At 41.1% G+C, this 144,179-nt stretch overlaps 3 protein-coding genes and 1 long non-coding RNA gene across 9 annotated transcripts in view; 2 read left to right on the forward strand and 2 right to left on the reverse strand.

The window, feature by feature from the left end:
• Positions 1-26,300: 26,300 nt before the first annotated feature.
• On the reverse strand, positions 26,301-50,943 carry klhl17 (kelch-like family member 17). 2 transcript variants are annotated; one of them, XM_061903956.1, is made up of 13 exons: positions 50,481-50,943; positions 43,313-43,577; positions 40,291-40,412; positions 40,003-40,224; positions 36,100-36,138; positions 34,938-35,054; positions 33,644-33,857; positions 33,403-33,547; positions 33,060-33,227; positions 32,256-32,344; positions 32,120-32,193; positions 31,859-32,040; positions 26,301-27,245 (listed from the first exon to the last, which is right to left on the reverse strand). In XM_061903956.1, exons 2-13 carry the CDS (start codon positions 43,524-43,526, stop codon positions 27,017-27,019), a joined length of 1,815 nt encoding a protein of 604 aa, XP_061759940.1. In that variant the 5' UTR covers positions 43,527-43,577; positions 50,481-50,943; the 3' UTR covers positions 26,301-27,016. The 2 variants fall into 2 exon arrangements, with proteins under 2 accessions (XP_061759940.1, XP_061759941.1); XM_061903957.1 differs by lacking the exon at positions 36,100-36,138 and having other exon boundaries at positions 26,303-27,245; positions 50,481-50,941.
• LOC133554796 (uncharacterized) lies at positions 33,417-39,231 on the forward strand. Its single transcript, XR_009807217.1, has 3 exons — positions 33,417-33,880; positions 39,037-39,076; positions 39,195-39,231. It is a non-coding gene; the product is annotated as an uncharacterized LOC133554796 (long non-coding RNA).
• Positions 50,944-51,443: 500 nt separating the features above from the next.
• On the forward strand, positions 51,444-100,242 carry noc2l (NOC2-like nucleolar associated transcriptional repressor). 3 transcript variants are annotated; one of them, XM_061903953.1, is made up of 19 exons: positions 51,596-51,610; positions 52,575-52,687; positions 60,872-61,003; positions 61,076-61,259; positions 61,332-61,563; positions 62,015-62,105; positions 62,205-62,283; positions 64,053-64,163; positions 64,267-64,380; positions 64,479-64,667; positions 66,997-67,136; positions 67,276-67,387; positions 72,985-73,098; positions 75,620-75,721; positions 75,949-76,092; positions 80,347-80,460; positions 80,627-80,765; positions 86,641-86,736; positions 99,973-100,242. In XM_061903953.1, exons 2-19 carry the CDS (start codon positions 52,659-52,661, stop codon positions 100,110-100,112), a joined length of 2,262 nt encoding a protein of 753 aa, XP_061759937.1. In that variant the 5' UTR covers positions 51,596-51,610; positions 52,575-52,658; the 3' UTR covers positions 100,113-100,242. The 3 variants fall into 3 exon arrangements, with proteins under 3 accessions (XP_061759938.1, XP_061759937.1, XP_061759939.1); XM_061903954.1 differs by lacking the exon at positions 52,575-52,687 and having other exon boundaries at positions 51,444-51,610; XM_061903955.1 differs by lacking the exons at positions 51,596-51,610; positions 52,575-52,687 and adding an exon at positions 51,736-51,756.
• Positions 100,243-112,051: 11,809 nt separating this feature from the next.
• Positions 112,052-144,179, reverse strand: part of samd11 (sterile alpha motif domain containing 11) — a 121,654-nt gene continuing 89,526 nt past the window's right edge. Inside the window, exons 7-13 of one of the 3 annotated variants that reach the window (XM_061903959.1) lie at positions 142,125-142,278; positions 131,207-131,322; positions 125,403-125,481; positions 124,526-125,310; positions 123,230-123,363; positions 114,659-114,769; positions 112,052-114,461 (exon numbers count right to left, since the gene is read on the reverse strand). In XM_061903959.1, the coding sequence (XP_061759943.1) occupies positions 114,201-114,461; positions 114,659-114,769; positions 123,230-123,363; positions 124,526-125,310; positions 125,403-125,481; positions 131,207-131,322; positions 142,125-142,278 (1,640 nt within the window). In that variant the 3' untranslated portion in view covers positions 112,052-114,200. Of the gene's footprint in view, positions 114,462-114,658; positions 114,788-123,229; positions 123,364-124,525; positions 125,311-125,402; positions 125,482-131,206; positions 131,323-142,124; positions 142,279-144,179 lie in introns of all 3 variants that reach the window. The other 2 variants (XM_061903958.1, XM_061903960.1) reach the window with 2 other exon arrangements.

Raw genomic sequence — 144,179 nt, forward strand, 5'->3', positions numbered from 1 at the left:
TCTGTCAGTGTGTCAGTGTGAGGTAAGGATAGTTAAGACATTTGTGTGTTCAATAGGCTTTCATTTTCATATGATGGGAATGGGGAGGGGGGATGTGTGTGCTGTATGCAAACAGAAGCTATGTGGTTTGCATTGAGGGAGTTGCATTGAGATCAATACAAAAGTGAAACCTTTACTGATAGATTTTTGGAAACAGTTCCAACTTCTGCTACGTGGTAGAAAATGGATGGTTTTTGACAATTCCTCTGAGTCATGTGTTTTTGAGACGTAACAATGTATTTTTGTTAAGCTATTGAAAATGAAATAAAATAATTCTGAAACATCTGCCAAATATACAATTTTGTCCAAAATGAGAATTAAAATACAATCAAATGGACTCTGTGGTTCATGTGTTCATCTGAGACAACATGATGTATATTCATAGAGCTAATGAGAATGGAAAACTTAAAATGTTTCTAAAAAAAATTGTAAAACATTTTTTCCCTAAAATAAGACTAGTACTATATACAATAGGCACCATTTCATGTGTTTTTGGAGATTTTGAAATATTTTACATAAACATACATACAAACCCCGTTTCCATATGAGTTGCGAAATTGTGGTAGATGTAAATATAAACGGAATACAATGATTTGCAAATCCCTTTCAACCCATATTCAATTGAATGGACTACAAAGACAAGATATTTAATGTTCAAACTCATAAATCGTATTTTTTTTTTTTTTTTTTTCGTGGCTGCAACACGTGCCAAAGTAGTTGGGAAAGGGCATGTTCACCATTGTGTTACATCACCTTTTCTTTTAACAACACTCAGATGTTTGGGAACCGAGGAAACTAATTGTTGAAACTTTGAAAATGGAATTCTGTTATTTTCAGAGGGAAGGAGGTGACAACCAGGACAAAACTGCGGTTTTTCAAGGTATATTTTAAACCTTTGATGAATACGTGACATGTGTATGCTACTCTAAGAGAATGAGTGTGACTATGTGTAATATTAATAATGTAAATGTTACCAAGGGGTTGTTGTCTGTGAGTGTTGGTTGTAATCTTTCGTCGAATCACGAGGGGCAAGACGAACAGGCAGTTCGTTGACAGGCAATGGGTCTTGGCGAGGAGCGAGGCAGCGTGGTCTTGGTCCGAACAGGGAGGTCGTGGATTGAGGAGGGCAGTCAGGAATCCGGTTGGATGTCAAAGGACAAGGCTCGATCCCGGAAGCCAGGGGAGTCACTGTGAATATACAAAGGGACATGAACCAGGGATACACAGAGAGAGAGCAAAGCAAAGGCGAGGAAATCACAGGGAAGGGAATGCCAGACGTGAAGCTTATGGGAAGGTTAGCGACGTTCTGGCAAAGGTTCCTCGGGTCTGCTGGTCTTTATGCCGCTCCCTTTCTTCAAGTTCAGGTGTGTCGATTATTGATTGACTACAGGCTCGTTGCTGCGCGAGCGTGCTGCGCTCAGCACGAGTGGGGACGTGTCTGAGTGCACTGTCAACGGAGGGGCGTCTTGGCGTACTATCAGCGGAGGCGGCCGCAGCTCCAGCCGCCGAGGAAACGCGGGTATGACACTGCGTTATGGCAAATTCTTTCCCATTCTTGTTTTATATAGAGCTTCAGTCGTTCAACAGTCCGGGGTCCCCGCTGTCATGTTTTACTCTTCATAATGCTCCACACATTTTGATGGGAGACAGGCCTGGACTGCAGGCGGGCCAGGAAAGTACCCGCACTCTTTTTTTACGAAGCCACGCTGTTGTAACACGTGCTGAATGTGGCTTGGCATTGTCTTGCTAAAATAACCAGGGGCATCCATGAAAAAGACGGTGCTTAGATGGCAGCATATGTTCCAAAACCTGTACGTACCTTTCCGCATTAATGGTGCCTTCACAGATGTGTAAGTTACCCATGTCTTGGGCACTAATGCACCCCCATACCATCACAGATGCTGGCTTTTGAACAATATGTCGATAACAGTCTGGATGGTTCGCTTCCCCTTTGGTCCGGATGACAGAATGTCGAATACTTCCAAAAACAATGGGAAATGTGAACTCGTCAAACCACAGAACACTTTTCCACTTTGCATCAGTCCATCTTAGATGATAAATGACTTTCGCTTTGCGTAGTAGAGCTTTAACTTGCACTTACAGGTGTAGAGATTAACTGTATTTAGTGACAGTGGTTTTCTGAAGTGTCCCTGAGCCCATCTGGTGATATCCTTTAGAGATTGATGTTGGTTTTTAATACAGTGCCGTCTGAGGGATCGAAGGTCACGGTCATTCAATGTTGGTTTCCGGCCATGCCGCTTACTTGGAGTGATTTCTCTAGATTCTCTGAACTTTTTGATGATATTATGGAACGTAAATGTTGAAATCCCTAAATTTCTTGCAATTGCACTTTGAGAAACGTTGTTCTTAAACTGTTTGACTATCTTGTGAAAGACTGAACATTTTTTGGGCAGCTGTTTTTATACCCAATCATGGCACCCACCTGTTCCCAGTTAGCCTGCACACCTGTGGAATGTTCCAAATAAGTGTTTAATGAGCATTCCTCAACTTAATCAGTATTTATTGCCACCTTTCCCAACTTCTTTGTCACGTGTTGCTGGCATCAAATTCTAAAGTTAATGATTATTTGCAAAAAAAGATGTTTATCATTTTGAACATCAAATATGTTGTCTTTGTAGCATATTCAACTGAATATGGGTTGAAAATGATTTGCAAATCATTATAATCCGTTTATATTTATTTACATCTATCAATCAATGTTTATTTATATAGCCCCAAATCACGAATGTCTCAAAGGACTGCACAAATCATTACGACTACAACATCCTCGGAAGAACCCACAAAAGGGCAAGGAAAACTCACACCCAGTGGGTAGGGAGAATTCACATCCAGTGGGACGCCAGTGACAATACTGACTATGAGAAACTTTGGAGAGGACCTCAGATGTGGGCAACCTCCCCCTTCTAGGGGACCGAAAGCAATGGATGTCGAGCGGGTCTAACATGATACTGTGAAAGTTCAATCCATAGTGGCTCAAACACAGCCACGAGAGTTCAGTTCAAAGCGGATCCAAGACAGCAGCGAGAGTCCCGTCCACAGGAGACCATCTCAAGCGGAGGCGGCTCAGCAGCGTAGAGATGTCCCCAATCGATACAGGCGAGCGGTCCATCCTGGGTCCCGACGAGCGGTCCATCCTGGGTCTCGACTCTGGACAGCCAGTACTTCATCCATGGTCATCGGACCGGACCCCCTCCACAAGGGAGGGGGGGACATAGGAGAAAGAAAAGAAGCGGCAGATCAACTGGTCTAAAAAGGAGGTCTATTTAAAGGCTAGAATATACAGATGAGTTTTAAGGTGAGACTTAAATGCTTCTACTGAGGTAGCATCTCGAACTGTTACCGGGAGGGCATTCCAGAGTACTGGAGCCCGAACGGAAAACGCTCTATAGCCCGCAGACTTTTTTGGGGCTCTAGGAATCACTAATAAGCCGGAGTCTTTTGAACGCAGATTTCTTGCCGGGACATACGGTACAATACAATCGGCAAGATAGGCTGGAGCTAGACCGTGTAGTATTTTATACGTAAGCAGTAAAACCTTAAAGTCACATCTTAAGTGCACAGGAAGCCAGTGCAGGTGAGCCAGTACAGGCGTAATATGATCAAACTTTCTTACTCTTGTCAAAAGTCTAGCAGCCGCATTTTGTACCAACTGTAATCTTTTAATGCTAGACATGGGGAAACCCGAAAATGATACGTTACAGTAATTGAGACGAGACGTAACAAACGCATGGATAATGATCTCGGCGTCTTTAGTGGACAAAATGGAGCGAATTTTAGCGATATTACGGAGATGAAAGAAGGCCGTTTTAGTAACGCTTTTAATGTGTGACTCAAAGGAGAGAGTTGGGTCGAAGATAATACCCAGATTTTTTACCGAGTCACCTTGTTTTATTATTTGGTTGTCAAATGTTAAAGTTGTATTATTAAATAGAGGTCGGTGTCTAGCAGGACCGATAATCAGCATTTCAGTTTTTTTGGCGTTAAGTTGCAGAAAGTTAGCGGACATCCATTGTTTAATTTCATTAAGACACGCTTCCAACTGACTACAGTCCGGCGTGTTGGTCAGCTTTAGGGGCATGTAGAGTTGGGTGTCATCAGCATAGCAGTGAAAGCTAATACCGTATTTGCGTATGACGCCACCTAGCGGCAGCATGTAGATGCTGAAGAGTACAGGGCCAAGGACCGAACCCTGGGGAACTCCACACGTTACCTTAACATAGTCTGAGGTCACACTGTTATGGGAGACGCACTGCATCCTATCAGTAAGATAAGAGTTAAACCAAGACAGGGCTGAGTCCGACATACCAATTCGTATTTTGATACGCTCTAATAAAATATTATGATCGACGGTATCGAAAGCAGCGCTAAGATCGAGGAGCAGCAACATAGATGATGCATCAGAATCCATCGTTAGCAATAGATCATTAGTCAATTTTGCGAGGGCTGTCTCAGTCGAGTGATTTGCCCTGAAACCGGATTGAAAGGTTTCACAGAGATTGTTAAATGCTAAGTGTTCATTTAGCTGCTCAGCAACAATTTTTTCGAGGATTTTCGAAATAAAGGGAAGGTGAGACACCGGTCGGTAGTTTACCATGAGGTCAGGATCGAGGTTAGGTCTTTTAAGGAGAGGATGAATAACCGCTTTTTTGAATGCTAGGGGAACAGTGCCCGAGGAAAGTGATACGTTTATTATATTTAGCACTGATGGACCTAATAATACAAAAAACTCAATTTCTAACACAATTTCACAACTCATATTGGAAACAGGGTTTGTAATTCTGTCAAAAATAATACATTTGGTATTATCAAAATGTACCATCTATGTGTGATGTTTTATTTATTTATTTATTTATTCTGAGACCGTGCCGTGTGTATTAATGAATATATGGTATAGTTTCTGCTGTGGTGAAAAATTTTTGTGCTGAAATCAGAAGCTTATTTACGTAGCTGATTGTCTCCCTTAGATTGGTTAGAAAGAGGCATTGTTTGAGTTTTAAAGAATTTTTGTTATTACAGTTAAAGTCCCAACGATAGTCGCACACGCACACTCGGTTTGGTGAAATTATCCTCTGTATTTGACCCATCCCCATGGGAGGTGAGGGGAGCTTTGAGCAGCAGTGGGAATCATTTTGGGGATTTAACCCCCAGTTCCAACCCTTGATATTGAGTGCCAAACAGGGAGGCCATGGGTCCCATTTTTATAGTCTTTGATATGACTCAACCTGGTCCAATAACTTTAGTAACTTTACCAGACTATTCTTCCAGCATCATTTACTTAATTTATCATTCTAAATAATACAAGAGCAGCCAAGCAGTATACATTTTTCAAAATGTAAACCAAATTGTGCAAATTGCCGGTCTTTATTGACTTACTTTGTGCAGTTTTTTTCCACTTTCTTTTGCCATTTGAAGCTCTGTGTTATTCACACTAAAAAAATTGACTTCATTTCAAAATTTGGCCAGATTTCTTTATCATTTTGGGCCTAAGTTTATTTTTTTACGGAAATGATTTCATTAATGAGTGAAAGATGAAGTGTTTCTTGGCACATTTAATTTTCCGTGTGTTCCTTCCAAGTAAAAGTTGGTCTGAGTAAAAAAAAAAACACTGACAGTAAATGTGTTCCTTTGCAAAGAAGGTCGTTCCGTGTGTCAGCAATCAGACAAGCGCGATTGCTCCTCCGTGTTTTTCATCCTTTGTCACTGTCTGTGGCAATAGTCATAAAATCCAACATGTGCAGATGGTTGCCAGCTAACCTGTCAAACCGGTTGTAAAGGACAAAAAACAAAACGTAACTAACAGTTGAGCGTTGCTCTCATACTTTTTTTTTTTACTTATACCTGTATTGCTCTTTGGATTGTCTATTACGGTCACCGCAAGTCGTGATGAGGTCAAACAATGTTGAATGTGATCAATAAAGGATAGCCGGCTGATTAAACCTAATCTCGTCATTAGATAAAAGAAACAGAGTGGGCTTTGTTCTACGTTATGTCGGCACCATCACAGCCTACCTATGCCAGGCCCTTGTTCATGGAAACATTTGCATTTGCTTGGTTCCTCGTAGAGGTTCAAGTTTAGGAGACTTGGGAGAGTTGCCCAACAAGAATATAAAAGTCCCTGGTGTCTATTTCAATTGATGAATCATTGCCGTGTTCTAGCTCATTAAACAAGTCCACAATGTCATAATATTGATACGTGGACCATGGTCTAACAAATGCATGACAGTGGGCAAGATAGCACATGCAGCCAGGATGGTGACTAATGCGTCTTCAGTATTCCTGCGTTCGCAAGGAAGTCTGAATCCTGCCAAATATTCCAGGGATTTTTCTGCTTACGTCAGCTCAGTTTCGACTAGAAGTTTCAAATAAGGTCCATCGTCCAACCAGCAAAGAAAGCGACTTTCTCAGAAGCTATCATGTTTATTACAAAACAACATTTTGAAGAGTTCAAATATTAACATACAGTGCATCCGGAAAATATTCACAGCACTTCACTTTTCCCATACTTTGTTATGTTATAGACCAGGTGTCACCAAACTGCGGCCCGTGGATCGGATCCGGCCCGCCAGAGTCCAAAATTCGGACCCGCAGGAAATCCCAAATTTAAAAAAAATTATTTGTATAATATGTTTTAAAATCCGTCCCTGGGGGCAGTGCTCGAGTCCCTGAGGCAGGCAGGGCTCACCGCCAACCCGGCGAAGTGTGCAGTTGGCCGGAGGGAAGTACAGTATATGGGGTACCACTTGGGAGGAGGGCAGGTGCAGCCGCAGGTTGATAAAACAGCGGCAATTGCGGCTTGCCCAACCCCCAAGACGAAAAAAGAGGTGAGGCAGTTTTTGGGTCTGGCGGGTTACTACCGGAGGTGTATCCCCCAGTTTGCGAACCTGACCAGCCCAATAACTGACCTCACCCACGAGGGTGCCCCTGATCTGGTCCAGTGTTTGGAGCAGTGCCAGTAGGGGTTTGAGAGGGTTAAGAAGGCCCTCTGCGAGGAGCCGGTCCTACACATGCCTGATTTTTCTCTCCCGTTTTGTCTGCAGTTTGACGCGTCGGGGAGAGTTCTGGGAGCTGTTTTGTCCCAGCAAGTGGAGGACGTCGACCGACCCATCCTCTACATCAGCCATAAGCTGTCCGAAAGGGAGGCCAGGTATAGCACAGTGGAGAGGGAGTGCCTCGCCATCAGGTGGGCGGTCGGGTCCCTCCGATAGTACCTCCTAGGGCGTTCATTCAGCCTCTGCTAGGACCACAAACCCCTCCAGTGGCTCCACCGCACGAAGGATGCCAACGCGCGGATCACCCGTTGGTATCTAGCTTTGCAACCCTTACAACTTCAGAGTGATCCACAGACCGCGTGCACAAATGGCCGTGGCCGACTTCCTGTCCCGCTCTCTCCCTGCGGGGGAGTAGGCATGGCCGGACGGCGTGCCGGCCTGAGTCTGGCGGTGGAGGTCTGTGGTGGGCGTCGCCTGCGCACCTGCAGTGAAGCGGGGTGTGGCAGGACCTGCTTCGAGGTTGGCGACAGGTGAGTGGATGACGCAACTGAAAGTGTTTGTCTAATCACCTGTCGCTCTGTTAAAAGGCAGCAGTCAGGAAGAGGAGAGGTTGTTGAGGCTGGAGCACACGCGCAGCGACAACAGACACTTGCGGAAAAGCACAGAGAAAAAAACCTTCTTTAATGAAAAGTAAATAAGAGTCAAACATGAAAAGAGATGTCCTCCCTTCGTGGTCAGTGGAACCCGCACGACGACGGCAAGAGACCGTCACTATATATATATATATATATATATATATATATATATATATATATATATATATATATATATATATATATATATATATATATATATATATATATATATATATATATATATATATATATATATATATATATATATATAAGATGGCACCGCTGTAGTGGCTGCTGTTGGCAGGAGCTTTGTGCTCTTGTGTCATCCTTTTGTGTTTCCCTCTTGTTTTCATGTCTTATTATATATTTATATATATATATTTTTTTTGCCTTTTGAGTCCGGGACCCTTTGGGACTGTGTGACAAGGGGTGGCACTTTCGTGACCTCTGCGGTACTTTTTTGTGGACTTGTGGATCTGCCTTCCGGGAGCCTTTTGGCCATGGGAACCAGCTGCTGGGTCTCTGCCACACCAGAGTCTGTTTGGAGGGACTGGAGGAGATGCAGATGAGGGGACAGGGCTGCGGAGCTAGCATTGAGTGCCGGGACAGAGAGGCTTCGCGATGTCTTGCCTGGGTGGGCAGGTGTCGGACACCTCAGTCTCCTTGGACGTATCCTCGCTCATCCATGCGGACTGGACACTGGCCGAGAGTTGGTTGGCGGCCGAGAATGGAGTCGGCTCTCTTGGTTGCTTTGTTGGGTCTGCTCCTGTCTCTGGTAATGCTCCCTCCATCCCAGCGGACGATGGCGTGGAACACCGCAGAGGCCACCACAGTGTATATGTTTCTTTTACTTTTTATTCATAGCTGTATGTAGAAGTGGCTGTTTGTATCCGCTGCTTTAATGTCTTTCATGTCCTTTGTGTTCTTTGATGTTTGATGTTTCCCTCTTACACACATGTAAGAGGGATGTTTACTATGGCTATGAGTTGTTGTTGTTGTTGTTGTTTTTTTTCCCTTGGCCTCAGTCTGGACCCCCTCTCCAGGGGACCAGGCTTAGACCTATTTTTCATCTTATTTTATTTTAATATTCTATTTTTTTCTCCCAGAAAATCCTGATACACCATAGCATCCAGACGTACTGTGCACAGATGAAACATGTGCCATTACAGTAAGAAACATGTTAAGTGACCTTGACAATCTCCAACTGAAAGTCCAACTGTAATATTCCCCTGTTTGTGCTGTTTAATGTTCCTTCCCTTTCTAAACCGCTAACCAAAAGTGACAAAGCCCTTGAAACGACCTGGTTGCCTAATATTCCTCCCAGAACGAGAAACATTTTGTAGTGGCTCTCTGGTGCCTGTAATCTGAACAGTCCCTGTGTCACCAGAGATCAACAGCTCGTCAGCCGCAGCACCCCTCTCTAGTGACCCCATGTCCAGCAACGAGGGAGCCTGACTAGGAGAAGCAGGCGGGCCATTTGAAAAACCAGCAACCATCGGTAGCGTGTATGGTTTTAGTCTATCATAATGGAAGACCTGCCCCCGTCCATCAAACTCCAAAGGGTTGCCAATATGATAGGTAAGTCCAGGTTCTCCCTGAGAGTCCAACACAGACAGGACCCAATAGGGCCCCTTCCAGTGGGGAGCCAGTTTCATCCTGTCCTCTGTCGGATTACTTAGCCATACCAGATCTCCTACTGCATACGGCCGGTGACGCACGGTTCCATCATGGTACAGTTTTTGCTTCTCGTGCGCGTTGGCGCCACCGTGCCGGGCGCCAGCGAAAGCAGTCTCCAGCCTCTCTGCCAAAGAGGCCACAAAGTCAGCATGAGAAAGAGGCAAGTCCGAACGCACCAAATGAGACGGCACCAACACATCCACTGGAACACGAGCCTCCCGTCCATGAAGTAGATAGTACGGACTGTAGTTGGTGCAGGCATGCACAGATGTGTTATAGGCGAAAGCCACCTGTTTCAGATAATCATCCCACTCACCACCGCAGGCGAGCAGCGATTTGGCTAGTTGGTCGACCAGAGTGCGGTTAAAGCGTTCAACCATTCCGTCTGATTTGGGATTATAAAGTGCAGTGCGTGTCTTCTTAATTCCCAGGAGCTGACACAGTCTTTGAACAATCTCGGCTTCAAACTGCCGCCCCTGATCACTATGAATCGTTTCAGGGACACCATGCACCATCACATAGTCATCAAACAAACACTGTGCTACTGATCGTGCTGTCTGGTCAGAGAGAGCATAGAGATTCACAAACTTGGTAAAGTAGTCTTCCACTACTAACACATATCTATTTCCCTTAGAAGTCACTGGCAGTTCAAGAATGTCCGTTGCTACTCTCTGAAGTGGCCGAGTTGCATGAACGCTCCCCATCGGTGCCTGATGCTTAGGCACCGGTGCCTTGCGTGTTTGACATGGGATGCACTGTTCACACCACCGCTGAATATCTTTAAACATGAACGGCCAGTAGCAAGTTTCCCTTGCACGTTCCCACACTCGTTCTACTGAGAAATGTGCCGATGCAGAGCCCCCATGTAGATGCTGCAGCACATCAGAGATAAGCAAGGAGGGCATGACAACCTGACACAGAGCATCTCCGGTGAGGGGAGAGTTCACCGTCCTGCAGAGTAGTCCATTAACAACAGAGAGGCGGGGATATTCAGTCCATAATTTTCGAAGCCACCGGGAACTACCTCTCATCTGCCCCTTAGATGGCCGAGAGCCACATCTTTCCATCCAGTCCAACACCTGATTAATATCTGGGTCGGCCCGTTGTAGCCCCCTCAGTTCCGTTCCATCATGTGAAAGTGCATGTTTGAACGACAAGACCTGCGCCCCACTGTTGTTCTCCACATGCTGCGCCCCAGTACGTAGGTCAAAGGTCGGGGGGTTTCGTGTGGGTGTTTGTAGCAGTTGAGTGACTGGTTGGGGAACGCTGGGCTCTATATCTGAGCCTATGACATTCACGTTTGTGGTTTTCTCACCTGTGTTTACCACACTAGGCTCAGGGTTTTGAGGACGCCGTGAGAGTGCATCAGCATTAGTATGCCGTTTGCCGTCTTTGTGCTGTATACTCCAGTTGTAAGGGTCCAGTTCCAGTATCCATCTTGCTCTGCGTCCTGTGGGATCCTTGTCAATAGACATGCCACGCAGGCCCAACAGCGGCTTGTGATCAATTATGATGGTAAAGGCAGCTGATCCTATGTAGTGTCTGAATTGTCGTGTAGCCCACACTACGGCCCACAGCTCTCTGTCGAATGTAGACCAGCGCTTTTCTGGGGAACTGAGTGCTTGGCTAGCGTATGACACCACTCGCTCCAGTCCGTCCTTGTCCTGAGCCAACACCGCCCCCACTGCTTCCAAGGAGGCATCTGTGTACACCTTAAAAGGAGTGTTAAAGTCAGGCATGATGACAATTGGAGCAGATGAAAGCACCCCCTTCAGGTACTGAAAGGCTGTGTCACACTCACTTGTCCATTTAAAAGGTGTGTCTTTGCAGGTGAGGTGGTGTAGAGGGGCTGCACACTGGGCAAAGTTTTTAACAAAGCGTCTGTAGTAAGAGCAGATCCCCCCTAAGGCTCTCACTTCAGTTGGATTCCGTGGGGTCGGCCAGGTTCTGACTTTGTCCGTGTTTCGAGGGTCGGGCTGTAAGCCGTGGCGAGAAACAACATGTCCCAGGAACACTACATGATCTCGAGCCAGATGACATTTCTTATGATTCAGCCTGAGGCCAGCTGCATGGATCCTGGAGAAAATTTCACGCAAACTGGTGAGATGGGCCTCAAAGGTGGGGCTGTATATTAAAACGTCGTCAAGGTACACCATACACACTTGCCATGGGAGCCCTCTGAGTACCAGCTCCATCATGCGCTGAAATGTTGCAGGTGAGTTAGTAAGGCCCATCGGCATAGACCGCCACTGGTAGAGGCCTCGGCCCGTGGTGAAGGCCGTTTTCTCCCTGTCTCCCTCAGCGACCTCGACCTGCCAATATCCGTTAGTAAAGTCCAATGTGCTAAACCACAGGGAGCCTGCCAGCGCATCCAGGGTCTCATCCACCCTGGGGAGCGGATGAGAATCTTTCACGGTTATACAGTTCAGACGACGATAATCAATGCAGAATCTCCACTCACCATTCTTCTTCTTTACAAGGACCACGGGCGAGGCCCATGTGCTGCAGCTTTCCTCAATCACTCCGTCCGCCAACAGGGCAGTCACCTGCCTGTCTATTTCCTCTCTCTTTTCGGGTGAGGTCCGGTAGGCGCGCTGCCGCAAAGGAGGATGATCACCGGTCTTGATGTGATGTTGGATAAGTGTGCATCGGCCAGTCCCCTCGTTTGACGGGTTGAATATCCCCTGATGCTCGGCTAGCAGTGCAGCCAGTTGTGCTTTCTGTTGCTGACTGGCAGAAGACTCCTCCAGTGACACAACAGGCACCTCACTGGATGAAATGGCCGAGACGGTCTCGGTTGGACCCTGAGGAAGTGTCACAATTTCTGCCTCATCCATGGAGAAAAACTCCCCCAGGTGCACGCCTTTTCTCAGTATAATGTCCTGATTTGTAGGGTTCAACACACGGGCAGTGGTAACTCCGTCCTTTACAGATGTCAACGTGTGAGCTATGACACACTCACTTTTGCCTTTAAGGTTGGGTGATAAATAACCCACAAAGTCAGGAAGCTGATCAACGGGCCCAGGTGGGGACATACTCACAGGCACCAGCATCTCGCTGAGGGGGGGCAGTGTCACTACAGTGGCGATGGAAACATTGCAACACTCCGGAATCAGGTCTTTGCCACTCAGGAGTGGAAGTACAGTGTCCCATAGGTGCAGTTGGCCACGGGCATAATCCAGGAGGGCGTGATTTGAGACAAGAAAGTCCAAGCCCAGTAGGGCTGTTTGTGTGGACCCCCTAATAACATGGAAAACCTGCTGCCGGTAAGTCTTCTCCAGACGCAGGGTAACTGTTATAGTGCCCAGGGTGTCGAGCAACTGTCCATTCACCGCCCGTGCAGCAATAAAATCCGCCGTTAAGGGTCGCTTGTGCAGGGCTGGAACAGACATGCGAAAGTTGTCACTGATAAACGACTCTGTTGCTCCTGAATCGATCAATATGTTAATTTCAGTCCCTTCAATGCTTCCCCTCACATATGAGGTTTGCTGTTCTGTCTTGTCCGGTGTCATTGCATTACTCATGGAGGGGATAAATATCTCTCCCTCCATAGAGCCCATAGGTTCTGTAGCTGATGTTTGGGCTGCAACATCAGCTACATCTCTTTTCCCGACTGGTTTGTGGCATCTTCCCTACTGGGGGAGAGAAAATGCACACCTCGCCGTCTCTGTGTTTCCTCATTAGAGGGGCTCCTAGCAGGTTTTGGACCCCGCCAACTTGGGGAATTAGCTCGGTTGTTGTAGGGGCCCCAATAGTCCTGTTTCTCTCTCGGCCCTCCTTCTGCGCGCCGCTCGCGCCAGCCGCAGTCAGGTGAACGCCCTCTTTGCTCATATCCACGGTCAGGTGAGCGCCCTCTCTGTTGACCCCATGTGCGGGACGGACAGCCTTGCTCCCCACAAGTACACTGACACTGACTTCCACGTACTGGATGAGGTGCTCGCTGTTCATCTTTCCAGTAGCTGAATCGCAGTCGGGTGTTTTCCTCTGCCATTCGTTTCATTTCCATCCTCATTTCCCGCACATCTGCAGTAAGTCTGTCTATAGTCCTATACAAACCACCACCATCATCGGATATGGAGTGCACCATGGCCGCTGTACCGCTTCCTGTGGAAGGCTGGTGCACCTGTGTGCTGACATAGTCCACCCTTAACGCCTCCCGTGCCATCTCACACCGGCCAGCGATGGTCAGGGCCTCCTCCAACTCAGTCGCTCCCTGCTCATGACATTTAGCTCTCAGAGCCGGGTCGAGTCCAGCCAGAAATCTGCGAAATGTCTCCTCTTTCTGAGCTATATCCCCGTAGCCTGGGAATGCCTCTTGAACGAGTTTTCTTATGTCTGCTGCATATACTTCCAGACTCTCTCCGGGAGCACGTAGGCGGGCAGAGATGTTTGCTCTGAAACAGTCTAGAAAACGTTTTTGTCCGAAAGCCTCTTGCAATTTTTCTTTCACCTGATCGTAATCACCCTGAACGGCAGTTGGCAAGCTGTTCCATAGAAGAAAAGCAGCCTTTGTCAGCCGCGTGGGTAAAATCCTCACCAGTTCATAGTCAAAGTTACTGCCCGTACCTCCAACTAGCGCCTTCACTGCTACTTCATATTGTCTGGCCCAGCAGGGGAAACTTTGTTTTTCCTCACCAGAAAATGGTTGTGGGAGTTCAATCTTTACATTGCTGGCGAAAGATCTTTCTCCACGTTGCTCTTTGTAGCTATAGTCCAGTGGGTCCTTGCTTTTATTCCACATATTCCACATGCATCAGAAGATCGCAGCCAGATGAAAGAAGTCTGTGTATTTTCTGACCAGACGAAGCTTCACCGTTGCTAGCTGCGGCTAATTGAGATGAAGCTAGCTGACTCTCCGACCTTTACAGTAATTAGATGTCTTTCTTTCGCGGGACTTACATCCCACCGCTGCCACCAATGTAACCGAGGGTTTATATAAGTCGCCTAAACTGTATCACACTACAAAATAACAAACACGGAGGCTCCAGTTTCACACGAGGACCACTTTATTTTCGTTCCTTTCAAAACTTCCGCTTCACTCTAAGATGACATCATTTCCGTTCTATCTCCCTTCAAAATAAGAGCTCAAAGCATATACTGTATAACAGGAACTAAACATAACAAAGAGGCAAACCATAAAAATAGGTTACACATTATTGGCTTGATTTTAACGAAAAATCTTAGGGTAGATTAAACATATGTTAAAGCCCTGTGGAAATTTTGAATACCCCAGCAACTTCTTTGTCACTGATTTGGTGGTTTTTGTGCCGTGCCTTTTTTTAAGCGTAAATGTTCCCAATGCTAACGAATAGCATTGTAACTGTAACATCCTGTGTAAATATGTTGTGATATCATGGGAACATCTCTTGCTTGCTTCAGTAGATGGTTGCTTAAGTACTAACTCTTACAGTCATATGCAAAATGTGAAAATGCTAAAGCTAGCACCTAGTACAATAGGTACTATGTGCCTCAAGTCTTATTTAATTTGTGTAAAATACCAACACAATTTAGCCTCAGTACTATGTATTTAAAGTTGTCCATTTTAATCCCTAAAAAGTGTCAACACTGTGAGGCTACATTGTGATAACATGGGAACATGTATTGTCTCATCGATGGTTACTTAAGTGCTAACTCTCAATGGGATATGCAAAATACGGAAATGATCATGCTAGCCGTAGCAAAAAAGGTACTAAATACGTCAAGTCCGAAGTGCCACCTCTTGTAATTTTTGGAGAATCTGAAAAAAATGTCAATGCTAACACTTGACATGCTGACAACTAGCATGATTAATTGATTGATTGAGACTTTTCTGAGTAGATTTCACAGTACAGTACATTTTCCGTACAATTGACCACTAAATGGTAACACCCGAATACGTTTTTCAACTTGTTTAAGTCGGGGTCCATGTTAATCAATTCATGGTAGCTATATGTGTCGATACATTGTGATATCATGTGAACATCTCCCGCCTTCATAAATGGTTGCTTAAAGGCCTACTGAAATGAGATTTTCTTATTCAAACGGGGATAGCAGGTCCATTCTGTGTCATACTTGATCATTTCGCGATATTGCCATATTTTTGCTGAAAGGATTTAGTAGAGAACATTGACAATAAGGTTTGCAACTTTTGGTCGTCAACAGAAAAGACCTGTCTTTACTGGAAGTCGCAGACGATGACGTCACCCGTTGAGGGCTCCTCACATCCTCACATTGTTTTTAATGGGAGCCTCCAACAAAAAGAGCTATTAGGGACAGAGAAAATGACAATTTCCCCATTAATTTGAGCGAGGACGAAAGTTTTGTGTATGATGATATTGATAGCGACGGACAAAAAAAAAAAAAATCAAGTTAAAAACAAAAAATACGCGATTGCATTGGGACACACTTACTAGGACAATTCTGGGAAATCCGTTATCTTTCTATTGTGTTGCTAGTGTTTTAGTGAGTTTAATAGTAACTGATAGTCGGAAGGGTGTATCCACGGGTGTCTTGAGGCTAGTGTCTGATGGAAGTCGACAGCAGCATTATGGACGGCACAAGCTCAGCTGATCTCCGGTAAGTGGCGACTTTTTACCACAATTTTCTCACCGAAAACTGCTGGTTGACATTTGGTTGGGATCCATGTAAGCTTGACCGCTCTGATCCATAGTAAAGCTTCACCTCCGGGAATTTTAAACAATGAATCACCGTGTGTTTGTGTGGCTAAAGGCTAAAGCTTCCCAACTCCATCTTTCTACTTTGACTTCTCCATTATTAATTGAAAAAATTGCAAAAGATTCAGCAACACAGATGTCCAAAATACTGTGTAATTATTCGGTTAAAGCAGACGACTTTTAGCTGTGTGTGTGCGCAGTGTTAATATTTCCTAACAGTCCGTGACGTCACGCGTACACGTCATCATTCCGTGATGTTTTCAACAAGAAACTCCCTGGAAATTTTAAATTGCAATTTAGTAAACTAAAAAGGCCGTATTGGCATGTGTTGCAATGTTAATATTTCATCATTGATATATAAACTATCAGACTGCGTGGTCGGTAATAGTGGGTTTCAGTAGGCCTTTAAAGCCTGATTTTTATAGTGATATGCAAAATGTGAAAATGCTAAAGCTAGCACCTAGAACAATATGTACCATGTACGTCAAGTCCTAAGGGCCACCTGTGTTATTTTTTTGTAAAATCCCCAAAAAATGTCAATGCAAGCATGCTAATATTATGTACGTAAAACTGTCTATTTTAATCCCTAAAAAGTGTCAATGCTAACAATGTCAACACTGCGTGGATACATTGTGATAACATGTCTTGTCTCATAGATGGTTGCTAAAGTGCTAATTCTCAATGCGATATACGAAATGCATAAAATAGGTATTAAATACACAAAGTCCGAAGTGCCACCTATTCTAATTTTTGGAGAATCCGAAAAAAAATGTCAATGCTGACAACTAGCGTGGTAGCTATATGTGTGGATACATTGTGATAACATGGGAACATCTCTTGCTTCAATAGATGCTAAAGTGCTATATCTTAAGGAGGTATGCAAAATGGTAAATTGCTGAAGGTTAGCACCAAATGATATATATATATAATATATTATGTATATAATATATGATATAAATTATATTATTTGTTATTATTATTGTCTATTGTGAGCAAACTGTGGTGCTGAATTTCCCCCAAGGATCAATAAAGTACTTTGTATTCTATTCTCTAATAATATTTGGCTGCATTTCTCTGCAAAAAGGCTCACAATATCAAATAATAATTGTCACTCTGTGTCACCTTATTTGTCTTAATTATAAATGCACTAAATGGCAAATGGGCAATATTTTATTTATATTTACCATGAATTGATTAACGTGGACACCGCCATAAACAAGTTAAAAAACTTATTTGGGTTTTGTGAATTATAATTATATAGCAATTTTCTCTAGTGACTCAAAGCGCTTTTTACATAGTGAAACCCAATATTTAAGTTACATTTAAACCAGTGTGGGTGGCACTGGAAGCAGGTGGGGTAAGTGTCTTGCCCAAGGACTCAACGATAGTGACTGGGATGGAGGAGGCAGGGATTGAACCTGGAACCCTCAAGTTGCTGGCACGGCCGCACTACCATACAAGCTATACTGCCCCACATTTAGTGGTCAATTGTACGGAATATGTACCGAACTGTGCAATCTACTAATAAAAGTTTCAATGAATCAATCAACATGTTTTATTTCATATTGCTCAACAGAATTGATATGAATGAGTTTTCTAGTGACAGCTTGAAAGAATTATGACTTTTAAATTTTCTGCTAAAAAAAAAAAATCGGGAAACTAAACTAGTTTGTGTTCTGATAATTATCAAAGACCAAAATGATGAAAATCCATCGAGAAATTGATTACATTATCCTGATGTTTTTGTCTTCATGTGTGGTGAACTTTGGTCCTCCCTGAGAAGTCGCTCCCTTGTGTTTTTCCGGACTCAGCGGGTGAGAGCGGCGGTGCTAAAGTCACACCTCGGCCCAGTAAAAGGCAGTCTGGCTATGAGAGGCCAAACATCAGGTGTCCAGTGGAGGCTCCGACGTGCCAAAGTTCTCACACCGACCCAACGTAAAGGATCTTAATGAGACCTCAGCTCTGCTTTGAAGGCAAGATCACTCACTGTCAGTTTCAACGTGTGTGCCAGGATGTGGCATATGAGCTCCGTGGAATGATCACATTTTGTGCAATAAATGCTATGTATTCGTTAACTTACATGTAATTGGGCCTTTCAAATGGACCTTGTACACCCAGGAGATTCATGTGATTTCTCCCAGCCAATCATCTTACAAAATCCATTCATAAACAATCATGACATTGTCATTGTCATTGCAAAATATGCGATGATTTACAAAAAAATATTTATTATTTAGGTATAATTTTGAAGTATTTATTTGTAGTCTAAATGGGAATTTATCTCGTTTTCCACCCAAAATGATATGTTTTTGTATAAATACTACTGCCTAAATACTTGAAAAAATACATAAATACACATTTTTGGGAGGAAAAAACTAGGGCTGTCAAAAATAAGTTGAATCTTGCAAATAACTCCCAAAAAATATTCCATTACTTATGTATATAGGCAGATTATTACGCAATTAATTTACTTTTATTTTTTTAATTTTATCCTGTCCAGCTTCTCAGGTGAATCATATTGTTGATGTAGTTGCCCTAATTGGCTGTACAAATGTACTTTGCAAAAGAGAAATGTGGGATACGTCTCTTGTTGCCTTATTTGTATTTGACCTTATTAAATGGACTTATATTATTATTTGGTGCAGCCGTGCCGGAGCAGGAGGGGATTGAAAGAGAAAAAATGTTTTTTAAAAACTTACGTGACTGCAGATGGTTACCTAAAAGGCGGCGTGAGTATTTATATTGTTGCTGATCATGTCAATGCCTACAGTGTACCTGGAAAGGATTCACAGCGCGTCGCTTTTTTAATGATTTTGTTATGTTCCAACCTTATTCCAAAATGGAATACATAATTTTTTGTCCTCTAAATTTTACACACAATACACCACAATACAATGTGATTTTTTGAAATTTTATTTTACAAATGTACATTTAAAAAACTATAACAATAATAAAAAAAAATCAGTCTGTGTTGGTCCTGCAATGAGCCGGCGACTTGTCCAGGGTGTAGCCCGCCTCCCGACCGAATGCAGCTGGGAAAGGCTCCAGTAAAATTGCCTTTTTATAATAATATCAGGGTCCTTTTTTAGACCAATTTAAAGTATACAACCAATTAATAAACTTTGATGTATCCTGATTAAGCTGAATTTAAAAGTGTAATTAATCGAATAAAAATACATTCGACAGCTTTAAAGAACACACAACCTCCTGATAGAAGTACAGTATATGTTAGTTTGGATTTTTCTAGAGCGACAACATAGATTTAGAAATGAAAACGATTTTTCTTATTATACTTTATACCAATGTTATATCACAAAATAGTATTGACTTATGTTAGTGTTATATTTACATAATCAGAATCAGAAATACTTTAATAATCCTCGAAGGGAAATTAAGATTTTCAGCACAATCCCATTCAAGAGCAGACAAATATTACAGAGACAGGAGCAGACCCAACAAAGCAACCAAAAGAAGCCGACTCCACCCTCGGCCACCCACCAACATTCGGCGTGTATCCAGTCCGCATGGATGAGCGAGGATGCGTCTAAGGAGACAGAGGTGTCTGATACCTGCTCATTCAGCCCAAGGCTGAATATATGGCACTTGCAGATTTTTAATTAGTGTTGTCAAACAAACACATTTTTACATCAGATTATTCACAACTTTGCATTTTGATGAATCGTAATAAATCACCTGGGTGCATAATTTAAAAACCCAACATCCATCCATTTCCTACCGCTTGTCCCTTTTGGGATCGCTGTAACATATCTCAGCTGGATTCGGGCAGAAGGCGGGGTACACCCGGGACAAGTCGCTTCCTCATCGCAGGGCCAACACAGATAGACAGACAACATTCACACACTAGGGCCAATTTAGTGTTGCCAATCAACCTGTCCCCAGGTGCATGTTTTTGAAAGTGGGAGAAAGCCGGAGTACCCGGAGGGAACCCACGCATTCGCGGGGAGAACATGCAAACTCCACACAGAAAGATCCCGAGCCTGGGATTGAATCCAGGACTGCAGGACCCTCGTATAGTGAGGCAGACGTACTAACCCCTCTGCCACCGTGAATCCATAATCTATTATTATTATTATTATTATTATTTAATTGCAGTTATATTGTCAAAATGTTGCAAAGGACTATTTAATTTTTTTTTTTCAACATGAATGTACGTCATTTATTTATTTAAAACTTGGTAACTGTTTTAGCTGAAGTCCAGTCGGGGTTTATTTTGAAGTGAAATTTAGTAGTGAGCACACTACTCGGTAGTCTCCTAACTCATGTTTGCACCGACGCATGTATTGTTATGATCACTGACCATATAACAACCCACGCCGCCTTTTAGGTAAATCCACGGTTAAGGTAAAGGCGCATGTGCACTCAAAAAAAAAATCATGATTAATCTGTATTCATACATGATTAATGCAATAATGTTTTGTGTGTTGCAATCTGCTGCTCGGATCTTTACATATTCTTGTTTATTGTTCTTTTTCTGTATTACATTTTGTAGTTCGACCTCCTTAGTTCCTGTTTAGTCTGTCACCATGGTTTCATATTGTTTTCACCTGCTACTCACGGTCCCTGCACACCTGTTTTACTAATAACCTTCCTTATTTAATCTCGCCCCTTTTGTTAGTTCTGCCTGGGTTCCTAATTTGCCTACGTGCAGCAGTGATGACTGCTCTATTTATATGTTCTCGCTAGCTTACACGCTACGCCTTCGGTTTTTCTTAGCTCTCATGCTATTGTGTTGCTTTACCTCTTTTGTGCCTTCGTGCGAAGTATTTTGTGTTTCGTTTGTTATTCCTAGCCTCCATGCTAGCGCCATTTGTTTACCTTTTTCTATTAGCACCAGTGTTTTTGTTCTAGCCTGTTTTGAGTTAAATAAATACTTTATTTCTTACCTTTGCTGTGTTCTTGCCGATGCAACCAGCCGTTACATTGTGATTGATCACACAAGTTAACACATTAACTTTGGCAGTCCTGCTCATGATTTTTTTATACAGGATTGACTTACACATTATCCATCCATCCATTTTCTACCGCTTGTCCTGTTCGGGGTCGCGGGGGGTACTGGAGCCTATCTTAGCTGCTTTCGGGCGGAAGGCACATTATATTCTCATAATCTTAAATACTATTGAATAATATATAATAACCTTAGTGTACATACACATACTGTAGATACTACACAGTAGCTGATACTCGACCGCAGGGTTATTACACAGTGTGTTTGCTTATAACAATTATTTGAGCTGTATACACACTGCAAGTCCTACCTAAAGCAGTCACGTGTTCATAGTTGCATGCACTGTATGTATTTCCGCCTCTTTCCAAATGCAATTATTTTACTCCAATCCTCATTTCAAAACTCTCATCCACACACAATTTGTTTGTTCTATTCTTAATTCAAATCCTCTCACACAGACTTATCTATATGCATGCGTGTTTATACACCCGGCCCTGAAAATAACACCATGGTACATACCAACGTGTAGCTGAACATTGCACTGTGCGCCTGTCTGATTTGCACGCTCCAGGTTTTGAAGTGGGCTTTGCGGGGGTGAGCCACAGGTGTGAAGGCCGCGCGAGCGAGGTCAGGCAGGGTAAAGAGAGAGTGTTCAGCTGTCTGCTCAGATCACCGTGAAACAGGAGCATGTTGAGGACGCGACCAAGCCATGATGCATTCAGCCAAGCAACACCAGATTCAGAATGTGTGTTTATGTATCACATTTCGAACAGCTTTATTTCTTCATATTTTTTTCTTTCAGTTTATTGCTCCATCCACCATAGTGCAAAATTCAACATTTGAAATGAAAAAACATTCACCACATATATGAGGCACAAACTAAAATGTAGCTACAGTCACCGTTGACATTGCACAACATGGTACATTTAGCTAGTGTATTTACACAGCTTTGTCCATCTATTTATGTAAAGACTCTCTATAAGACTTGGGCAGGTTGATCCCACTGGGGTCCAATAAGGTAGGAAGGTGCTGAGGTGAAGTCAACAAAACAAGAAAAGCCTGATGATAATTTGGAGTTGTCCTTGTGGGGACCTTTTTACTGACCCTCCAACTTCCATCTACATGATGTGCGTTCAATAGAGGCAATAAAAGAACACTTTAAATTTAATGTTTGGGTTATATTGTACAGTAGGATTTGCAATAGGAAGGGGATTGATATGGCCGCATTTTTCGCCGTTTACCTGACACATGAAACGTGACAAACTGGCAGGGTACATTATCCACACGGCAGTAGTGTTTGATATCTTAAAAGGTTTTTTGTGACAACTCCAACTTTGATCACAGTTTCAGTTTCTATGTCAAAGGACATTTTCAGCAGAATGCATTGCTCAATGACTAACCCTCCTTTACCTCTCACGCAATATCTACCCAGGAATGAGGCCATATGAATCTGTTCACTACAGTCAGGTTGAGAGAAGGTAAAACAGAACGAACATGTATTAATAGTAATGCTGCCATTCATTTTTGCGTGTTGCTTTCCTTATATTTTGAGCAGAGCTCGTTCATGTGAACGACATCAAGTGGTATCCAAAACAAGACATCAAGTATGGTGCATCACTTAATCACAAAAAAAATATGGAAAAAAAAAAGGACACCAGGAATGGTTAAAGTTCAAGTTAAGTTAAAGTACCACTGATAGTCTCACACACACACACACACACACACACACACACACACACACACACACACACACACACACACACACACACACACACTAGGTGTGGTGGAATTACCCCCTGCATTTGACCCATCCCTTTGTTCCACCCATTGGGAGGTGAGGGAAGCAGTGAGCAGCAGCGGTGGCTGCGCTCGGGAATCATTTTGGTAAAGTCAACAAATACAACTTTGGGAAGCAGAGCTCCAACAATGGCATGGGAACAGGAGTTCAGAACATTGCACAACAATTAATTTGCTTGCTGATTTTCCAAATATTTATCCCTAATCAGTTGCTCCAGGATTTCGGGTGCTTTTTTAGTATTGTTGTAGCCTAAAATGTCTGATTTTGTAAATGCTTTTTCAGAAAAGTTGCGATTTGTTATGTTTATTTTTTTCAATACCATTACACCAGCTAGACATTAAGTAATCGATTATTGTATATATTGTAATGATTTTAACCATTGTGCATTACCAGTACAGTGAAGTCAGTTGATAATGCAGGCATTTTATTATCGGCTTTAGTCAAAACGGATGATTATCATTTCTGTGTCCTTTAAAGCGGTGATTCTCAAACTGTAATATGTGTACCACTAGTGGCATGCAGACTCCATCTCGTGGTACGCCAAATAATCACTTGATTAAAGTACAATGTTTTATTTTCCTTTGTTCCAACTGTGTAATGTTATAGTGGCCAAGCATATAAAATATACTTGTTAATAAAACCTTTGCCTTGTTTTTAATGAATACTTAGGCCTACTATGCTACTGTATTTTAATGTTGGTCATTACGGTGGTATTTGAAGAGCCATGTTTTGTCCGAGGTGGTACTTGGTGAAAAAAGTATGAGAACCACTGCATTACAGGATTACACATACTCTGTTACATGTCCCAGGTGCTGGCATATTACACATGTTGCGACCATGTAACATACTTTTATTTTGAAGGCCTGACACTCTGCTACAGTATGTGTTATGCCGATGTTTCCTGGGTGTTGCTGAGCAGACTGGAATGGTTGCGGATGCCAGCTATTTTAGTTGTGCGCCTTTAAACACTGCTCAGGGACAAATTCAATTGGTGGAAATGACAATAATTGGCAACAATGTTGCACAATTGCGGGGATTGGACAAAATTGAAAGAATGCATAATTTGCGGGGATTCATTTGCATGAAATAGCATGATAGCAACATTGCAAAATCCTGGAGTGGGGGGGTCTACCTAATTGAAGCAAATAAATGCAGTAGGGCTGCAGCTATTCATTATTTAAGTAATCAAATAGTTTATCAATTAGTGTGATTGATTGAGCAATCGGCTAAAACGCACTTTATAGCCTCACTAGGTATTTAAGGAAATCTAGTTGAGACAAACAAATGTTCTGCTTGCCGTTACCTTCATTCTTGTTTTGTAATGCACATCATCAACATTGTAATTGCACTTTTAACATGTGTGCAATAATACATTTTGGAAGAGAAAAAAACTTCCCCTGTTCACCACCACACAGATCAAAGCCACTGCTTTCATGTATGCTCTGCGGCAGTGCCTGCGCAGAAATATTCACGTATTTAAAGTTCTGGGCACTCTAAGCATCCGGGATGTTGGCAATTTTTATGAGGTATGGGGTGATTTGACCATTAATCGAAGCAACAGAATATAAATCCAAACCATTTTGTAATCGAATCAATCGTTGCAGAATTTTTGCAGCCTCTCTTGCACAAATTCTCTTCCCAAAATGCCCAACGACAATATGCATACTTCCCACATAAATAAATATATTACAACATTCTTATCCACAAGTGTCTTTCTCTAAGCTTCTTAAAATTAAATATATAAGCATTTACACATCTTTATAAATACATTAAAAATCACCACGAGTCTGCTTTATAATAAACAAAATAACACCATGTCCCGGCTTGGCTGCTTTCTTGTGTCTGTCCATGCAGTGGGAGGGGTGGATAATAACATTTGCATTATTACTGCCACCTAGTGTGGCATTAGCAGCGCTACCACATTTTAGCCTCCTGTTGGGGAGTCAATGCCATGGAGTAAGTAAACATGCATTGGAATAACCAACTGGCCGAAGAGCTATATTTTAAATGCATGTTTCCTTAAAATATCCTGTGAGACTGCAGACAACCACAACATAGAAGAGTTCATCACAACAGTGATGGGAAATAAAGTGAGGTTAGTCAAAGCTCCTTCATATGTTTGAGAGAGTTTGCATGTGAATGAGGCAACTGGACACTTGAAGAGACATGTCTTTTTTTTTTTTTTTTTACGTCTACAGTAGTGTGTCTTTCTTTACTCCATGTTTCCACAGTCTTAAAACATGAATGGTAGGTTAACCCTGAGACACATTGGGGGACATTCTATGCTCTTTTGTGTTTTAGGTTTGTTAATATCCATCCATCCATCCATTTCCTACCGCTTATTCCTGTTAATACAAGGTGTACAATATGGCATGTATGCTGACACTCTTTACCCAAAAATAATAACATATATATGTATACAGATACATATACATACATACACACACACATTATATATATATATATATATATATATATATATATAAAAAAAAAAATACATATATATATATATATACACACACATATATATATATATACATATACATATATATATATAGACACACATACATGTATACACATACATAAACATATATATATATATATATATGCATGCATATATAAATATGCATGCATGCATATATAAATATGCATGCATGCATACATATATACAAATATACTGTAAATATACTCACACATACAGTATATATATACACATGTATATACACACATATATATACACACACATATTATCCACATATACATACATATATCCTCATACATATATATTAAATATGTATATGTGTATGTATGTGTATATATATTTATCCACATATATATGCATATATATATATATATATTAATATATGCATGCATACATATATATGCATGCATGCATACATAGTATATACAAATATACTGTAAATATACTCACATACAGTATATATATATAGACACATACATACATACACACACACATATAGCCACATATACATATATATATCCACATATACATACATACATATATATATCCACATACATATGTATATATATATATACATATATATATATATATATATAATATATATATATAGTTTAAGTTAAAGTACCAATGATTATCACACACACTAGATGTGGCAAAATTATTCTCTGCATTTGACCATTCACCCCCAATCACCGCCTGGGAGGTGAGGGGAGCAGTGGGCAGCAGCGGTGGCCGCACGCGGGAATAATTTTTGGTGATTTAACCCCCAATTCCAACCCTTGATTCTGAGTGCCGAGCAGGGAGGTTATGGATCCCATTATCTTTTTTAAATAGTCTTTGGTATGACTCGGCCGGGGTCTGAAATCACAACCTACCGATCTCAAGGAGGACACTCTAACCACTAGGCCACTGAGTATGTATACATACAAATGAGACATCATATATATATATATATATATATATATATATATATACATACATATATATATATATATATATACGCACACATATATATGTGTGTGTGTGTATATATATATATATATATATACACACACACACACTATTTTAGTAGATGTTTGCTTTTTTTTTAAATTATGAATTGAGATTAATTCCATAATAGATTTGACACCCCTAATATAAACAATCATTGCTACAAAGAAATAATAGATGAAAATCCGTGTTGTCATCAATTAATAATATATTATTTGAAACTAGTATTATTATTAAGGGTTGCTATTGGAAAATATTGCACATTTTGTTATCTACTACTAAAAATGTAGGGGTACTTGAAATTGTTTTTTATGAAATAATAACTGTATATCTTTAGTTAGGTCTAAAAATGTGAAGCGATTATTATTTTTATTACACTTTTATGAAAGGAATTGCTATGTAAGACTTAATTTTTTAGGAGCATCAAGTATTAGTTGTAGCCTAAATTCTTCATCAGCTTGAATGTAAGTGTTGTTTGTATGTGTCCGGTCTTGGGTGTACCCAACCACTCACCCAAATTTAGCTGGGATGAGCTCTAGCCCATCCTTGACCCTGAACAGGAAAAGCTTGTAGAATTATTGTTTCCCAATGGTTGTTTAAAGTGCAATTGTGATGTTGGGTCATGTCTGCTCAGCCAAGCCAGTAGCCTCATTCACACTTCTGCTCATTCTCCTCCCTCTCCTCAAACCGAGCAGTTACGTCTCTTCCCAGAGCTGGTCTGAGCAGTAGCGATGGAGGCCGAGGTCAGCCAAGCCATGACCCCGTGTCAAAGGCTTGTGGACGACACCGAAAGGGTGGGCGAGGACGGCGGCGGGAAGTTGAGGAGCTCCAGCACGGCCACACCCACGCTGCTGCGGCGAGTGAACATGCAGGAGGCCGCTACCCACTTGTTGCTGCGAGGGTTGTACTTCTCGATGGAGTTGAGGCTTGAGCTGCCGTCGTTTCCTCCTACGGCATACAACCAGCCGTCCATAGCTACCAAGTCGTGAGTACTCCTGAAAGGAAGAAAAACAATTGGGGAAAACATTGATATAAAAAACTATTTTTAGTCATCTGTAAAGTGGTTCAAACTCAACAATGCCTCATGATTATCACACTTGGGGCCCTATTCCACTCTTTGTGCTTACAGTGGATCCGGAAAGTATTCAGAATGCTTAAATTTTTCCACATTTTGTTATGTCACGGCCTTATTCCTGAATAGAATACGTAAATTTTGGTCCTCAAAATTCTGCACACAATACCCCATAATGACAATATGAAAAACTTTTACATTGATTGAAAATTAAAAAAAAATAAAATCACATATATATGGTGTTCACAGCTTTTGTTCAGTACTTTATTGGTGCACTTTTGGCAGCAATTACAGCCTAAAGTTTGTTTAAATATGATGCCACAAGCTTGGCACACCTATCTTTGGACAGTTTCACTCATTGCTCTTTGCAGCACCTCTCAGGCTCATCTGGTTGGATGGGAAGCGTTGGTGCGCAGCCATTTTTAGATGTCTCCAGAGATCAGATTCAAGTCTGAGACACTCAAGGACATTTAAAGAGTTGTCGTTTCTTTGATATCTTGGCTGTGTGCTTAGTAGGGTCCTTGTCCTGCTGAAAAATGAACTGTCACCCCAGTCTGAGTTCAAGAGGGCTCTGGAGCAGGTTTTCATCCAGGATGTCTTTGTACATTGCGGCATTCATCTTTCCCTCTATCCTGGCCAGTCTCCCAGTTCATGTCACTGAAAAACATCCCCACAGCAGGATGCTGCCACCACCATTATTCACTGTAGGGATGCTCTGAGCCTGATGATGTGTGGTGCCTGTTTTCCTCCAACCATGACGCCTGGCATCCACGCCAAATAATTCAATCTTTTTCTCGTCAGACCACAAAATTTTGTTTCTCATGGTCTGAGAACCTTTCAGGTGCATTTTGGCACGTGAAACGGATGATCAGTTGAAACAGGATACCCCCGAGCTCACTTTTGAGCAAAAGCTGTGAATACTTAGTACCGGTACATGTCATTTCTTAATTTTTGATCTTTAAAAAAATCTGTTAAATTTTCTTAAAAAAAAAAGAAAAATGTTTTTACAATTTTATTATGGGGTATCTTATGTAGAACTTTTGAGTAAAAAAAAAAAAATTCATTCCATTAGGGAATAAATCTGTGACATAACATGGGGAAAAGGTGAAGTGCTATGAATACTTTCTTAATGAACTGTAAGTGATTTTTCATGCGTTCGCAAGTTGGATGGGAGAATATGATAACAGAAATGTGCGTAACTTAGGTTACGCCCACCCCGCTCAAGTTAGGCACAAGTACGTAAAACAGGAATAAAGGCAGGCTCATTACTTATGACGTGTTCGTATTAACTGTGTGAAAACTGTGTAGCTTGGAATTTTATTCACGCTTATGAATGTCATTGAAATCCATTAAAATGAAAAAGATAACACTTTATGTTTGAAGTTACAGTGTCCCCCCCCCTTCGATTGGTAGGTCGTGAGTTCAAACCCCGGCCGAGTCAGACCAAAGACTATTAGAAAAAAATGTGACACCTCCCTGCATGGCACTCAGCAGCACAAGGGGATGGGTCAAACGCAGACAGTAATTTCACCACACATAGTGTGTGTGCGACTATCAGTGTTACTTTAACTCTATTCCACAGTTATTATCTCAATGGATGTCTCCAAGTGTCTCAATTCAAGCAATCAAAAATTATTTGATAGCTTTCTGGAAATGTCTAACACCACATTAGTATGTTTGGTGTACACTGCATACAAACTTCCAAGTCAAATATAATGTTTCACCAGCTGGACATATTCCAGCCTCATATGTGTGTAAAAACAAAAATAATGAAATCAATGGGCGAATATGCGTAAGCTAGATTGGACAGGGAACGCCCACATTTGAGGATCGCTCTACTCTAAATGTGCATCTTGGAGGAAGGCGGGCAGTGACAGACTTAAGTAATTGGAGAGGATTATTTTTTGTCTCCTCACAGCCATAGTCCGCACATAGGAGAATCGAACCCTTGATGCATAAAATAATAGTTGGCTCATGTAGGGTCAATAAACAGATTAGAGATCAGCACATGGTGACATTTCCAACACAGTAAGTTGAGCCTCCCAGCAACTGGATAATAAAAGCGCTCCAAGCTATGGTTTATTCATGGCTCTGCACTTGCTCCCACAGTGTTCTGACTCACACAAAAGCAAGTGGGTGTCTGGGGTGAGGGGGTTGTGTGATTTAGCTGACACATCAACAAATCCAAGACAGCCACACCTAAAAAAAAATGTCCCATGTCTTTTTTTCTATATTTGCTATATCTGACAGTATGTGCAACTTCATCAGCGTGAATCATCAGAAACATTAAAACGTAAAACCACCAGGTCTTTAGCTGATCCGCCTACGGTTTATAGATTTAAGAGAAAATCCCACAATTGGAAGAGAATTGTGCACACAATCACACACAAATATCTAATATTACATCCCTAACAGGAATGTAAACAGTAAATTAATTTGTTGATATATTCTCAAATTGCAAAGGAGCTATTTGCAATATAATGTACATATGGTGTACAAAACCTGACTGTGTCCCTGATCAATAGGCTCATTTTTATGCATTTCTATCAGTAGTCAATTATAGTGGTTGGAGTATCCACCCTAAGATCGGTACTTTGTGAGTTCAAACTGCGGCCGAGTCATACCCTCCATCCATCCATTTTCTACCGCTTATTCCCTTTCGGGGTCGCGGGGGGCGCTGGCGCCTATCTCAGCTACAATCGGGCGGAAGGCGGGGTACACCCTGGACAAGTCGCCACCTCATCGCAGGGCCAACACAGATAGACAGACAACATTCACACTCACATTCACACACTAGGGCCAATTTAGTGTTGCCAATCAACCTATCCCCAGGTGCATGTCTTTGGAAGTGGGAGGAAGCCGGAGTACCCGGAGGGAACCCACGCATTCACGGGGAGAACATGCAAACTCCACACAGAAAGATCTCAAGCCTGGGTTTGAACCCAGGACTGCAGGAACTTCTTATTGTGAGGCAGACGCACTAACCCCTATGCCACCGTGAAGCCCCCGAGTCATACCAAAGACTATAAAAATGGGACCCATTACCTCCCTGCTTGGCACTCAGCATCAAGAGTTGGAATTTGGGGTTAAATCACCGAATTATTCCTGGGTGTGGCCCCCACTGCTGCCCACTGCTCTCCTCACCTCCCAGGGGGTGATCAAGGGTGATGGGTCAAATGCAGAGGACAAATTTCACTACACCTAGTGTGTATGTGTGACAACCATTGGCACTTTAACTTTAACTATGATTAAATATCTGAAAATCAGATTTTATTTATTTAGTTCTTATGTTTGACCTTTTCAAGCTCTGTGCTATTGATTTCTGATTTAACATGTACTTTTACTTTACATTGTCTAAAAAAACATACATTTGTTTTTATTTTGAGTTGAGATATTTTTTTAATCCTAAGTACAGTAATATGCAGTAAAATAACAGATACTGTGTATTGTTTAGAATACACATAATGTGCCAACAGATTTTGAATTCAAGTAATATAGCATTTTTTTAAGTCCTAGCAGAGTGGAAAAACAAGTTCACTTTATATGCTTAATTGTGTTTCATTGTATTCAATAAAACATACCAAATTACAATCTTAAAGTATGCATCACTTGTCAATAGGGGTCACATTGGGGCATGTGCACTTTTACACTGGAGTCCGATAAAAATCACACTTTACTTGTAGTGTAAACAGTCAGTTTGAAAAATTCGATCTCAAAAGAATCTGATTTTGGCCACTTTGGCCTGCAGTGTAAACAGTCTGATACACGTCTGCCTTGGAGACTTTGTATGTGTAATTAATATGCAACTATAATTATTTGATACTTGTTTTTAATTGACAAATGGGTTTCAGATTGCAGTATTGTTCCATTAAAGACACTTACTACATACAGTATGTCAAGTGTGTCTACTATTGTGTGCTTAGCTTTTGTGTAACTACTACCGCGCCATTTTTACCTTTTGTAAAAGACTTAGCTAAAAAAAAGAAAAGGCCAACTTTGTGTGTTTCTTGGAGGATATGATGTTAACTAGCTGTCCAGCTTTGCAAGATTAAACATGCTACACAACCGCTTGTAAAGGAATTTATTTCTGAAATTTTAGATATAAGCTGATATAAAGACAACATTAGTTGTTTGCTAAATCTGGTGAACCCATCAATTTCATGTGAATAATGTATTGTGCACTATCCATAAAACAACAATAAAAATAATTAATATAAATGGTTTTGTTGATATTGGACCCAATGACAGTATCGAATTGGGACAACCTAAAATAAATAATCAATGCATTGATAGCATCAGCACCAATCTCATTTTGAAAAGTTTAATTGTGTAAATGTTTATTAGTTATAGCTGACAAGGAGCAACACAGACTGAAATTATGTATTTTGGTTGTTCCATCATCAACCAAAAGTGTTTACCTTTAAACTTACATTACTTTTTCATTTTTAGTATGACACAATACTGGTTTGTATCTTATGTTACACCCTGCATTTATTGTTTTCCCATGTGTTCTACTAGGATTTGTGCCGGGCAAACCTGCGAATGTTCATGGCAGCCACGCCCTCCCAGGAGTTGGTCTTGGGGTTGAACCTTTCCACGGAGTTGAGGCAGCTGGTCCCGTCGTTCCCTCCTGCCACATACAGCATACCGTCTAGCACGGCTACCCCAGCGCTGCTGCGGCGACTCAGCATGTTGGCGATAGGAGTCCACGCGTTGCTCTGTACCAATCCATTGGGCGCATTAACATCCCTCACATACAGGAACGTTAGGCCTTGTCGCGAATAGAATAAAATGTACCTGAGGATCGTACTTCTCCACCGTTGCAAGATGTGAGGAGCTGTCGTAACCACCCACTGCGTACAGGTTGCCATCTGGAGGGGAAATGACAGCTTAAAAACTGCTCAAGACCAACATGTTGATGCCACGTTCCTACCGAGAGTTGCAACACGAACATATCTCCTGCGGGTACTCATGGCCGCAATGGATGTCCACGTGCTTGTCAGAGGGTCAAAACGCTCAGCACTGTAGGAAGAGAGAAGAAAAATATACTTTATGGTAGGTACAAAAAAACAGCTAAATGTGTTCTATATGTGCTCAAGTGTGTGTTCTTGTATTTCTACCCTTCTTGAGACAACAGGGAAAAGTACCGTCCGTATGAGGACCGGTGAACAAGTTAGGACATAAATCATGGTCCTGATACAGAAAACCAATAATACCACTAATAATGTCTCATTTGCACCCCTGGTGGGGAAACCATTTAAAATTAGGGTGGTCCCTAAAGGGAGGGATTTTTCAAATTGACTCTGTGTCCATTTTAAAAGTGCTCCCCCTCTGGTCAACATATGAAACAACAAGTGTGTGTACAAAAATTGAAGTGCTACCCCTCTGGTCAACATATGTAATAAGTGTGTGTAAGAAATTGAAATGCGCCATCTTTGGCCAAAATTAATAATAATACAGTATAGAGACATATTGTAATAGTCAATAATGAATATTAAAAAACAATTAAACAAAACATTCAAACAAAATATTTAACTAAAAGCTTGCCTTTTTATTTGCATCCATCCATTTTCTACCGCTTATTCCCTCTGGGGTCGCATCTCAGCTATATATTATTAATGTTGTAAATACAAATCTTAGTCAAGAAAGGCTGATCCTAAAGAGGTAGGCATTTTTTGGAGGTCCCAAGAAGGGAACAAAGACTAGAGTGTGTGTGTGTTCGTGTTTGTGTGTGTACCTATTAAGACAGGAAGCTCCATCATAACCCCCCGCAGCATACAGCAGCCCATGCAAGACCGCCACGCCTAAACAGCTCCGCCTCGTTCCCATGGAAACCTCCGGTTGCCAGGAGTTAGTGATGGGGTCATAGGACTCAACAGTTGCCAGGTCTGAGGTACCGTCATACCTGTGGGGATTTAAACAAAGTTAGAGTTAAGATAATTAACAAATTATCGAAACTTTGGATAAAGATGTTCACGTTATGAAAATGTCAGATTATTTTTACATGTAAAACAAGAACATGCTCAACTTATTCATTGTGTCAGTGCTGATCAACTGTTACAGTAAAGTTTGAAACTCACCCTCCAACAGCATAGAGTCTGTTCCCGATGGCTGCCACGCCCACCCGGGCCCGCCGAGTGGACATGGACGCCACCATGTGCCAGCGGTCCGTCCTGGTATCGTATGCCTCACAGTCTCCATGAATGGCAAACAGACTACCGCCACCTGGAGATCCACACACACACACACGCATACAACGTTCAAATACTCAACAGTTTGTTCGTTTTTAATTGGATGTGTTCCTTTGAGTTCATCTCTGACCGACAGCGAAGAGCACAGGGCTGGCACCCTCGCAGCGCCGTGGCCGCGTCCGGCTGTTACTGAGCACGCCTCTCTGCTCAGGCATCAGGTGATACTTCAGCGCCTCGATCAGCAGGTCCTTGCACTCGGAGTGATGACGCACCAGCAACTCCGTATCCACGTTGCTCATAAGGAAGTCTCGCCTCAGCAGTGGCAGCCGCACGCATTTCATCAACTAGCGAGGAAAGCATCATTTGGGTGAGTAGAACTGGATGAGTGCGTTCTAACAGATCATCAAATGCATGGGTGTTCAAACCTTTTCCAATGAGGAACAGTAAACAAATTAAAGTAAGCGGGTGTCATTTTGTTATTTTTCCTTTTTAAAACCAATACAATGTAAATATTGTTTTAACCTTTAGGGCTCTCAAGTTTGGTCCGGAGACCTGGAATAAAAACGTTAAAAAGAAGTCATATAGATTTTTTTTGTATTCTACGCTTAAATCGCTAGATCAACTTCAGGTCTATCTGTCGATATAAAGTGTTTTTATATGGTTATCTGTCCTTTTGTCAAAATCCTGTTTTTTAAGTCAAGAAGACAAAATATACAATATTTTCCCTCAAAATTATTCAAGGTGGAATATTTGAAACAAAGTAATTGGATGCTTAAACAAGTCAATAATTTACAACATTTATTTTAATTTCGTATTATTTTTTGGGCAAGGACAGTTTTTGAAAAAAAATCCCACTAAAATTCTTGGGGATCCAAAAGGGCCTCAATAAGTCATAAATCAAACATTTTTTCTCCACTTTCAACACTTAAAAGTCTATGTCAACTTCAGATCTAGTCGTCGATTATAAGTTTTTTCTTTACAAGTTTATTTCAGGTTGTGGTTTTTTTTTTGCTCTTTTTGACAGAGAAAATTTAGTTTTTTCATATGACAAACACACAAAAATGTTTCCCCCAAAATGGGGAAAAATTTAAAATTGTTGATGTGAAGTAATTGGAGCTTTCAATAGGTCAATAATTACTTTTAATTATTTTTTTATTTTTATTATCTAATTATTATTATTTCTTTTGCGATCACAGCTTTAAAGCAAAAAAAAAGCCTACAATGCAGATTTGGATAATTAAAGTCAACATTGCAAATTTTTCTTGTTACTTTTCACCCTTTTATTTCACTTTTTTTATGCTTGTTTTTTAACAGTATTTTTATAATTTGCCACGGGGCGTTAAAACATTATCTGCAGGCTGTAAATGGCCTCACAGCCACACTTTGGACACCTTTGCACTAAGATGATCTTAAATGAGTCCTACCCAAGGAACATGCGGCCGGCGCCCCTCTACGTCATGTTTAACCCAGCTTAGCACAGCCCGGTACACTTCCTCTTCGGATGGAACGTTCAGGTTGTCACTAGAAATAAGATCCAGGACCTGTAGGGACAAAACTTGATGAAGAACAATGACAAAAAAAAAATATCTTGTTGAGTTTGGTGCTTCCATGTTTCATCCACCTCAAGTCTTGACCAGCTATTTCTGTCAACACACAATACACAACTACATGTGACGTACCCACAAAAAATAATGAGAACCAATGCAAAAACTGTCTCCTAAATTCTGCATTTCAATCACACTGCCAGAATGGAACTCATTTAACAATTTATTTTTGTGATTCTGGTGGTGTACAACTGCTCTGCATTTTATGCAAGTGTCCGTATTGTTGTGGCCAGGTTGGTCGAAGTGCAGGGATAAGTAAAGATGTCATACCATCGCCCCAAGCACAAATAGAGGGCCAGATTTTTTATTCTGCCATTTAAATATCTAAGTTATAAAAAATATGTCATAAATGTTAGCATACTTTTACAATAGAATCAAATAAAGAATGTCTTAGACTACCCACGGCCCCTATCAAAAATATGAAATAGTTCGTTCCACCTGAATAGCAGCAAACCTAACTTCAAAACGTCATCCAAGGTCACCTTTCAGAATTCACACACACAGCAGTAGCTTTTTGGAACAAGGATGAGTTGATAGAAGAATGGTAAAAATGTAATAAATCTGTCTGTGGCAGTATAGGAGAAAATTATGTACAACTTTCACTTTTGCATCTCAAATGCCCATAACCGTGGTGCGTTCAAAGACCCTTGAATAAAGTTAGAAACAAGGAGATTAATAGATTTTAAAGACAGGTCGAGACATAACTACCACAGATGCACTAATATAATTATTACGGTAAGTAATAACGATGTATTGTTATTATAGTCCCATGTGTATCAGGTAGTCTCCATAAAATTTAAGCCGTCATAAAAGAAATCAAATGATTTGTATTCATATTTTAGTGAATAATGACAAGTTATATAGTGAATAATGACAAGTTATATAACTATTATGGATATACTTTATATTAAAGTTGTCTGCACTTGTTTTATTAAAACCAAATATACCAAATATTTCAACCAAAAAACATAGTTAGCTTTACCATGAGCAGCTGAGATAGGCTCCAGCACCCACAGCTACCCTGAAAGGGACAAGCAGTAGAAAATGGATGGATGGATGGTAAACATACCAAGTGTGTGTATGGGGCGGTGACATTGGGTTTAAGGTGGGACGTAGGGGTTGAAGAAGTCTTGTGTATGGAGGACCAGAATTGGTGCTATGCCCCTGATTGTGGCCTGTACTATATGTCCAAATTCATTGCAAAAGTGCATGGAATTATCAGAGAAATTAATGCACTGTATAGACACACGCACACAAAAAAACACACGCACACAGTCTGTGGTGGTACAGGTATATGGAGTGCTGCAGTCTGAGTGGCTGGCTGGCACTGTTCCCAGAGGAAGCTGGGGCTGCAGACAGCTGCTGCTGCTGCTGCTGCTGCTGCTTGGTCAGACGAGGGCAGCAGTTAGCAGCCTATGCACTAATCCACTTTGTTTACCAGGCCTGGAGGATGGGGGCTGTAAAAAAAAAAATCATGCCCTTTTTATTTAAAACGGCCACCTAATATTAAACATCCATCCATCCATCCATTTCCTACCGCTTGTCCCTACAGTAAAATGTAATCAATTTAAAATATGTATTCATTTTATTATTATATTGTCACTCAAAGAAAAACAAATACACTTCCTTTTTAGGCCAGACGCATTTAAATTCATTCAGGTCTGGTGCAGTTTTGTGATGGCCGCACAGGAGCTGCAGACAGAACGTGCTCGTAAAAAAACTACCAAACGTCTATTTTTAATTTGCCATTACAGCAGCAGCTTAAACGCCATTGTTTTCATGTACTGCAGGGACACACCCATTGAATCCTGGGAGAATAAAGCGTTGCGTCATACACCCACATAGCACCTAAATGTCATAGGGGCTGACAGTGCATAACAGCTGCCTATTTACTTTTGTGTGCAGAATTTGGATAGTGAGACCTCATTGAAATAGTTGTGATATAGTTATAGTAATTATAGACTGTAAGCCAGGATAATATACCTTTATCTGATTACCTTTCTTCACTGATTGTCTGGGAAAAATCAAGTTGAAGATACCAAACATCGTTCCATGCCCTATACATTTCTCGGGGTTCACCAACTACGGTCACAGTGCATTGCGGATTTCAAAGTACAATTGAGTACATTGAGATTTGAGTACCTGATGTTATGAATTTCTATGTAACGGACGTATCTTGTTTATGAGCACATATATGTAACATTGACTATGACATAAACTGGGGGTCAGCAACCCGCGGCTCTAGAGCGGCGCCCTGGTCAGGGGGGTTTTAGCGGAAACACAACCCTGTTTAGATGTTGTTCCAAGACCAGTGCTTCTCAATTATTTTCATTTGCGCCCACCCCTACAAAGAAAATATTTCACTCCCCTCCAGGAAGAACAAAATATTTCGCACCCCTCCACTCTCCACAGTGAATATAAAAAGTATATTTTGTCTATAAAATTGTTGTAAATACACCTCTGCATAACATTGTACCCTTATCGACATTAAAGAAAACAACCCACCAGTCTCTCCTTGTCTCCCCCGTAGTCACAGTGAAGCCAAACGCTACACACAGGACACTTTGTCATATTCTAGTACGGCATGTTCCACTAGGTCTCGCACGTCTCCCCTGGCATTGCACTCCACCGCCTCACTATTTGAGAAGGACTGCCCAAGACACCCTGGAAAAAGCAAGCGGTACCTTTGTGGTACCGCTGCAGATCTCGTGCCCGCACACAGCAGGAGGATGGGAAGAGCCAGAAATGACAATAGACCGGTCCCAAATGCAACCTCGAGACAGGAGCCCTTGACTCGCAACACATGCCTCCTCAAAGCACACCAAATGCCCATGCAACACGCCACATAGTGAACAGGCATGAATCAGTCATCCACAAGGCTCTATAGGCTATGTTTGGTGCCGCCAACAAATCACAAGACAGGTGCAGCCCCGGCCACATAATCATCCTTGTTGCTGCTACTTGATCTTAGCGCTGCTTTCAATACCGTCGATCATAATATTTTATTAGAGCGTATAAAAACACATATTGGTATGTCAGACTTAGCCTTGTCTTAGTTTAACTCCTATCTTACTGACAGGACGCAGTGCGTTTCCCATAACAATGTGACCTTGGAGTACGTTAAGGTAACGTGTGGAGTTCCATAGGGTTCGGTTCTTGGCCCTGCACTCTTCAGCATCTACATGCCGCCACTCGTTGACTTCATCCACAAATATAAGGTGTTTTGATTTCACTGTTATGCTGATGACACCCAACTCTACATGCCCCTAAAGCTGACCAACATGCCAGATTGTAATCACCTGGAGGCGTATCTTAATAAAAATTTAACAATGGCTGTCCAGCAACATTTTGCAACTCAACGCAAAGAAAACAGAAATGCTGGAAACCGACACCTATTTAATAAAACCACCTTGACATTGGACAGCTAAACAATTACACAAAGCGACTTGGTAAAGAATCTGGGTATTATCTTCAACCCAACTCTCTCATTTGAGTCACACATTAGGAGTGTTACTCAAACGTCCTTCTTTCATCTCCGTAATATTGTTAAAATTTGTTCCATTTTGTCCACCACCGACGCTGAGATCATTATTCATTTTATTTAGCATTAAAATATTACAGTTGGTGCAAACCCCATTTCCATATGAGTTGGGAAATTGTGTAACCATTTGTATTTAAGAATGCCCTGTCCCCCAGCTATGTTGCAGGGATGTGGACTTCACATTTGTAAGTTTACTATACTGTGATGTGTTCTTGCTGACGTCCATCTGGATGGTCATAAAGCCAACTGCTTGTACAGAGTGACTAATAAATACAACCATCTATTAATTGATTATCTTAAAGACACCACTACTGTCAATGCTTGAAACAGTCTCATTCTCACTGTTCTCTTAACCCACCTGGCATCTCCTCTTCTTAGGGCATATTTGGAGTGAACCCTGATGTGGTGTTTACATACGGTATGTCCCTTTTCTTTCATTGTGAGTTCACTAAATAGTTCTTATTTTAATTCTAGAAAAGGCCATATCACATGAATCTAGCATATCTGACCTCATCTCTGATTTCTGTGTCCCTCAGAACACAAACGTCCATGCAGCCTTTTGTCAAAGAATATATAAGTACAAAATAAGCTATTATCTCTTTGTTCACCTAAACCTTTTTAAACTATACTTTAACCACACTTTATTACCATTTTTGAAAAGACACTAAGTGCACATATATTCTCTGATATGTCGTGTGTCTGCGTATAGCGTATAAATAATAATCGTGGGCCGCCATGACCAAAAATGCCAGGGCCTATTTTAAGTCCCAGTCTAGCCCTGGTTATAAACTAGCACCATTCATGACAACGGTCTGATCAGTGTCGTCATCCAGCCTGCTCTTTGTCTGTCTCCAGTCCACACACTCAGAGCTGGTGAAGGAAGTCACATGACGCTGTGATGCGCTTTCAAAATAAAAGCATGTATACTTCAGCGGTATATCTTTTTGGATGGGACAAATGCGTCTTTCTCCAATATTGAGGGTCCCTACACCCCTGCTTTGGACTGGAATAAACTGCTGAAAAAGAAAAAGCTGGCGTGCCAGATGAAATAGTCCATGGCAGCTCAGCTCAGCAAGACTTGGACTGATTTTGATTGAAGCACTTAGCTGAGGAAAAACAAAGGTCTCGTTTATTTACAATAGCCCACTGTGTCTTCACAGGGTTTTTTCTACAGCAGGGGGTTCCAGCTTTCATCAGGAGCTACTATGACAAAATTCAGAAAATGTGAGCTATTCTTGTTTTATTTTTATGACGGGCAAATTTTACTTTGTTTACAGAGCAGCCCTCCTCTCAAACAGTGTGGTCATTTGTCATTAAATAACGCATGGGAACAACTGCACTCACCTGCTTCAGCGGCAATAGCATGAACTCCTCCGTCTTACAGACCTCCACAAAGTGCTGCAGGACGTACTTGTGCGCCGATTTGAGAAGATCGCTGCAAGAGTGCGTGTCGGCAAAGCCTCGGATGCCCAGGCAGTTGGAGGGGTCCAGCTGGCTGAGGAGGAACTTGCAGCATGCGTCCCGCACCCCGTTGAGCTGCAGCAAGCTCGCCGCCGGAAGCAATGTCTGAGGAAAGGTGCGGTTACAGGTGGAAGTGGGAAAACAGCCAGAATGTTGAAAAAGCTAGCTTACCTGAACGTTACCCTCCCCGACAACTATCTCTGCCGTGTAGGCGTACTGGACCAGCTGCTCCAACGCCTGGGGGTCGATATCGTGTAGCGTCACGTGGGTCTGACGACTCTCTGACATCTCATCTACACAACACACGATGACTTTTAGCATCCATTGTGTTCAAATATTGAAAAAAAAATCAGGATCATGTGGAGAATACAGTCTTTGGGGGGCAATTTGGAGGTTGATGCCTTGCTCAAAGGCACAACAGCAGCACTGCTCTTTGTAAACAGACCAACCATTTCCAATTGCCAGATTGTTTTGGCCTCAGCAGGATTATTCTAGTAATCTTTCGATGAATTTGTTTGCTCAAGTTATCAGATAAAACAGACTTTAAAGAGGACCTATTTTTCAGAACTAACCTTTCCTACCTATTTGTACTTGCTTTTGTGTTTTTGGAGCATAAGTCCCAAAACTTTGAAATGAAACCATAGAAGCGTGGCGGAGATATTGATAAAAAAATCTTGCCTTCCTTCATACTTCCTCCAAACAAGCTATGAGGAATTTGCTCTATTTGTGACATATTTCACATTAGTGACATCAGCAGATATCTCCATAAATGATAAATTTTAACTCGAAGAGCTTTGCGCAAGTCCGTCCATTGTAGTCCAGTTCCTTCTTTTTCTCTATCTTCTTGTTGTGGGTCGGTCTGGCTCGTATATGCACATGCATCCTCAGGTGTTACCATTTCTGTTACAAAGTAGCGTGTAGTCGTAACTTATATCTGTCAGTAGACTCCATATGGGATTGCTAAAACTACAACATGGCTGACAGGGAGAAGATTGTATCAAAGTGGAGGCATCTGAAGACCACCCACAAAACAGCATATCCTTAAGAGACAGTCATATAGCTACTTGAATATTACATGTTATATAGACCACAAGCAAGTGTTTAAAATGTAGGAAGTGTTTAAAATGTAAGATGACCCCTTTAAAAGGGAAACTGCACTTTTAAAAAGCAATTTGCCTATTGTTCACAATCACTTTTAAAGACAGGACGACGAATGTATTTTTTAATGCATTCTAACTTGTAAATAAATGTACAAACCCCGTTTCTATATGAGTTGGGAAATTGTGTTAGATGTAAATATAAACGGAATACAATGATCTGCTAATCCTTTTCAACCCATATTCAATTGAATGCACTACAAAGACAAGATATTTGATGTTCAAACTCATAAACTTTATTTTTTTTTTTTACAAATAATAATTAACTTAGAATTTCATGGCTGCAACACGTGCCATTACCTTTTCTTTTAACAACACTCATTAAACGTTTGTGAACTGAGGAAACTAATTGTTGAAGCATTGAAAGTGGAATTATTTCCCATAATTGCTTTATGTAGAGCTTCAGTGGTTCAAAAGTCCGGGGTCTCCGCTGTCGTATATTACGCTTCATAATGCGTCACACATTTTCGATGCGAGACATTTTCCCAACTCAAATGGAAACGTGGTTTGTAAATAAAAGTCTTACAGCCGAGCCAACAGGAAGTCCTTTATTCCACCCATAAAACCCCCCAAAATCTACCAAAAGCGCCAACAATAGTCCATTTTTATTTCGTGACTTGAATATCAACCAAGTATTAGTGATATTGCTATTATAAGCATTAATGCAGACAAACTATTTATAGCGGCACTATGATCACAAGCTTGTGTGACATAATCGACTGATCAGCTGCTTCTTTGCTCGTCAAACGTTATTGCAGATCATAAATCATGCCTCTAACCTGGATAGTAGAAGGACTAGGGTCAGGAATGGTCGAGAACAACATGAAAAGATGCTTTGTTCCATCCACCCTTTTCTTCGCAAAGATTATGAGCAATTTTTCATCCAAACGGGAATATAGCAAGATTGTATCAGTCGTCATCCTAATGACAGCAGACCGTATACAGTAAGTGATGTTTTATTGTTTTTTGTTGGCTCTCATGAAGTCTGCAGGGAGTAATCAGTGATGTAGTTTAAAAAAAAAAGTGACCATGATTTGTTTTTTAAATTAATATGTAAATATTAAATATTATTATAAATGTGCCTGTTACTACTAAGAATTTGATGGAGGTGTTTGGCTGTTTTTTTAAGGGCTTTATCACCAGAATAGAGCGGCTCCCAAAACCTCCATTGTAAGCAGACTTTTGATCACATTGATTTACTATTTAGAATGCATTAAACAAATTACAAACGACATCTCTTTTATAATAATTTCGACTGATAGGCAACATTTAAAAAAGTGCAGTTCCCCTTTAAAGCCTCAATGCGTATTTCAGGGAAAATAGTTACAATAAACAATCTTTCTTGTCAAAACCTTCATTCTTTTTTTCTAATAATGCCAATATGAACGTTGAAATTTTACTTTTAACACGTGTGCATTAATGAAAAAGTATACAAAATGAATAACATCTCAGCTATTTGCCACCACACATATCAGCACTCGTGTGTGCTCTATTGCAGCAGCCGTGTGGAAACGACGTCCACATATTTAAAATTTCCGAGCACGCCAATTTTTAATGATTACTCTCATTTAACAATTAGTTGGAGCAACAGAATAGAAATTATAGTTTTTTTCTGAACTAATTATGTATTTAATTGTAGCAACACTAGTCCTTACGGACATATATATTAATTTTAACTTCAGCGCACCTCTTTGGGGCTCCATATCTCTTCACAAGTGTTCCATTTTTTATAAGAAGCGAGTATCTGCAAACACCTAATTAGGAAAAAGATAAACAGTCTCTCCAAACGAGCTCATTATTACACCAGATGAGGTTTGGTGGCAGACAGTCTGGAGGCAGTTTACCAGTACAATGCTCTCATTTGGGGAGGAAATATGAGACACGCACATCATCACAGACCACCTGTGCCCACAGACAGGAAGAGGAGGTCGGGAACAATGAGGCTGAGAAGCGGACGAGGAGGCATTCACAGGGGACTCAAATGTTTCTGAGGTCCGCTAACATGGAGTCAAGGGACGCAAGCACATAGGACTTACTAGTAAACATGGCTTGGAAGTAAGGGCTGCACGAAGCGAGCACCACTTTATGCGCCTTAATCTCCTTGTTGGAGACATGCAGCACGATGTCACACAGCAACCCGCGCTGCCGCATCCTGTTCATGGATACAAAGGAGTCGTGGTAGTGGCGCTTGGAGTTGTGCGAAATGCTGTGGCCGTCGCGGTTCAGCAGCTGCATGCCTCCTTCCATCATGGTGCCGGATGTGACGGGCGCCGGCTCGTGCCTGTGCCGCACTCTGGGCAACTGGGGGGAAAAAACAAAAAACATTAGAAGAGGTTGTCATTAACTTTAGCAATACCATTCGTCATCAGAAATGTCTTCCACCTGAGATGATAGTTAATCAGAAGGTGTTGTGACAGGTGTCTTAAGCATTTGCTACTTTTTGTTACTGGTATAGTTCTCATGATGACAGACCGCCGGTCAGCACAATAGAAATGTCCGTCCAGACATCAAGTGTAGGCTTGCCGGCACTCAAAGAGGCACTAAAAAATACAACCTCTTGGCAAAAATTATGTAATTGCCAGTCTTGGAAGATGTTTATTCAGTTGTTTAATTTAGTAGAAAAAAAAAAAGCAGGTATCAGAAATGACACAACTAAAACACATTTCAAAGGACAACTTTCTCGCTTTCCTTAGATAAATCAAGAAAATATTTTTTTTTTATTATTAAATCAAATAGAGTGAGAAAATTATGGAATCACTCAATTCTTAGGAAAGTGATGAAGTCGTGAAAAACAAACAAATAACACTACAACCATTAGTACTTTGTTGCACCACCTCTGTTTTTTATAATAGCTTGCAGTCTATTAGGCATGGACTTCAAAAGCTATATACAGTACTTTTCATCAATTTTCCTCCAACTTTCTCTGCTTGCTGTTGTCACATCAGCTTTGCAGGTTAGAGTCTTGTCATGGACCACTTTTATTCCATTTCCATTTTTCGGATTAACTCGCTGGATTATAAAGAAAATATAACATACATCCATAAACGAGGATGCATATGCAAAAGTGCCATATATTTATCTCTACAGTAATCTATTTATATCTGCACCTTATTGCTCTTTCATCCTGCACTATAATGAGCTAATGCAACAAAATTTGGTTCTTATCTGTACTGTAAAGTTCAAATTTGAATGACAATAAAAGGAAGTCTAAGTCTAAGTCACAGTATGATGCAATGCAGTTTTCTAAGCACACTAATAAATATATTTTTAAAGATGAATGCCATTTCAAATATTTTAAACCAATGTATTGGCTGAAAGCGTCCTACACCTCGGTCTTTGATGTCAAACAGTTTCCCCTCGTGAATTTGAAGGAAAAAAACACAGGTAGTCTGGTTCAAAGTCTATTCAAAGCAGATATCAAGGCTGCAACACAAATAAAATACTGTCTAAGTTTTTGTGTTTGGACAGTCTGTATGACCACATTTCTCTACTCATTGCCATATCAAGTGACAACACAGTTGTGTCTAGCTTTAGATCCACTCCTTAAACACAAAAGGCCGCGCGCACGCACGCACATACATACACACACACATTTGTAATTGTTACCTTCTTGAGACCTCTGAAAAATGCCTACCTCTTTAGGATCACCCGTTCTTGATATAAAGATTTTTATTTACAACATTAATAATATAAACATACTATAATCTTTTGTTTGTAATTTTTTTTAATCATTATTTGCATCAAGTTATTACAGTATGTCTCTATATACATATGTTTTTTCTATTAATTTTGGCCAAAGGGGGAACATTGCAATTTCTGACACACACTTGTTATTACATATGTTGGCCAGAGGGGGAGCACTTAAATTTTTTACACACACTTTTTATCTCATATGTTGACCAGAGGGGGAGCACTTTTAAAACCGACACACAGTCAATTTGAAAAATCCCTTCTTTTTGGGACTACCCTCATTTTGATAGATTTCACCATGAGATCTCTATTTTTTGTTGTTTGTAATGTGCTTAAGGCCGATGACAAATGACTCACGGACCACAGATGTGCCACACTTTGGGCAACCTAGCTGCAGAAGCTAACTGTTAATTGCCACTATAGTCTTAGTACCGTAGTGTATTCCTTCATCCTATGGTCACATATGGGACGCGAGTCGTAAAAACAGCTGTTGACCTGGCAGGTTTTTTCGGGGAAAAATAGGGAAGTCTTTCTTTAGCTGCCGTTTTGTTTTATCATATATTGCTGCCTTTGCACTTGTCAATGTTTACTTTTGTATGCACATTCAGTAAACAAAAAATCCTGACTTTGGAGCAATGTTCACAGACTAGTATTTGGCTCTCTATTAGATGCATTGGTTTTCCGTATTGGGACCATGATTTCAGTCCTAACTTGTTCACCGGTCCTCATAAGAACAGTGATTTTCCTTGATGTCTCAAGAAGAGAATAAATACTAGAACACACACATTCCTGTATTTTTTACCTTCTTGAGACCTCCGAAAAATGCCTACCTCTTTAGGACCACCCTTTCTCGATATATAAGGATTTGTATTTACAACAATAATAATATTTACATACTATGCAAATATAGAAAAAGTAAGCTTTTAGTTTTTTTTTGTTTTTTTTTTATTGTTTGTGATTGGGTTTTTAATCTTCATTATTTATATCAAATTATTTCGGCATGTCTCTACATACATATTGTTTTCATTATTTTGGCCAAAGAGGGCACATTTCAATTTTTTACACACACTTATTACATATGTTGGCCAGAGGAGGAGTACTTCAAATTTTGACACACACTTTTTATTTCATACGTTGACCAGAGGGGGAGCACTTTTAAAACCGACACACGGTCAATTTGAAAAACCCCTCCTTTTTGGGACCACCCTAATTTTGATAGATTTCACCACAAGGGGTGCAAATGAGATCTCTATTTTTGTTTTTTGTAATGTGCTTAAGGCCGATGACAAACGCGTCCCGGACCACAAATGGCCCCCTGTGCCACACTTTGGGCAACCCAGCTGCAGAAGCTACCTGTTAATGGCCACTATAGTACCGTAGTGTTTGTTCATTCTTTGGTCACATATGAGACGCAAGTCGTAAAATCAGCTGTTGACCTGGCGTTTTTTTTCGGGGATGAATAGGGAAAGTCCTTCTTTAGCTGCAGTCTGTTTTATCATATATTGCTGCCTTTGCTCCTGTCAATGTTTACTTTTGTATGCACATTCAGTCAACAAAAAATCTTGACTTTGGAGCAATGTTCCCAGACTCCAGTATTTAGCTCTCTATTAAATGCAATGGTTTTCCGTATTAGGACCATGATTTCGGTCCTAACTTGTTCACCGGTCCTCATATGGAAGGTACTTTTCCTTGTTGATGTCTCAAGAAGAGTATAAATACTAGAACACACACACGCACAAAGATATACACAGTAGAACAGTGTTTTTCAACCACTGTGCCGCGGCACACCAGTGTACCGTGAGATATAGTCACGTGTGCCGTGGGAGATTATCTAAATTCACCTATTTGGATTAACAATATCTTTTGCAAACCAGTAATTATAGTCTGCAAATTGTGTTGTTGTTGAGTGTCTGTGCTGTCCAGAGCTCGGGAGATTAACCGTGTAATACTCTTCCATATCAGTAGGTGGCAGCAGGTATTAAATTGCTTTGTAGATGTCGGAAACAGCGGGAGGCAGTGTGAAGGTAAAAATATGTCTAATGCTTAAACCAAAAATTAACAAATGGTGAGTGCCCCTAAGAAAAAGCATTGAAGTTTAGGGAAGGCTATGCAGAACGAAACTAAAACTGAACTGGCTACAAAGTAAACAAAAACAGGGCGACAGCAAAGACTTACTGTGGAGCAAAGACGGCGTCCACAAAGTACATCCAAACATGACATGACGATCAACAATGTCCCCACAAAGAAAGATAAAAACAACTGAAATATTCTTCATTGCTAAAACAAAGTAGATGCGGGAAATATCACTCAAATATCACATGAAACTGCTACAGGAAAATACCAACAAAACATGATCGCAAGACAAGAACTAAAACATTAAACAGGAAAACAGCAATAAACTCCAAATAAGTCAGGGCGTGATGTGACAGGTGGTGACAGTACACCTACTTTGAGCAAGAACTATATTGATGCATGCTTGGTTATGCTTTTAAGTCATATCCAACAATTGCGACGACTTTTTACGGTCAACTGAGTTTCGTTTTTTAATGATTTCTGCTGGTGGTGTGCCTCAGGATTTTTTCAACGTAAAAAATGTGCTTCGGCTCAAAAAAGGTTGAAAAACATTGCAGTAGAAGATATACACACATACATTTTTGTATTTGTTACCTTCTGAGACCTCCGAAAAATGCCTACCTCTTTAGAACCACCCTTTCTGGATATATAAAGACTTGTATTTACAACATTAATAATATTTGCATACTATGCAAAGATACAAAAAGTAAGCTTTTAGTTATTTTTTGTATTGTTTGTGATTGGTTTTTAATCATTATTTACATCAAGTTATTTTGGTATGTCTCTATATACATCCATCCATTTTCTACCGCTCGTCCCTTTTAGGGTCGCGGGGGTGCTAGAGCCCATCTCAGCTGCATTCAGGCGGAATGCGGTGTACACCCTGGACAAGGCGCCTCCTCATCACAGGGCCAACACAGATAGACAACATTCACACACTAGGGCAAGGGTAGGGAACCTATGGCTCTTGAGCCAGATGTGGCTCTTTTGATGACTGCATCTGGCTCTCCGATAAATCTTAGCTGACATTGCTTACACGATAATAACTCCGTTGGTAATAACAGTGTTAAAAAATAACGTTCAAAATATTAAACATTCTCATGGACTTTCCACCACACCTGTTCAAAGAGCCGCATTAATGGTAAGACGTATTTTATTTATTATTGGTTTGCTTCAGAAGAACAATGTCATTTAAAACAATAAGATACTTATTATACTCTAAAATGTTGGTCTTACTTAAAAATGCATGCATTTAGTTGTATTCAGTGATAAAAAATATTATGTGGCTCTCATGGGAATACATTGTTAAATATTTGGCTTCCACGGCTCTCAGCCAAAAAGGTTCCCGACCCCTGCACTAGGGCCAATTTTATTGTTGCCAGTCAACCTATCACCAGGTGCATGTCTTTAGAGGTGGGAGGAAGCCGGAGTACCCGGAGGGAACCCACAGAGTCAAGGGGAGAACATGCAAACTCCACAGAGAAAGATCACGAGTCCAGGAGTGAACTCAGGAACAAATCCTGACTATGGAGCAATGTTCACATCAATCCATCCATCCATCCATCCATTTTCTACCGCTTACTCCCTTTTGGAGTCGTGGGGGGCGCTGGCGCCTATTTCAGCTACAATCGGGAGGAAGGTGGAGTACACCCTGGACAAGTTGCCACCTCATCGCAGGGCCAACACAGATAGACAGACAACATTCACACTCACATTCACACACTAGGGCCAATTTAGTGTTGCCAACCAATCTATCCCCAGGTGTATGTGTTTGGAAGTGGGAGGAAGCCGGAGTACCCGGAGGGAACCCACGCATTCACGGGGAGAACATGCAAACTGCACACAGAAAGATCCCGAGTCCAGGATTGCACTCAGGAACAAATCCTGACTTTGGAGCAATGTTCACAGACTCTAGTATTTGGCTCTCTTATTAGATGCAATGTTTTTTTTTTTATTGGGACCATGATTTCGGTCCTAACTTGTTCACTGGTCCTCATATTGAAGGTACTTTTCATTGTTGGTGTCTCAAGAAGGATAGGAATACAATACACACACACAGCATCATCTGCTGTATGGAGGCATCCATCCATTTTCTACCGCTTATTCCCTTTGGGGTCGCGGGGGGCGCTGGTGCCTATCTCAGCTACAATCAGGCGGAAGGCAGTGTACATCCTGAACAAGTCGCCATGTCATCACAGGGCCAACACAGATAGACAGACAACATTCACACTCACATTCACACACTAAGGCCAATTTAGTGTTGCCAATCAACCTATCCCCAGGTGCATGTCTTTGGAAGTGGGCAATCCGCTTTAATTCCAATGGGGAATACAGCATAAGACAGTGGTTCTCAAATGGGGGTACGCGTACCCCTGGGGGTACTTGAAGGTATCCCTCTAAGGTACGCGCCTGTGCAATTGCACACTGCTCACGCCTCCTCTGCTCACGGCAAATCTAGGCCGCACACAAAATCGAATAAAAAGATAAGCGCATAACAGTGTGCACGTCTGCCGTCGCTCACATGTGCGCCACTGAATGCTCAAGGAGTTTTGCCGTTTGCTCACACATGAAAAATTGGAAAGAAAATTGGCCAAGGGGTAGTATGTGAGATTTAAAAAAAATATTCTATAAATAGCAACAATTCAAAAATCCTTTATAAATATGTTTATTGAATAATACTTCAACAGAATATGAATGTAAGTTCATAAACTGTGAAAAGAAATGCAACAATGCAATATTCAGTGTTGACAGCTAGGATTTTTGTGGACATGTTCCATAAATATTGATGTTAAAGATTTCTTTTTTGTGAAGAAATGTTTAGAATTAAGATCTATTACAATACCCAAAGAGGGCACTTTAAGTTGATGATTACTTCTATGTGTAGAAATCTTTATTTATAATTGAATCACTTGTTTATTTTTCAACAAGTTTTTAGTTATTTTTATATATTTTTATCCAAATTGTTCAAGAAGGACCACTACAAATGAGCAATATTTTGCACTGTTATACAATGTAATAAATCAGAAACCGATGACATAGTGCTGTATTTTACTTCTTTATCTCTTTTTTTCAACCAAAAATGTTTTGCTCAGATTAGGGGGTACTTGAATTAAAAAAAATGTTCACAGGGGGTACATCACTGAAAAAAGGTTGAGAACCACTGGCAAACGATAAGACAATGTCACACTGAAGGCTGCAACAATTAAGTACACAGCGTTGTGCATTACAGTCCTATTTAAAACGGAGACGCTTGGTGCAAAAAAGACAACACAATCCAAACTAGCAGCTTTGCAAAATCGTGCCAATTAAACCTCTTACTTTTATCAAGGCACAACCAAAACTGACAACGCAGATAGCGTCCAATGTTATTGTCAAAGCATACAAGCTTAAATCAGCATTTGTTTTGAAGCAACATCAACACACAATATGGACATTATTTACCGGTAGCTTTGTTGCGGTTATATTTGCAATTGGTGTCGTTCCCGCAATGATGGAAGGAGATAAATCTGCAGCTGTCGCAGTCAGAGTGGTAGGGGAAACGGTAGCAGCTGTGCCGGCTACCTGTCCACATTCGTCTCCAGTTTAGGAACATCAAGAAAAATCCCTGTTTGGTGCCTTGTATACGATTGACGTCAATGCACAAAAAAAATTATGAACGCTGACATAGAAGCGTTAAGGTGGAATTTTGAAAAACCTCTTTTCAAAGCACTAACGCAACTCAAATTAGAGCCCAATAATCTCCAGATAAATTCTAATTAGCATTAATTAAGAGAGCATGTACGTATAAAATCCCACATGCCATGTTCAATTTAGGTCTGGAAGCGTGTAAATTATTCCTAATCAAACATACGACCTTAAGCAAGCCCTCGTTAGGCTCGGAGTCCGGAAGTAACTGTGAGTTATACGACCACGCATGCGTAAAAGGCGGGTATTCTCTAAAACGATGCGTGATTGGGCAGACCCCCCACTACATCGACCACTCTGTTTAGCGTTAACAAAACAACATATACAGAATAAAAGTGTTTTGAGTAAAAAATAAAATGAAGGTCAATTTGTATTTTTGTCCCCTGTGTTAGCCTGCCATTCGGAACAAGACTGTACTGTACTCACGAGCGGTCGCCGTCGGTGTGACAGCCGTGGATGGTTTCTGTGTGTGACCTTTCCCAGCTTTGCACAGGACGGGAAAATTGTACACGCAGCAAAAAATAAATCTAGTTGTTCCGTCGCTCAGCTGCTTGTCCCGATCATTCAATTTAAAGCTCACATGGAGCGTCACAACACGACTCCAGCAACTAGTTTCTCACTTATCGTGCTCGCCGACTTGTTTTTTAACTTTTAACCCCTAACAATAAAATATGTGTTTGCTGTGTTAGTTATTATTGATAAAAAAATATCACTATTTATGTATCTCTTTTTGGTATAAAATCGAGTTGTTTGATCAAACATGCATGGAAATATAATTTTCGCGTCGTAATGTGTCCATGAAACACAAAACCAACTGCGCCGGTGCATTGTGGGAGTTCAGGCTCGTTGTCACACGTTGAAACCAGCATGGCACAGAAACCGAAAAGGTACGTCTGTGTTTTATCTCATTTTGCCACTGCACGTGTTTGTCGGGGTTTTCTGCCTATTCGTTTTACTCAGTATTACATTTAGTGTCGGATTGTCGTTGTGAATTACGATAACTATGCCGCTGTGCAAGCTGTTCTTGACTCGTGTAAGTGCTAGCTTAAAGTATTTGCTAGCTGTTGTTGCTAACAACAACAAACAGCGGCTTCTTAGCTGCTTTACACTGAACATGCTCCTGGTCATTATATGTTTGATCAATAAGTTGTTTGGATAGTGCAGTGGTTTTCAAACTATTTTCACCAATCACCACCTCAGGAAAAAACGTGGCTCACCAAGTACCCTCATAATGATCAACATCAATAACCAGTAGCGTAGTAGGCCTAATTATTCTTTCAAAACAAGGCTTAGGTTCTATTCAACAAATATGTTTGTAACATTACCCAGTTTGAATCAATCAGTCAACCAAAGTTGATTTAAGTAGCCCTAAAGGCCTACTGAAATGAGATGTTCTTATTTAAACGGGGATAGCAGGTCCATTCTATGTGTCATACTTGATCATTTTGCGATATTGCCATATTTCTGCTGAAAGGATTTAGTAGAGAACATCCACGATAAAGTTAGCAACTTTCTGTGTTAAGAGAAATGCCCTGCCTCTACCGGAAGTCGCAGACGATGATGTCACACGTGTGTGGTTTCCTCACATATTCACATTATTTTTAATGGGAGCCTCCAACAAAGAGTGCTATTCGGACCGAGAAAATGACAATTTCCTCATTAATTTGAGCGAGGATGAAAGATTCGTGTTTGAGGATATTGATAGCAACGTAATAGAAAAAAAAAAGATTAAAAAAAAACAATAAAAAAAAAACGCGATTACATTGGGACGGATTTGGATGTTTTTACAGACATTTACTAGGATAATTCTGGGAAATCCCTTATCTTTCTATTGTGTTGCTATTGTTTTAGTGAGTTAAATAGTACCTGATACTCGGAGGTGTACGTCCACGGGTGTCTTGATGCCAATGTCTCAGGGGAGTCGACGGCAGCTTTATGGACTGCACAAGCTCAGCTTTTCTCTGGTAAGAAGCAACTTTTTACCACAATTTTCTCACAGAAACCTGTTGGTTGACATTCTTTCGTGATTCATGTTTGCTTGACCGCTCTCTGATCCATAGTAAAGTTTCACCTCCAGGAATTTTAAACAAGGAATCACCGTGTGTTTGTGTGGCTAAAGCTTCCCAACTCCATCTTTCCACTGTGACTTCTCCAATATTAATTGAACCAATTGCAAAAGATTCAGTAACACAGATCTCCAAAATACTGTGTAATTATGCCGTTAAAACAGACAACTTTTAGCTGTGTGTGTGTGTGTGTGCGTGTGTGCAGCGCTCATATTTCCTTAAAACCTGTGACGTCTTGTGTACACGTCATCATTTCACAACGTTTTCAAGACGAAACTCCCGGGAAATTTAAAATTGTAATTTAGTCAACTAAAAAGGCCGTATTGGCATGTGTTGCAATGTTCATATTTCATCATTGATATATAAACTATCAGACTGTGTGGTGGGTAGTAGTGGGTTTCAGTAGGCCTCTGAAGATCTACGGAAGGCCTCTAAAGGCCTACTGAAACCCACTACTACCGACCACGCAGTCCGATAGTTTATATATCAATGATGAAATATTAACATTGCAACACATGCCAATACGGGATTTTTTAGTTTACTAAATTGCAATTTTAAATTTCCCGCAAGTTTCTTGTTGAAAACGTCGCGGAATGATGACGCGTACGCGTGACGTCACGGACTGTAAGGAAATATTAGCGCTGCAAAGTCGTCTGTTTTAACCGCATAATTACACAGTATTTTGGACATCTGTGTTGCTGAATCTTTTGCAATTTGTTCATTTAATAATGGAAACTATAAAGAACAATGCTGTTGGTGGAAAGCGGTGGATTGCAGCTGTCTTTAGCACCGAGACACAGCCAGTGTTTGTTTGTTGTGAAGCAAAGCAGTCAAGCGAACACGTTTTCTCTACGTCAACCAGCATGTTTTTGGATCGGGAAATTGTGATATATATCTTACCGGAGAAATCAACGGATTATTTGTTGTCGTGCAGCAGTTATTTAAAAGGCAGCTGTGAGCTTGGCTCCTCGGGTTCTCTCTGATCAGCATGTTTTTGGATCGGGAAATTGTGATATATATTTTACCGGAGAAATCATTGGATTATTCGTCGTCCTGCAGCAGCTGTTTGAAAGGCAGTTGTGAGCTTGGCTCCTCAGCTTCTCTCTGAGACACTGCGTGTTTACCGCAGCCATCCGACCTCGAGGTATGTCTTTACAATCTTTAAAATCTCACTAAAAGACGATTAAAACAATAAGCAGATAAGGGATCTTCCAGAATTATCCTAGTAAATGTGTCTAATTACAGCTGAAACGCTCACACTGCCGCCGCCCGGCAGTTTTTTTTTTCTCTCTAATCCTTCACTATCAATATCCTAATTCACTAATCTTTCATCCTCGCTCAAATTAATGGGGAAATTGTCGTTTTCTCGGTCTGAATTGCTCTTACTGCTGGTGGCTCCCATTAAAAACAATGTGAATATGTGTGGAGCCCTGCAACTCGTGACGTCACGCACACATACTTCTGGTAAAGGCAGGGCTTTTCTATTAGCAACCAAAAGTTGCAGACTTTATCGTCGATGTTCTCTACTAAATCCTTTCAGCAAAAATATGGCAATATCGCGAAATGATCAAGTATGACACATAGAATGGACCTGCTATTCCCGTTTAAATAAGAACATTTCATTTCAGTAGGCCTCTAAATCACGAGTGTCTCAAAGGTCTGCACAAGCCACAATGACATCCTCGGCTCAGATCCCACATCAGGGCAAGGAAAAACTCAACCCAGTGGAATACAATGAGAAACCTCGGAGGGGCGACCAGTTCAATGGACGTCAAGTGTGTCCTAGGCATGACGTTAAAGTGCATCCGACAGTGGAGGCTCCTCTATGGCGTCTTGGGGCACTAGGAAGTTAACCCCTTTACCACTGTTACCCAAGGTGGCCCTTGGCAAAGGCCTAGTACCTGACTGCCCCTTAGCCAGGAATACAGTGAAAACCTCAACGGCGGAGCAGGCGGAAGTCGGTAGATTTAAAGGCCTACTAAAATGAGATTTTCTTATTTAAACGGGGATAGCATGTCCATTCTATGTGTCATACTTGATCATTTTGCGATATTGCCATATTTTTGCTGAAAGGATTTTGTACAGAACATCGACGATAAAGTTTGCAACTTCAGGTCGCTAATAAAAAAAGCCTTGCCTTTACCGGAAGTAACAGACGATGTGTGCGTGACGTCACTGGTTGTAGGGCTCCTCACATCCCCACATTGTTTATAATGTGAGCCTCCAGCAGCAAGAGCTATTCCGACCGAGAAAGCGACAATTTCCCCATTAATTTGAGCGAGGATGAAAGATTCGTGGATGAGGATATTGAGAGTAAAGGACTAGGAAAAAAAAAAAAAGCGATTGCAGATGTTATTACACACAATTACAATGATAATTCTGGAAAATCCCATATCTGCCCATTTTGTTAGTGTTTTTGTGAGATTAAAAAGTACCTCAAGTCGGAGGGGTGTGGCCACGGGTACGTGTGTTGACCCAGTGTCTATGAGGCAAGTCACGCTGCTGGAAGCTCCGCTGAAGTCGCCGGTAAGAGCAAACTGATTACCACAATTTTCTCACCAAAAACTGCTGGTTGACATTTGGTCGGGATCCATGTTCGCTTGACCGCTCTGATCCATGGTAAAACTTCGCTTTCGGGAATTTTAAACTTGGAAACACCGACTGTGTTTGTGTGGGGCGATATAGCTCGGTTGGTAGAGCGGCCGTGCCAGCAACTTGAGAATTGCAGGTTCGATCCCCGCTTCCGCCTTCCTAGTCAATGCCGTTGTGTCCTTGGGCAAGACACTTTACCCACCTGCTCCCAGTGCCACCCTCACTGGTTATATGTAAAAATTAGATATTGGGTTTCACTATGTAAAGCGCTTTGAGTCACTAGAGAAAAAGCGCTATATAAAATATAATTCACTTCACTTCACTAAAAGCTCCCACCTCCATCTTTCTACTTTGACTTCTCCATTATTAATTGAACAAATTGCAAAAGACTCAGCAACACAGATGTCCAGAATACTGTTTAATTATGCGATTAAAGCAGACTACTTATAGCTTGGATCGGGCTGGAAAATAATGTCCGCTACAACCCGATACATCAAACGCACGCGTCATCATACGAGTCATGATACCGGGATGTTTTCAACACGACACTTTGCGGGAAATTTAAAATTAAAATTTAGTAAACTAAAAAGGCCGTATTGGCATGTGTTGCAATGTTAATATCTCATCATTGATATATAAACTATCAGACTGCGTGGTCGGTAGTAGTGGGTTTCAGTAGGCCTTTAAGAACTACCACAACGATTGCGATGGCGGCAGAAGGCTGCAGCAGAAAAGGGTCCTCAGTAGTCTTGGACTCCATGCCACAGGACCCCGCCCAGATTCTGTCAAGGATCGTGTGGTGACTGTCTGTGCACCAGTTTCCCCACGTTAAACAAAGTCACGCACTGGCATCCTCCAGAAAGGGGTACACCCCTACCAGGAGGATCGTCATACTCGTTCGAGTTGCCGCCGATGATGACGGACGTCGATTGAATCTAGTTAATAGTGTGAGAGTCCAATCCATAGTGGGGCCAGCAGGGGATCATCTTGAGTGGAGACAAGTTAACAGGGCAGAGACGTCATCAACTGATGCACAGATGAGTGGTCTACCCCGGGGGGTCCCGACTTTGAACAGCTGGTGCGTCATCTGTGGTCACCTGACAACCTCTCCACGCAGGAGGGGGGGGGGGGGAGCAGAAAGGAGATGGCAGATCAACTGATCTTAAAGGGGGGTCTATTTAAAGGCTAGTGTATATAAATGAGTTTTAAGATGGGACTTGAATGCGTCTACTTGAACAGATACACTTTTTGAATATACGAAAACAAAACTGTACTTAAGTCGAGTGATTCTATAGTTTAACAAGAGATGGAACCTGCGTACTATATGTGGCAGATTTGTGTATGAAGAGAGTATGGCCAGCTAAACGAGAGGCGCCATTGTAATCGCCCTGAGAAGGGAGATGTTTTAGTTATACAGACACAAGGACACAACTTCGTTCTGTACACGTCTGTAATGACTGCCACAATCAAACATCAAAATTGTATACATGTACACAGTATTTGCAGATGTCTCAAGTAAATACAAAGGTTCATCCCATACAGTAAGCCCATATTGTTTGAGTAGCAAAAGTCACTATTCATTCCTTAACATTAACAAATTACACTGAATTAGTCCCAGAAACTCTATAAAACACACATTTAAACAGAAATACACGCAGATTAATAATGAACTACACACAGTACCTTTGTATATATCCAACACTGATGATGCAGCTAGCATTCGCCTCGACATCGGCAGTTAGCATTAGCTTTAGCATTAGATTGGTTATATATAAATAAATAAATGGGTTGTACTTGTATAGCGCTTTTCTACCTTCAAGGTACTCAAAGCGCTTTGACACTACTTCCACATTTACCCATTCACACACACATTCACACACACATTCACACACTGACGGAGGGAGCTGCCATGCAAGGCGCTAACCAGCACCCATCAGGAGCAAGGGTGAAGTGTCTTGCTCAGGACACAACGGACGTGACGAGGTTGGTACTAGGTGGGAATTGAACCAGGGACGCTCGGGTTGCGCACGGCCACTCTCCCCACTGCGCCACGCCGTCCCTAAAGTCCCATAAAGCCTTGTCGACTGAGAAGACACAGATTATAACAATATACTCTTTCAAACATGTTTTAACAGTACAAAATTAAATTCGGGGGTAAAACTATTTACATAAAAACACTTGTACCTGAGAAGGTGGATGTTTTAGTTATACAGACACAACTTCGTTCTGTACACGTCTGTAATGACTACAGGAAGTCACGTGTCCTCTTAGTATGGCTCCCAGTACAATGCGCCCCCTGCTGGAGTCGCCCAGTATTACAATGGCTCTTATTAATGCTGGAATTACAACAAAATTAACTCCCTATGTTACAAATAACGGTGCTCTACTGTTGCCACTTAACAATACACATATTTAATTTGGGAATATAAAATGACATATGAATATGACTCAAGCGCCTACTCCGCGACATGCAATCACTGAATTATACTACTAACTAAATTTACATCCCATCACACCATGACTGCTACCAAACACGCGTGTGGCTGTGCTAGGATGCATACACCTGGTGTCGAATAGACACAAGATTTTCTGACGAAATAAACCAAAATAACTTGTCCATATATAGTTCTAAACATTCTCCAGCTAATAAACTTACGATAAGGCCCTGCGATGAGGTAGCGATTTGTCCAGGGTGTACCCTGCCTTCCGCCCGATTGTAGCTGAGATAGGCGCCAGCGCCCCCCGAGACCCCGAAAGGGAATAAGCGGTAGAAAATGGATGGATGGATAAACTTACGATAAAAGATGCTTTTATCTCGCATAATAAATAATGTTACATTCCTGCAGTATTTCCTGACCAGCAGGCTCTTTTAACACGCACCCACAATAAAAATTAAAAAAATACACAAAACAACCAAAATATAACTTATTTCCTTTATCTTGCCAAATATTCATGAGCTTTGGACCAACAATCACAGAGAAATTATCAGTTTTGAAGTATGTCAACAGTAGTGGCTGCCTCCAATGTATTTGTTCTCACTGTATGTATCACATTGTCTACAAACTGATCTTTCTTTTTTTGTAACATACTAAGTTAATTATTTTACTTTTGTAGTTATTTCTCCACAATAACTCTGATATGGTAACACTGGTGAGCAGTAGAAAATATAGAGAGATTTTTGGACCAGAACACATTTTTCTTTATTCATTATTTACATTGTTCTTGCCACTTTATGTTGTACATTTTAATGAGAGTTCCAGTTCATTTTCTCATCTATTTTAACACCCGAATTTTGGTTTATTTTATGCTTTCAATGTTTATTTTTATTTATTTTTTTGTATATAAAAATGGATGGATGGATATTGTATTTGTGTTTGACTTTCTCTTGTACTGTTACTGAAATTGCATTATTTTAGTTTTACTGCAATTCAAAGTTAGTACGTTTTTGTCAACCCATCTTTTTAATTTGTTAATTTATTCTAATATTATTTGTATAAGCTTCTGTTTGTTCTCTACTGTACAGAACACATATGTTTACCTCGCACAAGGCGCTGTAATCGGTGGCTCTCCGGTGTTGTTCAAAAACCTTCACTTCCCATACTTGTCTTCTTTCCGAGTTGTGGGGAACGTGTTGTAAAAGCTTTCCGCATTTATTGCGGGCGGGGCAGCTCCATCCTGCACAACAGGGCATTTTGACATGTCGAAAAACTAACAAAGAAGCGCCGCAGAAACATAGCATCAGCTCAAATTTATTGACAGTCATGATGCCCTGCAGTCACAAGAGTGTCTTTTGACCAATCATTGAGGAGATCACCTAAAACCGAGTTAGCCGTACTCCCTTTATACACGACTCTGACTCTGAGCATAGGAATTGGGAAATTGTGTTACATGTAAATATTAACAAAATACAATGATTTGCAGATCCTTTTCAACCCGTATTCAATTGAATGCACTACAAAGACATGATATTTGATGTTCAAACTCATAAACTTATTTTTTTTTTTGCAAATAATAATTCTTAGAATTTCATGGCTGCAACACGTGCCAAAGTAGTTGGGAAAGGGCATGTTTACCACTGTGTTACATCACTTTTTCTTTTAACAACACTCAATAAACGTTTGGGAGCTGAGGGGATACATTTTTTAAGCTTTTCAGGTGGAATTGTTTCCCATTCTTGCTTGATGTACAGTTTAAGTGGTTCAACAGTCAGGGGTCTCTGTTGTGGTATTTTAGGTTTCGAACTTTTCAGTGGGAGACCGGTCTGGACTACAGGCAGGCCAGTGTAGTACCCGGACTCTTTTACTACGACGCCACGCTGTTGTAACACGTGATGTGGCATTGTCTTGCTGAAAAAAGCAGGGGAGTCCATGATAACGTTGCTTGAATGTCAATATATGTTGCTCCAAAACGTGTATGTACCTTTCAGCATTAATGGTGCCTTCACAGATGTGTAAGTTACCCATGCCTTGGGCACTAATGCACCCCCATATCATCACAGATGCTGCCTTTTGAACTTTGCACCTATAACAATCTGGATGGTTCTTTTCCTCTTTGTTCTCGAGGACACAAATGTCCATAGTTTCCAAAAACAATTTGAAATGTGGACTCGTCAGACCACAGAACACTTTTCCACTTTGCATCAGTCCATCTTAGATGATCTCGGGCCCAGAGAAGCCGGCGGCTTTTTTGGATGTTGTTGATAAATGGCTTTTGCCTTTCATAGTAGAGCTTTAACTTGCACTTACAGATGTAGCGACAAAATTTATTTAGTTACAGTGGTTTTCTGAAGTCTTCCTGAGTCCATGTGGTGATATCCTTTAGAGATTGATATCTGTTTTTGATACAGTGCCGTCTGAGGGATCGGAAGTTACGGTCATTCAATGTTGGTTTCCGGCCATGCCGCTTACGTGGCGTGATTTCTCCAGATTCTCTGAACCTTTTGATGTTATTATGGACCATACATGTTGAAATCCATACATCTCTTGCAATTGCACTTTGAGAAACGTTGTTCTTAAACTCTTTGACTATTTGCTCACGCAGCTGTGGACAAAGGGGTGCACATTTTTTGGAAGCTGTTTTTATACCCAAACATGGCACCCACCTGTTCCCAATTAGCCTGCACACATGTGGGATGTTCCAAATAAGTGTTTGATGAGCATTCCTGAACTTTATCAGTATTTATTGCCACCTTTCCCAACTTCTTTGTCACGTGTTGCTGGCATCAAATTCAGGTTAATAATTATTTGCGAAAAAGGAAATGTTTATCAGTTTGAACATCAAATATCTTGTCTTTGTAGTGCATTCAACTGAATGTGGGTTGAAAAGGATTTGCAAATCATTGTCTTCCGTTTATATTTACATCCAACACAATATCCCAACTCATATGGAAACATGTTTTGTACACATACCTCAGTTTGAGAATCACAGGTGTTGTGTATATTGTTGTTTCCTTAACTCAGTTAATTTATATAACTGTAATATTTGCTGTAGGAAACTAGAGGACCTCAGTCTGGATGAGTTCTTGCAGTGTGGCTTGGACTCTGAGGAGGATGAAGTACAGAAAGACGAAACCCCCCAAAAAAAGGGAGCCAAGAAGAAGACAAAGATGAAAGAGCCCAATATGTAATCATTAAACATGTAAATTTCAATGTATGAATTGATACCTTGCATTGTAAACATGTTTTCCTTTTTAAGGGATGAAGGTAATTATGGTAAAGCTTCCCAGCACAAGCAGCAGCTGTCCAGATTAAAGAACAAAGATCCAGAGTTCTACAAGTTCCTGCAAGATAATGACCAGCATCTCCTGAATTTTGACGACACTGATAGCTCTGAGGATGAAGATGAGGAAAAGTACCACACGTTGCCTTCCATGCTGGAGGTGGGAAACTGGCCAGTGTGTATTTGCTGTATGAGTCATTGCACAAATAACATGATTATAATTTGCATGTAGGAGGCCAGTGACGAAGAGGATGAAGGAGAACAAAAAAGTTCAAAGAAAGCCAAGAAAACAAATGAGACTATTAAAATCACAGAAAAAATGATCGAAACCTGGAAAGCTTCTCTAATGAACGAGCTTTCACCTCGTCTCTTTAGAGACATCACCCAGGCTTTCAAGGCTGCTGTTGCTACAACAAAAGGAGAAGGAGTTGGCCCGTGTCGATACAAGGTGGCCGACAGTTCAGGTAGGACACCTCATTTCTTGTCAATATTTATACATTGAAATAAATAAACCCTGAGCCCAACACAGTCTCACTCACTGTGTTGGGAATCGGTACAAACCTGATGGTCAATAAAGATTGATTTGTTTGTTCTTTAACACATGTGGAATACAAATACCTCTGAGTTTCCCCAAAATATGCCAGCCTTGCTTACATTTAAACCCTGCAATAGTTCAATAGTGTGAAGTAGAGGTCCCTGCTACACTATTTGAGGTAACCAGATTCTGACATGTACGACAATAGGATAACCAAGAAAACATTAAGACATAATCTATCATGTCTATTTGCAAACGTTTATCTTTTCTGAATTATATTTGAAATGGTGTTTGATACTGCTATTATACTGTTTTAATTGCTCAACAGTAGTGATGTCACCAACAACAGTAACAGACACTTTCCTACCCTCTGTCTGCAGTGTTTAATGCCTTAGTCCTCTTCTGCATCCGAGACATCCACGGTGCCTTGCAGCGGATGCTCAGCTTGAAGACTGAGGAAGACCAGACAAAGTATGTTGGAGATCCCATATTGACACTCTGTTTGTGGATGTTAGTGAGATTGTGGAAATAAATCTGACTGGCTGTCATTTCTTCTGTTACTTTTGTTAGGCTGGTGCTCCCATCGTCTAGTAAGAAATGGCAGAAGAATCAAATGGACATTAAGATGTATCTCAGCGGCGTAGTTCAGGTTTGTGTGTTTTCATGTAAGGCGCTTACCCGAACCGTCTGCTACGTCACGTTAGCGTGTAGTGAGACATCATCAAATCATCCCAAGTAACTCAGTCCGGAAGTGTAGTATTTTTACATACTAATTATAAATTGACCAATACAGTGCTGATATTGATTAGTAGTCAAGGAGGTCGATAACGGATTTTTGAAGCTGATATTCATTTGCGGTAAAATTAATTTTTATATGAATTGTATATGTCAGTAAAAGGCTGAACAAGTCTTTAAGTTGTTTTTTAAACATTATTTTTGAGGAAACGTCAGACAAGTAGCGACACAATGTGTAATGCATTACTAATGTTTTTGGTGCCAAACTACATCAGGGGATTTCACAAACACCTTTATTACTTTTGTCTAATTAGGATAGGACTTTATTGGCATTCCAACATGTACAGCGAAACTATGTTTAATTCTAAGCATCAATATTTGTATTTCAAAATATGGGAAATATCCTGGAAATTTTGGAAGCAATGGGATTTCACTACATCATAAAAAATTGCCATCAACTCAGTTTTATACAATTTTACAGCAGTTTATTAATTTAATACATTATAAGGTTTCCTCAAGAGGATCCCTGAAAAATTGCAAACGTTTAAATACAATTAACTCTAGGCTCCTTTATGAAGCTTATAGTTGAGAATTTTTTCTAGCTGGCTGACATTTCTTCTTAGATGTTACAGATAGTATAAGAGTGCTGCTCCTTATTCTTTACTTGTATAATAAGTACCTTATTTGTCAATATATTTACACAAAGTTGGGATTTTTGGCAGGGATATCTTTTCTGTCCATCCATGTATGTCGTGTTGTTGTTTGTTGAATCACGAAACATGAATCTTGACAAGCTCCTATAATTTACCCAAAATGGGAGTGCTGTGGATGAAGGCATGACTGTTGCAGTAGCAAAACAAAAAAAATGGAACTGGTAGGACGCCGGGAAAGAAGACTGGAATTCCCTACAAAATATGGAGGTTTTGATAGCTAAACCTGCCCAGTGGTCTAATGGTTAGAGGGTCCGCCCTGAGTTCGGTAGGTTGTGAGTTCAATCCGCGGCCAAGTCGTACCAAAGACTCTTAAAAATGGGACCCATTACCTCCCTGCTTGGCACTCAGCATCAAGGGTTGGAATTGGGGGTTGAATCACCAAAATTATTCCTGAGCGCGACCACCGCTGCTGCTCACTGCTCCCCTCACCTACCAGGGGGTGGAACAAGGAGATAGGTCAAACGCAGAGAGTAATTTCACCACACCTAGTGTGTGTGTGACTATCAGTGGTACTTTAAGCAGAAGAGATATACCATGTACTAATGACCAACACTGCAAGACAAAGAAAAAGAGAGGCAGCCACGGGGGTTGAGGAACGCGTAATGTGCGCGTTTGCGCTGCAGTGAAAAAAAAGCAGGGTAAACGGGCTGGTGCTTTAACGGTGTTTATTACTATCTACATCAATACTTATTTATGTTTTAAATACTAAATATCGATATCATATGTGTATATATTGTATTTGCTGATGTAGTTCTGTTGTGGTTGTAAAATAAAGACAGATATTCATCAAAATGCCGAATTTCGGCACCAGTAATCGATCCGGTCGATGTCTAATACATCTTTGTCAATCTATTTATGTGTATCCAATTGTTGTCTACTGTATAGCTAGTTAATTTTGTTGTGCATCTTGTGTGATATTTAGTCTTTTTTTTCAATAGAATTAATTATTCTGAACTCTCTCCACCCACAGTTGCTATCCTATCTAACAGAGGCTACGGTCATCAGCGCTGTCCTGCGGCACGCCAACCAGCTTATACTTTATTACCTTTGTCTCCCTAAACAGTGTCGATATCTGGCTAAGGTAGGATTGGCCTTTTTGAATTTTTGAGGTAAAATAGATCATTTAATATGCTGCAGCATTGCATGCAACAATCATTGTCAAATAAATCCCATCTGTTGTCCAGCAATTGTTGAAGCAGTGGAGCACAGGGGAGGAGACATGTCGGGTTCTTGCTTTCCTGGCCCTCAACAAAATCTGCAGAAACAAGCAGGAAACGTATTTTGCCTCTATTGTAAAGGTGAGTTATAGATACCACAGGACAAAATGTTTCAAATACAAAAAAAATTTAGGCCGCCATTTAAATCTAACCTTTGCTTTGATCGTGTCTGTCTCCAGCAAATGTACATTTCCTACGTGCAAAACTGCAAGTTCACGTCTCCCAATGCGCTGCCCATGATCAACTTCATGCAGCGTACTCTAACAGAGATGTACTCTCTGAACACGCAGGCCACTTACCAGCAGGCCTTCATCTACATCCGACAGCTGGCAATCCATCTAAGGAATGCCATGACCATGAAGAAAAAGGTTAGTTTTCTGATGTGGTGCCTAGGATATAAGGGGGGCAGACTGTCACACCATAGGACTTTTCGGAATGCGCTGTTAAATGACAGGAGGCTTGGAGATGATGGCTGCCACTCTGCCACATCGGCACTGTCACTTAACAGAGTTTCTTGCAACTTGCACACAGTAATGTTTGTCTAAGCAACAAATCTAACAAAAACACAATTGGTTGACATGTGTCACCATAACTGGTTTAAAAGCCCATATTTGTTTTACATTTGACCATATTTTTCACAATTACTAAGTTTACATTTTAAAAAAATGCTACTGGCCAGAATATAATGATTGCTGTTTGCGGCAGTCCTCAACCTGTCTCGACCACACGTATGCACGTGCACATGTACAAAAGCAGTCCAAGACAAGCAAAGAACAATTTGAAGTTATGTTGTCGTGATAGAATATATATTTGATGACAGCTAACGCTTGCTATCTAAATCGCTATCATTAGCTAACAACACTCAAAGTTATAGTGCTTGCAGGTGTTACGCACATACATAGTTAAATGTTACTGGTAAATAGATTATAAATTTTTAGCACATTTCTACCTTAAAGATATTCAAAGCACTTTGACACTATTCCCACATTCACCCAATCACACACACATTCACACACTGATGGTGGTAGCTGCCATGCAAGGCCCCAACCACGACCCATCAGAAGCAAGGGTGAAGTGTCTTGTCGAAGGACGCAACGTACGTGACAAGGATGGCTGAAGCTGGTATTGTCCCGGTTACGTCATTATGTCCCAGAAGCAGTAAGAGGGCAGGATATAGTGTGTAAAATACATTGGAAAACATTGTTGTAAATGTTGCAAACAGCCTCTTTAAGTTTTATCATGTATTCAAAAATATATATCTTATCCATTCTCGGTTAAGAAAGTGCTTTATTCTCTGCACCTGCACATAGTTGAAGGGGACCCTTGGTGATTTTCGTCGTTGCTGACTTATAAATGTTGTTACAATTTTGTTTAGTCATGTTAAACAATGCCAAAGCGTCAAATCATAAGCTCCATGCATTTGGCCGTGAACTTGCACGCAGTTGTAGATGCTTCTGCCTGTGGTGTTTTGCAGTTTTGTTTAAAAGATATGCTACCTTTTATGGAAAATGCTAACAGCGAATAATGCATGTACATGTACAAGCCAGTCTGCCCCACAACAAGAAGATAGGAAAATAAAGAATGAACTTGACTACAAATTAATAAAAATGGCAAACTAGCGCAAAGCTTTTCAGGTAAACCTCTACCATGGGGCTGTATAGCACGGTTGGTAGAGTGGCCGTGCCAGCAACTTGAGGGTTCCAAGTTCAATCCCCGCTTCTGCATATTTTGTAGACAAGTGGTTCTCAAATGGGGGTACGTGTACCCCTGGGGGTACTTGACGGTATGTCAAGAGGTATGTGAGATTTTTTTTTTTTTTTAAATATTCTAAAAATAGCAACAATTCAAAAATCCTTTATAAATATATTTATTGAATACTACTTCAACAACATATGAATGTAAGTTCATAAATTGTGAAAAGAAATGCAACAACGTAATAATCAGTGTTGACAGCTAGATTTTTTTGTGGACATGTTCCATAAATATTGATGTTGAAGATTTATTTTTTTTGTGAAGAAATGTTTAAAATTAAGTTCATGAATCCAGATGAATTTTTACTACAATCCCCAAAGAGGGCACTATAAGTTGATGATTACTTCTATGTGTAGAAATATTTATTTATAATTGAATCACTTGTTTATTTTATAGTAATTTTTATATCTTTTTTTCCAAATAGCTCAAGAAAGACCACTACAAATGAGCAATATTTTGCACTGTTATACAATTTAATGAATCAGAAACTGATGACATAGTGCTGTATTTTACTTCTTTATCTCTTTTTTTCAACAAAAAATGCTTTGCTCTTATCAGGGGGTACTTGAATTAAAAAAAATGTTAACAGGGGGTACATCACTGAAAAAAGGTTGAGAACCACGGTTCTAGACCACATGGAAGTGTTTAAAATGGAGATTAAGACATCATAGGTCCCCTTTAAAATATGTTAAGCAGTTGGTTTAAGATTACACCCTCAGTCTCCACCATTGGCACTACCTTGTTACTTCCACATGAAAAAGTAGGAGGTCAAAATTATGGCAAAATGTTCAGTGAGATACTGTAAATCTCACTTAACTATTTGTTTAAAAACAATAAATTAAGTCTTTCATAACAGTTCTATCATAACTCTTAAGAAATTACACAATTTCTATATAATTTCTAATTAACACTATTAAACTGTTTCTGTCAAATGTGTTTTTTCAGGATTCATACCAGTCAGTGTATAATTGGCAGTACATCCACTGTCTGTATTTGTGGTGTCGGGTCCTCAGCACCTTGCACTCAAGTGACGTCCTGCGGCCTCTGATCTATCCACTGTGCCAAGTCATCATTGGTACCATCAAGTAAGTGCTGCCTGTCACATAATCATAATTTTTGATTGACCATTTTCCAAAGAGTAGCAGGAAATGTTTTGTATAGCTGCTGTATCTTCATACTAACACCAGGTGGAGACATTGATCAGTGTGTTTTCTTCCTTAACAGGCTGGTGCCCACATCAAGGTACTATCCTCTGAGGATGCACTGTTGCAGAGCACTCACCTTGCTGTCTAGCAGCACCAACACATTTGTCCCAGTTCTCCCTTTCCTCTTAGAGGTAAGACCCCATCATGCTGCACTGTGTTGACATCTCATTGGTAATCATCTTTGCTTTTCTTCTTCAAACAAATGTACTTGGCCCTAGGGCTGCAACAACTAATCGATTAAATCGATTATAAAAATAGTTGGCGATTAATTTAGTCATCGATTCGTTGGATGTATGCAGTGCGCATGCGCTGAGGCTCTACTTTTTTCTTTTTTCCTTTCGTTCTTTCCTAAACCTTTATTTAGGAACTGCAACATTTACAAAAAGCTGAGAAACAATAATCAAAATTAGTACACAAAAGTAAAAAACAGCGCCAGGGCGGCGGCAGTAAGCCAGCCAATGATGTGTCATGTGCAGCTCACGTGACCAAGCCGTATTCTTTGTCTTGGAACATTTGAAAAATGGCGGAGGAAAGCAGGAGCAATAGTGTAAGTGCAATGCAGAAAAGTCTACGACCTAAGTCGTCAAAAGTGTGGGAATTCTTCACCCTAACCGCTGCAAAGAAGACCGTTTCCTGCAAAACGTGCAGCATCGACCTCGCGTGGCACGGAAGTACGACATTGCTTCGGGAGCACCTTAAGAGGAAGCATGTTTGATCCATGGGTGAAGAAAAAAACTCACGGCATTGTAACTTTTTAAGTCCATAGTCCGAGTACATAAGAATATAAATATAACAGTAAAAATAACAATATAACAAAAAAAAATAGGCAGCAGTGACCATGATATGAAAAAATTGTGCCTTTTACATCAGAAATTATTAAATAAATCAACTAAGTATGTATTGAGTTACATGTAAATGTTGCTACTATGTACGTTCATGATACGGTTTCTCTCATTTCAGAAATAAACAAGTCAGCATTAGAGACTTGGTACAAAGAAAGGTGTGCGCACCACAGCAAGCGGCTGCATTGACAGATAGTGTTGTAAATATGTTGGTAACTGACATGAGGCCACTATCAATGGTGGAGGATGACTGTTTCAGAAAAATAATTTACGTCCTCAACCCTGGTTACACTCTTCCCTCTAGGACCCATTTTACCAAACTGATGGAGAGGAAATATGAGCAGACATTTCCAGCTGTGTAAACTGACATTAAAGCCACCCAGAGCAAAATTGTTCTGACAACTGATGTGTGGACAAGTGTAGCCACCTTGGCAATACATGCCACTACATTGGAGACGAATGGAACATGAAGTCAATCTGCCTTACGACCATGCTACTAGAGGAAAGACATTCAGCATCAAACATTGCAGAATGGTTGGAATAGGTAGTAGGCAGGTTTGAAATTCCATCCATCCATCCATCCATTTTCTACCGCTTATTCCCTTTCGGGGTCGCGGGGGGCGCTGGCGCTTATCTCAGCTACAATCGGGCGGAAGGCGGGGAAATTCCCCTAAACAAAATTATTGCTATTGTGCATGACAATGGTGCACTTTATTAAAAAAAAAACAAAATTTTTCTAACACTTGCCTTGTTATTGTTATGTTTGGCAAGTCGAAAGGACATGGTGCCAGTGTGCGTTTTTTTAAAATAAAGTATTGGAAAGGATAGAAATGTAGTTTGTCTTTTTTATCCGATTATTAATCGATTAATAGAAGTAATAATCGACAGAATAATCGATAATCAAATTAATCGTTAGTTGCAGCCCTACCTGGCCCTAATTGAGTGGCTGTGCACAGACACCAAAGGGTGACTTTTTTAAAAGTCTGTCACAATGCCTAAGGAGCTTTTAACCAACCAAACTTAGCTTTCTGGTTAGATTTTTTTATTTTGACATTTTATTGTGATGTTTATGCCAGTTAAATCCTAGCACTTCTCATGTTTGACCTTTCAAGATAAAAGCATAAACAACAAACTAGGGCCTTTAATTGAGGTCAACTTGTTTGTCTTTCGTAACAAAACAAAAAAACTAAGGACCACTCAAGGCATCCGAGGCGTATTTTTTGTAACATGAAACAATTTAAACATTGATGTGCCAGAATGTTCCGCCAGGGGTTTAATGTGGAAAAACACAAGTGGTGTGTGACTAGTTTGCTCTTAACAGACCTGAAAATAGTGTGTTTGTGTGCGCAATGATTTTGTATGTGAGTTCCGTTGTCATACAAGATTGTTGATCGCCATCAATGTTAAAGTTTTTGTTTTTTTGTGTGCAAATGTGTGAGAGAAGAGACTTTTCCGCTACCAGCCAAGACCAGCTTCCCCTCTATGGGAGTGGTCTATGTGCGTGTTTATGTGCATGTAGCGATAAAGTCACGGTTGGGGTTTACACTTTGGTCCCAACACGCTGTGCAAACCACATCCTGTCTGCCGATGCCGTACCCCACACACCTTACTTGTACACACGCTCAGAAGCCCTTTCCCTTTTGCCATACCTTCCACAGGTATGTTTATTTGTGGTGCACACTATTTCCTGTATTTTTCTCATGTACTATTCCCCTTGTAAAAAGCCAAGCTGATGTAAGCGGTAGACTGCCACTGTTTTAATTAAAGCAGCAGTACCCCCCGCCCCCTCTTGTGTGTCTGTGTGTCCTCTTACATCGCCACGGGGGGTGTATGAGTTGGAGCTTCCTGCTTCAGCATCGTGCGTGCGCATCAGAGTTGGCCCATGCTGTCCCACTTCCCCCTGGTTCCCCCCACAGACCGCCACCACATCCTATGTTTATAAAGACAGCAGCGGCCAGCGACGCCGCTCTGCTTCGCACACACACTGAGCGCATTAACGACCACACAGGCGCACGTAACCACACAATGATAAGCGGGTGTCAGAAATAACTTCATACACGTGTACAGCAGAATTTCACTTCTGAATTTCGCACAACCGTGAGCAGAAAACAAGGCCAAGTTGTCGACATGTTGCCTGGATTGTGCAGCAAGAATATTAATATAAGAACACACTCACTCAATCACAGATATATATATATATATATATATATATATATATATATATATATATATATATATATATATATATATAAGTGTGTAGTCATTGCTCATGAACAGACAAACATTTGGACCGTCAAATTAAATTGCACATACTGACGATAGTGTTGGTGTAAAGATATATGTTTATCTTCAATTCAGTTCCGTTCAGTTACAGTTTATTTGGAACATGCATACGATACAATGTAATACATCATACATTTCCAGTTGTTTCATTACAGCACGTCCGAAAAGGAGTAGGAAGAAGCAGAGCTTATTTAATCCTACCCCTTTTCATACCATAGCAATTTTATCCCATTTCCTTGTTCTCTGTAACAGAACAGTGAACAAATAAATAATGAATAAATAATATACCATAGTAAGAAAACATATATCAAACACATAAATAATCTTTGTCTCAAAAAGGGTTCAAGGATCCATCCATCCATTTTCTACCGCTTGTCCCTTTCGGGATCGCGGGGGATGCTGGAGCCTATCTGAGCTACATTCGGGTGGTAAGTGGGCTTACACCTTGGACAAGATGTTTATCATAATTCTTGTTCTGTATACTTTGTGAACACTTGTAGTTTGAACAATCTCTTAAACTGAATCATATTGGTGCTTTGTTTGATTTATTTGGTTAATCCATTCCATAATTTAATTCCACATACGGATATACTAAAGGTTTTAAGTGTTGTACGACCATACAGATGTTTTAAATGAGATTTTCCTCTAAGGTACATAATTTAAGCTGTTTGCAAATGCACCAAATTGCTGAATTTAAATAATTGTGATTTAATAAGTATAGGGTTTGTATGTTCTCCATATCAAACATTATGTATTACTCTAATTGATCTTTTTTGTAACACACAGTGAATGAAGTGCACATTTGTAGTTGTTTCCTCATATTTCTACACAGTAACTCAGATATGATAACACTAGCAAGCAGTAAAGAATATGAAGTGATTTTTGGTCTAGAACATGATTAAAACTTAATTAATTATTGATGTGTTTCTTGCTACGTTGTTGTATATTTTTTACTTCCATCCGTCCATTTTCTACCGCTTATTCCTTTTGGGGTCGTGGGGGGCGCTGGCGCCTATCTCAGCTACAATCGGGCGGAAGGCGGTGTACACCCTGGACAAGTCGCCACCTCATTGCAGATATTTTTTACATGAGATTTCCAATTAATTTTATCATTTATTATTACACCCCAAAATGTGTTTTCTTTTACCCTTTCAATGTATACTCCGTCTATCTGTCTTTGTTTGACTTTCTCTTCTACTGCTACCAAATAGCATTATTTTAGTTTTGCTGAGATTCAAAGATAGTATTTTTTTGTCAAACCTTTTTAATTTGTTTATTTCTTCTGTTATTATTTGTATTAGCTTCTGTGTGTTCTCTCCTGAACAAAATGCAATTGTATCATCTGCAAACAATACTAACTTTAAGTCCTTTTGTAACTTTACAAATGTCATTTATATAGAGATTGAACAATTTTGGTCCAAGTATTGATCCCTGAGGTACGCCACAAAATATTTTCAGCTCTGTGGAAGTGTGTTCGCCTATCTTTACGTATTGCTTCTTATTGGTTAAATAGATTCTTACCCAGTTCAAGACCAACCCTCTGATTCCATACCTTATCTTTTATTTATAATTACTACTTTATGTGCTTGTGTATAAGAAATCAAACCATGACACTTTTCTAGTACACTGGAGTAAAGTATTAATTTTTTACTTCTGTTTGAAACGCTCACACCAGTCAAACAATGTGGACTTGTTTGCCCTGACTACCTCAGAGGTAGAAAAGCGCTTTACAAGTATAACCCATCTATTTAATCATTGATTGTTACAATACTGGAATTTTTGGGGTTTAGATCGAGGATGGTCAACGTCTATAAGGATAGGACCCTATCACCTGTCCTTAAACCAAGGGTGGTAAATATTGATGTATCATGTATGCATGCATGTTCAGGATAAACTCAACTCAACTCAACTTAATGTGTCAGCCAGGCTTGCCTAGCACCCACAGACCAAAATTGCATTTTGAATTTTAAGGCCAGAATGTTATCCTGTTTATTATGTATAAAGTGAATCTATTTTTCATATTAAGATAGCATGGCAAAAGGTTACTACACTAACGACTAAATATAAATATTTCTAAAACCATGTGTTCGACTACCTTCTTTTTTGTTTTGGATGCTGGAACACATTTATAGAGACGCTACCTTAAGTTCTAATTACCCTCACCCTTGCATAACCAAACAATTTCCTCATCCCTGTGATAATATGACGTCGTCATCATCGGCTCCCGCAGCTGCCATCATTTAATCTTGCTGACCACTAAAGCTCAGACTTAAAGCTATTGCCAAGTAAGCAGCCGCAGTCACAGTAAACACCGCTTCTAAGCACTGGCGTTCCAGCAAGGACAAAAGAGGATGAGGTTAGATTTAGACCTTTTCATAACTTGCCAAAACAAATGGAAACTAATCATGATTAATTCCATATTCATTCCCTGCCCGAAATATTGTAAAGGTGTTTTTGCTCAGGAATTAGAAGGCAAATGTTAAAGTAATATTTGCTGTAACTGTGAAATGAAACGTCCAGACATCTTTTGAACCGCAAACTTCTCGTTTATGTATCGTGTTGTGGTTTCTGGTCTTGCTTCAACTTACCTTTTTCATCCCTAGATCTTCCAGCAAGTAGACTTCAACAAGAAGCCAGGACGAATTAGCAAGAAGCCCATCAACTTTGCAGTCATCTTGAAGCTGAACAAAATCAATCTCATTGAGAAAGCGTACAAGGTATTACTGCCCGTGATGATCAAATACAACAAGAACTGTAATGTTTTGTCTGCATCCATTACAAAGCCGAAAAAAAAACCCACTACTCTTACTGCTGCTCTGCCAAAGATAAACGTCATTCAGCCTTAGTGATGTTATTCCTCCTGCTACTCGGCCATGCCAGCTACCTGAGGGTTCCTGGTTTGTTATGCGCCTTGGGTGAAATATGGAAATAGTGTCAAAGCACTTTGAGTACCTTGAAGGTTGAAAAGGATAGGGGCCTATCACCTGTCCTTACAAAGGGCGGGATGATCCATTACTACATACAACAAAAATTACCGTTAACTAATACTTAGACCTATTTTCTTCATGTACACACAGAACAGTCTCTTTACAACATCTTCTTATACCATAGTCAGTGAAAGGTAATCGACAAGAAAAACTACTACTACTAAAGATTTCATTATATTACACGTTTTTGGCCATCTGTAGCCAAGTTTTCAAATTGTAAAAAAAGAAAATTTAACACTGGTGCACTGTGATTTCTCAATGCACTTTAACTCAAATAAATTATTATGCCAGCATAATTTATGAGTCATGAAACCTTCTGAAATGGCTATAAACTCCCTTTGTGGTGTGAACTTCATTTTTCCTATCTTTAAAACAGTAGGGACCTCTGGCATTTTTGTAAAGGCTTTACGTAGCAGTAACAGCTATGAGTTTCCCCTGCTGGTAGTACTAATGATAATTTTTTATTTTTTAAATTAATCTCAGGCAAGGTTTGTATCCAGGCCATGTGTTTCTCATGTTTGGTTTAAATCGTTTTGACCACATTTGTGCATAAGGAGTTGATCGGTTGACTGATTCTGCTCCCAGTTAATGTTTTATGTAGGGCTGGGCGATATATCGACATACTCGATGTATCGTGGGTTTGTCTCTGTGCGACATAGAAAATGACTATATCGTGATATTTGAGTATACATTCTCACGTAGTTGCTTTTAGCTGTGGGCATTACACTACAGGCTCTTCTCACTCTTTGTTGTCTCTCCTTCTCACAGACATAAAACAAACGCACATTCTTACATACGTTACATATGTATACGCCCTCGCGGAGCAGAGGTAGCGGCATGGGTAACGTTAGCTGTGGTGCAAGTGATAATACAAGAGAAAGAAGGTGGGAATCTGGTAACAAATAGAGGAAGAATTAATTCCCAAGAAAAACAGCGGGGAGTACAAAGTCTGCTGGTGGGTTGGTTTCAAGTGGGAATATGTCGAACTGACAACCGTAATTTGTCAAGTGTGGGGCAAAATGGTTGCTACAAAATGTAGCATTACTGCTAATATGTAGCATCCTTTGAAAAGTCACCTGCTAGAGAATGATGAGTGCTTACTCCCCATGTCAACATCTACGTTCGGTGTCACACCAACAAAATGCCAAGGCAACCTTTTCCACATCAACACCGCATGAAAAAAATAGTCAACAACAGAAGGAGATAACGTCCGCAGGAACCTACCACATAGCGAAGGGCATACACTATTTAATTTCCTATTATGCAGCTAATTTTTATTTGACAGTTATTGAAATATCTTGTGTGACATCATGCACAAAAGTGCACTTTATTTGTTTTAAACTATTGTAGTGGTGTTCTGTCCAAAAAGTGCACTTTAGTTTATTGTTGTTTTGATATGTCATCTGAGTGACACGCACAAAAGTGCACTCATAGCTTGTTTTAAAATGTCTCTGACAATCTTGCACTTTCTGTTTTGAAATTACATGAATGTTTGTGCCACTGCTAAATAACTGTTTAATAAAAACAGTTTTGGTAAATTGTCTTAGTTGTGAGTTCCCTCTCTGCATGAAAGTTTAAAATGAGCATATATTAATGCAGTATGAACAAGAATGTTTTAATGTAGACACATGCAATCATCACACTGCTGTGATTATATGCATCAAGTGTTGATTCAAGGCTTAGACAAAATATCGAGATATATATCGTGTATCGTGACATGGCTTAAAAATATCGAAATATTAAAAAAAGGCCATATTGTCCAGCCCTAGTTTTATGTCACACACCTGTTGCTGTTTGTTTATTCCGTGTGTGTGTGTGTGTGTGTGCGTGCGTGCGTGCATGCGTGCGTGCGTGCGTGCGTATACCTCAAAGTCCCATTTTCAGGACTCTAAACGTGTCACAAAGTCACCACGCTCAGTGTTGCAGCCAAATGTATTGCGTCACAGCCCTCTGGGATTATTCCCTGCACATTTATGATGTCACCCCTTCCCCTCCCTGCTGTCGCCTGCTACACACAGACAGGCACACACAAGTTTTGTGTAAAATGCACTTACCTGTCTCCTGAGTGTTTACTCATTACTCAAACTTCATTACAGGGCAATTTATAAGCCATGTTTTTAAATTAGTTGTTTTAAATTATACTCATGTTTTGTGCACGCTGGCTACTTGCTTTATGTTTTTTCTTCAATTTTTTCTTGTTCAAAAAAACTTGCAAAGCATATATCATGTTGCATCTCTCTGTGCCTTTTAGGATGGCTTGATTGACCAGCTCTATGACTTGATGTTGGAATATTTTTACACGCAGTCTAATACTATCGGCTTCCCAGAGCTCGCCCTGCCTACTGTCCTCCAGGTAACATAACTCTTTCCCATGTTGGAGAATATTTCCAAAACCTTTCTACTTTTAATTTGGTCACCATCCAAGCTAATGAAGATGCGCTGGTGCTGCCTATCTTTTTAAATCTTCCTGAATTGACCGCACACCGGTTCCGTAGTTGTCCCTCAGTGTGCATGGACGTTCCTTCAGCATTTCCTTCTTTCTCACCCCTTACCCCCCCACCACCCATCTTCCTCCACCAGCTGAAAGCGTTCCTGAAAGAATGCAAAGTGGCCAATTACAGCAAGCCTGTGCGCCAACTTCTTGAGAAGGTGCAGGAAAACAGCAACTTCATCACGGCGCGGCGACAGAACGCCGCCTTTGGAGTGGGCAATAATGACGCTGTGGTGAGTAGAGTAGGAGGCGCGCTAAAAATATCACCTTGTTTTACCGCAAATTATAATCACAACACTCCTGTTTCAATGCTCTTTTGGGTGTCAAAATGTTGAAAATGGAAAAGGTTAATGTCAGCCAAATAGAAAAAGACAAGTCTGAATGTTTAGCTCTCCTGCGTTGTATTGAGCAGAATAATTCTACCGGAAGGAGCTTTCATAAGTCTTCAAAGATGTACCTCTTCGTCATGTCACTTTGCCTTCTTTGAACAGCAAACTAGTGGTGGCTGACTCAACAGTGCCTCTGCTGGGTGCAACAGAGTAGTGTCCAATTTACCAAGGCTTGATTGAATCAATTTGACAGTCGACCAGGTATTTGTACGTCAACAACAGTTTGGTAAACAACATAACCGCTTAGCATCTGCAGCAGCATCAACACGCCCGCTCTCAACTCGGTAAATGCTGTCGCCATGGCATCCGCTGCCTGGTAGCAGAGCAGTGGTGTCCCCGCAGGCAAAGGAAAAGTGCTATCACCTCACTCACTGCTGCTGTGCAAAAGGCCACGGCCCCCCTCTGGCCACTGCCGCCCTGCTGTCATGCCACCCAACCTGAAAGGCAGCGTAATTAATGATAGTCTGACTCCTTCCACCAATGGTGAACTCTCGTGTCTCTTTGTTGTCATTTACAGCACCTCACAAACTTGAGTACACCCCTCATATTTCTGCAAATATTTTCTTGCTGGTATATCTTTTATGAGATTACACTAAATAAATGTACATCTTGTGAAATGGTATACAATCTGTACTGTCCCCTCAGTAACTCAAAACAGTCATTGTCGTCTAAAATGCTGGCAACAAATGTGAGCGCAGCCCTAATTGAAATTATGCAAATTGGGCCCTGATTAACGGTTTTACCGCCCCGGTGACATGTGACTTGTTAAAAGGTCTCAGGTGTGTTAAATTAGGCGTTATTGCTCTTACACACTTACACTGAAAGTTCAACCTCATGGCAAAAAACTCTGTTGTCTGGATGTGGGGAAAAACATAATAGATGGTCTACACCAGGGGTCACCAACCCTTTTGAAACCAAGAGCTACTTCTTGGGTACTGATTAATGTGAAAGGCTACCAGTTTTATACACACTTAAATAAATTGCCAGAAATAGCCAATTTGCTCAATTTGCCTTTAATAAATAAATCTATATATATAAAAAACTGGGTATTTCTGTCGTACATTTTTTTTCATTTTATGCAAGGTTTTTTGTACAGAATAAATGATGAAAAAAACACTTAATTGAACGATTTAAAAGAGGAGAAAACACAAAAAAAATGAAAATTAAATTTTGAAACATAGTTTATCTTCAATTTCGACTCTTTAAAATTCAACCGAAAAAAATTAAGAGAAAAACTAGTTAAATCGAATCTTTTTGAAAAAATTTTAAAAATAATTTATGGAACATCATTAGTAATTTTTCCTGATTAAGATTAATTTTAGAATTTTGATGGCATGTTTTAAATGGGTTAAAATCCAATCTGCACTTTGTTAGAATATATAACAAATTGGACCAAGCTATATTTCTAACAAAGACGAATCATTATTTCTTCTAGATTTTCCAGAACAAAAATTTTAAAAGAAATTCAAAAGACTTTGAAATAAGATTCAAATTTGTTTCTACAGATTTTCTATATTTGCCAGAATATTTTTTTTGAATTTTAAGGGACGGCGTGGCGCAGTGGGGAGAGTGGCCGTGCGCAACCCGAGCGTCCCTGGTTCAATTCCCACCTAGTACCAACCTCGTCACGTCCGTTGTGTCCTGAGCAAGACACTTCACCCTTGCTCCTGATGGGTGCTGGTTGGCGCCTTGCATGGCAGCTCCCTCCATCAGTGTGTGAATGTGTGTGTGAATGGGTAAATGTGGAAGTAGTTTCAAAGCGCTTTGAGTACCTTGAAGGTAGAAAAGCGCTATACAAGTACAACCATTTATTTTTATTTTTAATCATAATAAGTTTGAAGAAATATTTCACAAATATTCTTTGTCGAAAAAACAGAAGCTAAAATGAAGAATCAAATTCAAATGTAGTTATTATTCTTTACAATAAAAAATACAAAAAATATTTTAAAATTGATTTAAATTGTCAGGAAAGAAGAGGAAGGAATTTAAAAGGTATATGTGTTTAAAAATGCTAAAATAATTTTTAAGGTTGTATTTTTTCTCTAAAATTGTCTTTCTTAAAGTTATAAAAAGCAAAGTAAAAAAATGAATGAATTTATTTAAACAAGTGAAGACCAAGTCTTTGAAATATTTTCTTGGATTTTCAAATTCTATTTGAGTTTTGTCTCTCTTAGAATTAAAAATGTCGAGCAAAGCGAGGCAGGCTTGCTAGTAAATAAATACAATTTAAAAAATACAAGCAGCTCACTGGTAAGTGCTGCTATTTGAGCTATTTTTAGAACAGGCCAGGGGGCTACTCATCTGGGCCTTACGGGCTACCTGGTGCCCGCGGGCACCGCGTTGGTGACCCCTGGTCTACACAAAGAGAAAATGACAATACCCTGATAGCCACCAGCTCCGTTTCAGGGTAAGACCATACAGTGCTTTAACAGTACAAGTTTTACTCAGAACGTGTCTCTCAAGGGTCCATCAAAGAACTTAAAAGGGAACTGCACTTTTATGTTGACAGTTTTTCAACATAATGATCCCAAACACATCTCCAAGATGTGAAGAAGTTCCTTTGGTAAAGAAGCTGAGGGTAAAGACGATGAACTGGTTAAGAATGTCCCCAGCCCTGAACTCTGTTGAGCATCTGTGGGGCATTCTTAAACAGAAGGTTGTGGACCGCAAGATCTCTAACATCCACCATGATGGTGCTATGATAAGTAAATTTGTGAATTCCATGCGCATGAAAGTTAAGGAAGAGCTGGAAAATGATAGTAGCTATGCAAAATATTTAGGGGGACATTACATTTACACCGTTGTACAAGCTGTACAGTACTGAACACTCTACATTCTATCAAAGTGTGTATTTCAGGGTTTGTCCAATGAAAATATAAAATATTTGAAGGAATGTGAGGAGTTTTACTCACTTTGGTGAGCTGCTGCATGCCTATATTTTGTATGCCAGCAACAATGACAGAAGTAACAACATAGTTGAATATTAGGCAGTGGATATAAAACATAGAAGCCTTTGCTATAAAACATTAGAAATAAATAGTGTAAGATAAGAGTGATCTTGGGATTGGATCAAGGCCAATGTTTGCCTTTTTTGCTGATGAGCTGCCGTGCCGGCTAATCTTTACCTCTGCTGTGTCATAGCGTTTACTTGTCCTAAGATTATACCCATGTGAAGGATTTATTCAAAAGGGATGTACGCTCAGGCGAAACATTTACATTTCTGATTCATTTTTTACACACATATGAATTGCATGAATCCCCGGAGTGTGTGCGTCTTGTCTATCGTCTATCCACAGTGTGAAGACGCTTTTAAGGTACCAATTCTCACCACCATGGCATTAAATAAACTATGTTTCTTTTAAGTAGCATTATCACTGGAGGACAAGAGGAAAATTAATGGCTACACACATACCAAGCAGGATGACACAAGAAGCTAACCGCTAAAGCTGCATTGTAAAGTAGGAGTGATTGCCCTGGTTGACTATTGATACCAAGTATAGTATTTTGCTGTCTCATATATTTTGTGTGCTGGTATGACAATAAAGTTCCTTGAATCCTTGATAATAAACAATACTAAAGTGATTCAATCGATAGTTTTCTTCTTTTTCCTATTTAAAAATATGTTTTGGGTTGTTTTTGTCATTGTTTACAAACTCCGGGAGTAAGACTCTTGATACAGGAATGATTTGATGGGCAAAACCCAAATGATGTAAATGGTAGCCTGTAGTAATTTTTGTTTTTTTTAAGCTATTGTGAACTAGGCGCTTTTATTTTGTTAAAAAAGTTGTATGGCGAATTCAATACATCACATTTTATACATAATCTGATTTGAAAAAATATCAGCGCATTCTGAATGTTAATAAAATAAGTTATAAAAATGTGTTACTCTGTTTAATTTAGTTACTTGCCAAAAAAAAAAAAAAAATCATTTTAAATTCTAGAATCTATTGTCAAAGTATTGGATTGGTAATCAAAATCGTATCAGGTCTGAAGACAAAAAATCGGATCGGAATAGGAGGCCAAACATGTTGATGGGGATATCCCAAGTAAGAAGTTAAAGACATTTTGCACTCACTATATGCCTTTGCCCTCTGCCAGGTGGCTTGGGAGAAAGATTTGCAGAATGAGGGGACTCCACTCAGCAAGTACTACTTGCAGTGGAAGAAGCTGAGGGAGAAGGAGATTCAGTTGGAGATCTCTGGCAAAGAACGGGTAAATATTGGACCGCATCGCACTGGTTATTTAATGCTTTTTCTTTACACTTTTTACATTATGACCTCAAACTAATTCGTCAAAAAAAAAAATTAATATTTAATTGTGATCAATCATACTACGACATCAAGCTGTTGTATTGATTTTGCTTTCTGTTTCGGCACAGATGGAAGACCTGAACTTCCCAGCGATCAAACGTAAGAAGATTCAGGAGAAGAAAGCAGAGGACAAGAAAGAGTTTAAGGATTTGTTTGAGTCAGACTCGGACGATGATGGAGATGACGACACAGGACTCAAAAGAAAAGGTAAGAAGTTTTGCCATTTACAAAACTATATTACCCCATTATTGGAAAGAATAATATTCCTCAAATATCGCAGTTAAACCTTTAGTCTAAGACTTAAATGAGCTCAGCTTTTGCGTTTTATGTAGCACTTTTTCCCGAACAGCTCTCTGACTTGCTGGCTGCTATACGTGTCTTCACTTGTCTTCTTCAATTCTACTACTGCTGATCATTGGTGAACTACTGTTTACACTTGTATGGCAGTTAAGAATCAGGAAAAAAATTGAGCTTCTTGAGCCACAGAAGAAGAAAACCTAGTTTTAGAATATATCAATTAGGGCTGTCAAACAATTAAAATATTAATTTGCGATTAATCACATTTTTTTCATAGTTAACTTGAAATGGATCTAGATTAATCGCAAATAGGTATAATTTTTCATCATTAATAAGTGTACCGTTGACATATAATTTTCAGGGAGTGGGGGGGGCTATCCAAACTGTAATCTGTGATATTTCCACCTGAATAAATGCTTCTGAGATTCTGCACATTAGATGGTGTACAAGTTAATGGTCTTCAAATTGCTGCATGACAATGTTTTAACCTTCTCTAAGAATTAATTAAATGCTTGCTAATCATTCTGTATTTGTGGACTGGACCAGAATATGTTATAAAATAATTTACACAATATTTCAGCAAGCCAGAACTCTCCAATCCTTTTAGTCACTCTTCTTTAAAAGAGCCCGTTGTTATCATAAAATTGGTAATAAAAGCTAAAAAGAAAGTCAGACTTTTTGTTTTCTCCTGGACGCTACAATACATTATATGACTTTATTTTGTTAGGTCTGGTGGCAAATATGAAGCCGGAGATTAAGGAGAAACCCTAGGTGTTGTTGAACTGGGGTTCAACACCTAGTTGAACCCTAGGTGTTGTTGTAGTGTAGCGCTTTTATTTTGAAGCCTGATAAGTATGTGATTAGTTTTAAGTGCCTTGACATGTATTGATGTCGAATCAACTTTTTGCAAAAAAAATGTCTTCTTTCGACATCCTGCCGATTGTTTGTCATTTCTGTTGAGATTTTATGTCATCTTACATACTAAAGCAGTCACAGTAGCAATTTAAATATTATCACTGCACCTTAACCGTAATCTGAACATGGAAGTGAAGCACCACCCACCTCTTTCAACACGACTGCATTTGCTGTAGGAATGTCGCCTTTTCTCACGGCGAAAAATAGTATTTTATTGGCGGGAGAACAACTTGCCATGGCTTTTAACCTGATATTTCCATAAGTTATTTTTCTTTTGTCCATTTCTGCTTGCATGTGGCTTGTCAGTAGCAAGTGAACTGCAGCCAAGTTCCCCCGCTATGGCACGGCTCCAGTGTCAAAAACAGGGGTGGGCAATTAATTTTTACCGGGGCTGCATGAGCAACCCGAGCATTGCTGGAGGGCCACACCGACAATATTTCAATTAAATTTTGCTGAAATTATTTTTAATATACCGTAAGATAAATAATAATAATTTCATTTAACCTAACTTAACTTTATACAAAAGCAGATTGCTTTTGATGGTTTTATTTTTAACACTGTCTTACACAACACTTCCTGATGTATAATACAAAGCAAAAATGTCAATTTCTGTCACTTCATCCTGCATGCTTTTTAAAAGTCCAACATTTTTCCCCATCAGATTTGGACAACCATCTGTTGTCAAACCTGCCAGCTTGTCCCATATCAGTCCTAACATGTCCAAACATGCATTTGCCAATGTGAACAAGTCATTACCTGCGGTTGTCTCTTTAATTGACTGCATGGCTGCCAGCTCATCCGTGATTTGAAAGTCTACAGTTATCCCACGTAAGAAGATGAGCAGCTGGGCGGTGTCACGTACATCGCAGCTCTCAACCAAAGCCAGCAAAAAACAGTCAAAGTCGGCCGTTCTGTTCTTCAGCTGGAGCTCCAAGTTTCCAGCGATGGTCTCAACCCGCCTCTTTACAATGCGTCTGGAGAGTGACACGTTCTCAAATACGCCCCTCTTCTCCGGGCATATCAGTGCAACAGAGTCCAATAAGCACTCCTTAATGAACTCTCCATCAGAAAACGCTCTACTTTTTCTGGCTATTTTGTGAGACATTACGAAACTTGTCCTGATGGCTGCATATCTGGGGGTGTGAAATTTGGCAAAAAGTTTTACTATCAACGCGCCAGCCTCCCTTGCGCGCTCTTCATCAGACAGATCCCAGTATTTTTCCTCGTGCTTCGTCATGTAGTGGCGATTCAAATTATATTATTATATTACACGGCTTTACCTTTAATTTCTGTAAAGAAATACTTGGGAGTCTATGTCTTGTTGAAAACACGGAATTCGTCATCAACTTTTCTCTTTTTAGCGTCTCGGGGGGTAACCGGGCATCACTTGTCACTGTGCACCTTCACTCACAGGTTACACACGGTCATATGCCCATAAATAACACTTTTCAAAATAATTGCAGCACAGTTGTATTGCACGCGCGACATAGATGTTTTTATTTTTTTTATTTTGTAATTTGTGATTGCCGCTGTTCACATTCACTCACAATCGCGCACGAGCATACATCCACACGGAAGTAATACAAATAATGCTTTTCAAAACAAAAGCGGCACCGTTGTATTGCAGAATCGACAAAGATACTTTTTTTTAGAAGTATTTAGTAATTTATGATTGGCCTCATGCGGGCCGGACAGGGACGCACAAAGGGTGGCCCGCGGGCCGCAGAATGCCCTGATCTGGTCAAAAAGGAGGTGTTCGCGTTAATCGCCCAATAATAAAATGAGTGCTGTTATGAAAATGTATAATTAACGCATTATTGCGTTAATTTTGACAGCCCTGATATTAATATTATAGTAGTTAGTTTATTTGTACACTTGTTTGACATTTAAAGGGGTACCGCAGCTTTATTGGAATTGTGCGTTCACAATCTTTATGTGTTATAACAAAACTGAAAGTCGTTTACTGAAGTGTTCCTGGGTCCATGTGGTGATTTCCTTTACACACTGTCGCTTTTTGATGCAGTACCACCTGAGGGATCAAAGTTCTGTAATATCAATGCTTACATGGAGTACTTTCTCCAGATTCTTTGAAGCTTTTGATGATATTACGGACCAGAGATGGTGACATCCCTAAATTCCTTGCTAAAGCTCGTTAAGAAATGTTGTTCTTAAACTGTTCAACAATTTGCTCATGCATTTCTTCACAAAGTTGTGACCCTCGCCCCATCCTTGTTTGTGAATGACTGAGCATTTCATGGAAGCTGCTTTTATACCCAATCATGGCACCCACCTGTTCCCAATTAGCCTGTTCACTTGTGGGATATTCAAAATAAGTGTTTGATAAGAATTCCTCAACTTTCTCTTTTTTGCCACTTGTGCCAGCTTTTTTGAAACATGTTGCAGACATCAAATTCCAAATGAGCTAATATTTGCACGACATAAAGTTTTCCAGTTTGAACGTTTAGTATGTTGTCTCTGCAGTGTATTTAATTGAATATACGTTGAAAAGGAGATGCAAATCATTGTATTTTGTTTGTATTTACGATTTACACAACGTGCCAACGTTACTGCTATTGGGGTTTGTAATATATCACTATATTGATGATTAAATGGGTTATAATTCCACAACAGTTTTGCAGAAGCACATGTGCGTACAAGCTGTCCGGTTTTGGTGTAATTGCTCTGTGCAGTGTTCTCCATGCTGTACATGGTACCTTTGATTTCGCCACAATACACTGCTTCTTAAGTGGAGTTGTTGTTGCGGTTTTGTTCACCTTGTAAATAATTACATTTCCACAACTTGGCTGAATGCTGTTTCAGATGCTGGAATTAGTTTGTTGTGCTGCCGCCCTTTTTTTTTTTTTTTAAAGAATCTTTGCAGCATTCAGTCACTTGTTCCACGCCTGTTGCCGCGAATCTAAAGCACTGGCAACACTTTTCTCTGGAACAAGCGTCTCGGTCTCGTTAGCCTTAGCATTAGCCATGTTTTGCTTGGCTTGTGGATCTCCAGTAAGAAAGTAATGGGGCGGGTGAGAGCTGCAGAAGCTCATGGGGGCAAATAAATATGCCGGGGCAAGACCAGAACAACATAGATTTAAAACTTATATAGAAGCCTATACAAAAACATGTATGTGCTTGTCTTACATAAGGATCGTGAATGATGGACAAGATTTAAAAAAAAAAAAGTACAGTTCATCTTTAAGAAAGAGAAAAAATTAGATGCATTAACAATGAAAAATGTTTAAAAATAGTTTTAAGATATTAATGTAATATTGGGTTTATATTTTGCTAATATTAACGTGTTAGATGTCAGCCATGGTGAGCATCTTTGACTAGATTGTGTGCAATCTCTATGGTTTGACAGGTGCTGCAATCAGTGAGCATGTATTAGTCGTGTTGGCCTCCAGGGGACGGTGTTTCGCTACTTCTTCATCCCCAGAGAATAAGTTTCAGAAGTGATGAAAACTCAAGTCTGGTTACTGTCCTCAAGTCTGTGCAATGGATATACTTATTTCCTAAAAACTAGTTTCATTTAAAGTCAGTCAAGCTGTAAATATTCATCTTTAACTATCTTTGAATATAAAGCACGCCTTTATTGTGTAGATAGAAATGTGTCATTAGATTCTTGTGCCGTTTTTAGAGCTGTGTCCTTTTTTGGGTGGGTGGGGGTCACCCACAGGTCAGGGGCAGCTACAGCCTGGTTTTTACAGCTCTACACCAGGAAGCGTTCCAAGAAGGGGGGAAAAATCCCTCCGCAAGGTCACAGAGGAAAAGACGAGAAGGCGGCAGGGATTTTTTTTCCTTTTAATGCATCTGGACCTCATTGTCGGGAGAGTCCCCGCAAATACACGTGCAGCTGCTTCTCACTTGCCCGTCAGCCTCTTCCCCCCCTCCTCCCTTTGGTTGGCCTTTCCTCCACCCAGTACAAACACAAACTGACCTCCGTCGACAGGAAGTACGGGCTTGGGGTCCCTGCGGGAGTTCCTAATTCAAACCAGAGCGGTGGAACAGCCAGAGGTGGCGGCTTCCTCTCTTGCTTTCATTGGAGCACACACACACACACACACAGTTGGAGATGACGGCACAGTAATGCAAACCTTGTTGTCCAGTTTTCAGGCTTCACTAGCTTCTTTGTTGACATATGCAGCCGTGGAAAGAGGCGGAGCTGCTAATGTTGGTGTTGGGGGGTTAAATAATTCGACAGGTAATTTTTGGGCAACCTTCAAGGTAGAGTTAAAATCTGCCGGATGAGAGCGCAAACATTGTTGAATTTAGGTTGCGAAAGAAACATGTGATATTTTTATCCATGTTGTTTATAAGTGTGTACTTGAGGTGTGCAGACAAGAGGAAACTGCTGTGTGTGTGTGTGTGTGTGTGTGTGTGTGTGTGTGTGTGTGTGTGTGTGTGTGTGTGTGTGTGTGTGTGTGTCTTGTCTACGCCCACAGCCTCTCATCACACCCTAACTTCAAAGCCTGTGGACCCCCGTTGTCCCTTTGGCTAGTCTACACGCACACACAAAAGTGAGAGAGCCTCCATCAAACCTGCCTGCAATCTCCATTTTGCTATATTTAGGCCCTGAGCCGAAGACGTCTGAAATTGCCAGTAGTAAACTGTCACGGGTGTTTGTGCGGCTGCGGCGTCTGTAATCGACTTTGGGTTCCATCTCGGGGGTGAGGGAGTGGGGGTATGGCGGGGGAGCGGAAGCGGGGGGACACACTTTTGAGCTGTCTGTGATGATGCCTGGCCCATATAGAGGTGTCTCCAAAGAACATCAGACGTGCAGCGACGCAAACTTGGGAAAGTCTTGAGAAAAAAAAGAGTTGTGTTTTTCTTCCAGTTTGTAATTTTTGCATTTTTTCTCTCCTTTTAGATAAAAAGGGTGGCCAAGGTTCAGATGATGACGATGATGATGATGATGATGAAGATGATGAAGACCTATCTGACATGAGTGATGACGGAGACTCAGGTTGGTGAAAAAATATCAACACTTATAAAAGTTCTATTTTGAGGTTATCAGTAATAATTTTTCTTTGAAAAAAATGTATAAATATAAAAGATAACATTACATAAAGAAGTATAGGTTTTGTCATTATTACATTTTTCATTTAAATAACCAAAAATGTGTGTTCATCCCAAATCACCTAAACTTGGTATCCTTAAAATGTTTGCACATTTTGGTTAGAAAGCTCCTTTCCTTTTTCACAATGTGTTGAAATCTTTAGTTATTCGTGGAAACATCATGCATGATGGGAAAGGCGACTTGTCCATGGTGTACACCGCCTTCTGCCCGAATGCAGCTGGGATAGGCTCCAGCAGACCCTGCGACCCTGAGAGGGTCAAGCAATAGAAAATGGATGAGAAAAAGCACAATGCGTAGAGCGATTCCTAAAGTGGTTTCTCTGCACACCGCAAAGATGTGTGAATGAAAAATGCTGCGTTTACTTTATCAACTCAATAAAAAAAAGTTTAGTCCTCTCAATGTTTTACTTGCAAACCCTGTTTCCATATGAGTTGGGAAATTGTGTTAAATGTAAATATAAACGGAAGACAATGATTTGCAAATCCTTTTCAACCCACATTCAGTTGAATGCACTACAAAGACAAGATATTTGATGTTCAAACGCATAAACTTTATTTTTTTTTGCAAATAATAATTAACTTAAAATTTCATTGCTGCAACAGGAGCCAAAGTAGTTGGGAAAGGGCATGTTCACCACTGTGTTTCATAACCTTTTCTTTTAACAACACTCAATAAACGTTTGGGAACTGCGGAAACTAATTGTTGAAGCTTTGAAAGCTGAATTCTTTTCAATTCTTGTTTTATGTAGAACTCCAGTTGTTCAACAGTCCGGGGTCTCCGCTGTCGTATTTTACGCTTAATAATGCGCCACACATTTTCAAAGGGAGACAGGTCTGGACTGCAGGCAGGCCAGGAAAGTACCTGCACTCTTTTTTTACGAAGCCACGCTGTTGTAACACTTGTCTTGCTGAAATAAGCAGGGACGTCCAGGATAACGTTGCTTGGATGACAACATATGTTGCTCCAAAACCTGTATGGACCATTCAGCATTAATGATGCCTTCACAGATGTAAAAGTTACCCATGCCTTGGGAACTAATACAACACCATACCATCACAGATGCTGGCTTTTGAACTTTGCGCCTACAACAATCCAAATGGTTATTTTCCTCTTTGTTCTGGAGGACACCAGGTCCTCTGTTTCCAAATATAATTTAAAATGTGGACTCGTCAGACCACAGAACACCTTTCCACTTTGCATCAGTCCATTTTAGGTAATCTCGGGCCCAGCCAAGCCGGCAGCGTTTCAGGATATTGTTGATAAATGAGTTTTGCTTTGCTTAGCAGAGTTTTAACTTGCACTTACAGATGTAGCAACCAACTGTAGTTACTGACAGTGGTTTTATGAAGTGTTCCTGAGCCCATGTGATGATATCCTTTACACACTGATGTCGGTTTTTGATGCAGTACCGCCTGAGTGATCAAAAGTCCGTAATATCATCGCTTATGTGCAGTGATTTATTTCTCCAGATGCTCTGAACTTTTTTATGATTTTACGGACCGTAGACGGTAAAATCCCTAAATTCCTTGCAATAGCTCATTGATAAATGTTGTTCTAAAACTGTTCAACAATTTGCTTACAATAAATGGGTTGTACTTGTATAGCGCTTTTCTACCTTCAAGGTACTCAAAGCGCTTTGACACTACTTCCACATTTACCCATTCACACACACATTCACACACTGATGGAGGGAGCTGCCATGCAAGGCGCCCACCAGCACCCATCAGGAGCAAGGGTGAAGTGTCTTGCTCAGGACACAACGGACGTGACGAGGTTGGTTATAGGTGGGATTTGAACCAGTGACCCTCGGGTTGCGCACGGCCACTCTCCCACTGCGCCACGCCGTCCCCAATGTGGTGACCCTCACCCCATCCTTGTTTGTGAATTACTTAGCATTTCATGGAAGCTGTTTTTATACCCAATCATGGCACCCAACTGTTCCCAATTAGCCTGCACACCTGTGGGGTGTTCCATATAAGTGTTTTATGAGCATTCCTCAACTTTATCAGTATTTATTGCCACCTTTCCCAACTTTTTTGTCACGTGTTGCTGGCATCAAATTCTAAAGTTAATGATATTTGCAATAAAAAAAAATGTTTACCAGTTTGAACATCAAATATGTTGTCTTTGTAGCATATTCAACTGAATATGGGTTGAAAATGATTAGCAAATCATTGTATTCTGTTTATATTTACATCTAACACAATTTCCCAACTCATATGGAAACGGGGTTTGTATTTATTTGGATACAATGTATGGTAATCAGTTATAATTTTTCTTTGAAAACAATGTATAAATAAAAAGATAAACATTACATAATCAAGTATAGGTTTTGTCATTATATAATTAGTTTAAATAACCAAAAAATGTGTGTTCATCCCAAATCACCTAAACTTGGTATCCTTAAAGGCCTACTGAAATGAGATGTTCTTATTTAAACGGGGATAGCAGGTATGTGTGTCATACTTGATCATTTCGCGATATTGCCATAATTTTGCTGAAAGGATTTAGTAGAGAACGTCTACGATAAAGTTCACAACTTTTGGTCGCTAATAAACAAGCCTTGCCTGTACCGGAAGTAGCAGAGGATGTGCGCGTGACGGCACTGGTTGTAGAGCTCCTCACATCCTCACATTGTTTACAATCATAGCCACCAGCAGCTAGAGCGATCCGGACCGAGAAAGCGACGATTTCCCCATTAATTTGAGCGGGGATGAAAGATTCATGGATGAGGATAGTGTGAGTGAAGGACTAGAAAAAAAAAGGCGAGGGCAGTGGGAGCGATTCAGACGTTATTAGAAACATTTACTAGGATAATTCTGGAAAATCCCTTATCTGCTTATTGTTACTAGTGTTTTAGTGGGATTATATGGTACCTGAAAGTCGGAGGGGTGTGGTGACCGCCAGTGTCTCCGGTGGGAGGAGGTAAGAGAGTCCGCAGCTGCAGGAGGACGCAAGCTCCGCTCATGTCTACGGTAAGAGCCGACTTATTACCACAATTTTCTTACCGAAACCTGCCGGTTGACATGTGGGCGGGAACCATTTTCGCTTGACTGCTCTGTTCCATAGTAAAGCTTCACCTTCGGGAATGTAAACAAGGAAGCACGGGCTGTGTTGGTGTTGCTGAAGGCAGCTGCAATACAATGCTTCCCACGTACATTTTTCTTCTTTGACTTCTCCATTATTAATTGAATAAATTGCAAAAGATTTAGCCTCACAGATGTCCAGAATACTGTGTAATTATGCGATTAAAGCAGACGACTTTTAGCCGTGATCGGTGCTGGAAGAACATGTCCGCTACCACAGGTGACGTCACGCGCACGCGTCATCATTCCGACACGTTTTCAACAGGATACTTCGCGGGAAATTTAAAATTGCAATTTACAAACCCAGTTTCCATATGAGTTGGGAAATTGTGTTAGATGTAAATATAAACGAAATACAATGATTTGTAAATCATTTTCAACCCATAGTCAGTGGAATATGCTACAAAGACAACATATTTGAGGTTCAAACTGATAAACATTTTTTTTTGCAAATAATCATTAACTTTAGAATTTGATGCCAGGAACACGTGACAAAAAAGTTGGGAAAGGTGACAATAATTACTGATAAAGTTGAGGAATGCTCATCAAACACTTTTTCAGAACATCCCACAGGTGTGCAGGCTAATTGGGAACAGGTGGGTGCAGTGATTGGGTATAAAATCAGCTTCCATGAATGTTAACTAATTCCCAAACAAGGATGGAGTGAGAGTCGCCAATTTGTAAGCAAATTGTCGAACAGTTTTAGAACAACATTTCTCAACGAGCTATTGCAAGGAATTTAGGGATTTTACCATCTACGGTCCGTAAAATCCTCAAAAGGTTCAGAGAAATTACTGCACGTAAGCGATTGATATTACGGACCTTTGATCCCTCAGGCGGTACTGCATCAAAAACCGACATCATTGTGTAAAGGATATCACCACATGGGCTCAGGAACACTTCATAAAACCACTGTCAGTAACTACAGTTAGTCGCTACATCTGTAAGTGCAAGTTAAAGGCCTACTGAAATGAGATTTTCTTATTTAAACAGGGATAGCAGGTCCATTCTATGTGTCATTCTTGATCATTTCGCGATATTGCCATATTTTTGCTGAAAGGATTTAGTAGAGAACATCCACGATAAAGGTCGCAACTTTCGGTGCTAAGATAAAAGCCCTGCCTCTCCCGGAAGTCGCAGACGATGACGTCGCAAGTGTGGGGGCTCCTCACATATTCACATTCATTTTAATGGGAGCCTCCAACAAAAAGTGCTATTCGGACGGAGAAAACGACAATCTCCCCATTAATTTGAGCGAGGATGAAAGATTTGTGTTTGATGATATTGATAGCGACGGACTAGAAAATAAAAAGTTAAAAAAAACAAAAACGCGATTACATTGGAACGGATTCCGGTGTTTTTTGACACATTTAGTAGGATAATTCTGGGAAGTCCTTTATCTTTCTATTGTGTTGCTAGTGTTTTAGTGAGTTAAATAGTACCTGATAGTCGGAGGTGTACGTCCACGGGTGTTTTGACGCGCAGTGTCTCAGGGAAGTTGATGGCAGCTATGGACGGCACAAGCTCAGCTTTTCTCCGGTAAGAAGCGACTTTTTAACCACAATTTTCTCACCGAAACCTGGTGGTTGACATTCCGTCGTGTTTCATGTTCGCTTGACCGCGCTCTGATTCATAGTAAAATTTCCCCTCCAGGAATTTTAAACAAGGAATCACCGTGTGTTTGTGTGGCTAAAAGCTAAAGCTTCCCAACTCCATCTTGCTACTTTGACTTCTCCAATATTAATTGAACAAATTGCAAAAGATTCAGCAACACAGATGTCCAAAAAACGGTATAATTATGTCATTAAAGCAGACGACTTTTAGCTGTGTGTGTGCGCAGCGCTCATATTCCTAAAAACCTGTGACGTCTTGCGTACACGTCATCATTACACAACGTTTTCAAGATGAAACTCCCGGGAAATTTAAAATTCCAATTTAGTAAACTAAAAAAGCCGTATTTGCATGTTTTGCAATGTTAATATTTCATCATTGATATGTAAACTATCAGACTGCGTGGTGGGTAGTAATGGGTTTCAGTAGGCCTTTAAAACTCTAATATGCAAAGCGAAAGCCATTTATCAACATCACCTAGGAACGCCGCCGGCTTTGCTGGGCCGGAGATCATCTATGATGGACTGAATCAAAGTGGAAAAGTGTTCTGTGGTCTGACGAGTTGACGTTTCAAATTGTATTTGGAAACTGTGGATGCGGTGTCCTCCGGAACAAAGAGGAAAATAACCATGCGGATTGTTATAGGCACAAAGTTCAAAAGCCAGCATCTGTGATGGTATGGGGGTGCATTAGTGCCCAAGGCATGGGTAACTTACACATCTGTGAAGGCACCATTAATGCTGAATGGTCCATACAGATTTTGGAGCAACATATGCTGCCATCCAAGCAACGTTGTCATGGACGCTCCTGCTTACTTCAGCCAAACAATGGCAAGCCACGTGTTACAACAGCGTGGCTTTGTAGTAAAAGAGTGCGGGTACTTTCCTGGCCCGCCTGCAGTTCAGACATGTCTCCCATCGAAAATGTGTGCCGCATTATGAAGCGTAATATACGACAAGACCCCGGACTGTTGAACAATTTAAGCTGTACATCAAGCAAGAATGGTAAAGAATTCCACTTTCAAAGCTTCAACAATTAGTTTCCTCAGTTCCCAAACGTTTGAGTGTTGTTAAAAGAAAAAGTGATGTAACACAGTGTTGAACATGCCCTTTCCCAACTACTTTGGCACGTGCTGCAGCAATGAAATTCCAAGATAATTATTATTTGCAAAAAAAAAGTTTTTGAGTATGAACATTAAATATCTTGTCTTTGTAGTGCATTCAATTGAATATGGGTTGAAAAGGATTTGCAAATCATTGTATTCTGTTTATAGTTACATCTAACACAATTTCCCAACTCATATGGCAACAGGGTTTGTAGTAAACTAAACCGGCCGTATTGGCATGTGTTGCAATGTTAAGATTTCATCATTGATTAATAAACTATCAGACTGCGTGATCGGTAGTAGTGGGTTTCAGTAGGCCTTTAAAATGTTTGGTTAGAAAACACTTTTCCTTTTTCATAATGTGTTGAAATCTGTAGATGTTACTTATTCATGGCAACATCTGCTTCCCAAAACTAATTGTATTTTATTTCCTTATGTCTGGCGGCCATGTGGCAATATATTGCAATAGTTTTCCTACCAATGCAACAGAGATTTTTAATGTCTAATTATTGGTTTAAGTCATATTTTGGGCCTATTTTACCTCAAAGACAACTTTGAGCACCTCTGCTCTGCAAAGAGTCGCTGTACTGCTCCCTCGCTGTGTGGGGTTACTGGTGAGAGAGGCAGTACAAGAAGTCAGCAAGAGTAGGCAGTTAATACTTTTTTTATTTTTTTTTACATTTAAGTGTCAAGAACTGTGATCCACTTTCTGTACAAGTGCGATAAATGGAAATGAATCATTTAAAATGCTTTTTTTATTTTAACAATTCACTGTCATCTAGTGTAACGTATTTTTTGGACTACAGGGTGCACTTAAATGTTAGCATTTTCTCAAAAATCGACAGTTAGTCTTATAACCCGGTGCGCCTAAAGTATGTATTTATTGTGGTTGTGCTGACCGACCTTGGAGCAATATTATTTGGTACATGGTGTAATGATAAGTGTGACCAGTAGTTGGCAGTCACACATTAGAAATAAGTATGCACTGCAGGATGTTGCCTGTTCAATAAATGATGCTAGCAAGTACCCGTAAGCAAGCAACACCAAAACTATGATGTTTCCTTGGCAATATGGAACATTACACACGGCGCTCTTAAATCTGTCAAAATATTTCAGTAGGACTTTGGTACGCTACAAAGCCACAGCGCTTGATTGATTGTAGGTGCATTACAGCTACCATAGACGTACAGCTACCGTAGACGTACAGTGTTTCAACGTACATTATGTTGAAGCATTACATTATAATGTGTGTATAAGGACCCCACAATGGAATATTAGTGGAGACAAGGAGACATATTATCGGGTGTTTTGTTTCGCCCTATTATGCAAAACCAATTTTTCTTACCTATTTCTTCCCTGACTTATGCAGATACCAAATACACGTCAGTAGGTATACTGACGTGTATTTGGTATCTCCATAAGTTAAAAAAATGTGCGCGCGTCCGCCATTGTAGTCCACACTGAAGTGAAAAAGCTCTTTCTTTTACTCATTCTTGTTGTGGGGCATTCACCCTCCACTGTTGCGTACAGTTCTAACTTATATCTGTCACTAGACTCGTAATGGAAGCGCTAAAAACTACCGGTACAACAAAGATGACTGGGAAAAGACGCTGTCAAAGTGTAGCCACATAAATTAGACAGTCCATAAAATGGCACATCCTAAAGAGACGGTCAGAAAACCACTTAAAGATGGTCTGCAAGACATTTTGACCAAAAAAACACTATTACATGTTATGTAGACCACAAGGCAGTGTTTTAAATGTAGAATAAACATAATATGACCACTTTAAAGAGGAACTGCATTGTTTTTAGAATATTGCCGATTATTCGCAGTTATTATGAAACACATGATGACAGATTCTAACTCGTAAATAAAAGTCAATGAGAGGTCCTATATCCCACCCGTAAAACCAAATAAATAACCGTCCAAAACGCGCCAACAATACTCCATTTATATTTCATAACAATTAGTGTATAAGGTGTAAATCTCACACCAGGCCGTATCTATATCCACAGCAGGTCTCCAAGGTGAACAGCCTCTGGCATGTTAGAACAAACAAACTAACGCAGACAACTATTTATAGCCACTCTGTGATCTCAACCTTGCGCGCCTTTTTTGGCATTATCGAGTGGTAAGCTGCTTTTTCGCTTCCTTGCTTGTGGAAGTTTATCATAGATCAGTGATGTCCGACCTAAAAAAAAATGTGTGCACGTCCGCCATTGTAGTCCATGCTACTTTTACTCTTTCCTCTTGTGGGGCATTCACCCTCAGCTGTTGCGTGCAGTTCTAACTTATATCCGTCACTAGACTCGTACAGGATGCGCTAAAAACTACCGGTACAACAAAGATGACATGGAGAAGACACTGTCGAAGTGGAGCCACATAAATAAGATAGTCCATAAAATGGCACATCCTAAAAAGACGGTCCGAAAGCAGCCGTAGTCTTCAGTACGTCTCGCGAGACATCACAAGTTAAACAAAAAGATTGGGTGGTGTTTCTTAAATTGATCCCTCTGCAAATCAGGTTGATATGAAATCAGGTAAATTTTTCCGCCCTCATGCGGAGGTCGATGGAATTTTTAGTTAAGAGCCACAAGTTTTTGTTTATTTTTATCATTAAATGAAGCACAGCATCAATTAATATGACCCAATCCAAACCACATTCCCAACTCATGGTGTACATTAACTAATAACAACAAATAAAGTCAACATACAGTCTTGACATAAAACACACCCAGCTCATTGAATACTGTTATGATAAAACATGTATATATAATTTAAAATTATACATATACACAATACATTTGAGTGCATGATGGGTAGTATATGCAAAACAATCCCTCCACACTTGGCGCATTTTAGCTGCCTAATATTTCTGATTGATTACAAAACTTTTAAGGAAATTGTCAGGAAAGAAAACAAGGTAGGAATCGAACTTTCACATACTCTTAAAATTCAATATTTTATCGTTTATACTTCATATTGCATTGTCGTCACAGTCTGATGGGAGGAGTTGTTAAATTTGAAGGAGTTGAAGTTATGTGTTGTTCAGTCTGTTGTATGTTGCTCCAATCAATGCAAACTGAAGTGTTACTTTGGTACAAATGATTGTTGTTACGTCACAATCAACTCTCTTATGTGTGGGCAAAGAAATCGTGTCATAATGCGTCCTTATCGCAGTTTGTGTTGTATTTTTTTACATGTAGGCCTTGGTGATATATAGATTTTTTTGTCTCGTTTTGCTCTGGCATACTTTTTGTCCCTCAGGAGCTACTGTAGCTTGCGCCGTCCCTTTGCTTCCTTAACGGCTCACAGCAAAACATGGCTAATGCTGACGCTATTGAGAGGGAGACGTTCGTTTCAGAGAAAAGAGAGAAGTGTTCTCAGTAATTTGGTTTTGCGGCAACAGGTGTAAAACAAATGACAGCATGGTGAATTTTAGTCCAACCCTAGTACAGGCTTTCAATTACTTTTTCAAAATTAAAAATAAGCAACCATTCTAGCATCTTCTTCTGGTATTGTGAAATGTACTCTTGTTTAGAGACTCTTAACCTCTGTCCCTCGATGTCTCTGGCGAAACAGGTGAGCTGCAGCGAGCATGATGCCACACTTGCTTGGCCCTGTTGCTCTAGTTGGTTTTTCTCTTTTTAAAAGCAGCCACTGTCCTCTTAATATTTGCACATTTTGTAGATGGCTGTCCGCAGGTTTACCACCAATATATAAAAAATGTAGGTCCACATCGCATACGTGCTGACAACGCTGTAGAGTCAGAATGGCGTGCATTTTGTTTACATTCGGTTTCGGTCAGGTGGTTTTCGGTGATCAAAGTCTTTTTTCGTTGGTCAGGTTTTCAGTGCATCATTTTTCAATAGTGCGCAAATAATAGGCTACATATATGAAGTCATACTATAAAGACCAGGTAATGTCAATGTTTTATGTTGGTGTGGTTTGGATTTGATGTCAGTTTTTCCCATGTTTGCAAGCACACCGTCTGTGCCTGGAGGGTGATTGGCGGAAAATGACGAAGTGTTGTGTGCGCGGACTCAGGAGACGAAAGTGTTTGCACATGAGATAAAACCTGTTGGAATTGTGCTGTTTTTTTTAATAAGATTGGTAATAAAAGTGGCAAATAGTGTTTGACTTTGTGATTTCTTCTGGGGGCTACCATATATCATGTTACTTAAATTTGTTTTAAAGTAAAGAAGATCTTATTTTCAATGTGTGGTGGTAATGAAAATGCCATGGCGGCGTGCCACATTCAATTATATTAAGGGGAAACCCTGCATACAACTTGCTTACAACTGAAATACTATGTAGAAACAACTTACATACAACTTACACACATCCTTTATACAACTGACATTTTACATACAACCAACATACATCTTACATACATCCAACACATCTTACAACTTACATACATATTACACCTCAAATACATCTTGGATACGTCTTACATGTCTTGCATACGTCTTACAACTAACATCATACATACATGTTGCATGCAACCTACATACATACTTCTTACTTACAGCTTAGATACAGCCTACAGGCATCTTACATGCAATTTACATACATCTTAGATACAACTTGCATACATCATTCATAAAATTTAGATATAGCTGACATACAACGTAGCTACATCTTACATGCATCTTGCATACAGCTGACATACAACGTACCAGGTAGATACATCTTACATACATCTTGCATACAACTTACATACACCTTGCATACAATAGATACTTTACATACAACTTACATCTTAAATCTTGCAAACATCTTACAACTTACATACATCTAACATCTTAAATATCTCTTGCATACGTCTTGCATACATCTTACGATGTACATATATTTTGCATGCATCTTACATACAGGTTTCATACGGCCATCATACATCTTACATACAAACCCCGTTTTCATATGAGTTGGGAAATTGTGTTAAATATAAATATAAATGGAATGCAATGATTTGCAAATCATTTTCAACCCATATTCAATTGAATGCACTACAAAGACAAGATATTTGATGTTCAAACTCATTAAAAAAATGTATTTTGCAAATAATCATTAACTTAGAATTTCATGGCTGCAACACGTGCCAAAGTAGTTGGGAAAGGGCATGTTCACCACTGTGTTACATCACCTTTTCTTTTAATAACACTCAATAAAAGTTTGGGAACTGAGGAAACTAATTGTTGAAGCTTTGAAAGGGGAATTATTTCCCATTCTTGTTTTATGTAGAGCTTCAGTCGTTCAAAAGTCCGGGGTCTCCGCTGTCGTATTTTACGCTTCATAATGCGCCACACATTTTTGATGGGAGACAGGTCTGGACTGCAAGCGGGCCAGGAAAGTACTCGCACTCTCTGTTTACGAAGCCACGCTGCTGTAACACGTGCTGAATGTGGCCTGGCATTTTCTTGCTGAAATAAGCAGGGGCGTGCATGAAAAAGACGGCGTTTAGATGGCAGCATATGTTGTTCCAAAACCTGTATGTACCTTTCACCATTATTGGTGCCTTCACAGATGTTTAAGTTACCCATGCCTTGGGCACTGATGCACCCCCATACCATCGCAGATGCTGGCTTTTGAACTTTGCGTCGATAACAGTCTGGATAGTTTGCTTCCCCTTTGGTCCGGATGACACAATGTCGAATATTTCCATAAAACAATTTGAAATGTGGACTCATCAGACCACAGAACACTTTCCCACTTTGCATCACTCCATCTTAGATGATCTCGGGCCCAGAGAAGCCAACTCCTTTTCTGGATTTTGTTGATAAATGGCTTTCGCTTTGCATAGTAGAGCTTTAACTTGCACTTACAGATGTAGCGACAAACTGTATTTAGTGACAGTGGTTTTCTGAAGTGTTCCTGAGCCCATGTGGTGATATCCTTTAGAGATTGATGTCGGTTTTTGATACAGTGCCGTCTGAGGGATCGAAGGTCACGGTCATTCAATGTTGGTTTCCGGCCATGCCGCTTACGTGGAGTGATTTCTCCAGATTCTCTGAGCCTTTTGATGATATTATGGACCGTAGATGTTGAAATCCCTAAATTTTTGCAATTGCACTTTGAGAAACGTTGTTCTTAAACTGTTTGACTATTTGCTCACGCAGTTGTGGACAAAAAGTTGTACCTCACCCCATCCTTTCTTGTGAAAGACTGAGCATTTTTTGGGAAGCTGTTTTTATACCCAATCATGGCACCCACCTGTTCCCAATTAGCCTGCACACCTGTGGGATGTTACAAATAAGTGTTTGATGAGCAATCCTCAACTTTATCATTATTTATTGCCACCTTTCCCAACTTTTTTGTCACATGTTGCTGGTATTAAGTTAATGATTATTTGCACACCAAAAAATGTTTATCAGTTTGAACATCAAATATGTTGTCTTTGTAGGATATTCAACTGAATATGTGTTGAAAATGATTTGCAAATCATTGTATTTTGTTTATATTTACATCTAACACAATTTCCCAACTCATATGGAAACGGGGTTTGTACAATTTATATTTTACATACAGCTAAGATACATCTTGCATACAACTTAGATACAGCTGACCTACAACGTAGCTACATCTTACATGCATGTTTGTAAACTTAAAATGATGATGATCCTCTGGCCAAATGTGGAGATATTGTAAATTTTATTTGTTAAACAAGTTTATCTACGCTAGAAATAAAACAAGAAGGTGACACAAACTTGAAGTTAAAATTGTTATTTTGATAAGTGAGCACGGTGATAAAGGGGTTGTTGCGTGTGCCTCACAATACAAAGGTCCTGGGTTCGATCCTGGGCTCGGGATCTTTCTGTGTAGAGTTTGCATGTTCTTCACGTGACTGCGTGGGTTGCCTGCAGGTACTCCGGCTTCCTCCCACTTCCAAAGTCATGCACCTGGGGATAGGTTGATTGGCAACACTAAATTGGCTCTCGTGTGTCAATGTGAGTGTGAATGTTGTCTGTCTGTGTTGGCCTTGTGATGAGGTGGTGACTTGTCCAGGGTGTACCCCGCTTTCCGCCCATGTGCAGCTGGGATAGGCTCCAGCACCCCCCGCGACCCCAAAAGGGACAAGCAGTAGAAAATGCATGGATGGGTGGATTGAAATGAGTCATACTCTATACATGCATATGCAATGTTGAAGATGTATACTTAATTATAATGTTGGAGATTTTGCTCTATCCTTTGAAATGTTGCAATCATACAAAACTATCACTGTCCAAATACTTGTGGTCAGGTTGGAAGCACCTTTATATTAATGATTTATAAAATGACATACAAAAAATGCTAACCCAAATCATATTGTTTTCTAGATGACGATGATGATGAGGAGGAGCTAGGAGACGAGATGGCTTCCAAGGCTCCCCAGCCGCTGTCATCCTCTGATCTGATGAAACTTGCAGAAGGAAACGAGGATTTGGTGGAGGACTTGGAGCTGTCTGACGATGACTAAGACTCATTCATTTATTTCTTCACACCTGAAATGCAATATGCACATTGAGTATTGACTTGTCATTCAGTACAATTTTAGTTCCACATTCGACTGCCTTTTTATGAAACATCAAAGACCAAAAAACAATCCATTTTGTCTGGTGTTGCTTTTTTTTCAACGATGCTAATTCATGCACCTGTAGGCCCCTCAGGCTTTGTTTGTGAGGATGGCCAGCATGCGCTGCTAACAACTTCACTGAAACTGGCTGAGCCAGGCTGGGCCGGGCCAAGAGGAGAAGAGGCGGGTGTTGAGGCCTGAGGCGGCAGAGGCGTGCCAGCCTGGCAGGGTGGCGTCTGATGCTGTGCCAAGACGCTCAACCCAGGTGGTAGAGCAGCAACACAGGCTGCTGTGTTTCTTTGCCAAGTTCTCACTCTTCCACACCTCCCCCTTTCTCCCCCTCTTCACTTAGACCGCTGTCTTTCCTGTCTGCATGCTCACTACATGGCTCTTCTCACGCCAGGACTAAGTCTTCGTTTTGGAATCAAACTGTCTCTTAATCTGCAACCACTTCACTAATCAACTGTGCTTCTCGCCATACATGATAATATCTGTATGACACCTATTTGCTGCATTATTCATTCAAATCACAATGAAATCTGCAATGTCCAGTATGATTTTAAGCAGCCCGAGGCCCAAATATGGGCCGGCAATGACACCATAGCAGCCGCCGAGTTCAGTTCAGAAGTTGGAAGACCAACATTTTTGTAGAAAATTCCTAAAAACAAAAGAGTGCTATTGTTGTACAGAGAAACGTGGACCACTGTAAACACATTGGCATTGACATTTTAACCTTGCTAGCAAATATACAACACTGGGGTCCAAACCTGTGATTGTAAATGAGTGAAGCGTTCCTCAAGGCACCCATTTAAGTCCTATCCTTTTTGGCAGTTGCAATTTTATTTTTTAATTTCATTTATGTAACTAAGGTGTTGCTGTAGCTTGTTTCCTTCAGATGCAGTCATTGATTGATGTATTGATACTTTTATTAGTAGATTGCACAGTTCAGTACATATTCCGTACAATTGACCACTAAATGGTAACACCCGAATACGTTTTTCAACTTGTTCAAGTCGGGGTCCACGTTAAACAATTCATGGTACAAATATATACTATCAACATAATACAGTCATCACACAAGTTAATCATCATAGTATGTACATTGAATTATTTACATTATTTACAGTCCGGGGGGTGGGATGAGGAGCTTTGGTTGATATCAGTACTTCAGTCATCAACAATTGCATCAACAGAGAAATGTGGACATTGAAACAGTGTAGGTCTTATTTAGTAGGATATGTACAGCCAGCAGAGAACATAGTGAGTTCAGATAGCATAAGAACAAGTATATACATTAGAAGTACATTTGAGTTGTTTATAATCCGGGGAGATGGGATGTGAATGGAGGAGGGTATTAGTAAAGTGTTGAAGTTGCCTGGAGATAATCATTTGTTCAAATACTTTATATATACTAGTAGTGTTCCACAAGGTTTCATTGTTCGGTCCTCTCTTTTTCCATCATCTGCGTCATTCAACTGGTGGCCCGCGAGTTCAGTTTTAAAAACTTGTGAGACACTCAGATTTTTGTAGCAGATTCTTAAGAACACTTAGGTGCAGTCTTAGAGTTGATCCTCATTCTTTTTGCAGAATATCTTTAAAAACAGCAGAGCGCTCCTGTAACTCTTTCACAAAATACATAGACCATAATCAAATGTCTACTGTAGTGGACGCTGGTCCTAAGGAATACAAAAAAGACTAATAGTGAAGTGAGAAATCTCCCCCCCGCCAACCAAAAAATTTATTTTTTATATATGTCTATATATTGGTAAATATGTATGTATGTGTGAGTGTGTGTAAATACAGGACTGTCTCAGAAAATTAGAATATTGTGATAGTCATTTATTTTCTGTAATGCAACTAAAAACATGTACATGTAATTTATTCTGGATTCATTACACATCAACTGAAATATTGCAAGCCTTTTATTATTTTAATACTGCTGATTATGGCATACAGCTTAAGAAAACTCAAAAATCCTATCTCAAAAAATTAAAATATTTCCTCAGACCAAGTTAAAAAAAAAGATTTATAACAGCAAAACAAAATCAAACATTTGAAAATGTCAATTAATGCACTCAGTACTTGGTTGGGAATCCTTTTGCAATCCTTACTGCATCAATACGGCGTGGCATGGAGGCAATCGGCCTGTGGCATTGCTGAGGTGTTATGGATGCCCAGGATGCTTCAATAGCGACCTTTAACTCTTTTGCATTATTGGGCCTGGTGTCTTTCAGCTTCTTCTTCACATTAACCCACAAATTTTCTATGAGGTTCAGGTCAGGGGAGTTGGCAGGCCAATGTAGGCCAGTAATGCCATGGTCGTACACCAGTTACTGGTGGTTTCATAGCGAAAAAGTGCGGGTACTTCCTGGCCCGCCTGCAGTCCAGACATGTCTCCCATCGAAAATGTTTGGCGCATTATGAAGCGTAAAATACGACAGCGGAGACCCTGGACTGTTGAACAACTTAAGCTGTACATCAAGCAAGAATGGGAAAGAATTGCACTTTCAAAGCTTCAACAATTAGTTTCCTCAGTTCCCAAACGTTTGAGTGATGTTAAAAGAAAATGTAATGTAAGACAGTGGTGAACATGCCCTTTCCCAACTACTTTAGCACGTGTTGCAGCCATGTAATTCTAAGTTAATAATTATTTGCAAAAAAAATCAAGTTTATGAGATTGAACATCAAATATCTTGTGTTCGTAGTGCATTCAATTAAATATGGGTTGAAAAGGATTTGCAAATCATTGTATTCCGTTTATATTTACAAACCCCATATGAGTTGGGAAATTGTCTTAGATGTAAATAAAAATTGGAATACAATGATTTGCAAATCATTTTCAACCCATATTCAGTTGAATATGCTACAAAGACGACATATTTGATGTTCAAACTGATAAAAAAATTGTTTTTGCAAATAATCATTAACTTTAAAATTTGATGCCAGCAACACGTGACAAAGAAGTTGGGAAATGTGGCAATAAATACTGATAAAGTTGAAGAATGCTCATCAATCACTTATTTGGAACATCCCACAGGTGTGCAGGCTAATTGGGAACAGGTGGGTGCCATGATTGGGTATAAAAGCAGCTTCCGTAAAATGCTAAGTAATTCACAAACAAGGATGGAGCGAGGGTCACCAATTTGTAAGCAAATTGTCGAACAGTTTTAGAACAACATTTCTCAACGAGCTATTGAAAGGAATTCAGGGATTTTACCATCTACGGTCCGTAAAATCATCAAACGGTTCAGAGAATCTGGAGAAATCACAGCACGTAAGTGATGATATTACGGACCTTTGAACCCTCAGGCGGTACTGCATCAAAAACCGACATCAGTGTGTAAAGGATATCCCCACATGGGCTCAGGAACACTTCATAAAACCACTGTCAGTAACTACAGTTGATTGCTACATCCGTAAGTGCAAGTTAAAACTCTACTATGCAAAGCGAAATCCATTATTCAACAACACCCAGGAACGCCGCTGGCTCATCTAAGATAGACTGATGCAAAGTGGAAAAGTGTTCTGTGGTCTGACAAGTCCACACTTCAAATTTAATTTGGAAACAGAGGACGTGGTGTCCTCCACAACAAAGAGGAAAATAACCATTCTGATTGTTATAGGCGCAAAGTTCAAAAGCCAGCATCTGTGACGGTATGGGGGTGTATTAGTGCCCAAGGCATGGGTAACTTACCCATCTGTGAAGGCACCATTAATGCTGAGAGGTCCGTACAGGTTTTGGAGCAACATATGTTGTCATCCAAGCAATGTTATCATGGACGCCCCTGCTTATTTCAGCAAAACAATGCCAAGCCACGTGTTACAACAGCGTGGCTTCGTAGTAAAATAGTGAGGGTACTTTCCTGGCCCGCCTGCAGTCCAGACATGTCTCCCATCGAAAATGTGTGCCGCATTATGAAGCGTAATATACGACAAGACCCCGGACTGTTGAACAACTTAAGCTGTACATCAAGCAAGAATGGTAAAGAATTCAACTTTCAAAGCTTCAACAATTAGTTTCCTCAGTTCCCAAATGTTTGAGTGTTGTTAAAAGGAAAGGTGATGTAACACAGTGGTGAACATGCCCTTTCCCAACTACTTTGGCACGTGTTGCAGCCATGAAATTCTAAGTCAATTATTATTTGCAAAAAAATTTTTTGAATATGGGTTGAAAAGGATTTGCAAATCATTGTAATCCGTTTATATTTACATCTAACACAATTTCCCAACTCTTATGGAAACAGGGTTCGTATGTATGTGTATACATATACATATATATATATATACATATATGTGTGTGTATATATATATATACGTAGGTATATATATATATACATATATGTGTATATATATATATATATATGTATATATACATATATGTATATATATACATATATGTGTATATATACATATATATATATATATATACACATATATGTATATATATATGTATATGTATATATATACATATATACCCGTCTTTGACAACATCATGCGTCAGAAAAAGGTTGAGAAGAATGAGTAGCATATGCTTGTCTCAAAGATTAAGCCATGCAAGTGCAAGTGCAAACGATTCCTTCTTTCCTTAAGGCGCATCAATCGTCCTGTCCCCTTAGCAGAAAAACAGCCCCAAAGCATGATGTTTCCACCCCCATGCTTCACCGTAGGTGTGGTGTTCTTGGGATGCAACTCAGTATTCTTATTTCTCCAAACACGAGTTTCAGTGCAGACTGCAATTCTATGGGCCAGCCCAAGTTACGCAAAAACTACGTTAAGCATACATCATATAGCTTACTACCATGTCAATACACAAAGTAGAAAATCATTACATGTAATGCATTATATTTTGATAAGCAAATACCACCTCAGAAACCGCAATTAGCTGTGCTAATACAATAGAATAGAATACAATAAAAGTACTTTATTGATCCCTGGATGGAACGCATTTCCTCAGCCTATCAGCATCCATCCATTTTACACCACTTATCCCTTTCAGGGTTGCGGGGGGTGCTGGAGCCCATCCGTCCATCCATTTTCTACCGCTTATTCCCTTTGGGGTCGCGGGGGGCGCTGGTGCCAATTTCAGCTACAATCGGGCGGAAGGCGGAGTACACCCTGGACAAGTCGCCACCTCATTGCAGGGCCAACACAGATAGACAGACAACATTCAGACTCACATTCACACACTAGGGCCAATTTAGTGTTGCCAATCAACCTATCCCCAGGTGTTTGTCTTTGGAAGTGGGAGGAAGCCGGAGTACCTGGAGGAATCCCACGCATTCACGGGGAGGACATGCAAACTCCACACAGAAAGATCCCGAGCCCGGGATTGAACCCTGACAACTCAGGACCTTCGTATTGTGAGGTGGACGCACTAACCCCTCTGTCACCGTGAAGCCCGGGTGCTGGAGCCTATCTCAGCATATTCAGAACAAAACAGGCACTGACACTATGTATATCCACATAGGTTATATTTGTCAAAAATATATCTTGCCCTTTCGGTTGGATGACACATCGAAATACAGGCTAACAACCATATATTTCCCCCGTTAGCTTACATGTCGAAGTGTCATCGACCTAAGTAAGCATTACACTAGTGTGATGTTGCTTCGCTCCTAAGCATTCGTTGGACGAACATACTAGCTTTGTTAGACAAGATCATAGACCAGGGGTCACCAACCTTTTTGAAACCAAGAGCTACTTCTTGGGTACTGATTAATGCAAAGGGCTACCAGTTTGATACACACTTAAATAAATTGCCAGAAATAGCTAATTTGCTCAATTTACCTTTGATATATATATATATATATATATAAATGGGTATTTCTGTCTGTCATACAGTCGTACATTTTTTTTCCTTTTATGGAAGGTTTTTCTGTAGGAATAAATGATGAAAAAAAAATTTAATTGAACAGTTTAAAAGAGGAGAAAACAGGAAAAAAATGAAAATTACATTTTGAAACATAGATTATCTTCAATTTCGACTCTTTAAAATTCAAAATTCAATCGAAAAAAAGAAGACAAAAACTAGTTAATTCGAATCTTTTTGAAAAAATTTGAAAAATAATTTATGGAACATCATTAGTCATTTTTCCTAATTACGATTAATTTTAGAATGTTGATGACATGATTTAAATAGGTTACAATCCAATCTGCATTTTGTTAGGATATATAACAAATTGGACCAAGCTATATTTCTAACAAAGACAAATCATTATTTCTTCTAGATTTTCCAGGACAATAATTTTAAAAGAAATGCAAAAGACTTTGAAATAAGATTTAAATTTGATTCTAAAGATTTTGTAGATTTGCCAGAATATTTTTTCAAAATTTTAATCATAATAAGTTTGAAGAAATATTTCACAAATTTTCTTTGTTGAAAAAACTTTAGCTAAAATGAAGAATTAAATTAAAATGTATTTATTATTCTTTACAATAAAAAAATAAATTTACTTGAAGATTGATTTAAATTGTCAGGAAAGAAGGGGAACGAATTTAAAAGGTAAAAAGGTATATGTTTTTTAAAATCCTTAAATAATTTTTAAGGTTGTATTTTTTCTCTAAAATTGTCTTTCTGAAAGTTATAAGAAGCAAAGTTAAAAAAATAAATGAATTTATTTCAACAAGTGAAGACCAAGTCTTTAAAATATTTTCTTGGATTTTCAAATTCTATTTGAGTTTTGTCTCTCTTAGAATTAAAAAGGTCGAGCAAAGCGAGACCAGATTGCTAGTAAATAAATAAAATAAAATAAATAGAGGCAGCTCACTGGTAAGTGCTGCTATTTGAGCTATTTTTAGAACAGGCCAGCGGGCGACTCATCTAGTCCTTACGGGCTACCTGGTGCCCGCGGGCACTGCGTTGGTGACCCCTGTCATAGACCATGTTGGACAATATAGCTTACATACAAAATGTCCATTTATTTATATTACAAGTAATAAGTAAAACTTAAATGCCTTAGGAGGAAATTAGCAAATTTGGCGTCAGATTAAAAAATCTTCCTTGCCTTCAATTGTCTCCATCTTTCAAAGGCATCCCCGATACAAATCCCTGTTTTGCTCCTGGCATTGTCATGAATAAGTTGAGAATCTTAACGAAACGTTTTAGAATTACTAAGGTCTGACATGTTTAGTAACTTTACCAGTGGCAGTAGCCAGACGAAGAGTGTGGTGCGTAACTGGCAACCTGGATGTGACAGACTCACAGACGTTTTAATTGGTCAAACAGTACAGGGCAGGGCATCAAAATGAAAACAATAACAATATTTCGGGGCTGTAAATCAAATTTTGAAATGAGCATATCCCAGCTGAACTACCGCTATCACTTATAAAGGTATTCAAAAATAACATGATTTATTAATGCCTTTTGACATATCAGGGCAATTTAATGATGACTTGACATGAAATTATTACATATGGCACCTTTCATATAATTTTTTTGTAAGCTATTATTTTGTATTGTACTTAATTTTATTAACACTTTTGTTTACATATAGATGTTATTTGATCAACCTTTTTGTTTTGAAAGTATGTAATACATTGAAGTGCTTCAATTTGTCCAAATTGGCCTTACTGTGTGAATGTGAGTGTGAATGTTGTCTATCTGCGGGCCGTGCGTTTCTCACCTAGGCATTCAGTGATGTCCTACTTGGTCTGACTTCACCTCTCAAAATACCGTAATTCATGTCACCACATTGACACAGCTGGAGATACAAAAACATACTTGCACACTACTTGGCATTGTAACCCCTCAACAGTGTACAAAATGGTCTATTTTCGGCGCATTTAAAATTCAATAAACCAGCTTCAGCAATTAAAACTTTCAAAATTAAAATAAACGTATAAAACAAATGAAAAATGAAAAAATTAAGAAATTAAATATTTGAACTCACCTTTTGTAGCACCCATTCGACGCCATGTAAGCCACTGGTAATGCTCGTAATTGGTTGATTCGTGTGAAAGTCGCAGGCAAACCATTTCACCGCCAGGATAGCTTCCGGTGTCGGCCGACCTCGTCTCACAACATTTAGTTTCTCTTAAGTATCCTTCTTGAAAATGGCCTTGCAAATATATATCTGCCACCTGATCAACATATTGCTCTCCTTCTTTGTGAGTACCGGTGAGTTTTCTGTGGCTTTCTATGGCTCGTATGGCTCTGGTGCCACTTCCTGTTTTCGCAACTTGTGAATCACAGCATAAGGCCAGATAGCCTTACTTACAACAACTAGTCATCTGATTGGCTATCGCAGTTGCTATCAACTCTATGTCCCCGTTCACATAGAGTGCACGGACGCCTGCATTGTTCATTCTGAATGCCCCGGGCAGATTTCGTACAGCATGGCAACACAAGCTAGCTGAATTCTGATTGGATACAAACTCCAATCAAAAAACAACAACACTGGAAAGATCATAATATGACATGAAGAGAATTTGAATAAATTTAGATATTTAGGGAAAGTAAATAAAAAAATACTTTTATCTTTCATTATGATTATGAGTTCTGGTGATGTTAGGCCAGCAGAGAAGGCCTTGCTGGGTGTATGCCGCATTCCGCCAGAATGCAGCTGGGATAGGCTCCAGCACCCTCCGCGAGGTTACGAGCGGCAGAAAAATGGATGGATGGTTGGATTTTAAATTTGTATTGTTTGCATGTTCAATTGTTCAATTAAAAAAATGTATATATAATAATAAAAACGTTGCCCTGAAGCCTCTTTTGTTGGCTTGTTTTTTGTTTTGTTTCCTTGGCTGCCTGCTTCGCATTTTTGTCTTTCTGAAAGATGAACTGTGTCGCCTCATTCTGGGGTCACGACTCACGAGAGAGCCAAGTCAAGTTTTTATCCTGTAATTTTCTGTACCTTGTTGCATTATATTCTGACTTGTCTAGCGGCTAGCCTAACTAGTTGTTACCTCCGACAGCTTATAACTAAACGCAGCATCAACCGCTACTGCCTACTGGCGCTGACGAGACACGGGGCCGCCATCTTGGAGTGGCGATCCACTCCACTCAGTGCAATTCCTTTGGCAGGAGCAATGACTATCAGCGCATTTAATTCATCTTACCTCACTGAATACCACTGATAGTCACGCGCTTTTTTGTTATACGCGTAGCTATGATAAAGGACACATGTTTTGGCGTGTTTTATTATTCATAGTTTGCTTAACAGTAATAGAATATTCTTATATGCTATAAGTGACCAGACGTCCGAGATCAAAACTGGAAATATAATGCCAGAGAAGGGGAAAAAACAGTCAGCTATTTTTAAGTTAAAGAAACAATATGATTAGGTTATATATTCATTCGTATATCCCACATAAACAATGTATGGATACAATAGATATCTATAAATCTTAGGGACCTGTAGACGGTATCCCTGTTGCTGCAGCAGCAGAGAATTTATTCTGTCTCGACACTTTTTATTGATATTTTGTATTACATTCTTCCCTTAAATGATCATGTTTACAGTGATTGTTTTATATATATATTTTTTTATGTATGTTCCTTTGGAAAAAAACGCCTGCCAAATACTTCAACGTAAACATATATAAACACCTGAAAGTCATTACGGTATATCACCTAAAACTACCAATCTGTTTCACTCGATTCAGAATAAAACCAAATTCTGTCTTACCCCACAATGTTGGTATTTGAATATTGTTACTATAATACTTATTCCTGGTTATAATTATATTGATAGGAAAGTATTGTCTTATGCTTTGCCTAAAACGAGAATGCATCATAATCAGTGGCGGCTGGTGAATTTTGTTTTAGGTGGGGCTGAAAGTTTGTAAACCAAACTCCTATAAGGGGTTCATCCTCCCCCAGAAGATTTCTTTGTGATTTTCACATACAAATGAAGCATTCTGGTGCATTCTGACAAAATAATGACGGCAAAATAGAAAATTTCACAGGTTTGCAGAGAACTATATACAATATGTACACTGAACCAATAGTGCGTTAATGTTAGATCTTACTTGAGAAAAGTAATCCCCCGATTCCTGTTTTCCAAAAAAGCTAATTTGAGCAGGAAAACCCTGAATATTAGCCCGGCATATTTGTTTTCTACCTGTCAACTGTCAGTTTAGGCGGCTTTACACCACTTCAAGATGGCGGCCAAATTTCTCGCGTCACAGTAGCCAATGTTGCATCAACTTATAAGATGTCTATGGTTGTTACAGGCATTAGTCTGGGACAGCTATTTTGGGGGTCCTGCGTGAACTATAACCTGAAGCGGGAGAAACTTAGAAGTGGGTGGCTTTGGAGAGGTATGTGTGTGCCCAGCAGGTGAGATGATTTGTTGTGTGAAAAGCGTATTGTGTTTAAAACAGATTATTATTCTCAAATTATTAAAGTAAATCGCGTTTAGGTACATGAAAAAACAATTGCAAGGTGTTATCTTTAGCAACTGTCTTTCGAAGTAATCTATAAGTGTTGCTACCATGCTACATTAGCATACTTGCTATTAGTTTATTTTTTATTATTTTTATTTTATTTACTTCTATTCTGAGCATTGCTGTTTGATTAGTATACGACATAGATTACAATGTTTTTAAGGCATAATTCATAAACTACCGAGTCTATTATCCTAAATGCAAGACTTGGTAAATGGTAAATGGGTTTTACATGTATAGCGCTTTTCTACCTTCAAGGCACTCAAAGCGCTTTGACACTACTTTCACTAGGGCTGTGAATCTTTGGGTATCCCACGATTTGATTCAATATCGATTTTTTTTTTTCAGTTCAACACGATGTTCTATTCAAAAACGATTTTTTCCCGACTTAAAAGGATTCTTTATTCATTCAAATACATAGGATTTAAGCATAATCTACCCCTGTTTGCTGACATGCAAGCAGAGTAGTAGATGTTTGTAAAAAGCTTTTATAATTGTAAAGGACGATGTTTTATCAAGCCCTGCGATGAGGTGGCGACTTGTCCGGGGTGTACACCACCTTCCGCCCGATTGTAGCTGAGATAGTCACCAGCGACCCCAAGGGGAATAAGTGGTGGATAATGGATGGATGTTTTATCAACTGATTGCAATAATGTAAATTTATTTTAACTATTAAACGAACCAAAAATATGACTTATTTTACCTTTGTGAAAACATTGGACACAGTGTGTTGTCAAGCTTATGAGATGCGATGCAAGTGTAAGCCCCTGTGACACAATTGTTCTTTTTTAACATTTTTTATAAATGTCTAATGATAATGTCAATGAGGGATTTTTAATCACTGCTATGCTAAGATTATAACTAATATTGATACTGTTGTAATTAATATTATTTTTTGTTTTACTACTTTTGGTTTGTTCTGTGTCGTGTTTGTGTCTTCTCTCTGTTAAATGCAGTTCTGAGTGTTGCTGGGTCAGCCTTGGTTTTGGAATTGGATTGCATTGTTATGGTATTGCTGTGTATCGTTTTGTTGGATTGATTAAAAAAAAAAAATCGACTTTTTAAAAAGATGAGAATCGATTCTGAATAGCAACGCGTGAGAAGCGCGATTCAAATTTGAATCGATTTTTCCCCACTCCCCTAATTTCTACATTCGCCCATACATTCACACACTGATGGCGAGAGCTGACATGTAAGGCCCTAACCACGACAAATCAGGAGCAAGGGTGAAGTGTCTTGCTCAAGGACACAACGGACGTGACTTGGTTGGTAGAAGGTGGGGATCGAACCAGGAACCCTCAGGTTGCTGGCATGGCCACTCTCCCAACTGCGCCACGCCGTACCCGGCGTGTTCCTAACAGATAGATAGATGTAGGTGTCTCCCAGGGGTCAAACAGACATGCACACTTTCTATGAAAATCCACTTGAGCAAGAAAAGACACCAACAGAGTGAAAAGTAGAATTTGTGTATGATTTATTTCACCCGTGTGGTGAATAGAAAAATAGGTTGAAGACAAAAACCTTTAAAGGGACCATTTGAATCAATTGCTTGTGGAGAATAAAAAAGAAAAACACATCTGCAATAAGAGCTTTCTTTTCCCTGAAACCAAAATAAAAAGTCAAAGTATCTTTGGAATCCATCTCAGGGGTTAATTATAATACATAGAATTTGCTTTATCTACTAAATCCTATAAATACTTTGTCCTCGTTAATATGCTTAATTAGCATTCAGGATTGGAGCGCCTTTTAATATTAGAGTTAAAAAAACAAAACGAAAAGAAAAATATATCAACAAAAGTACCACAAAAAGTTCGGCTTTTTAAATTTTTTTAGTAAAGAAAACCTTTTTCCGTGCATCTACATTTAGCAACAAAAAAAAATAAGTACCACGTATTTAACCTTCAGGATATTTTCATCTTAAGCATGACTCTGTACAAGTTTGCATGATTTTTCATCATCATCATTATTAATAATATTAGTATGTTTTTTTTAAAACCTCCCACAGTAGTCAACACAAGTTTCCAATGTTGTCAGCTATTCTCTCCAGCAACACGCGCGATATTCTCCAACAGTACCAAGCAGCATTAGGGCCACCCTGATAAACAACACAACAGTGAAGTTACTTAAAGAGGAAAATAAATTATGAATTTTTTCTTGTAAAAAATTTACAAATTAATACTCCAAATATGAAACAACTTGCATAATATTGAGTTTTTTATCTTGTGATATTACAAATCTATTTTAATAAAATATTATTCAATATGTTTGACACACTTGTTTTTCCTGATCATTTAAAATGAAATAATTACGTAATTTTTCACAATTATTTTTTTAATATCACAGTGTTTTCCCTTGTAAAATTACAAACTGATTCTTGGAAAGCCTCATGTTTCTTAAAGTACAACTTTTTTCACTTTATACACATTCCCCTTATCCTCACAATATTAGAAACTAATTCTCAGAAAATGCCTTTTTTTTTCTCGTAATTTAAAAAAAAATTCAATTTCAATTTAGATGTATTTATTTTTATTTATTTTGTAATATTACAATATATTTTTTTGTAATTTTGTAAAAGTACCACTCAACTCCAAAAAGCACAACAGTTTTCTGAATAATATATATATTTTATTTTTTTTGTTCAATTATGACTTGTTTCCTGGACATTTTTTACCATTTTCCTCACGTTATGTCAACATGGAAAAAAAAATTATTGTAATTTTAAAACTTTTTTTTAATGCAAAATTAAGAACTATTTTTGTCTTGTGGGGTTAACATTTGTATTCCCAATAAATTAAAACGTTGTCTTATTTTTTTATTACACAATCTTTTTAAGCATATTTAGGACTTTATTGTTTTATATTTATTGTAGTATTTATTCATAATATACCACATTAAGTAATAAAATTGAAAAAAATGTTTTTCATAACATGGCTTTTCCTTAAACATCTATCCTTTGTGTCCCCCAGTAATATGCGTACGTAATATGCATATGTGTGTTTATGTGTGCGTCAGGGTGGTCCTAATAACACTGCTTGGTAGCACCCAGTGCTTGATGTTGAGGCACTGGCCTTCTAGAATGAATTCCTCTTCTCGCTCCTCAGCCTTCATGCAAACAGAAGGAGAAATATGGTTCCAATTCCACACATCCGGTAATCTTTGGTATCGGGACAGTGGAATGCATAGTTGCTGCGATGAGACGGAGCTGGTTAAGCGTGGCGTCGCTCAAGCCTCCAAGACGACGACAGCTCATTGCCGCTGGAGGAAAATGAGGAAGAAGATGAGATGAGTTTTATTCCTGGGTTTTTCAGGACGTGCGGTGTGGAGAATGGAGAAAAGAAGGTGAAAAAGCATTCCAGGAAGAAGGAAGGACGGCTTTTGTAAGAATGTGGCATCTGCGCCTCCCTCTTTTTGGCGTGCTGTCTGTGAGCAGCTGTCTCCCAACACTTCTTTGGATTCTGCCAGGTCAGTCACCATCCAGGGACTCACCAGCTGATTGGCTGTCGTCCTCCATACTATTTCTTGACCCACCAATTCCAGTTTTAAAGGTCTGGGAGTCCATTCTCTTCTCTCTGTGTCAATCTGGCCAACATGGAGCCTTTCTGTCCTCTATCTTCCCACCACTGCTGAGCCATTCCCGTTCTCCTGCTTGGGAGAGGAACTCCCCGGGTTGGGCCCGCTGTATGGAGAGGAGCTACTGCTCGTGGAGCCGGGTCTCTGGAGCAAGGACAGCGGCAAGGCGGCGGTGTCGGCAGGCGCGACTGAGAGGTCGCCGTCTTGTTCCGAGGGCCGCATAGTGGCAGAAGGCGGCAACGGGAACGCCAGCGGGACTCCGGTCATGTAGAATAGCCTGCCGATGCGTCGGGCCACCTAATTGGATGAAAGGTGTAAACCTGACTCAGCAAATTTGATGTTGGAAACCTGCTTGGTACAATTTCATTTCAACACAGAGAGAGAGAGCTTTGTTTTGGGGGCAGGCTATTTTTAGGGAATCTAAGCTACACTGTTTTAGGCCTACTGTTATAGACACACTCACACACACAGACACAGGTCTGCAGGTTGTGTACCTGCAAGCGAATCTTGAGGGCAGGGCCCAGCTTTAGTCCCATGGTGGCTAGCAGGTGCTCGTCAGTGAGAAGAGGTAAAGTCTCTCCATCAATAGACTGATCCTGGAACACCTGGCAGAGACACAACCACTTCAGCCACAGACACACACACACACACACACACACACACACACACACACACACACACACACACACACACACACACACACACACACACACACACACACAAAACCTACACGTGAACTCAGTCACACAAACAAAAAAAGGTCCTTTTTTCCTAGTTCTTCTATTTTGATGAATCCAGTTGATAATGTCTCTAATAATATTTTAGCACTGGGAAAAGTAAATAATCCCAACTCAAAGTGTTGCAGTGATGATTTATTATTAGAGGTGCATTCAAGTTTAACAATTTGAAAAGTTAGTAGATCCCTGTCTTGTTGTACAATAGCTTGATGTTATAACGTTTTAGTTTTAGATATAGTTTACTTTAGCCACTTGCACAGTTCTGGAACATAGTGGTATGTTAGGTGCTCCGTCCTGTTTTCTCATTGTGTTTTCATTAAAGACGTAATAATTATGTAATATGTATATGACATATTACAAAGAAAACTTCAATCTGATCCTGATTTATAAGCAATATTAATTGAACTAGAATAATTACATTAGACCTATTCAGATGCTTGTATGTCTGTTAAATTTAACCTTATTCACTTGTGGACCATATATATTGTCTGTCTATCTGTGTTGGCCCTGCGATGAGGTGGCGACTTGTCCAGGGTGTACGGTGCCTTCCGCCCGATTGTAGCTGAGATAGGCGCCAGCGCACCCCGCTACCCCAAAAGGGAATAAGCGGTAGAAATGGATGGATGGATGGAGATATATATATATATATATATATATATATATATATATATAGTTGTATTTAATGCAACACGTGTATCTTATTTGATTGATTGATTGATTTACAAGTAAAATTCAGTTACAATTGAAATTCACATTCATTTAAACATCTTCCAAGTATCTTGAAATTATTCCAAAACTGTATTAACATTATTATTACTACATAAACATACACTACATTTTTATTACATTATTTTCATTCCATTTTCTCAGCTGGATGAATAGGAGAAGTAATGTGGTTTGACTTATAGTGTGGCTTGTGGCATACATTTGGTCTTAAATGAAAGTTAGCACACACATATATGTGTGTGTGGTATGGGGGCGGCGTGGCGCGGTTGGGGGAGTGGCCGTGCCAGCAACCTGTGGGTTCCTGGTTTGATCTCCACCTACCAACCAAGTCGCGTCTGTTGTGTCCTTGAGCAAGACACTTCACCCTTGCTCCTGATGGGTCGTGGTTAGGGCCTTGCATGGTAGCTCCCGCCATCAGTGTGTGAATGTGTGTGTGAATGGGTGAATGTGGAAATAGTGTCAAAGCACTTTGAGTACCTTGAAGGTAGATAAGCGCTAAACAAGTATAACCCATTTTGCCGTTTTATTTATCTATATATACAGTATATATATATATATATCTGCATGTGTGTAGATATATATATATATACATATATATATATATATATATATATATATATATATATATATATATATATATATATATATATCCATCCATCCATCCATCCATCATCTTCCGCTTATCCGAGGTCGGGTCGCGGGGGCAGCAGCCTAAGCAGGGAAGCCCAGACTTCCCTATCTCCAGCCACTTCGTCTAGCTCTTCCCGGGGGATCCCGAGGCGTTCCCAGGCCAGCCGGGAGACATAGTCTTCCCAACGTGTCCTGGGTCTTCCCCGTGGCTTCCTACCAGCTGGACGTGCCCTAAACACATCCCTAGGGAGGCGTTCGGGTGGCATCCTGACCAGATGCCCGAACCACTTCATCTGGCTCCTCTCGATGTGGAGGAGCAGCGGCTTTACGTTGAGCTCCTCCCGGATGGCAGAGCTTCTCACCCTATCTCTAAGGGAGAGCCCCGCCACCCGGCGGAGGAAACTCATTTCGGCCGCTTGTACCCGTGATCTTATCCTTTCGGTCATGACCCAAAGCTCATGACCATAGGTGAGGATGGGAACGTAGATCGACCGGTAAATTGAGAGCTTTGCTTTCCGGCTCAGCTCCTTCTTCACCACAACGGATCGATACAACGTCTGCATTACTGAAGACGCCGCACCGATCCGCCTGTCGATCTCACGATCCACTCTTCCCCCACTCGTGAACAAGACTCCTAGGTACTTGAACTCCTCCACTTGGTGCAGGGTCTCCTCCCCAACCCGGAGATGGCCCTCCACCCTTTTCCGGGCAAGAACCATGGACTCGGACTTGGAAGTGCTGATTCTCATTCCGGTCGCTTCACACTCGGCTGCGAACCGATCCAGTGAGAGCTGAAGATCCCGGCCAGATAAAGCCATCAGGACTACATCATCTGCAAAAAGCAGAGACCTAATCCCGTGGCCACCAAACCGGAACCCCTCAACGCCTTGGCTGTGCCTAGAAATTCTGTCCATAAAAGTTATGAACAGAATCGGTGACAAAGGACAGCCTTGGCGGAGTCCAACCCTCACTGGAAACGTGTCCGACTTACTGCCAGCAATGCGGACCAAGCTCTGACACTGATCATACAGGGAGCGGACTGCCACAATAAGACATTCCGATACCCCATACTCTCTGAGCACTCCCCACAGGACTTCCCGAGGGACACGGTCGAATGCCTTCTCCAAGTCCACAAAGCACATGTAGACTGGTTGGGCAAACTCCCATGCACCCTCAAGAACCCTGCCGAGAGTATAGAGCTGGTCCACAGTTCCACGACCAGGACGAAAACCACACTGTTCCTCCTGAATCCGAGGTTCGACTATCCGGCGAAGCCTCCTCTCCAGTACACCTGAATAAACCTCACCGGGAAGGCTGAGGAGTGTGATCCCACGATAGTTGGAACACACCCTCCGGTCCCCCTTCTTAAAGAGAGGGACCACCACCCCGGTCTGCCAATCCAGAGGTACCGCCCCCGATGTCCATGCGATGCTGCAGAGTCTTGTCAACCAAGACAGCCCCACAGCATCCAGAGCCTTGAGGAACTCCGGGCGGATCTCATCCACCCCCGGGGCCTTGCCGCCGAGGAGCTTTTTAACTACCTCAGCGACCTCAGCCCCAGAAATAGGAGAGTCCACTACAGATCCCCCAGGCACCGCTTCCTCAAAGAAAGACGTGTTGGTGGGATTGAGGAGGTCTTCGAAGAATTCCCTCCACCCATCCACAACATCCGCAGTCGAAGTCAGCAGAACACCATCCGCACCATACACGGTGTTGATAGTGCACTGCTTCCCCTTCCTGAGGCGCCGTATGGTGGTCCAGAATCGCTTCGAAGCCGTCCGGAAGTCTTTTTCCATGGCTTCCCCGAACTCTTCCCATGTCCGAGTTTTTGCCTCCGCGACCGCTAAAGCTGCACACCGCTTGGCCCGTCGGTACCCGTCCACTGCCTCCGGAGTCCTATGAGCCAAAAAACCCGATAGGACTCCTTCTTCAGCTTGACGGCATCCCTCACTGCTGGTGTCCACCAACGGGTTCTGGGATGACCGCCACGACAGGCACCAACAACCTTGCGGCCACAGCTCCAATCAGCCGCCTCGACAATAGAGGTTCGGAACATGGTCCACTCGGACTCAATGTCCCGCACCTCCCTCGTGACGTGTTCAAAGTTCTCCCGGAGGTGTGAATTGAAACTCTCTCTGACAGGAGACTCTGCCAGACGTTCCCAGCAGACCCTCACAATGCGCTTGGCCCTGCCAGGTCTGTCCGGCATCCTCCCCCACCATCGCAGCCAACTCACCACCAGGTGGTGATCGGTACAAAGCTCCGCCCCTCTCTTCACCCGAGTGTCCAAAACATAAGGCCGCAAATCCGATGACACAACTACAAAGTCGATCATGGAACTGCGGCCTAGGGTGTCCTGGTGCCAAGTGCACATATGGACACCCTTATGTTTGAACATGGTGTTTGTTATGGACAATCCGTGACGAGCACAAAAGTCCAATAACAAAACACCACTCGGGTTTAGATCCGGGCGACCATTCTTCCCAATCACGCCTCTCCAGGTTTCACTGTCGTTGCCAACATGAGCGTTGAAGTCTCCCAGTAGGACAAGGGAATCACCCGGAGGAGCACTTTCCAGTACTCCCTCGAGTGTACCCAAAAAGGGTGGGTACTCTGAACTGCTGTTTGGTGCGTAAGTACAAACAACAGTCAGGACCCGTCCCCCCACCCGAAGGCGAAGGGAAGCTACCCTCTCGTCCACTGGGTTGAACTCGAACGTGCAGGCTTTGAGCCGGGGGGCAACGAGAATTGCCACCCCAGCCCGTCGCCTCTCACTGCCGGCAACGCCAGAGTGGAAGAGGGTCCAGTCCCTCTCGAGAGAACTGGTTCCAGAGCCCTTGCTGTGCGTCGAGGTGAGTCCGACTATATCCAGCCGTAACTTCTCTACCTCGCGCACTAGCTCAGGCTCCTTCCCCCCCAGTGAGGTGACGTTCCACGTCCCAAGAGCTAGCTTCTGTAGCCGAGGATCGGACTGCCAAGTGCCCTGCCTTCGGCTGCCGCCCAGCTTACAATGCACCCGACCTCTATGGCCCCTCCTATGAGTTGTGAGCCCATTGGAGGGATGACCCACGTTGCCTCTTCGGGCTGTGCCCGGCCGGGCCCCATGGGGACAGGCCCGACCACCAGGCGCTCGCCATCGTGCCCCAACTCCGGGCCTGGCTCCAGAGCGGGGCCCCGGTGACCCACGTCCGGGCGAGGGAAATCTGGGTTCATTTTGTTGTAATTCCATAGAAGTCTTTGAGCTGCTCTTTGTCTGATCACTCACCTAGGACCTGTTTGTCTTGGGAGACCCTACCAGGGGGCATGAAAGCCCCCAGACAACATAGCTCCTAGGATCATTGGGACACGCAAACTCCTCTACCACGGTAAGGTAGCAGCTCAGCTCATGTGTGTATTTGTTTTTATTTTTATTTTATTTATTTTTTTTTCCAAGATGGCGCTGCTGTAGTGGCTGCTGTAGGCAGGAGCTCTGTGCTCTTGCGTCATCCTTTTGTGTTTCCCTCTTGTTTTTATGTGTTATTATATGTTTTTGCATTTTGGTCCGGGACCCTTTGGGACTGTGTAACAAGGGGTGGCACTTTCGTGACCTCTGTGGTGCTTTTTTTTGTGGACTTGTGGATCTGCCTTCCGGGAGCCTTTTGGCCATGGGAACCAGCTGCTGGGTCTCTGCTACACCAGAGTCTGTTTGGAGGGACTGGAGGACATGCGGATGAGGGGACAGGACTGTGGAGCTAGCACTGAGCGCTGGGACGGAGAGGCCTCGCGGTGTCTTGACTGGGTGAGCAGGTGTTGGACACCTCAGTCACCTTGGACGTATCCTCGCTCATCCATGCGGACTGGACACTGGCCGAGAGTGGAGTCGGCTGTCTTGGTTGCTTTGTTGGGTCTGCTTCTGTCTCTGGCCATGCTCCCTCCTCCCCAGCAGACAATGGCGTGGAACACCGCAGAGGCCACCACAGTGTATATGTTTATTTTACTTTTTATTCATAGCTGTATGTAGAAGTGTCTGGTTGTATCTGCTGCTTTAGTGTCTTTAATGTCCTCTGTGTTCTTTCATGTTTGATGTTTCCCTCTTACACACATGTAAGAGGGATGTTTACTATGGCTATGAGCTGTTGTTTTTTTCCCTTGGCCTCAGTCTGCACCCCCACTCCAGGGCCCGGGCTAAGACCGATTTTTTTTATTTTATTTTAATCTTCTATTCTCCCCCGCCCCCAACCCATGTTTACCTGTATGTCATCTTTTTTGTAAGGGGCGCTGGAAGCCGGCAGACCCGTCAGCGATCCTGTTCTGCCTCCCTGTAATGTTTTTCTGTTCTTGAATGGGATTGTGCTGAAAATTGTAATTTTCCTGAAGGAACTCTCCTGACGGAATAAATAAAGTACTATCTAATCTAATCTAATATATATATATACATACATACAGTCAAGAAAATAAATATTTGAACACCTTGCTATTTTGCAAGTTCTCTCACTTAGAAATCATGGAGGGGTCTGAAATTTTCACAGTAAGTGCATGTCCACTGTATGACAGATAACCTAAAAAGAAAAATCCAAAACTCACAATCTATGATTTTTTTTTACAATTTATTCGTGTGATACAGCTGAAGTATTTGAACAGCTGTCTATCAGCTAGAATTCTGACCCTCAAAGACCTTTTAGTCCGCCCTTAAAAGTCCTCCTCTACTACACTGTATTATCCTGAATCAGATGCACCTGTGTGAGGTCGTTAACTGCATAAAGACACCTGTCCACCCCATACAATCAGTAAGACCCAAACATTCAGGATGGCTAAGAGCAAAGAGCTGTCCAAAGACACCAGAGACAAAATTGTACAACTCCGCAAGGATGGAAAGGGTTACGGAGAAATTGTCAAGCAGCTTGTTGAAAAAAGGTCCACTGTTGGCGCAATCATTAGAAAATGGAAGAAGCTGAACATGACGGTCAATCTCAATCGGAGTGGAGCCCCATGCAAGATATCACCTCAAGGGGTCTCAATGATCCTAAGAAAAGTGAGGAATCAGCCCAAGACTACACGGCAGGACTTGGTCAATGACCTGAAAAGAACTGGGACCACTGTTTCCATGGTCACTGTTGGTAATACACTAAGATGTCATGGTTTGTAATCATGTATGGCACGGAAGGTTCCCCTACTTAAACCAGCACATGTTAAGGCCCGTCTTAAGTTTGCCAATGACCATTTGGATGATCCAGAGGAGTCATGGGAGAAAGTTTTGTGGATAGATTAGACCAAAATTGACCTTTTTGGTCATAATTCCACTATGCGTGTTTGGAGGACGAAGAATGATGTGTACCATCCCAAGAACACCATCCCTACTATGAAGCATGGAGGTGGTAGCATCATGCTTTGGGGGTGTTTTTCTGCTCATGGGACAGGATGACTGTACTGTATTAAGGAAAGGATGACTGCAGCCATGTATTGTGAGATTTTGATCAAAAACCTCCTTCCCTCAGTCAGATCAGCGAAGATACCGGAACCATATCAAGGTTCCGGAGTGGCCTAGCCAGTCTCCAGACCTAAATCCAATTGAAAATCTTTGGAGGGAGCTGAAAGTCTGTGTTACTCAGCGACAGCACAGAAACCTGACTGATCTAGAGAAGATCTGTGTGGAGGAGTGGGCCAAAATCCCTCCTGCAGTCTGTGCAAACCTTGTGAAGAACTATAGGAAACGTTTGACCTCTATAATTGCAAACAAAGGCTACTCTACCAAATATATGTTGGTGTTCAAATACTTATTTTCAGCTTTATTACACAAATTGTTAAAAAAAAATCATAGATTGTAATTTCTGGATTTTTCTTTTAGGTTATCTCTCATACAGTGGACATGCACCTACCGTGAAAATTTCAGACGCCTCCATGATTTCTAAGTGGGAGAACTTGCAAAATAGCAGGGTGTTCAAATATTTATTTTCTTGACTGTATATATATATATATATATATATATATACATATATATATATATATATATATATATATATGTATATATATATATATATATATATATATATATATATATATATATATATATATATGTGTGTATAAATAAAATGGTAAAACGGGTTGTACTTGTTTGGCGCTTATCTACCTTCAAGGTGCCGGTACTCAAAGTGCTTTGACACTATTTCCACATTCATCTCATTCACACACACATTCACACACTGATGGCGGGAGCTGCCATGCAAGGCCGTAACTACAACCCATCAGGAGCAAGGGTGAAGTGTCTTGCTCAAGGACACAACGAACGTTACTTGGTTGGTGGAAGGTGGGGATCAAACCAGGAACCCTCAGGTTGCTGGCACGGCCACTCTCCCAACTGCGCCACGCCGTCCCCATACCACACACACATATATGTGTGTGGTAACTTTCACTTAAGACCAAATGTATGCCACAAGCCACACTATAAGACAAACCACACTACTTCTCCTATCCAACCAGCTGAGAAAATGGAATTAAAATAATGTGTGTATATATATATATATACATATATATATATATATACTGTATATATATATATATATATATATATATATATATATTCTTCTTACTGTAAAATATACTGTACATACCAAATTTTTGCTGTGATTTAACTTGTTTTTACACTGTTCTTTACAAGTTAAATTATATTCATACCTGATATTCTTATAGTACAGTAGTATTTATTCTTTAATGTTGAACTGGGGTGTAAAACACACAACAAAGGAAACACGTGTACACTTACACACACTTGACACATACACACAAGTCCGGAATGATTCAATGACCACACACAGACACATATTTATCATACACACTTTCTAATACATCATCCACACACTGATCTCTTCAGCAGGAAGCTTCTGTACCATAATGACCATATAAGGTGCTTATTAATTACTTAGTCGTTATTGGTCAGCCCGCCCCTGTCCTCAATGTCTCCTCTCTCTCCTCTTGTTGTCCTTACAGTTGTCTCACCTGTGCGTATTCAGCACATCCGGCCAGGCTGCTTATGAAACCGCACACGTCCTCCACGCTCCACTTGCTGATGTCCTCCACAGGGTTTGCCGAGGCCGCGTCCTCTCCGTCCATGAAAAGACCTCCCATAGAGCCTGAGAGCAGCAGCGGGTTGCAAGAACGGTAAATCAATACAAAACACAGAGGCTGTAGGGCCACAATTGTACACAAAAGTAATAGTCGCATTGAGAACAGATGTTTGTTAAGAGTAAAAAAAAAAAGATACATTTGGGATTTGAGTCTAATGTTGTGTGCATGGACTGTTTTTAATATTGTGGCAATGTCTCTTAGTTTTATGCAAAATGTATTTTTGAAATTATGTTCAAACACTAATATGCATCCTTACAGCCTGTTTATGAGCAGCAAAAATCCTAAATTAAATCGCTCCTTCCTAATGGGCATGTACTGGCATCTAGCTAGATGAGCCTGTCCTGTGTAGACTTAGACCTAGACAAATTTATCAATCCACAAGGGAAATTTTTCAAAAATATAGACCCAAAATCAGACTTCACTGCACATTTTAGAATAAAGCGAAGAATGTTTGTGCTGTAAATTTGATCATTTGTTTTTTCTTTAGTCAGTAGAAAAGCCCAGAACAGTGTTTTTTAAATTCTTTCACCAAGTACCACCATAATGACCAACATTAAAACAGTAGCGTAATAGGCGTAAATATTTGTTAATAAAAAGTGGCAACTGTAACACTACACAAAGTTTGAACAGTAACACTGTTTGAATTTTTAATTAATTGATTATATGACGTACCACCAGATGAAGCCCGCGTACCACTATTGGTACACGTACCACAGTTTAAGAATTCCTGACCAAGCAAGATGTTGCAATGTGATTGTAATGTTAGCACTGTAGCTTAGCTATGCTAATGTTGCTAAAGTTTTTGTCCTCCTGTTCCACTCCTAATGTTACGTTGTCGGTTGTGACATATCACATTTATTACATTGGACAAATGCAGAGTTACAGAGTATGTGTAAAAAGGAGTTTGTTTTTGTTCATTCTTCAAATTTTATAAAGCTTGGGTCTTGGGTAGAAATTACATTTCTCATGAGGGTCTTGAGACCCTGACCACCGCGTCCTATCTGCCAGCGTGGCTATGTTGTTGGCGTTCTGTATTTCGGGTCACATTTGGGTCAGAAGCAGGGCCTCTAACAAAGTGATGCTAATGGATTTCACATGTTGCCTGTGCGTTTGTCTGAGAGAGAAAGTTTGTGTGTGTGTCAGTCAGTGAGAGAGAGAGCTGCTCACCCATGTGGAAGTAAGGGTTGATGTAAGGGAATCCAAAGGGCAACGACTGTCCCTGAAGAGCAGGCAGAGGTGGCATGAATCCAGGTGGAAGCTGGAATTTGACATCCGACTTTCCCAGTCCGGACGAGAAAAGGTGGTGACTGGGCGAGTCGGTGCCGGCAGAGCTACAAGGTGCACTCAGCCGGCCTGAGTGGTCCCCGGTCTCCTTGGCGCCGTCAAACTCTCCCTTGCCGTTTCTCTCCTTGCTTCCCCCGTCTCTCCTCCTGTGTCTGTGTTTCCTCCTGGACTTGGCACCAGCGCTCTCCTGCCTCTCGTCACACGTTTCCGTTTCACTGTCCGACTCCCTGGCGTCGTCCTCATCTTCCCTGTCTCCTTCACTTCCTCTGTCCTCCCGCTTTCGTTTGTGATCCCCAGCTCGGAGCTCGGTGTGAGGGCCCCGACGGGGGGCTTTCCTGGATTCAGTGTCTGAGCTGGCTTTGGAGCTTTGCGCTTGGGTGTGTTTGTGGGTGGACGATGTCCTTGCTTGTTGCTGATGCTGGTTGAGGCTCAGGAGGGGTGCTGCCGCCCCATGGCGGAGCACTAGCATGGCGTTAGAGCGACGGGCCAGTTCCTCTCGGAGCGGATGGCCCTCGGGGATGTCGTGAAGGCTTCTCAGTGCCGGGTGGTCCGCTGGTAGCCCGGCGGATAGAGCGACCAGCGGGTCAGAGGTCAGCAATTGTTGCTGCTGTCGCTGGTGGAGACTTTCCAACTCTTTTTGTCTCAGTAGCTCGGCTGACATCTCAAGTCTGAGGCACACAAACACACTCTGTCATGTCAACTTCACATGTTTTACAACGCATAACACGACCACATGAACGTTGTAAACGTTAACACACACCTGGCCAGATTCTGCTTCCTCAACATTTCTTGTTGCCGCACAAAGATTTCAGCTTGAGCTGGTTGGAGGAAACCATAACCTGATGTGAAAAATACAAAAAGCTTTAAAACCAGGAATGGGTCATACTTATGTTTTTATAGTGGTAAACGACATAATATATAATACACATAATAATACAGTGGTAGCTCGGCTCACGAGCAGGTGCTTTAAGTTTGAAAATTTGAGTTATGAGCCATTCTGCTTGTTGGCGTCCCAAATTGTTAAAATGAACTCCGTAAGATCCGCCCCAAAATCTGGTCTTACTTGCTAGCATTAGCTTATAGCTAGAGATGGACTTAACTTTGTTTTTCAACCATGGGAATGAAGAAAGTGAGTGTAAAAAGAGAAGAAGGAGCGGATTATATTCATTGAATTAAAGACAAACCACCAAAAACATGACCGACGGTGCAGCCAACATGGCAAGACTAGCACTGCTAGTCTGCAGCAGGAGGAGTCATAACGCCAGTTTTGGGAGTAAAAATAAAATCTATCCAGCTGACATTTATCCCCAAAAATATGGAAAAGCTGCAGATGGTGAGTTTTAATGGAGAAACAGCTTGAAGGAGATACCATATAAAATCGACTTTCCAAGGTAAATGCTGTACATTATTATTACATCCTAATACTACTGTAGTAGTGCATTGTACAAGTACATTCTATTGTATTGTTTTTCGTACAATATTTCTTAAAGTTGTTTTTTCTTTTTTCAAATCATGTTACAAACAGCTTTAATTGATTTAAATTCCTTTCCTTGACCCATCCATCCATCCATCCATCCATCATCTTTCGCTTATCCGAGGTCGGGTCGCGGGGGCAACAGCCTAAGCAGGGAAACCCAGACTTCCCTCTCCCCAGCCACTTCGTCTAGCTCTTCCCGGGGGATCCCAAGGCGTTCCCATGCCAGCCGGGAGACAGAGTCTTCCCAACGTGTCCTGGGTCTTCCCCGTTGCCTCCTACCGGTTGGACGTGCCCTAAACACCTCCCTAGGGAGGCGTTCGGGTGGCACCCTGATCAGATGCCCGAGCCACCTCATCTGGCTCCTCTCGATGTGGAGGAGCAGCGGCTTTACTTTGAGTTCCTCCCAGGTGGCAGAGCTTCTCACCCTATCTCTAAGGGAGAGCCCCGCCACCCGGCGGAGGAAACTCATTTTGGCCGCTTGTACCCGTGATCTTATCCTTTCGGTCATGACCCAAAGCTCATGACCATAGGTGAGGATGGGAACGTAGATCGACCGGTAAATTGAGAGCTTTGCCTTCCGGCTCAGCTCCTTCTTCACCACAACGGATCGGTACAACGTCTGCATTACTGAAGACGCCGCACCGATCCGCCTGTCGATCTCACGATCCCCTCTTCCCCCACTCGTGAACAAGACTCCTAGGTACTTGAACTCCTCCACTTGGGGCAGGGTCTCCCCCCCACCCCGGAGATGGCACTCCACCCTTTTCCGGGCAAGAACCATTGACTCGGACTTGGAGGTGCTGATTCTCATTCCGGTCGCTTCACACTCGGCTGCGAACCGATCCTGTGAGAGCTGAAGATCCCGGCCAGATGAAGCCATCAGGACCACATCATCTGCAAAAAGCAGAAACCTAATCCCGCGGTCACCAAACCGGAACCCCTCAACGCCTTGACTGCGCCTACAAATTCTGTCCTTAAAAGTTGTGAACAGAATCGGTGACAAAGGACAGCCTTGGCGGAGTCCAACCCTCACTGGAAACGTGTCCGACGTACTGCCAGCAATGCGCACCAAGCTCTGACACTGATCATACAGGGAGCGGACCGCCACAATAAGACAGTCCGGTATCCCATACTCTCTGAGCACTCCCCACAGGACTTCCCGAGGGACACGGTCCAATGCCTTCTCCAAGTCCACAAAGCACATGTAGACTGGTTGGGCAAACTCCCATGCACCCTCAAGAACCCTGCCGAGTATAGAGCTGGTCCACAGTTCCACGACCATGACGAAAACTACACTGTTCCTCCTGAATCCGAGGTTCGACTACCCGGCGTAGCCTCCTCTCCAGTACACCTGAATAAACATTACCGGGAAGGCTGAGGAGTGTGATCCCACGATAGTTGGAACACCACCACCCCGGTCTGCCAATCCAGAGGTACCGCCCCCGATGTCCACGCGATGCTGCAGAGTCTTATCAACCAAGACAGCCCCACAGCATCCAGAGCCTTAAGGAACTCCGGGCGTATCTCATCTACCCCCGGGGCCTTGCCGCCGAGGAGCTTTTAACTACCTCAGCAACCTCATCCCCAGAAATAGGAGAGCCCACCACAGATTCCCCAGGCACCGCTTTCTCAAAGGAAGACGTGTTGGTGGGATTGATGAGGTCTTGAAGTATTCCATCCACCAATCCACAACATCCGCAGTCGAAGTCAGCAGAACACCATCCGCACCATACACGGTGTTGATAGTGCACTGCTTCCCCTTCCTGAGGCGGCGTATGGTCGTCCAGAATCTCTTCAAAGCCGTCCGGAAGTCGCTTTCCATGGCTTCCCCGAACTCTTCCCATGTCCGAGTTTTTGCCTCCGCGACCGCTAAAGCTGCACACCGCTTGGCCCGTCGGTACCCGTCCACTGCCTCCGGAGTCCTATGAGCCAAAAGAACCTGATAGGACTCCTTCTTCAGCTTGACGGCATCCCTCACTGCCGGTGTCCACCAACGGGTTCTGGGATTACCACCACGACAGGCACCAACAACCTTGCAGCCACAGCTCCAATCAGCCGCCTCGACAATAGAGGTTCGGAACATGGTCCACTTGGACTCAATGTCCCGCACTTCCCTCGTGACATGTTCAAAGTTCTTCTGGTGGTGGGAATTGAAACTCTCTCTGACAGGAGACTCTGCCAGACGTTCCCAGCAGACCCTCACAATGCGATTGGGCCTACCAGGTCTGTCCGGCATCCTCCCCCACCATCGCAGCCAACTCACCACCAGGTGGTGATCGGTACAAAGCTCCGCCCCTCTCTTCACCCGAGTGTCCAAAACATGAGGCCGCAAATCCGATGAAACAACTACAAAGTCGATCATGGAACTGCAGCCTAGGGTGTCCTGGTGCCAAGTGCACATATGGACACCCTTATGTTTGAACATGGTGTTTGGTATGGACAATCCGTGACGAGCACAAAAGTCCAATAACAAAACACCACTCGGGTTTAGATCCGGGCGGCCATTCTTCCCAATCACGCCTGTCCAGGTTTCACTGTTGTTGCCAACGTGAGCGTTGAAGTCCCCCAGTAGGACAAGGGAATCACCCGGGGGAGCACTTTCCAGTACTCCCTTGAGTGTACCCAAAAAGGGTGGGTACTCTGAACTGCTGTTTGGTGCGTAAGCACAAACAACAGTGAGGACCCGTCCCCCCCACACGAAGGCGGAGGGAAGCTACCCTCTCGTCCACTGGGTTGAACTCCAACGTGCAGGCTTTGAGCCGGGGGGCAACGAGAATTGCCACCCCAGCCCGTCGCCCCTCACTGCCGGCAACGCTAGAGTGGAAGAGAGTCCAGTCCCTCTCGAGAGAACTGGTTCCAGAGCCCTTGCTGTGCGTCGAGGTGAATCCGACTATATCCAGCCGGAACTTCTCTACCTCGCGCACTATCTCAGGCTCCTTCCCCCCCAGTGAGGTGACGTTCCATGTCCCAAGAGCTAGCTTCTGTAGCCGAGGATCGGACTGCCAAGTGCCCTGCCTTCGACTGCCGCCCAGCTTACAATGCTCCCGACCTCTATGGCCCCTCCTATGAGTGGTGAGCCCATTGGAAGGATGACCCACGTTGCCTCTTCGGGCTGTGCCCGGCGAGGCCCCATGGGGACAGGCCCGACCACCAGGCGCTCGCCATCGTGCCCCAATTCCGGGCCTGGCTCCAGAGCTCCAGGGCCTGGCTCCTTTCCTTGACTTTGATTTGAAATACAAGTGTTTCGAGTTACAAGCTTGGTCCTTGAACCAAATAAGTTGAAGTACTACTGTATACACCAACAGTCCCACAATATTGGATACACGCTGTCACATTCAGTTCAGCTAGGTATCAAAAACAACTTGAGTAGGATCTGATTATCGTTTTGGAATAATCATAAATAAAGAAGCAACAGCACACCAACATTTGTATCACAACAATATTTCCTCCTCAAAAGTCCCTCAAAGTCACACGTGGTAATAAGAGTTAGTTTCAGTTTGAAGTAAATATGCTTTACTGACGACTGCCACAACCACACTTCATTAGCTGTTTTCAGAGTGATCCAGCAATCCACAGGTTTATATCAAACCACTCAAAAAAGTGAAACATTTAAGTAGTATAAAAATAGTGAAGTTGCTCTGAAGCAAGATAGCATCCCCAGACAAGTCACTAGTTGCCATCTGACATACCTCAATCGCACTGCGCTTGCGTGGCATCCAAACACACGACACTTAAATGCACACCCACTTAATATGCTAATTGATTGTAATGATGTGTATTATACATTTGATATGATATATCATGTAAAAGGTCTATGCATTGCACATGAATATCATACATAATTATTATTTCCAGTGTAATTGTAATGAATAGAAATAGTGATGTATCTGTGTGATCTTGCATTGCACCTTGCCCTGTAAAATAGTTGACTTATCTAAGAGTTAAGACTTCCCTGCTGTAAGATGTTACATAACGTTGGTGAAATTGTAATTACAATTCCAATTGTAATTACAAAAATATCTTTATTTACAACAATTACATATTGTATCGATAAGAGTATCGGTCTCACCATTAAGTATCGGTATTAATAAAATCCGAACGATATACATTCCTACTATAGACATTGCTGTACAGCTAGGAAATTCTCCATGTTGGAGAGACTGTGACCATCATCCTGCAATGCATTGTGGTCAACCTAATCTCAGGTGTATCAAATTCCTGTAAACAAATGTATTTAATCTGATCATAACCGGGATTAGAATGTTTTGATCATGAAGTACGTTTTCAAGCATCAAACTTTAAATCGAAATACGTTATTTTGACATGCGTAAACGGAAGTAAAAGAAGAAAAAGCAGTGACTTCCGCTTAAGCAAACATGAATCTGTGCATATCTGCGTGTATGATTTCATGTCATTTATTTATAACTTTTTCCTTCTGTTCGCTACTTTTGTTTTACCTATCTTTTTGAAACAAAGCTGTTCTCTGCACTCCTTGTTGTGATATGTACGGGTTGTCGTAGTATCTGTAGTCGCAAAAGTGACGTCATCAGGGCGCGCCTTCATGTTCCCACATTCTATGTATTTGCCTGAGACTAGCAGTTAACACTTAAGAGTCGCTGTAAGGTTGTGAATAAAACAGTTTGTTGAGACAACAACGGGATCCCTCCTTTTATTGTTACACCGACACATGACACTCCAAACCATACTTTTGTTTTTGTCTTGTTTTAAAGCAACAAACTCAACATTTTTTAACGGTACTTCTGAATGGGGGAAGACAGCAGCAGGACAATTGCTTCATTCCAAAACTGTTAGGGTTAGTCCCCCCTCCACCACCAAAGTATAGCTGATGTCACAGACATGTGTAGTAAGGATCATTTTGACCCAAACTTTGGAAGAAGCATTTACATGCGCTACAATCAGAATAACTATCAGCATAAACCACCCGTCCCGATCGGAATGAAATTTTGATCCAAACGTGTGATCGGGTCAGAATATTCCGAATGGCGTGTTTAAATTAAGAATTTTCATTCCGGTTAGGCCTTTTATTCCAATTAATTGTGTTCATGTGCACATAGCCAGTGACTCACCGGGGGTCTGACAGAGAGCTGAGGACAAGCCCAGGAAAGGAGGCCGCAGGTGAGGTCCTAAAGCGATGTGAGGGGCAGTTGGAGGTGATAGTAGAGGTGGAGGTTGGGACAGTTCCCTGTGCAAGCAAATATGGAAACATTTAATTATTTTCAGGTTACTTGCATTTATTACAACGACCATAATACCATTTTCCCCCAATTTATCCTTGTGTGTGTGAACTGCTTCATCTTTGTGTATGCTGTATTTTTATCAGCCGTCTTCCAGAGGCCCCTGCGTTGCCTCAGTGCCTCATCAGTCTTGTCACGCTGCAGCAAGCACCGCTGGCCATTGCTGTACCCTCCACATCCGCCTCACACACACACACACACACGCGCGCGCGCGCACACACACACGCACGCACGCACGCATGCACACACACACACACACACACACACACACACACACACACACACACACACACACACACACACACACACACACACAACTCCACAGCCACACACATAATGAGGACTGAATGCACAATGCCAGTGTGTCATGCTCTGACAGCTGGGGCGGCCCCTGCATCTTGACCGGGGCCACGGGCTGAAGGACCTTCTAATTAACACTCATCCCGCCTCTCTTCTCCTAGTCCCCCCTTGTCTGCCACCCCTTTTATGCCCCATTTCGCTCCCTCCCACCCGCACTCCGGGCCGCATTGAGGCTGGTGAAAAGATGGAGCGTCCCGCAACCTCAACTTCTGAAAAGGCCTCTCCATTATCTCCCTCGTCCTTTGTCCTCGTCAAGGGGGGGAAAGGCGCCTCTCACCTTTGTCCTACTGTTTTTTTTTTCTTGCCAAACCATCTTTTTTTTTCTGTACTTCTCTGCGTCTTTAATGAAAAATAGGTGTTGATCATGCCCTTCTTTTGCGCTCTCACCTTCCCTGATGCATTTTTCGCACTTTTATTTGCGCGTGTTCACAAGGTGGGGGACATGTTTTCACGCAAGCTGACAGAATAATGAGACTTCGGCACCTTGACCTCTTGACTGTGTCAAAATGTGCGAGCCTGTGGAGGAGGACCATGTCCGCCTGCTAGGTGGCCAAAATAATAGCTTATGGCGTCATAGCCTGTAACCTTGGTCTCTGCTGTCTTTCCGTCCTTATGAGGGAAAAGGAAGCAAAGTGGAAGGCGTTGACTGGACGCGTGCAAACTGTAAATATTGTTTTGTAACCATGTTCAAATTAGCTAGCGCCTGCTTGTCTCTTGCTTGGCTAAGTGGTGAGATAGCAGCTGACGAAGCCTTGTATGCTGGGACAAGGAAATGTGGTTGGAGGTTTTGGTGTGTGTGTGCGTGTGTGTGTGTGTGTGTGTGTGTGTGTGTGTGTGTGTGTGTGTGTGTGTGTGTGTGTGTGTGTGTGTTGTAGCAGGAGGGGAGGGACTAAAAACCATTCATCGATCGCCTTTGCCGCTGAAATGTTAATGCTAATCGTATAACCGCTCTCTCCGGCGGCGCCTTGCACTCCAGTGGCAGCTCCAATTAATCTTGGGTGAGGGCTGTGGCGCGTGACCCCGGGGCCGCGAGCTGGGGGCCCCACTAGCCGCTTCTTATGTAATTACACCGCCCAGTGTGTAATCACCTGGTTTAATCCCTCAGGGCAAGCAATTAGCCTCGCGACGCGCAGCTCCACGAGGCCACACCGCGGCTCACGCAAGGACCGCCATCGACCCCCACCCGCGGTCAGCTCCTCCCCGCACGCCAGACCCCCACCCAATCAACCGCCGTCTCTCTGATGTTCCCTTTTCTATTCCCTCCATCTCTTTGCACCGCCTACCGTTGCCTAGCGTTAGGCCACAGATGAATAACGGTCAATTAAAGCTGCATGACTGAGGCTGCCAGGCGTCTGCGCCACCATAATTAGGCCTAATCACGGAGAGCCAGGGAGAAGAGGCGGGAAAGGAGCGCGCCTGACACTCCCCTCCGCTCCCTTCCTCCATCTCTTATTCTCTCCCTCTTTTTTTAGAATGTCATTTTGAGGGAGAATTGGCTAAGTTTTCTCTTTAGCTTTTCTATACATAACACAAATGTAAGGTGGACTCATAACAACGCAGAGCTGTGCTAGTTGTGTGTGAATGTGCGTGTGCGTGTGTGTGTGTGTGTGTTTCGCTGTGCCGCCAGTGAGGCCAAGGGCTTCTGGGAAATTCACTCGTGTGTGACGACCTGTCAGAGTGGCGACAGCGTTCCTGTCCTGAAGCAGCCCAGGCGAGGTGTGTGCGTGTTTTGTGTGTGCGCGCATGTGTGTGTGTGACAGGACTGCCCTTAATGACGGGAGCGTGGGGGGGATTAGGAGCGCCGCGCGGCCGCCTTCGGCTCCTTCTCCGCAGGAACACATTTACACAGGAAGCTCATTAAAATGGATGAGGCTCCCTCCTCGCTCGCCGGCCCTCCCTCCATTCCCTTATCTCGCACTCTCTCCATGCCTCACTCCCTATCTTGCTTCATCTCTCTCTCTCTCTCTCTCTCTCTCTCTCTCTCTCCCTCTCTCTCCATCACATCGTCCTCTCGCTTTCTACGCTTTTTTCTCCTGCTTCCTTCTCTTCATCCCCATTTTAAGCTCCCATGTTTTGTACTTCCTTCCTCTCTGTATTTTTCCTCCATCCCTCCCTATTTGGTTGGCAGATGCTCGGTGAGCTTAGCGCCATTTAAGGCCAGACAAATGGAGCGCCATGCTCTAAACCCATTGAGCGGCCCTAATGATTTGTTTTTAACAATGGGCCCTAATGGGCCCAAGATAATCAATGATGAGGGGTCGAAGGAAAGGTGAGCCATAGAGAGGGTTAGGGATGGAGTTAGTCGCCTCGACGTGCTTAGTCAGCCGCTTGCTTTTCATTCCGCCAATTTTCTCTATTTTAATTCTCGCTGTAGTTTGCACTTATTCCACTTTTGGATCTGACCAAAATGTGCTTCTCCTTTTGTCTTTGTGCTGCTTTATTATAGGTTCACGATATGGACAAAAGTATGGGGACAAAACACTACTCTCTATTCTCCGATTCTTCAACGTGAGATAGTTTGTCGAACTTGGTATAAACACTAAAATTATATATAGTGGAACCTCGCCTTTCGGAAAACCCGCTTTTTGTGGTATTCGGTTTTTGTCGTCTCGGTTACCCACGTCCAAACAAACTATCATTAAATCAGTATCATTCTTAGGTGTCAGTAGCCAAACACAGAATCACACATGTTGCTGACTTCTTATTTTCAGAACGACAGGGCCAAAGGAAGTCGCAAGTGTCAGCATTTTGATAAAGGTGACAAACACTATTGAATTAAAAAAGAACTCATAGCAAAGTAAGAAAAAGACTTGGTCTTCTCCTTTCACATCCCTCTCTGCTTGTCACCATCTTTGCCAACAAAAGTCTTCAAGCAAGGTAAAAGTGACGTTAAATGTTCATTTATTATTGTTGTTTAGGTTGCACACAGACTACAACCATTGTCTGTGGTAAGGTGGTAAGGGAACGCTTGATCGTTGGATTTGTAAAGTCAAACACAGCATCGGCAGCTTCTTCATATTTCAATAAATAAATGTTTTATTGAATGTTTGTGGCTGCATGGCGCGGAGGCTGGCTTTGGCTTTGTGTGATGTGAACTGGTGGTGCTGCGTTTTGGCTGATTCCCTGGACCGGCTAACCCACAGGTGTCAAACTCAAGGCCTGGGGGCCAGATGTGGCCCACCATATCATTTCACGTGGCCCGCAAAAGCATAAAAGTAAAGTACTTTACCTTTTCTTATTAAATTGTATTCATTTTTTTATTCTGAAAGCAAAAAACATATGCAAATGCATACCTTTTCAACTTTAACATCTATTAACTAACAATGCAACAAATCTCATACACAGTCAATCCTTGTTTAATGTTAATTGGTTCTAGTCTTGACTGTGGTAAAGTAATTTCCAAGACGTAGGAATTATTATTTATACACCAAATATTTTCATAGCTAGAGCATAAAAAAACCTATTTACTACATTTTAAATACGATCCATCCAATTTTCTACCAATTGTCCCTTTCTTTTTGGAACATTACAGTCACCCCTGGATATAGACCTTAACACTCCGCCTATTAGTTTAGAGCGTAGCTGTACGTATATTTTTAAGGGGGGCGGAGCAGCATCATTTAGGATCCTATGTACAAGGCGGATATTGGAGTACCTGTTCAAGTTTTCAAAACTAAGTATACTGTATTTTTCAAGGATGTAACAATGGTGGTATCACCGAGGCTTTTTATCGATGATTTTCAATGCTTGATTATGTAATGATCTGAGATTATTTAAAATGGTCTGTTTGGCGTGAGACCATGATGACATACAGTACAAACTATGTGATATTATCATTGCATTGAAAAAGATTTAGCTGCTTCCATTGATGAAGAGCTCCCGGTGTGCTGGAAGTTGGCAATGTTATATTTCAGAACATGACATACCTTTTTAACACAATTTTTAAAATTTAGTATAGGATCCAGTATCACGCCAATTAGAGCTGGGCGATATATCGATATACGCGATATATCGCGGGTTTGTCTCTGTGCGATATAGAAAATGACTATATCGTAATATTCGAGTATACGTTCTCACGCAGTTGTTTTAAGATGCGAGCATTACACTACAGGCTCTTCCCACTCCTTCATGTTTCTCCTCAGTGTAAGCGCAGGTTCTTACACACGTCACGTCATACGTCACATACGTATAAACCCTCGCCCAGCAGCATGGCTAACCTTAGCCGTGATGCTAGCGGAGTGTTGCGAAGGTGCGGAAGAAGATGCGGATCTGGTAACAAATGAAGGAAGAATTAATTCCCAAGAAAAACAGCACGGGGTCCATCGTCTGGCGGTGGTTCGGCTTCAAGCGAGAATATGTCGAATAGACAACTTTAATTTGTCAAGTGTGGGGCACAAGCGTTGCTACCAAAAGTAGCATTACTGCTAATATGTAGCAGCATTTGAAAAGTCACCTGCTAATAACTTTAATGAATACACTTTTGGTAAATTGACTTAGTTGTGATTTCCCTCTCTGCATGAAAGTTTAAAATGGGCATATATTAATGCAGTATGAACAAGAATGTTTATTGTAGACACATAGAATCATCATACTGCTGTGATTATATGTATCAAGTGTTGATTCAAGGCTAAGGCAAAATACCGAGATATATATCATATATAGCGATATGACCTAAAAATATCGCGATATTAAAAAAAGGCCATATCGCCCAGCCCTAACGTCAATGTATTTAACTTTCTTTACGTTATTGATCATGTAACTGTTCACATATATATTTGGAAGAATACTTTGACTTGGTTTGGACAAACATTGTGACAATTTTATCGGTGATCAGCATAAAGCAGACATTTTGTTGCTCCGGTCATTGTCTCGGATAGCAGAGCTGCAACCACATTTGCATCGGAACCGTGAGTAAAAAAAAATGTAATCAAGCTAGCGTAGTTAGCATTGGCGAATATGCTAACAAGTTTACAAGTGTCTGTGTAATGATATTAACTTACAATGGCATTCTTTTTGTATTGTTTCCGTTTCGTAAATTCACCAAAACGTCACCGTGGAGTTGTTGAGTCTGTATAGCTGATTGGGAAACTAGACTTCGTAACCAGCCTTTGATCAACCATTTCACTAGCGTATGACAGGCAGGGCTGGGCCATATATCGATATACACGATATATCGCGGGTTTGTCTCTGTGCGATATAGAAAATGACTATATCGTAATATTCCAGTATACGTTCTCACGCAGTTGCTTTTATATTGTATTACACTACAGGCTCTTCTCACTCTTTCCTGTCTCTCCTTCTCACAGACAAGCAGGCGCACAAACCTACACACGTCACATACTGTCAAGACATACGTCACATACGTATACGCCGTCGCCCAGCAGATGGGTAGCAGACTGGGTAACGTTAGCTGTGATGCTAACGTAGCCGTTCGAGTGGTAATACGAGAGAAAGAAGGTGCGGATCTTGAAACAAATGAAGGAAGACTTAATTCCCAATAAAAACAGCAGGGAGTCCATCGTCTGGCGGTGGTTCGGCTTCAAGTGGGAATATGTCGAACAGACAACCGTAATTTGTCAAGGGTGGGACAAAAGTGTTGCTATAAAAAGTAGCATTACTGCTAATATGTAGCATCATTTGAAAAGTCACACGCTAGAGAATGAAAAAAATTTCATAACGTCCGTATTAACCTACCACATAGTGAAGGACGAATACTATTTGATTTCCTATTAGGCAGCTCATTTTATTTGACATTCAAAATGTCTCTGACAATCTTGCACTTTCTGTTTTGGAAATGACATGAATGTTTGTGCCATTGCTTAATAAATTTAATAAATACACTTTTGGTCAATTGACTTGTTGTGATTTCCCTCTCTGCATAAAAGTTTAAAAGTAGCATATATGAATGCAGTATGAAGAAGAATGTTTTAATGTAGACACATAGAATCATCATACTGCTGTGCTTATATGCATCAAGTGTTCATTCAAGGCCAAGGCAAAATATCATAATATATATCGTATATCGCGATATGGCCTGAAAATATCGAGATATTAAAAAAAGGCAATATCGTCCAGCCCTAATGACAGGTACCGTTTGGAAATAATTAAGCTATGTAAATAAACATGTATAAAATCTTTCCTACTGGTATATACGTTATCTGCAACTCATAGTCGGGTGTAAACATATTTATTTATTTCAAAAAATTTGGTGGGTGCGCTCTATAACCCAAAAAATAAGGTAATTTTGGCAAAAACTGTTCATAGATAATGCTTTGAAGAAAATGTGATACAGTGAAGCTGCTAACTTCGAAGTGCGAACCTTTTTTGTTAAGAAAAATAAACACTTTAATATCAGCTTGGCTTTTCAAAGCAAGTTAACCATTTTTATGTAAAAAAACAAAATAAAATAATACAACACTCAAATGCGTAGGCAATAGTTTAATATTATCATGGGGCAATTATACATTTATGTTTATAAATATATTTACTGTTACAAGTGGCGCTCAATGAAAACTAATTGACCCCTGTCCTTGAGCAAAGTTGACTTTAAGCATAAACAGTTAATTGTTGCCATTAACAGAGAAGAATACTAATACAATTTGAAAATGTCTAGGTTGCATACGACCATGTAGTAGTAGGTGGTGCGAATTGACAGCATTAAGCTCCATCCATCCATCCATCCATTTTGTACCGCTTATTCCCCTTTGGGGTCGCGGGGGGCGCTGGCGCCTATCTCAGCTACAATCGAGCGGAAGGCGGTGTACACCCTGGACAAGTCGCCACCTCATCGCAGAGCATTAAGCTCAATCTTCAAAATATACAAACTCAGTACCGTATTTGAGCACATGCGTGTATTTTGCTCCAATTGGGCACAAGAGGGCAGCACGGTGGACCAGGGGTCGGTGCATGTGCCTCACAATCGAAGGTCCTGAGTAGTCCTGAGTTCTGTGTGGAGTTTGCATGTTCTCCCCGTGACTGCGTGGGTTCCCTCCGGGTACTCCGGCTTCCTCCCACCTCCAAAGACATGCACCTGGCGATAGATTGATTGGCAACACTAAATTGGCCCTAGTGTGTGAATGTGAGTGTGAATTTTGTCTGTCTATCTGTGTTGGCCCTGTGATGAGGTGGCGACTTGTCCAGGGTGTAAACCACCTTCTGCCCGAATGCAGCTAAGATAGGCTTCAGCACCCCCGCAACCCCAAAAAGGGACAAGCGGTAGAAATTGATGGATGGGTACAAGAGTAAATACAGGTGGCACATTGTCTACTTACTTCTTGTCCCCTTTCTCCCTCCATTGACTCATTTGAACAAAGGCACAATTAAAGGCAAGAGTCCTTGAGCATATTTTCTGTATTAGCCCCCTTCCATTATACTCACTCCAAAAACTGTGTGTGGTGAGTGAAGGGGTTAAAGAGGAGGCAGGTGGGAGGTGCAGGGTGTGTGGAGGTGAGGTCTATAGTTAACCCTCTCTGGCCTTGTGTGGCTAATTACCCCGGTTTGTGTATACTGGCGAAGAACAGCCGTGGCTGACTGCACTGTGGGCCCCGCAAAAACACACAAACACACACACACATGCAAATTAGAAGACATATTCACACAACGTACACCAAAAAAAATACAACGCACACAAACCCCCAGCAACACACACACACACAACCTCCCAGAGCTGCATCACAACACCAGGAGGCCGCTTCGCTTCCTGCTCATATCCCCACCCGCTCCCCTTCTCGCACAAACACTCCCCCCACCTCCCTCCCCTGCTGCCGCACCGCCGGCCCATTATCGATCCCCCGCCTCTCCCCGCGCCACATAAATAATCGACAAGCAATTATCCGCCCACTCCCGCTGCCCCCGGCTTTGTTTGGGAGGCTCAGGGGCCAGCGGTGGGGGTAGTAAAGGAAGGAGGCAAAGCCGCGCATGCAGCCTAACGGCATCAGAGTTGTAGGCAAGAGGTTATGTGGATCCCTCGCATAGAGTCAACGTGCATACAAATCTAAATATACAAACCCCGTTTCCATATGAGTTGGGAAATTGTGTTAAATGTAAATATAAACGGAATACAATGACTTGCAAATCCTTTTCAACCCATATTCAGTTGAATATGCTACAAAGACAATATATTTGATGTCCAAACTGAAAAACATTTTTTTTTTTTGCAAATAATAATTAACTTTAGAATTTGATGCTAGCAACTAGTGACAAAGAAGTTGGAAAAGGTGGCAATAAATACTGATAAAGTTGAGTAATGCTCATCATACACTTGTTTGGAACATCCCACAGGTGTCCAGGCTAATTGGGAACATGTGAGTGCCATGATTGGGTATAAAAATAGCTTCCCAAAAAATGCTCAGTCTTTTTCAAGAAAGAATGGGCTGAGGTACACCCCTTTGCCCACAACTGCGTGAGCAAATAGTCAAAGAGTTTAAGAACGTTTCTCAAGGTGCAATTGCAAGAAATTTAGGGATTTCAACATCTACGGACCATAATATCATCAAAAGGTTCAGAGAATATGGAGAAATCACTCCACCTAAGCGGCATGGCCGGAAACCAACATTGAATGACCGTGACCTTCGATCCCTCAGACGGCACTGTATCAAAAACCGGCATCAATCTCTAAAGGATATCACCACATGGGCTCAGGAACACTTCAGAAAACCACTGTCACTAAATACAGTTCGTCGCTACATCTGTAAGTACAAGTTAAAGCTCTACTACGCAAAGCGAAAGCCATTTACCATCAACATCCAGAAACGCCGTCGGCTTCTATGGGCCCGAGATCATCTAAGATGGACTGATGCAAAGTGGAAAAGTGTTCTGTGGTCTGACGAGTCCACATTTCAAATTGTTTTTGGAAATATTCGACATTGTGTCATCCGGACCAAAGGGGAAGCGAACCAACCAGACTGTTATCGACGCAAAGTTCAAAAGCCAGCATCTGTGATGCATTAGTGCCCAAGGCATGGGTAACTTACACATCTGTGAAGGAGCCATTATTGCTGAAAGGTACATACAGGTTTTTGAACATATGCTGCCATCTAAGCACCGTCTTTTTCATGGACGCCCCTGCTTATTTCACCAAGATAACGCCAAGCCACATTCAGCACGTGTTACAACAGCGTGGCTTCGTAAAAAAATAGTGCGGGTACTTTCCTGGCCCGCCTGCAGTCCAGACCTGTCTCCCATCGAAAATGTGTGGCGCGTTATGAAGCGTAAAATACAAACCCCCTTTCCATATGAGTTGGGAAATTGTGTTAGATGTAAATATAAACGGAATACAATGATTTGTAAATCATTTTCAACCCATATTCAGTTGAATATGCTACAAAGACAACATATTTGATGTTCAAACTGATAAACTTTTTTTTTTGCAAATAATCATTACCTTTGGAATTTGATGCCAGCAACATGTGACAAAGAAGTTGGGAAAGGTGGCAATAAGTACTGATAAAGTTGAAGAACGCTCATCAAACACCTTTTTGGAACATCTTACAGGTGTGCAAGCTAATTGGGAACAGGTGGGTGCCATGATTGGGTATAAAAACAGCATCCATGAAATGCTAAGCAATTCAGAAACAAGGATGGGGCGAGGGTCACCAATTTGTAAGCAAATTGTCGAACAGTTTTAGAACATTTCTCAACGAGCTATTGCAAGGAATTTAGGGGTTTTACCATCTAAGGTCCGTAAAATCTTCAAAAGGTTCAGAGAATCTGGAGAAATCACTGCACATAAGCGATGATATTCAAATATTTGAACATCAAATACGTCGTCTTTGTAGTGCATTCAACTGGATATGGGTTGAAAAGGATTTGCAAATCAGTGTATTCCGTTCATATTTTACATCTAACACAACAGCGGACTGTTGAACAACTGAAGCTCTACATTACGAAACAAGAATGGGAACGAATTCCTCTTTCAAAGCTTCAACAATTAGTTTCCTCAGTTCCCAAACGTTTATTGAGTGTTGTTAAAAGAAAAGGTGATGTAACACAGTGGCACAGTGGTGAACATGCCCTTTCCCAACTACTTTTGGCACGTGTTGGCAGCCATGAAATTCTAAGTTAATTATTTGCAAAAAAAAAAAAAGTTTATGAGTTTGAAGATCAAATATCCTGTCTTTGTAGTTCATTCAATTAAATATGGGTTGAAAAGGATTTGCAAATCATTGTATTCCGTTTAAATTTACATCCAACAAAATTTCCCAACTTATATGGAAACGGGGTTTGTATGATCAGATCTTTCCCAGGAAGAGGACCTACTTTTTTTCAGTTATTTCCACATTTACGTGCTCTCACATCAACTGTGCGGAGCACGCCAGTGTCTGCCTTTATTAATGAGTCATGAAAAGTATTGCAAACCGGGGCTCGCAAGTGTTTGCACGCCATTCCTCACCTGTCAGTGTAATGTGCATCCCGGTGCTGTGGTAGGCCCTGCTTGCGTCTCTGGCTGGATGACGAAGAGCTGCCTCCCGTGGGCAGGTGAGCTTCTAAGGCCGCCGGATTCCTCACCGCCACAGCCAACGCTTCTTGCCGAGCGCGCAGGATGTCTGAATAAAGAACAAAGGGCCGAAAAACAGAGAAAGTGGAAAAGAAAGGTGGGAAAAGATGATGGAAGATTGATGGTCGGAGAAAAGAAATGAGGGGAAGAGAGAAGGGAAGATACACATTTAGCATCCAGTTGCTAATTTTCATGCAGATGGGCAGGAAATCTTGGCACAGTATATACCTATTTACCATGCGTGCTGATTGTGTGTTATGTACAGTATGTATGCACGACAGTATGACACACTTGGAAGTCTGGTCCTGTCATAGCAGACATTAAGGCAGGGAATTTCAATTAAATAGTTTTTGGGGCCACATTTCATGTCAAAGCGCTTTGAGTACCTTGAAGGTAGAAAATCGCTATACAAGTACAACCCATTTATCATTTATCATTTATTTCTAGAAAGTTAAGGACTGGGGGGCCGGACTACCATAGTTTTATTTTGTGTACTCCGGAGAACCAGCGTCATCTATGGTAGACAATTTTGGTCTTTATTTTGTCAGAGTTACAGAAGCGCTCTGCTGTTTTGAAAGACCTTCTGTAAAAATGTCTCACTATTTTTTTTAAACTAAACCACCAGTTGAATAGGCCGAATGATGAAAAAAAGAGGACCTAAAACGGAACCTTGAGGAATATCACTAGTATGACTAAAGACGTTGAACAAATGACCAATTGTACAGTAGCTGTCAAAAAGTAGAGGACCTAAAGGGGTGTCTGGAGGAACACCTCAGTTATGTAAATAACAAGATTGAACCCCAATGTTTTATGGTTTGCTAGTAAGGTTAAAATGTCAATGCAAGGATCTGTCAATGTGTTACAGTGGTCCAAGTTCCTCTGTACAAAAGCACACATTAGCATGTAAATTAAATGTGAATGACACTAAGATACAACACACGTCCTGCTTTAGGAGCATTCTTCGAGAAAATAATAGTAAACAGACAATCCTAATCAGCACCATTTTGTATAGTACTGTATGTACATGTGTAGAGGATACACATCTTGAGCTAATGTATTCATTTTGAAATGTCATTTTAAAAACGCATTGAAAAATAACTTGGAAAGAAAATTATTTCATAACGGGAAAAAAAGGGAAATTAAATCGCTGGATTTACACCTTTGTCTGAATCCACATGGAAATGTAAGGATTTTTTCCAGGTCCTAAGTTCTGCTCACAGTCAAATTGTTTGAGTAATATTGTTTACTAATAAACAGTGGGAAAAAAGCAACCAAGAAAAACTAAACCAGTTTTAAACACTGTAATGGAATTATGATTAGTAGTAACCTGTTACATTTACTTCAAGCGGCTTTTGCATCATTAACTAGACGCCACCAAATTTTTATGTATTTTATACAGTATATCCTGCCCTCTCATGGCTTCTCGTACATGACGTAATTATGTATGTATCTAACACATGCACGCTCATTAGCTTTAGGTGTTGTTGGCTACTAGCAATTTGAATATCTAGTGTTAACTGTCATTGAATGTATATTCTATCATAACAACATAACTGCAAATTGTTGGTTGCTTCTCTTGGACTGCTTTTGTGCACGCACTCCCTGCGCATACGTGTTGACTGACGTAAACACCAATCTTTTTACTCTGGCCGGTGAAAATGTTTATTACATCCATCCATCCATTTTCTACCGCTTATTCCCTTTCGGGGTCGCAGGGGAAGCTAGCGCCTATCTCAGCTACAATCGGGCGGAAGGCGGGGTACACCCTGGACAAGTCACCAACTCATCGCAGGGCCAACACATTACATATTCTTTGTAATTGTGTAAAATATGGACAATCGTCAAACAAATGTGATCTGTTAAACCACTAATGGTAACATAAGCTAAGTATTCTTCTTGTATTTTTTGCTTTCAAAAATGTTACTGTGAGAAAGTTGCAAACAGCAACTT

This window comes from Nerophis ophidion, linkage group LG06, assembly GCF_033978795.1.
Source record: "Nerophis ophidion isolate RoL-2023_Sa linkage group LG06, RoL_Noph_v1.0, whole genome shotgun sequence".
NCBI lineage: Eukaryota > Metazoa > Chordata > Actinopteri > Syngnathiformes > Syngnathidae > Nerophis > Nerophis ophidion.

Excerpts from the sequence above, each read along its gene's own strand:
- noc2l (XM_061903953.1), top strand. The coding sequence starts at position 52,659 with ATGGACTGCACAAGCTCAGCTTTTCTCTG. Across the intron at positions 64,164-64,266 it reads AGTGTCGATATCTGGCTAAG|CAATTGTTGAAGCAGTGGAG; the intron begins GTAGGATTGGCC and ends TCTGTTGTCCAG. Across the intron at positions 86,737-99,972 it reads GAGTGATGACGGAGACTCAG|ATGACGATGATGATGAGGAG; the intron begins GTTGGTGAAAAA and ends ATTGTTTTCTAG.
- klhl17 (XM_061903956.1), bottom strand. The coding sequence starts at position 43,526 with ATGATGGAAGGAGGCATGCAGCTGCTGAACCGCGACGGCCACAGCATT. Across the intron at positions 35,055-36,099 it reads GCCTATCTCAGCTGCTCATG|GTCCTGGATCTTATTTCTAG; the intron begins GTAAAGCTAACT and ends TTGTCCCTACAG. Across the intron at positions 33,858-34,937 it reads GCCGGCCGCATGTTCCTTGG|TTGATGAAATGCGTGCGGCT; the intron begins GTAGGACTCATT and ends TTTCCTCGCTAG.